This window comes from Entelurus aequoreus, linkage group LG03, assembly GCF_033978785.1.
Source record: "Entelurus aequoreus isolate RoL-2023_Sb linkage group LG03, RoL_Eaeq_v1.1, whole genome shotgun sequence".
Lineage (NCBI taxonomy): Eukaryota > Metazoa > Chordata > Actinopteri > Syngnathiformes > Syngnathidae > Entelurus > Entelurus aequoreus.
In genome coordinates, this window is record NC_084733.1 from 52,798,366 (window position 1) to 52,942,544 (window position 144,179).

The following is a 144,179-nucleotide window of genomic DNA, read 5'->3' on the forward strand; positions in this document are numbered from 1 at the left end:
GAGAGATGCAGAAGTCCAGAGAGGGACAGGCAGGCTCGGAAGTCCGTGGGTAGTTGAGAGGTCAAGAGCAGGAGCGAGGCATCAGGGTCCGTGGACAGGTGAGAGGTCGTGATATACGGGAAGGCAGCAAGAAGTCCAGGGGAAACCCAGGGAGACGAGACATATAGCTCGAAGCCGGACAACAGAGGAAAGCTGCGGGATGACGACACAGGTCACGACACGATGAGCACAGGGGAGGGAAAATACAGAGAGAGTGAATGCACAAGGAAAAGAGCTAGAGACGTGTAGGCTTATTGGCCGGGAACAAGTAGCTACGTTCTGGCACTGGAACGCAGGACGTGATGGCTTAAGAAGGGAGTGAAGTCCTCATCAGCGTCAAGTGTGTTGATTTCAGATTGAATGCAGCCACGCAGGGGCGCGGCCGCGGCAGGAGGGGATTGACCGTGGGCGTGCCCAGAGGCACACATAGAGGAATGTGTGGCGGAAGGAGCTTGAGCTGTTACAATAATGTCCGCAATATGTCCATGAGCCTAAAAAGGTCGATGCCCAGTCAGACTTTGTGGTGGCTTACAACCTTGCATTTCCTGTTATTCTGTTTGAAGTATTGTCCCAGACACTCCACCATTGTGGTTTGTAATGTGTCAGCCCAGCTGATATTGAGGTGACTCCAAAAAAATTGTTTGCATGCTGTTTTATTGTCCCCCGACTCCTCAACTCCATTCCTATCAAACATTTCCTGGCTAAAAAGCAATGATGGATATACAGTATCACCTAATTGCATCGCCGCATGGAACTCTGTTGAGCAAGCAGGTGTTTTCCTTTGAGGGGACCCTCTGTAGCTTCTCCACTATGGGGGTTTGTAATGATATTAGAGACACTGCAGGACTTCATATGTGAGATCTGATTAGAGAATGCAGCACATTTTAGAGGTCTGAGGCTGTAGACTCCAGAGACCAACGCTTTGTGATGCCTAAAAGAATACAAAAGAAGTCGACTTAATTTTTGCTGCATTGGTGATTGGGAAATGAAACATCTGGAGTTATTGTCAGTCTGCACTCTCCTGGCCTGACTGCTCCTGAAAGTGTATTGCAACCATAGTGCCAGGTGTGCATGCAGATATGTGCGACGTTGTCAATTTGATGGATTTGTCCGCTCATTGTAAGCTCCAGTGATGGGGTCACCGGCTCGAGATACAGCAACACACTGGAGTGAAATGCTGATGCAGGACTGACTTACATATTCAAAGTCACTGCATCACTGCCAAGCACGACTACAAACTCTCTCTGAGCTGCTGTGAATAACACAACAGTCTTCCTCAGAGAGTCAGCCAGACTTCCGACTATACTGAGTCAGGGCTGTGTTTTCGGTCAAATCTATCGTCTCTGAGGATGACCCCAAGCTGATGCAGACTGCAGGATCAAAACATAACTTCTTTGTTTTTATTCCAACACAGGTCGACACTCACATTTAAACTGTTCTGCTTTCTTAACAACGTTGTTTTTTACAATAGCACCGCTCCCCACTTCCCAGCAATCCACTTTAATCTGTTCAGCAGTGAATTTTCTGGCTTTTAAACTGAAGGATTGACTATGGTGCTTGTCAGGCTTTTATCTTTTGTCTTGATTCATCTTCATTTCCCCAATGAAAGTGGGGACGGCGCCGCAATCTGTTCCATTATTTTGTTTGAGAAGCGCTAAACTCGCGGCACAATTCAACGACATATCATCTCTTGCAAGTCACCCCATGGTTTCTCAAAGACGCAAAAACAGTATACTAAGAGAGATGATGGTCGTAGACTTTTATGGACTATTACTGTAATAACAATGGCTTTGCTAGCTGCACTTCCACTTGATCTGCATCTATGTTACGCCAATAAAGAAATTAGATACCTATTCAACAAGTACCAGTGTTATGGAAAAATAAATGCTGCTTATATGCTGACCAGTGGCCCCACTCCCTTTTGTAGCTGCAGACCGGTCAACGCTTGAAAATTTGTCCCACGGGCCTCAGGGGGTGGGGGGGTGGTGGGGGTGGTGGGAGGGGTATGGTATTTTATTTATTTTTAATTTTTTTTCTCATAAAGAAATACAATCATGTGTGCTTACGGACTGTATCCCTGCAGACTGTATTGATTTATATTGATATAATGTAGGAACCAGAAATATTAATAACAGAAAGAAACAACCCTTTTGTGCAAATGAGTGTGAATGAGTGTAAATGGGGGAAGGAGGTTTTTTGGGTTGGTGCACTAATTGTAAGTGTATCTTGTGTTTTTTGTGTTGATTTAATTTTAAAAAAAAATATATATATATATATATATATATATATATCCATCCATCCATCCATTTTCTACCGCTTATTCCCTTCGGGGTCGCGGGGGGCGCTGGAGCCTATCTCAGTTGCAATCGGGCGGAAGGCGGGGTACACCCTGGACAAGTTGCCACCTCATCGCAGGGCCAACACAGATAGACAGACAACATTCACACTCACATTCACACATATATACACATATATATATATATATTTATATATATATACTGTATATATATATATATATATATATATATTTTTTTTTTTTTTTTAATTTCTTGTACGGCCCGGTACCAATCGATCCACGGACCAGTACCGAGCCGCGGCCCGGTGGTTGGGGACCACATGTCTAATTATATTTTCAATCCACAAAGAATGTGAAACTATTGTCTAAACATCCACAAAATGCCACAATTTCGAATATCCCACTCCACATGTTTCTGTACGTTTGGGATCAGATGCCATCAAGGTGGAAAACCTCTCTGCACTCTGCCCTTAGACAGCAGTCAATACGCAAAAATTAGAACAAGATGTGGTGTTTATCATTCACAACCATACTTGCCAACCCTCACAAATTTTCCGGGAGACTCCTGAATTTCAGTGCCTCTCCCGAAAATCTCCTGGGACAACCATTCTCCCGAAAATCTCCCGATTTCCAGCCGGACAACTATACTATAACTAACTATACCTTAACGGTACTGCCTTTAGCGTCGTCTCTCACCTGAAAAGGAGACTATTATATATGTCTTCGTTATCCATAGGTTTATCTATAACCCATAAAGTAGGCAGGCACAGAGTTATTTTTCAGCCGGCACGTTAATACACTGACACATCCGGATTCCCATCATGCATTGCTTCAAAACAGTGGCGTGCAGTCAGTAGAGGCAGGGGAGGCAGGACCTCACCTGCCATCATGGAAAGAAAAAAAATGTAAAAAGAAAAAAAAAAAATTAAATAGTTATATGTCTCTAGTGATTATACTAAAGTTATTTTCCATTTAACTTCACCAGTTTTAGATTATTTTTATTTTTATTTTCACATTTGCCGCTCAAATACTGAGAAGAGACGGTGCGGTGATCAGCAGCCAGTTGAGGCAAGTCACTCAGTTGTGCCTCAACATGGATTGTGCCAATGACTCAGCTAACTGCTGGCCTGCTGTGCAGTGAGACCGTATTGCTATATGAATTATATTATACATTTCCATAGTTTAGTTAGCTGAGGTATATAATGTACAGTGTATTTTGTCAACAACTGTATGTGTGTAACGTATTTTTTGTGCTGAGCATTCATAAAACTGCTGCAAAAGACGTCCTGGCTGAAGCTCGCAGTAATCCGGCCTCCTGGTGGTAGAGGGCGGTAGTGATTCCAGAGATCATTCCTCGGCCGCAGAAGAAAAAAAAAAAAGAAAAAAAGTTAGCAATAAGTGCGGCGATTGTTTATTTCCTCTCGCCTGAACTTTTATTAAAAACATGGAGGATTACATATGTAAAATAAAACAGTTTTCTAAACTGGACTTTCAATCGAAGCAGGAGGTAATAATTAAAGATAGACCAACGCCGGAGCTAAAAGGTTTGCTTTTGACTTCGGGACAGAAGACCCGTTCTTTTCAAACGGCGTGGTACACACGCAAAGGCTGGCTGTGTGGATGTCCAGCAAGAAAGGTAAGACCATAATAATGTTTTTTTTTATTAAATGTGCTCTTTTGTGTGCTACAGTTTGTATGTGTAAAGAATGCTGGTATGAGCTTTTAAACAAATAAATGATAAATGAGTTATACTTGTATAGCTCTTTTCTACCTTCAAGGTACTCAAAGCGCTTTGACAGTATTTCCACATTCACCCATTCACACACACAGTCACACACTGATGGCGGGAGCTGCCATGCAAGGCGCTAACCAGCAGCCATCAGGAGCAAGGTTGAAGTGTCTTGCCCAAGGACACAACGGACGTGACTAGGATGGTAGAAGGTGGGGATTGAACCCCAGTAACCAGCAACCTTCCGATTGCTGGCACGGCCACTCTACCAACTTCGCCACGCCATCCCCATAACATAAACATAACCCGTTAACTGCTGCCAATCACATGGTGAATAAGATACTCTTTAGCAGGGGTGTCCAAAGTGCGGCCCGGGGGCAATTTGCGGCCCGCAGCTAATTGTTTACCGGCCCGCCACACATTCTGGAAATACTATTGTGAAAATAAAAAACAACATTAAAAAAAGTGGAATGAGGCGAAATCTAACGAAAAAAGTTGCAATGTTGACACAAAGCTGCCATGCAGGCTGTTTTTTTTCTTTTGTCTTTCTTCATTTTTCTTTTTTTTGCCATTGCTCAAAAAAAATATATAATGACAAAAAATCCATGTTATAATGAATTATTTTCAGGGCTCCAATTACTTCAAATATTTCACTTTAAAATGTTTTATGTGGTAAATATTGCATGTATTGTGTAGTAGCCATATAAAAACATCAAAGTTTTCTTTGACAAAAGCGCATAAAACAAACAAAATAATAGTTCAAGCATAAAATGGACAGATATATCTGAAGTTGACTTAAGTGTTGAAAGTAAAAGAAAAACCTAATAAAAATGTATCACTTTATGAGTGGGGCAGATTTACTGTAAGCGTTAAATAATTTAAAAAAAATAATAATCTGACTTATTTTTTACATTTTAATGACTGAGACCCTTTATGGTCCCCGGGACCCCTAAAGGTAAAATAAAAAAAAAATGCATATATTTTGTTATGGTTTGAAAATGAAAAATATCAAAATGGCCACCACATGCTTTAATTGTTCTGTGTGCGGCCCTCAGTGGAAAAAGTTTGGACACCCCTGCTCTTTAGGGTTCATATGCTTGTAAATCTGACTGTGATGAAGTCAGTGCCTCACCAGCCATGGACCTCACCGCACGTCACTACTTCAAAACTACGGCAAGTTGTAATATCCAAAATTTCCAGCCGGACAAACAATATTGGGGGCGTGCCTTAAAGGCACTGCCTTTAGCGTCCTCTCACCTGAAAAGGAGACTATTATATATGTCTCCTTTATCCATAGGTTTATCTATAACCCATAACACGGTGGCCGAATGGATATAGTCACTCATGAACGGTCAGAAAAGCACAATGGGCAACATTCCATTCTCATTTGCGGATGTTTTCAACAAATCCGTGAAGGATATGTTCCCGGATTCAGAGATCGCTCGCCAGTACTCAAATGGCACAACAAAAGCTACTCAAATAGTGAAAGGTAAGTGTTTTTTTTTTTTTAAGTAAGCAGCAAGTACAGTACAGTTAGTAGAACAACTGTGTTTTCATTACTGTTTACTGTACTATATATACATATATATATATATATATATATATATATATATATATATATATATATATATATATATATATATATATATATATATATATATAATACTTAAATTTCAGTGAATAAGCTTTAAATATACTCCCTCCCTTTAAGCCCACCCCCCATCTCCCGAATTCGGAGGTCTCAAGGTTGGCAAGTATGTTCACAAACCCTATGTAAGACAAGAGCACACGTTTTTATTTTCTTATGCATTCTCCAGGGTGTACACCACCTTCCGCCCGAATGCAGCTGAGATAGGCCCCAGCACCCCCGCGACCCCGAACGGGACAAGCGATAGAAAATGGATGGATGGATGGATTTTGAATTGTAAATAAACGTTCACAAAAGTGAGCTAACAACGGAGTCATTGGAGGATCCTCTATATCGCCCATTAAGCCCTCTAAATAACCATCCAAAAACGGCAACAATACTCCATTTACATCTCATGACCTGAATATTTACCAAATATTGGTGATATTGGTATTATAAGCGCTAACGCAGACAAACTGGCGCATTGATCTGCGGTCCCTTCCAGGGTTTCACGTTGTGCCTATTGAGTTGTTCCTTGCCCTGATGTGGGATCTTAGCTGTCGTTGTGCAGCCCTTTGAGACATTTGTGATTAAGGGATATTTAAGTAAGCTTTGGTTGATACTACACATGCTTCACGCAGGGAATTAGGCTGTAAAAAAGACATGAACCCATAAATAGATATGTACATTAAATAGCAGTGGGGTAACTAGCTTAAGTTAGGTTACTTTATTAGTACCCGAAGGTCAACTTGTTTTGCAGCCAGCAAGATCAGGACATCCATTTAAACATACAGAGAAAGTAACATCTTGGATATGCAATACAAAGACCTACAACATAACAAGCATCACAAACATTGCCACGATCACAAAATAGTACATGTACTCACAGTTCCCCATAAAAAAAGGATACAACATATAAAATCACAATCAGATAAGATTTGGGACAAGCCACAATAAAACACCATAATAGAATAATAAATTGCACTAAAAGAAATATAGGCAACAATAGGTAATACAGATTATTTAGTTCTCTGATGGCAACTGGGACAAAACTACATCTGTACCATTTTGTTTTGCCTAAAAACCTCCGTCCAGATGGGAGAAGCTGAAAATGGCTGTGTAGATAGTGAGATACATCAGTTAAAATGGAGCAAGCTATCCTCACTGCCTGAGACTCACCAATTAATTTACCTGATACTTTAACAATTTTGATTTAGGGAATTCTTGTCCTTTAGTGACCGGTGACTGAAACATGAGACCAGGGAGAAGGACAAAACAGATTATATAACAGCAGGGTAAAACATTATTATAATGGTCTTTTCAACATTAAAATGACACAGTTTTCTCAGACAGTACAAACGCTTGTTCATCAATTATTGTCCCAAGGTATCTATACTTCTGCACAAATTCAGTGACCTGGTTTTTAATCACAGTTGGCTGGTTCACATGGAGTCTCTTCCTAAAGTCAATCAGCATGTCCTTTGTGTTTGATAAGTTGAGCTGGAGGTAAGACTCAAGACACCAGCGTACAAAATCATCAATAATGGGGCCCTGGCTTCATTCATCTCCATTTAGCAAATTAACAATTACTGAATCATCAGCATGTTTGATGATTGTTCTGTTGTCATATTTACTCTGACACATGTTTATGTACAAAATAAATAACAGGGGAGACAACACACAACCTTGTGGTGAGCCGGTAGAAGTACCTTTCCTGACAGACAAGGTATCATTGACCCGGACTTTCTGGGTTCTATTGGTTAAAAAGTTAAGGATCCAGCCCATCAAGTTATTAGTCAGGTTAAAGTGCTCAGTCAACCTGCTAATCAGGACATGCGGCTCGATCGTGTTAAAGCTGAAGAAAATTCTACAAATAAAAGTCTGGCATGAGTTCCAATTTTGTCCAAATGTTTTAAAGGCATATCTAAAAGTGTTACAGTGGCATCCTCCAAACCTCTGTGGGCTCTAAATGCAAACTGCAGAGGTATAATTCTGTTTGAGTTTGTTTTAACATCTCAGTCCTGACAATCTTCTCTAATATCTTCATAAGAATGGAGGTCAAAGCCACTGGTTTCAAATCATTTAACATTTTTGGTCTGTTGGTTTTGGGGACAGGAACTACCACAGCATTTTTCCAAAGCTCAGGGACATGTTTTGTCTGTAGGGACTTATTAAAAAGATAAAAAAATACAGGACTTAATTCTTTAGCACATGTTTTGAGTACCTATCCACAGATATTGTCTGGACCATATTTTTTATTTACTTTTACTGCGCTAAATGATCTTTCAACATCCAGCTGAGTAACTTTAAAATGCTGGTTGTCCCTCAGACTATGGCTTACTTCCAGAACTTCCAGACAATAAAAACAGTTAAGAGCATTAGCCAAATTAATATCTGTGCTAAAATCATCTAAAAGAACACGATTGCTGTACCCTGCGTTTTGAAGACCAGTCATGGATTTCATTGTCTCGCAGGCAGAACCAAGATAATTTACAGCCAATTTATTCTCCAGTTTTAATCTATAGTTTTGTTTGGCTTTCAGAATTTTGGACTTAAGTTCTTTTGTAGCTGAAAGCTGATCCTTACACTGCTTTATTGCCGACACATTGACTGAGCTGGCCGGTGTCCTGCGACTGCTTCTGCTACGCCTCTAATCTAAATTGGTAAACGTTAATTCTAGATTATAAATCATACCTCTCACCTGGATTGTAGGAGAATGACAAAGTTGAGGCTGGTGAACTATGGCATCCAATTTAGACCCCAAGAATGGCAAATAGGACTTTTTTTTTAACCCTTTGCTAGGATTGTGAATGTATTCATCTTTACAGTCGGCATTCCTGTGAGAGCAGACATTGTACAGTAAGGGCCTAATTTACTAAAGTTATGTGTGTACTAAAACACATACAAACTTGATAGCACACTCAAAGCTGATCTTTTAAACATTTGCAAAATAGATTGCATCTGTTAAGTGAGCAGAATTCATTTTGTGTCTATGTCTTCTTCAAAATGCAAAATATTTGCTGATCATCAAAATGCCCACAATACTGGGAGGAGAAAATGCAAATATAATAATTTAGCTCACGCAATGTGATTTATTAACATTCATCAGTATTTTGCGATCAGTATTTTGCGAGCACTATGTTGCATTTTATTTAGCACGTGCGAACTGACCGTTCCACACACAGCTGCAGGATCAGTGCTCCCGATACACAGACAGACGTGAACCCTTCATTCTACGTGTGTGTGTCAGCATTAACGAAGGTAAGAAATAAAATATATTAGACATAATGTCTATTCAGCGATTTAAAAAAATAATATTTTTACTGCTGATAGATTAATTCAATTGATTTATTAAAATGTATTAAATTGATGCATTTGGTGTCTGCTGGCTTTTTTTTATTTATTGTTATTTAGGAAATATATTACTATAATACAGTGGTGTGCCGTCAGGGCCATCAAGGCCTTCTCTGCTGACCTAACATAAACCATGATAATATATTAATACAAGTTAATTTTATTTCTAATACAGAACTTTACTTTCCATAAACTGCGATGAGGTGGCAACTTGTCCAGGGTGTACCCCGCCTTCCGCCCGAATGCAGCTGAGATAGGCTCCAGCACCGCCGCGACCCCGAACGGGACAAACGGTAGAAAATGGATGGATGGATGGACTTTCCATAAATATATCAAAGTATTCATTCTATTTTCTTCATGTCATGTTAGGCTCCAGTGTTGCTGTTTTTAAGTTAGAGCATTTATCCAATCAGAATTCAGCGAGCTGTATGAATTCTGCCAGAGCCCTTCTGAATAAACATTAGCGGCGGCTATGCAATGTAAACAAACGGAGGACATTCAGTTGATAGGCAGTTGCGATAGCCAATCAGATCACGAGTTGTTGACATTAGCCCATCTAGGTAGCTTTACGTTAAACGTGACTGTGATCGGATACTCACTTGTCACTCCCAAGTGAGTATACAATCACAAGTTGTGATTTACAAAAGCAGGAAGTGGCACTGGAGCCATACCCGGCCAGTAGGGAAATCAGCGGTACTCACTTTTTTTAACCCACAAAGAAGAAGAGCAAAGCGCTGATTCAGTGGCAAATATATATTTGCAAGGGTATTTTCCAAAAGGATATTCAAAGAGAAACTAGATCTTGTGAGACGAGGTCGCCCAACCCCGGAAGCTAGCTAAGCTGTCCCGGCGGTGAAATGGTTTGCCAGCCACTTCTATTCAAATCAACCAACTAACTAAGAGCAGTACCACTGGTTTATACGGCGTTGAATGGGTGCTACAAATTGTGACTTGAAATATATATTTTCACATTTAATATGTTTCTTACAATTGTTTTAATTTGGACAGTACCAAATAAGATATGTTTTAATTTCTTATGCAGGTTTATTGATTTTTCAATGCATGAAAAATAGCCCCCTGTGTGCACTATTGACTAATTAATATGATTCAATGCCCAGTAGTGCACAAGTGTATTTATTTATAGTATTTCTCAAGTCGTGGTCTTGTGGTGACATAAATTATGGTATTTTGAGAGGTATTTATTGAAGTCGGACTAAGTAGGGCATCACTGAAGGCATAGGTGGGAAACGCACTGCCCGCCGCTGCTCTGATATATATCCCTCATGAAAAGACGTCTTCCATTGTGAGCATTTTCTTGCCTTTGAGTCACGAATGTGGTGATGGTTCGATCCCCAACCCCTCGCACAGAACTAAGTGTCAGTGTGCATATGTTTCTGTTGTCTAGTGTGATTTAGAAAATGTGTTACAGGTGGCTGTCAAGTGATTAACTTTTATTCAGAATAATCACATTCTTGAGATACGAAAATCGTGATTAATCACCTGTTATTATATCCTTGCATAGATAACATTTGCTGAAGAAAATACCCCATTATCTGAATACAAATGCAATTTTGTAGTTTAAATGTAATAGAGTAATGTTTTTTTAAATGTTTTACTGAACTGCAAGTCATTAATTTGCTCAAACCTGGTGACAGTATGTATAGTAAGAATTAAGTGCACACTTTGAAAGTATTTGCAATAATATAGCAAACAAAGTACAGATGGACACTAATCGATAATGTAATAAACACACTCATAAACAGCGCAACAAAGTGCACCATTTAAGTCTGCATTAATTCTTCTTTAGTTTAACCAGTTGTTTTAAAGGAGCCATATGTAGTAATGTGGTCAGAAATTGTACTGCAATCACGGTCAAAGTTCTGTAGTCCCCTCCTACTCTCTATGACTGAGGTTGACAGATACGCAGCAAAATCCCATTCCTACTCCAAGGAACTTCAAATGGCAATTGACAAGTCCTACGCTGTAGGTTTCTCTTGTTTATGCTTATTGCAAGATGGTTTACTAAGTAGTTATGCCACAATTTACTGATGTCGATTAGCCAAATTTATTTGTAATGTTGCGCAGCAATATTTTTGTCAGTAGTCGGGACAGATTGTTGGCATTATCCTGCTAAAATGTCTAGTTTGACCACACGGACCACCGTCAAAATAATTATATATAATAATATATTATATATCGCATAGGCCTACTTTGATGGCAAGCCAAGGCCAACTCTAAAATTACCGCCACATTTGTTCAGCATAACTCCATGTTGCATCCAACCTGACGCACACCATCCAAATACCACCTCATAACTGCCTGATGCACATACAGTACCAGAAACCGCAATTAGCCGTGCTAATGTTAGAACCCATTTCCTCAGCGTATTAGCACATTGAGAACGAAATAGGCACTGACACTACCCATATCCACACAGGTTTTATTTGTCGAAAATATATTTTGTCCTGTCAGTTGGATGACACATCGACATACAGGCTAACGGGCATATATTTCCCCTGTTAGCCTGTATGTCGATGTGTCATTGGCCGGGCTAGCATGCTAAGCATTCGTTGCACGAACATACTAGCTTTGTTAGACAAGATCATAGACTGTATTGGACTATATAGTTTACATACGAAATGTCCATTTCCATTTATTACAAGTAATAAGAAAAGGTAAATGCCTGACTTACCTATCAAGGAGGAAATGAGCAAATTTGGCGTCAGATTAGAAAATATTATCCGCCTTCAATCGTTTCCATCTTTCAAAGGCATCCCTAACACAAATCCTCGTTTTGTTCCTGGCTTTGTCATGAATAAGTTGAGAATCATAACGACGCCTTTTAGATTTACTAAGGTCTGACATGTTTAGTAACTTTACCAGTGGCAGTAGCAAGATGTAGGTGGCGGTGCGTAACTGGCAATCTGGATGTGACACACTCACGGACTTTCTAATTGGTCAAACGATGGAGGGCGGGGCATCAAAATGAAAACAATAACAAGATTTCAGGGCTGTAAATCAAATTTTAAAATGAGCATATCCCGGCTGAACTACTGTTATCAGTTATAAAGGTATTCGTAAAGAACATGATTTATCAATGCCTTTTGACATATCAGGGCCATTGATGACTTGACATGAAATTATTAGATATGGCTCCTTTAACAGACGAGCTTTTTTACCTCTTAAGATTGGTAAAAAGTTGCTTGTTGTGATTACTTACTAAATTCACATTCAGCCAGCTTGTTGCTCTTGTTTGTGTAGTACACTTGGTTTATTCTTGCTGAAATTGTGCCTCTCCAAGGTATTGTACGACTGATCAGATGTGGTGATATGATTGACATCTTCTTGCAGGACTTGGTCTTCCCAGATGTTAAGTGGTTTACATGCGTTGGCTGTTCGTTTAGCTCAGGCTAATGTTTAATTTAGCTGTGGTACTTTTGTTGTTCGAGAGGAGCTCAGAGTAAAGCCGCCACTCCTCCACGTCGAGATGAGCCAGATGAGGTGGTTGAGGCATCTGGTTGGGGTGCCCCCTGGACGCCTCCCTGGGGAGGTGTTTAGGGCACGTCAAACCGGGTAGGAGGCCACCGGGAAGACCCAGGAAACGTTAGGGTGACCGTGTCTTCCAGCAGGCCTGGAAATCCCCCAGGAGGAGCTTGTCAAAGTGGCTGCGAAGAGGGAAGTCTGGGCTTCTCTGCTTAGGCTGCTGCCCCCGCGACCTGACCCCAGATAAGCGGAAGAAGATGGACGGATGGATGGATGGACTTTTATTGACAGCATTGACACAGGTAAACTCTGCCACCGTAGCGTTCTCCTCAGCTTGTTGTCGATGTAGCATTCATGTTATGGCGCCATTCTCGAGTATGTGTTTCACTTTAAGATGTTATTTTAAACTTCATATGCACCGATGACAAGAATGTTTTTTTGCTGCAATACCAACAAGTTACCACAGTTTTATCTAAAGTTCTGTTTTTGTCCGCTTCTCATCATGATCAAAAACCTTGGGCAGGTCTTCCAGGCCATGGCTTAACCCGGATGGTTTTTAATCTATGTATATAATCTATGTATATTTATCAAAAAAAAATATATATATATATATATATATTGGAGTTTGCGTGTCCCAATGATCCTAGGAGCTATGTTGTCCGGGGGCTTTATGCCCCCTGGTAGGGTCTCCCAAGACAAACTGGTCCTAGGTGAGGGATCAGACAAAGAGCAGCTCGAAGACCTCCATGAAAAATAAAAACAAAGGACCCAGATTTCCCTCGCCCGGACGCGGGTCACCGTGGCCCCCCTCTGGAGCCAGGCACGATGACGAGCGCCTGGTGGGGCCCGGCCGGGCACAGCCCGAAGAGGCAACGTGGGTCCCCCCTCCAATGGGCTCACCACCCATAGCAGGGGTCATAGAGGTCGGGTGCGATGTGAGCTGGGCGGAAGCCGAAGGCAGGGCACTTGGCGGTTCGATCCTCGGCTACAGAAGCTAGCTCTTGGGACGTGGAACGTCACCTCGCTGGGGGTAAGTAGCCTGAGCTAGTGCGCGAGGTGGAGAAGTTCCGGCTAGATATAGTCGGACTCACTTCGACGCACAGCAAGGGCTCTGGAACCAGTTCTCTCGAGAGGGGCTGAACTCTCTTCCACTCTGGCGTTGCCGGCAGTGAGAGGCGACGGGCTGGGGTGGCAATTCTTGTTTCCCCCCGGCTCAGAGCCTGCACGTTGGAGTTCAACCCGGTGGACGAGAGGGTAGCTTCCCTCCGCCTTCGGGTGGGGGAACGGGTCCTGACTGTGGTTTGCGCTTACGCGCCAAACCGCAGCTCAGAGTACCCACCCTTTTTGGATTCACTCGAGGGAGTACTTGAGAGTGCTCCCCCGGGTGATTCCCTCGTTCTACTGGGGGACTTCAATGCCCATGTTGGCAGTGACAGTGAAACCTGGAGAGACGTGATTGGGAAGAATGGCCGCCCGGATCTGAACCCGAGCGGTGTTTTGTTATTGGACTTTTGTGCTCGTCACAGATTGTCCATGACGAACACCATGTTCAAACATAAGGGTGTCCATATGTGCACTTTGCACCAGGACACCCTAGGCCGCGGTTCCATGATCGACTTTGTAGTTGTGTCATCGGATTTGCGGCCTCATGTTTTGGACACTCGGGTGAAGAGAGGGGCAGAGCTTTCTACCGATCACCACCTGGTGGTGAGTTGGCTGCGATGGTGGGGGAGGATGCTGGACAGACCTTGCAGGCCCAAACGCATTGTGAGGGTTTGCTGGGAACATCTGGCAGAGTCTCCTGTCAGAGAGAGTTTCAATTCCCACCTCCGGAAGAACTTTGAACATGTCACGAGGGAGGTGCTGGACATGGAGTCCGAATGGACCATGTTCCGCGCCTCTATTGTCGAGGCAGCTGATTGGAGCTGTGGCCGCAAGGTGGTTGGTGCCTGTCGTGGCGGTAATCCTAGAACCTGTTAGTGGATACCGGCAGTGAGGGGTGCCGTCAAGCTGAAGAAGGAGTCCTATCGGGTTCTTTTGGCTCATAAGACTCCTGAGGCAGCGGACAGGTACCGACAGGCCAAGCGGTGTGCGGCTTCAGCGGTCGCGGAGGCAAAAACTCGGACATGGGAGGAGTTCAGGGAGGCCATGGAAAACAACTTCCCGACGGCTTCGAAGCGATTCTGGACCACCATCCGCCGCCTCAGGAAGGGGAAGCAGTGCACTATCAACACCGTGTATGGTGATGATGGTGTTCTGCTGACTTTGACTGCGGATGTTGTGGATCGGTGGAGGGAATACTTCGAAGACCTCCTCAATCTCACTAACACGTCTTCCTATGAGGAAGCAGTGCCTGAGGAATCTGTGGTGGGCTCTCCTATTTCTGGGGCTGACGTTGCTGAGGTAGTTAAAAAGCTCCTCGGTGGCAAGGCCCCGGGGGTGGATGAGATCCGCCCGGAGTTCCTTAAGGCTCTGGATGCTGTGGGGCTGTCTTGGTTGACAAGACTCTGCAGCATCGCGTGGACATCGGGGGCGGTACCTCTGGATTCGCAGTGTTCCGGATGGTGTGTTCTAACTATCGTGGGATCACACTCCTCAGCTTTCCCGGTAAGGTCTATTCAGGTGTACCGGAGAGGAGGCTATGCCGGATAGTCGAACCTCGGATTCAGGAGGAACAGTGTGGTTTTCGTCCTGGTCGTGGAACTGTGGACCAGCTCTATGCTCTCGGCAGGGTCCTTGAGGGTGTATGGGAGTTTGCCCAACCAGTCTACATGTGTTTTGTTGACTTGGAGAAGGCATTCGACCGTGTCCCTTGGGAAGTCCTGTGGGGAGTGCTCAGAGAGTATGGGGTATCGGACTGTCTTATTGTGGCGGTCCGCTCCCTGTATGATCAGTGCCAGAGCTTGGTCCGCATTGCCGGCAGTAAGTCGGACACGTTTCCAGTGAGGGTTGGACTCCGCCAAGGCTGCCCTTTGTCACCGATTCTGTTTCTAACTTTTATGGACAGAATTTCTCGGTGCAGTCAGGGCGTTGAGGGGATCTGGTTTGGTGGCTGCAGGATTAGGTCTCTGATTTTTGCAGATGATGTGGTCCTGATGGCTTCATCTGGCCAGGATCTTCAGCTCTCACTGGATTGGTTCGCAGCTGAGAGTGAAGCGACTGGGATGAGAATCAGCACCTCCAAGTCCGAGTCCATGGTTCTCGCCCGGAAAAGGGTGGCGTGCCATCTCCGGCTTGCGGAGGAGACCCTGCCCCAAGTGGAGGAGTTCAAGTACCTCGGAGTCTTGTTCACGAGTGAGGGAAGTGTGGATCGTGAGATCGACAGGCGGATCGGTGCGGCGTCTTCAGTAATGCGGACGCTGTATCGGTCCGTTGTGGTGAAGAAGGAGCTGAGGCGGAAGGCAAAGCTCTCAATTTACCGGTCGATCTACGTTCCCATCCTCACCTATGGTCATGAGCTTTGGGTTATGACCGAAAGGACAAGATCACGGGTACAAGAGGCCGAAATGAGTTTCCTCCGCTGGGTGGCGGGGCTCTCCCTTAGAGATAGGGTGAGAAGCTTTGCCATCCGGGGGGAGCTCAAAGTAAAGCCGCTGCTCCTCTACATGGAGAGGAGCCAGATGAGGTGGTTCGGGCATCTGGTCAGGATGCCACCCGAGCGCCTCCCTAGGGAGGTGTTTAGGGCACGTCCGACCGGTAGGAGGCCACAGGGAAGACCCAGGACACGTTGGGAAGACTATGTCTCCCGGCTGGCCTGGGAACGCCTCGGGAGGAGCTGGGCGAAGTGGCTGGGGAGAGGGAAGTCTGGGCTTCCCTGCTTAGGCTGCTGCCCCCGCGACCCGACCTCGGATAAGCGGAAGAAGATGGATGGATGGATGGATTATATATCCTATATAGATTAGGGTTTTCCAGGTGTCAAAAGGTATTTTGACTTTTTGATATGTTTCTGAATAAAGGAGACCACAAAAAATGGCATTATTGACTTTATTTTAACAGAAAATCTTACGGTACATTAAGCATATGTTTCTTTTTGCAATCAAAGAACAATGTTGGCCTTAAATAAAATTGTGACCAAACTAGACAACTTGTCTTGTATTAGTGAGTAAGCAAACAAAGGCTCCTAATTTGTCGACTGCCATATGCAGTATCATATTGTGTCATTCCCCGTTTTATAATTTTGTCAAAATTATGAGGGACAAGCTGTTAAAAATGTATTATTAATCCACTTGTTCATGTACTGTTAATATCTGCTTATTTTCTGTTTCAACGTGTTCCATCTACACTTTTGTTAAAATGTAATAAACACTTATTATTCTGTTGTTTGATACTTTACAATAGTTTTGGATGATACCACAAATTTAAGTATCGATCTGATACCAAGATGTTATATGGTCACACATTGGTCATATTCAAAGTCCTCATGTGTCCAGGGACATATTTCCTGAGTTTATAAACATAATATAGATTTTTTTAAAAGGAAAATGTATTTTGTGATGATAAAAAATATTGATAAAATCATTGTAATATCAACTAAATACTTTACGCTCTTGTACGTGGTATCATTACAGTGGATGTCAGGTGTAGATCCACCAATGGCATTTGTTGACATTGAGGAGCGTTAGCTTTTTATAGCGGTGACGCGGCTTTGCTATTGTATCCTCCTATGGTGTGTAGTGAAGCATTTTTATTGTTTTACCTTTATCGTTACTTTTTAAGTCAGAATGCGTCCATTCTCCCTTTCTGTCTACACACCGTGTCTGCTTAAGTACAATGTGCGCATTGCCGAACATGCTCCTCTGCTCGTAACACCAGCAATGTCACAACGCGACAAAGTCGTACCGTCATGCCCCTTAAAAAACAAAAAAACGAGAACCGTTATTTTTCGAAGTTGATAATAGTACTGTTTATGATTCAATAGTACCGCGTACAACCCTAATACACACACCTTATGTAGGGTAGAGCTTGCCCTGGTTCAAGGCTGAGACCAGGGATCTTGGGCTCGAAAAGGTTGGTGACCACTGCTCTAAACTTTATTTTATGAAAAGCAGATACTTGCACTTCATTGCTCCCTTATAAGAGCTGCGGCTGCTACACTGAATGTATGTTTCCTCCTGGTTCATTCACTGTAATCAGACTTTATTGTTGTGGATATTTCATGTTAATGTAATTGTGTGAGGAGGGTTTATAAATGTACAAACTTGTTTGGTGCACTAAACTTCAGTTGACATTAACCCGTGTGTAAGGACAACAACAGATTGTGAATGGTAGGTCAACAATTGTCGTAGTAAAGTGTGCTCAGTCTTCATTAAGATAAGACAGGTGTTTTCTCTTCTCGCCGCTCATGTGCCTCCATGTTGGCTTTTGTTTGAACACACACACTTCTTTGGATGAATGCTTTTTATGGCTCACGTCACAGAGAAATACACTTCTATTTCATTTCATTGCTGTTGCCTGCTGGGCAGTTATCATGCTTTTGTCAGCGTCCCATTGGTCAAGCTAATGGGTCTGATAGGAGGTTGTTACCTTGTTCATTCTTTTAAATGTTGTGTTTATAGGGCTGCCAGGTGAAGCTGCATGTGCTCAGTGCAAAATAAGCTGCTTTATTTCATTGGGATTTTGACATTATAAAATATCCAAATTGCCAGGGCTTGTATTACGGCGCAATTGCAGCATGTTTTTAAAAAGACTTGTCTGCCCTCTTCAGGCCTAAAGCGATAATGTTAAATTAGAAAAGGCTTTGCAATGTGGGTAAAGTTTAACACTAATCTCTATATATGTCAAAAATCTAATTAACCAAGCACCTGCAGCTTTGTTTTTACAGTGCACAATCCTATTTTTGATTTTAGATTCATTATAAATCTAACAAGGTAAATTGAAATTAATGAATGAGTAATTTATTCATTAATTTTCTAGCACTTATCCTGTCTGTGACCTGGAGATTCTCCCAGGCAACTTTGGGTGAGAGGTGGGGTACACCTCATTTAAATTGTTAAGTCAATTGCAGTGCTGGCTGTATTACTTTTGTATTAATAATAGTAAACAAAAACCTTTCTTTTTGAAAATGTCATGTTCGTTATGTAATTGCATGGTCAAGTGGTCCTAATTGCTGAGAAGCAAGGAAGAAGCACCACCTAAGCAGCACTTAGGTCTGTTACGACGACAAACTGCAATCAGGTCGAAACTCTGATGAGGATGACGAGCATGCAGATGAGCTTCCCTGAGACTGTTTCTCACAGTTTGTGCAGAAAATATTTGTCCGTGTGGCTGGTCTCAGACAATCGTGGAAGTGCACCTGCTGGATGTGGAGGTCCTGGGCTTGTGTGGGTACATGTGCACTGCGCTTGTGAGGCCGATTGGATGTACTGCCAAATTTTCTGAAACGCCTTTGGAGACGGTTAATGGTAGTTAAATGAACATTCAAATCACGAGCAACAGCTCTGGTGGACATTCCTGCAGTAGGCATGCCAACTGCACGCTCTCTCAAAACTTGCGACATCTGTGGTATTGTGCTGTGTGATAAAACCGCACATTTCAGAATATGAATTTATTGTGGCAGTCCAAGGCACACCTGTGCAATAATCATGTGGTTTAATCAGCATCTTGATATGCCGCACATGGGATGGATTATCTTGGCAAAGAAGAAGTGCTCACTAACACAGTTTTAGACAGATTTGTGAACAATATTTGAGAGGAATAGGTATTTTGTGTATATAGTAAACATTTTAGATCTTTGAGTTCAACTCATGAAAAATGGGAGCAAAAACAAAACAAAAGTGTTGTGTTTCTATTTTTGTTCAGTGTATTTTTGTTTGATGGGGTGATATAAAAATTAAAAAATAAAATGTATAAATAAATAAAAATTCTTGCCCGTAATCTCCAATTAATACAAATTAAATGTCCATGTATTTCTGAGCTGCACTGCACATCTTACAAATGGGCTGGCTTTTGTCAAATTTTCCGTCCTTGTAAAATCCAAAAACATTTTGATTTTTGTTTTGCTATATAGTGTTGAATATCTTTTGTGGTGACTCGCTGGCTATACATCCATTCTGGTCTTCAATCTCGTAAGCAAACAGAGAATGCACGTGAATCATTTTGCGGGCAGCCCTGGCTCTCGCATTGTTTTAAAGATAAACTGTTAACAGATTACTTGTCTGGCGTGGCACCTGCACCATGTATTTCTATCCATTCAGTCACGTAAGCTAACATAGCAAGCGCGTGAATCTCTTTGGTGGCAATCTTGGCTCTTGCGTTTTTTTAGTTGTGCGAGATATTCGGCCTATGTTTTACACTCGATCAATTTAAGGATTTACTGTTGATTCTTATTGATTGAGGTGTCTGGTACCGACTCAGCCGAATCGCTCACTTGTTAAAACAGATATCCATCCGGTCATATTTCACAACCCTGAGGATCCAGACTGTGAGACATTTGGCTGGTCTAGGTGCAAACAGACCTGCACTTTCTACCAGAGGAACAAGTAACGTGCAGGGTGGTACCGTCTCTCAAGACGGTACCACTCGGCTGCTTTAACCACTCACTGGAGGGCCTGTTGTTGAGCGTCCTTAAAAACACAGACGGTTATTTGCTTTAGTGGAGCAGGCACCCAGCAACCATAAGAGACTTAATTCAAACCTGCTGCTGGTAGGTAAGTTATTTATTGTTACTACGGAGCTGTGACTCTGCAGCCCATGTAAGTCAATATTTAGTCTTTTTGATGATTTATGGCCGGCGTACCTTATTAGCATATTTAATCAGGGCCGGAAATCCAGCCACTCAGGCAAATCATATTGTTGATGTAGATGCCCATATCTGCTGTACAGAATTGCTTTACAAATCCATCTATCCATTTTCTACCACTTGTCCCTCTCAGGGTCGCGTGGGTGGTGGAGCCTATCCCAGCTGCTTTCGGGCAGAAGGCGGGGTACACCCAGGACAAGTCGCCACCTCATCGCAGAGCCAACACAGATAGACAGACAACATTCACACTCACATTAACACACTAGGGCCCATTTAGTGTTGCCAATCAACCTCAGGTGCATGTCTTTGGAGGTGGGAGGAAGCCTTAGTACCCGGAGGGAACCCACGCAGTCACGGGGAGAACATGCAAACTCCACACAGAAAGACCCCAAGCCCGGGGATCGAACCAAGGACCTTCTTATTGTGAGGCACACACACTAACCCCTGTATCACCGTGCTGCCCTGGGATACTTCTCTTGTTGGCTTATTTATATTTGTCTTTGTTAAATGGATGTATTTAATGTTTGGCACAGCCGGACCTGAACAGGAGATAGAAATAAGAAAAAAAACAACAGCAACAGAAAAACATCAGCAAATACGATATGTACAATTATGATACGAAAATGTATCACAAAGAACCAGTTAATAAAGTAGATAGTAATAACACAGATATGACAATGAACATTATTGCACTTTGAATGGGACAATAAAAATACCAATATAAATAACACTATTGATAATTAATAATAACAATTAGCGCTTTTATCAACATTACAATTGCTTCAAATGCAACATATGCAACATTTGCCTTTTATAACTGATCGGCGATTGGCTGATGAGCTGCCGAGCCCAGCCGATCTTTACCACAGCTGTGTTCCAGTGTTTACATGGCTAAAGATTGCACTCAAGTAAAAAATTCCTTCAAAAAGGGATGCACACTCAGGAAGACACAATACATTTCCTTTCCTTGTTGCACACATGCAGGAGTTGCATAAATTGCAAGAAGGTGGGTGTCTTGCCAGAACACTTGCTCAAATTTGATAGCAAGCTGCAAGGTGTCAGAGATTGTTGGTGACGAACCCCAAGATGCAGAGAAGGCAGCAGGCATTGTGCGAGAAAACATGATTTAATTAAACTCTATAACCAAAAACAAACAAAAGGGTACAAACAAAAGGCGCGCACAAGGCAGAGAACAAACTTGGCTATGAACAGAAACTAGCACAAAAGCTAAACTATGGACAAGAAACAAAAACACTTACTGTGACACGAATAAACAAAACTCACGTGGCAAGAAACGAGCAGGATGAACTATGACAGGAGCAGAGTGGACAGAAGTAGACAGAGCTACAATGACAAGTATAAATGACAATAATCCATCAGTGACTGGAGGGCAGGGCAGGTATAGATAGCAGCTGGCTGATTGGTACCAGGTGTGGCCTGGTGCCAATCAGCCACATCTGAGGGGACAGCACTCAGAGAGACAAACAGGAAACTGAACCAAAATAAGAGTGCTGACAGGAAATAAAACAAACACAGAGAAAAAACTAAAACTTCACCAAACTGTCAGGGACAACCCTGACAGTATCCCCCCTTTCCATAACGGATACCAGCCGTTCTAGCAACCCCCACCCCAAAAAAACCAAAACAAAAAAAAAACAGTCCAAAGTCACGGGAGGGTGGAGGGAGGACAAGGAGGTGGGCCACCAGGCCAAGTGTCCCCGTAACCAGCGGGGAAGAGTTATGTGGTGACGGCGAGTTGAACGCTGCCGCATTTGGCGAGGCGGCTCGACCGCCGGCGTTGGAGGACCCACGGGAGACGATGGTGGCGCCCTCTGCTAGCCCACCGGAGACGATGGTGGCGGCGCCCTCTGCTGGCCCACCGGAGACGATGGTGGCGGCGCCCTTTGCTGGCCCACCGGAGTGCATGGTGGCGGCGCCCTCTGCTGGCCCACCGGAGTACATGGTGGCGGCGCCCTCTGCTGGCCCACCGGGAAGGATGATGGCGGCGCCCACTGCTGGCCCACCGGGAAGGATGATGGCGGCGCCTACTGCTGGCCCACCGGGAAGGATGATGGTGGCGCCCCCTGCTAGCCCACCGGAGAGGGTGGTGGCGCCCTCTGCTGGCCCACCGGGAAAGATGATGGCGGCGCCCTCTGCTGGCCCACCGGGAAGGATGATGGCGGCGCCCTCTGCTGGCCCACCGGGAAGGATGATGGCGGCGCCCTCTGCTGTCCCACCGAGAAGGATGATGGCGGCGCCCTCTGCTGTCCCACCGGTAAGGATGATGGCGGCGCCCTCTACTGTCCCACCGGTAAGGATGATGGCGGCGCCCTCTGCTGTCCCACCGGTAAGGATGAAGGCGGCGCCCTCTGCTGTCCCACCGGTAAGGATGATGGCGGCGCCCTCTGCTGTCCCACCGGTAAGGATGATGGTGGCGCCCTCTGCTGTCCCACCGGTAAGGATGATGGCGGCGCCCTCTGCTGTCTCACCGGTAAGGATGATGGCTGCGCCCTCTGCTGTCCCACCGGTAAGGATGATGGCGGCGCCCTCTGCTGGCCCACCGGGAAGGATGGTGGTGGCGCCCCCTGCTGGCCCACCGGAGAGGGTGGTGGCGCCCCCTGCTGGCCCACCGGAGAGGGTGGTGGAGACCCCTGCTGGCCCACCAGAGAGGGTGGTGGAGACCCCTGCTGGTCCACCGGAGAGGATGGTGGCGCCGTTGGTTGCAGACCCACCGGAGATGATGGCGCCATAGGTTGCAGACCCACCGGAGATGATGGTGCCGTAGGTTGCAGACCCATCGGAGATGATGGTGCCGTAGGTTGCAGACCCACCGGAGATGATGGTGGAGTCTGCCGGCCCACCGGACTGCATGGTGGCGTCTGCTGGCCCACCGGACTGCATGGTGGCGTCTGTTGCAGACCCACTTGTGTGAAGAGTAGCTGTGCCTCCTCAGCTGCACAGGTACTCATGGCCCCCCCCTCAAGGGACGGATCCCAGACGTCCCCAGATAGGCCCACAGACGACAGGGGTGGGTGGGAGAGGGCTTGAAAAGCGGCCGAACTCTTCTTTAATTTAGCCATCATTTCCAACGCTTTGTTAAGCCTTTCCGCCATGGACAGCTCTGCGAGGTTTGTATTAGGCTGGATTATTCTGTCAGAGTTTGTTGGTGACGAACCCCAAGATGCAGAGAAGGCGGCAGGCATTGTGCGAGAAAGCATGATTTAATTAAACTCTATAACCAAAAACAAACAAAAGGGTACAAACAAAAGGCGCGCACAAGGCGGAGAACAAACTTGGCTATGAACAGAAACTAGCACAAAAGCTAAACTATGGACAAGAAACAAAAACACTTACTGTGACACGAATAAACAAAACTCATGTGGCAAGAAACAAGCAGGATGAACTATGACAGGAGCAGAGTGGACAGAAGTAGACAGAGCTACAACGACAACTATAAATGACAATAATCCAGCAGTGACTGGAGGGCAGGGCAGGTATAAATAGCAGCTGGCTGATTGGCACCAGGTGTGGCCCGGTGCCAATCAGCCACATCTGAGGGGACAGCACTCAGAGAGACAAACAGGAAACTGAACCAAAATAAGAGTGCTGACAGGAAATAAAACAAACACAGAGAAAAAACTAAAACTTGACCAAACTGTCAGGGACAACCCTGACACAAGGAAGCGTTGTCTCAAAGCCGCTTCTACGGCCTCGTTTACTCTGCAGGTGAATTCCGATTTTTCTGCCCATATGCGACCTATTATGTTTTTTTATGTGCAATTCCAAATTGTTCATATCCGACCCAGGCTTCTTTTGTATGTGGATATACTGTAAATCGAATATGTATGCAATGCGACTGCAGTGTGAACGATGCCACGCTCCAATCGCTTTCATCCGATCCGAATGTCGTCAAAAAGCGATAAACGTCATACTTCTTTGCCAAAATAGACGATTGCAAAATAAATGAGCAGAAAACAGGTGAAAATAATGTCTTGGTAATTCACATCAATGTTTCACCACTCATGTCTCCTACAGCTTGCCGACAGGCTCTCCGGAGCAGACGTGAAAGTTAAATGTCCTGTAAAACTGCCAGTTCCAAAATACTTCCTTCTTAATCTTCTACCCGCAATAATTCAGTTCAGTTCAGAAAATGTTGACTTTAATTGCACAAAACCTTGAAATTGCCACAAAATGCGCAAAGACTGTGACCGACTAGAATCAAAGCTGTTTACTTCCGTTAACACTGCAGCACGTGTGACATCATGACGTCATGTCTCTATGCAGGTCAGATTGTGATGACATTAGAAATACATTGCCTTTTCTTTGTAATGTTAATAACTACCGTATTTTTCGGACTATAAGTCGCAGTTTTTTCCATAGATTGGCCGACGGTGCGACTTATACTCAGGAGCGACTTATGTGTGAAATTATTAACACATTACCGTAAAATATCAAATATTATTATTTAGTTAATTCACGTAAGAGACTAGACGTATAAGATTTCATCGGATTTAACGATTAGGAGTGACAGATTATTTGGTAAACGTATAGCATGTTCTATATGTTATAGTTATTTGAATGACTCTTACCATAATATGTTACGTTAACATACCAGGCACATTCTCAGTTGGTTATTTATGCGTCATATAATGTACACTTATTCAGCCTGTTGTTCACTAATCTTTATTTATTTAAAATTGCCTTTCAAATGTCTATTCTTGGTGTTGGGTTTTATCAAATAAATTTCCCCCAAAAATGTGACTTATACTCCAGTGTGACTTGTATATGTTTTTTTCCTTCTTTATTATGCATTTTCGGCCGGTGCGACTTATACTCCGGAGCGACTTATACTCCGAAAAATACGGTACATGCAAAGATTGGATTTGACAAAAAAATCTGAATTGGAGATCTGACCCTGCATTGTAAACATAGCCTAAGATACTAATCCTCACCACCATGGCGAAAAATAAACAGTTTCTTCCAAGTTGCGTTAGCACTGGAGGACTAAAAGAAAAGCAATGGCTAAGCATGCTAAGTGCACAAAATGAGCAGGATGATACAAAAAGCTAACCACTAAAGTATGTATATAAAGTAGGGGTGATCCATCTAGATGCCGATACTATCAATACCTAGTATTGTATCAGTATATTACTTAAGTGATCAAATCGATTTTAATCTTTTTTTTTGTTATTACAAAAAAAATATTTTGGTCCTTTTTGTTATTGTTTAAAAACTCAGGGAGTAAGTTTCTGGAAGATTTTTTATGGCAAAACCTAATTGATTTATCGTATTTTTCGGACCATAGGGCGCACCGGATTATAAGCGCACTGCCAATGAGCAAGTCTATTTTTATACAAAAATGCGCACCAGATTATAAGGCACATTAATGGGGTCATAGTCTGATTTTCTTTTTATTTAAAACACTTCTTGTGGTCTAAATAACATGTAAAGGTGGTTATTTGGCCAAAATGTTGCATAAATTATGTTTTACAGACCATCTTCAGGATGCGCCGTTTTGTGGGCGGTCTTATTATGTGGCTCCACCTCGACAGAGTCTTCTCCCTGTCATCTTTGTTGTAGCGGTGTAGCGTGCAAGGATGGGAGCCAAAGGAGTGTCAAAAGATGGAGCTAACTGTTTAAATGACATTCAGACTTTACTCAAATCAATAGCGGAGCAGCATCTCCTCATCTGTGACTCACTAGTGCAGTGGTTCTCAACCTTTTTTCAGTGATGTACCCCCTGTGAACATTTTTTTAATTCAAGTACCCCCTAATCAGAGCAAAGCATTTTTAGTTGAAAAAAAGATATAAAGAAGTAAAATACAGCACTATGTCATCAGTTTATGGTTTATTAAATTCTATAACAGTGCAAAATATTGCTCATTTGTAGTGGTCTTTCTTGAACTATTTGGAAAAAAAGATAGGTTTTTATTTATATTTATAAAGGATTTTTGAATTCTTGCTATTTTTAGAATATTTAAAAAAAATCTCACATACCCCTTGGCATACCTTCAAGTACCCCCAGGGGTACGCGTACCCCCATTTGAGAACCACTGCACTAGTGCAACAACAATGCTGGAAATGTGTCCCGTAAAAGAACGTCCGACCGGAACTCTCTAATAACTAAAGTTCTGTGGGTGAATTATGTAGACCCACTACACTGGTAGTTTTTAACGCTTCCATAGTGAGTCTATTGACAGATACACGTTCTAACTTTACGCTAATATTAAAAATGGCAACAGTGGAGGATGAATGCCCCACAACAAGAAGAAGAAGCTTACCGACTACGGTGTCAGCACGGACTATGTTATGCCCGGTTTGATTGTGGACTATTACTGACACCTTGTGGCGATGGGAAATGCTGCGCGTCATTAGTTTGGGCACTTCCGGTTTACGAGTTAGTCCAGTTCATAAACAATGAGAAGTAGACGAGTTGTGTTAGCTCTTACAAGCCTTGGAAAAGATAAGTCTGTAAGTAAACTGTTTAACTTGTTTATATAACTCAATATGAAGGTGGAAAGTGGCTAAATTTGATAGTAAGATGTGTATTGAAAAACGATTTTTGTGCACTATTTTAATGGATGTTTGAGGACTTAAAATGGCTGCCGGCCGCATATTTCCACCATCGAAATAGTTTCAACACTCAGCAGTATTTGTTTGGTGATAATGCTGTATATTTGTGTAAAGCTAATGTTTACATATTGTGTATTACATTTCAGTATGTTAATTGAATCATATAGCTTATACATTGTCATTGTGTGTATTTCAGTTTTACAAAAATAAAAATAAATAAAAAATAAAAGTCCAGTGCAAGACAAAGCAAGATCAACAACAATAAAGAGCCTAAATGGATTCATCTGCTTTGGAACTTTATTAGAACGTCCTGGATTGGTTGTTAGCTGTCTGCCAAGCTGTACAACCTCAACACATATAGTGAGGGCAGAACAGACTACAATGGCGGACCCTCGCAAATGTTCAGGATTTATGCAGATCCCAAATACAAATCAGCAGGTACCAGAAGGTAAGAAAAGTTGGTTTTGCATAATACTGCAAAACAAAACGCGAGATAATATCTGCTAATAGGTGCCATTTTGGGGTCCTTATACACACACACACCATAATACCCGTATGTTGAAGCACAGTACGTCTGACTACGGTAGCCTTAATACTCCGTCAATCCATCAAGCGGTGCGGTTTCAGAGTTTACCAAAGTCGTACTAAAACATGTTGACAGATTTTTGAGCGCTGTGTGTAATGTTCTATATTCTCAATGGAACATTAAAAGTTTTGGTGTTGTTTACTGGCCTCATCTTGCAGTCTCATACTTATCTCTTATGTGTGACTACCATTTACTGGTCATCACACCATGTACCAAATAAAATAGCTCCCAGGTCGGTCAGCACAACCAGAATTAAAAGGCGCACCAGATTATTAGGCACACTATCGATTTTGGAGAAAATTAAAGGATTTTAAGTGCGCCTTGTAGTCCAAAAAATACGGTAAATGGGAGCCAATAGCTTTTGTTTAGTTATTGTGCACTTTAGTTTGTAAAAAAATGTTTGTTGCATTCAATACCACTACTTATTATTTACAATATTATGAGCAAATTCTAAATTTAATAAAAAAAAGCTTTATATAATTGTGTGTGCACTTTAGTTACTTGCTATTAAACATTTACATTTGTATAATCTATTGTCAAAGTGTCAGATTGAGATTTGAAATCAGATCAAAAAAATAGGATCGGGATCGGAGGCCTAAATAGTTGATCAGGACATCCTTGTATCCACTGTTTAACATTGCAAAGGTAAGCAAAACAAGTCATTCAACATCAGGTTCATAAAGTCACAACAGGGTACAAAAGCAGAGAAAAGTCATCTTGTACAGCACTGTCACTTTTGCCACTCTTTAAACTCCGTAGTCAGCATGGTGAACTTTTCTTACATTTTGTCCGGCCGTTAAATCACTCCCCTTGCCAATGTAACCAACAGTTATTCTACAACTATACTGTATGTCACTAAAATGTAACAGCGTTCCAGTTTTTGAAAAACCAATCCATTTCTCATTGCTGTGTGGGACTTCCCGTAATGGTCTCCTCTCCTTCCGCAAGTTCCATCAGCGATACACATTCCATCCAATAATCGCAGGCCTTCCATGACCTCAGACAGTAGATGCAATTATATCCGATGGAATGCCCGAGTGAATGGTGCTGAGAGCCTGGTGCTACGCTGCAGACACCCCATGGATTTCACTTTGTCCATTTCATGCGGAATTGAATTTAAAATATGACATCATTGTAGGTCAGAGTGCACAAATGGAATACCGTAATGGCTTGGAGGGGGTGGGGGATTGACGAGAGAGAATGGGTGGAGTTTGACAGCAGAGCTTTGTACCAGTTTGCCTTGGCATTATATGCTGCTTTGTTCAATACAGTTAAAGGCCTACTGAAATTATATTTTCTTATTTAAACGGGGATAGCAGGTCCATTCTATGTGTCATACTTGATCATTTCGCGATATTGCCATATTTTTGCTGAAAGGATTTGGTAGAGAACATCGACGATAAAGTTTGAAACTTTTGGTCGCTGATAAAAAAGCCTTGCCTGTACCGGAAGTAGCGTGACGTCACAGGTTGTGGAGCTCCTCACATCTGCACATTGTTTACAATCATGGCCAGCAGCAGCGAGAGCGATTCTGACCGAGAAAGCAACGATTACCTCATTAATTTGAGCGAGGATGAAAGATTTGTGGATGAGGAAAGTGAGAGTGAAGGACTAGAGGGCAGTGGAAGCGATTCAGATAGGGAAGATGCTGTGAGAGGCTGGTGGGACCTGATATTCAGCTGGTAATGACTAAAACAGTAAATAAACACAAGACATATATATACTCTATTAGCCACAACACAACCAGGCTTATATTTAATATGCCACAAATTAATCCGCATGACAAACACCTCCCCCCTCCCGTCCATATAACCATATAACCCACCAATACAAATCAAACACCCGCACAACACACTCAATCCCAAAGCCCAAAGTACCGTTCATCCAACTCATAGTCCTCCTGGTTGTGTTGCTGTAGCCAGCCGCTAATACACCGATCCCACCTACAGCTTTCTTCTTTGCTGTCTTCATTGTTCATTAAACAAATTGCAAAAGATTCACCAACACAGATGTCCAGAATACTGAGGAATTTTGCGATGAAAACAGACGACTTAATAGCTGGCCACAATGGTGTCCCAATATGTCCGCACAATCCGTGACGTCACGCGCAAACGTCATCATACCGAGACGTTTTCAGCAGAATATTTTGCGGGAAATTTAAAATTGCACTTTACTAATCTAACCCGGCCGTATTGGCATGTGTTGCAATGTTAAGATTTCATCATTGATATATAAACTATCAGAATGCGTGGTCGGTAGTAGTGGGTTTCAGTAGGCCTTTAAGTAAACGCCAGGACTTGGAGGAGGTCCTGTGATCTGTATTTAGATCTCCATTGGAATACTCCTGTGTGGAATTGGCATGTTCTCCACAACTGTTTGTTTTTCAGTTACTAATTGGAGACTATAAATCAGGGGTGTCCAAACTTTTTCCACGAAGGGCCTGCAGACTGAAAAATCAAAGGAGCATTTTGGATAATGTTCCCTTTCAAAACCGATAAAGATTTTTAAAAATTAAAAAACAGCCTGCATGTCAGCTTTGTGTTGTCAGCGTCAACATTTCAACTTGTTCTCATTACATCACAGCTGCTAGCTCTCTCATTATTGTTTTTTCTTTGGAATAGTATGTTTTTGAATGTGGACCGTTGAAAAATTATCTGATGGCCGCACTTTGCCTTGTTACGAGTGGGTCGCATGTCAGCAAAGGTCATGTCTCCTAGAATGCAAAGGACAGCAGTTTGCAGTTTGTAGGTAAAAATGCTTACTTAATTCCAGTACATCGCACAAAAACACACAGGCACAAGTTAACTAGAACTCAGACGGTCGCCAAGGGCGAACAATAAACTGTACAAGAAGGTTTGCAAGAAAGACGTGTGACTGTCGCGTAGAGCAAACAAAAATCCCGCAAGGACAAGCAGGGTGACATGGACATGGAGTGATTAGTGTCATAGGCAGTTTTAGACACTAATCAACAAACAGAAACAGGTGTGTGAGCTCAGGCACAAGGACTAGGAGTACTGGCAACATAAATATACATTAAACTAAGAAGAATAACATCAAAACCAACACAGGACATATCCGGGAGGGACTGGTCATGAAACCCCTGCTCTAAGTTCTCCAAAATTGTGGATGTGAGTGTGAATGATTGATTGTTTCTCTGTGTCCTGTGATTGACTGGCGACCAAAGTCAGCTGGGATAGGTTCAAGCTCACCTTTGACCCTCTCGAGGACAAGCAGTAAAGAAAATGAGCATAATATTATTCAAAAGTACAGTGGTACCTCAACTTACAAGCACATTGCGTTCATTTTTACATGTAACATGCCGTTTAAAAACAAAAGCAAACTTTAACATTAGGCATTTTGTTTGACAACAATACAATAGTTGTACACAACTGTAGTAGAGAAGTTGTATAAAGCAATGTACGAATAATGTACAGCATTTACATTTTACAGCAGACTGAAGAGGATTTTAAAATCCTTTTTAGTCCATTCTGATCATCCCCTTAGATGCAACATTTAGAATGAGCCAAGTTACCGAAGAGGGAAGCTTGGTCAATAAGGCTTCGATAGCAGCGAATATGGCGTTGAAAAAGAAGATCTTTCTTTATAGTCCATCTTTCACAGTCAGTGTTCTGGTAGAAAAAAGTGGTGACCCGTCAGAGCCAGACAGGCCTTCTCTGTTGGCCTAACATAAATCATGAACATAAATTGTTAAAAGTTAATTGTATTTTTAATGTACTTTCCCTAAATATTCATCATATTCTCTTCATGTCATATTAAGCTCCAGTGTTGCTGTTTTTACATTAGAGCATTTATCCAATCAGAATTCAGCTAGTTTGTTACCAGCGCTGTATGAAACCTGCCGAGGCTTTCAGAATCAATGATGTGGCGGTCTGCGCAGTGTAGGTTAAGGGGTACATACAGTTGATAGACAGTTGCGATAGCCAATCAGATCACGAGTTGTTGACAGTAGCCCTTCTAGGTTGCCACACGTTAAACCGTTGTACGTGACATTAACGCCTCCTGTGATTGGACACTCCCTTGTGACTCACAAGAGAGTATCGAATCACAAGTTGTGAGATTTAAGAGCAGAAAGTGCTCGGGTGATCAGCTGAGCCACTTTGCAGCCACACTCGGCTAACAGAGAAATTTGATATCTACTGGCTTTTTCTACCCACAATGGCTGAAAGAGAGCAAAATATTGACTAGGTAGCAGAAATATATTTGCAAGGCCATTTTCAAGAGGGACATTTCAAGAGAAGCAAGATCTTATGAGACGAGGTCGGCCGACCCCCGAGCTAACTAACCTGCCCCAGCTGGTAATATTGTTTGTCCGCCACTTCCAAATCAAATCAACCAATTATAAGCAGTACCACTGGTTTACGGCTTCCGATGGGTAATGCCAATTGTGAGTTCAAATATTGAATTACTTTTTTTTTCCACCTTTGACATGTTGTTACAATTATTTTAATTTTAACAGTACAACCTAGAGTTATATTTTAATTGCTGATGCAGGTTTATTGATTTTGAAAAGCACTGGAAAATAGCCCGTTTTATACACGATTGAGGTGATTTAATACCCAATACAGTTGTGCGCAAGTGTGTTTCTGTATAGTATTTCTCCAGCCGTGGTCATGGGGTGACTTAAATTATGGTATTTTGAGAGGTATTTATCAATGTCGGACTAGGCCAAGGTGTGAAATGTATGGACCACCACAAGATCAGGCGATGTGAGGGGGGGGGGGGGGGGTTACTAGGCAGCAGCGGGCACGGAGAGGATATTGCCGCTTTTGCAGAGCAGCAAACCACCCTGGACACGTAAAACAGCTTTGTGTGTGCGCATTAAGCTGAGCCATGGTCATGGAAGGTGAAGGGGCAAGCTTCAGCAGCAGGAGTAGAATTTATAAATGGTTGATTTATATAGGCTAGTAAGGTAAAGTTTTGTACCTGACAAGTTTTGGCTATCTTGCTTCTGCAGCCTTCATCAGAGGTGTCACGTGATGTTAGCGGGAGTAGAATGTCAACTGGCAGGCTATGGAAGGTGGACCACTACTAAATGTTTGGTTTCAAAGGACAGCTGTTTTGGAGCAGATATTTTGAGGCGGATCTTTTGGCGTTAACTGTGGCATTAGCTACGGCATCTAGTGGCTCGGAGGCTCATAACTTAGGCCCTGTCCTCCTTGAACATATAATTATTTAGCTTAAGCCCCGTTTCAGCCTCACTAAACCATCGCTAAAGGTTCCCCTCCTCGGATAATTTTTTACACGGGTAAGTGCGCCATGTATTTAAGTTAAAGTTAAAGTTAAAGTACCAATGATTGTCACACACACACTAGGTGTGGTGAAATTTGTCCTCTGCATTTGACCCATCCCCTTGATCACCCCCTGGGAGGTGAGGGGAGCAGTGGGCAGCAGCGTAGCCGCGCCCGGGAATCATTTTTGGTGATTTAACCCCCAATTCCAACCCTTGATGCTGAGTGCCAAGCAGGGAGGTAATGGGTCCCATTTTTATACTCTTTGGTATGACCCGGCCGGGGTTTGAACTCACAACCTACCGATCTCAGGGCGGACACTCTAACCACATTTCTTGAATCTCCGGCTCTTAGTTTTGTATGGACTCATCGATCGTTTACAAACTGAGTTCGGAGAGGAATTGACGCCAGAAAGACCGCGCCCCACACAGGAAGTGACGTCAGAAAGAATGCGCCACAGCCAGCTTCATAACAGACGCTTGTGGAAATCACACATGAATACCTTAAAAGAAGGAAACACGCGATTGCAGCTATTTCGTATACAACACATCTCAGACGGCAACATAGCAATGTTAAGCGACGGTATTGGATAAGGCCTGGAACAACTGCAGCCTGGTGGGATATGTTTGTCAACCAAGCAATCAATCAATGTTTATTTATATAGCCCTAAATCACAAGTGTCTCAAAGGGCTGCACAAGCCACAACGACATCCTCGGTACAGAGCCCACATACGGGCAAGGAAAAACTCACCCCAGTGGGACGTCGATGTGAATGACTATGAGAAACCTTGGAGAGGACCGCATATGTGGGTAACCCCCCAACCCCCCCTAGGGGAGACCGAAAGCAATGGATGTCGAGTGGGTCTGACATAATATTGTGAAAGTCCAGTCCACAGTGGATCCAACATATCAGTGAAAGTCCAGTCCATAGTGGGGCCAGCAGGAAACCGTCCCGAGCAGAGACGGGTCAGCAGCGCAGAGATGTCCCACACCGATGCACAGGCTAGCGGTCCACCCCGAGTCCCGACTCTGGACAGCCAGCACTTCATCCATGGCCACCGGACCTGTGTAACTCCCCCTCCACAAGGGAGAGGGGAGCAGAGGAGAAAAGCACAACGAGTGTGCTGTGCCAGAGGAACCGCAAAAGAACTTTCGAATGTCCAGGTCAGCTGTGATTCTACTTAGCCAAAAACTTTGTTCATTTGTCGAAGGGGAGACAACGAGAATGTGAACTCCCGTAGACTGGGAGTACTACGGAAAACCGCGAATGCATTTGGACTGGCAAAGCAGACTGTATCAGTTATTGTCCACAATGTATGTCGAGCGATTACTGAACGTCTAGTTTTGTACCCCATAACTATTGTGAAGCCATGAAGTGGTTACGGCCGTCAAGTACGACCGCCAATTTCAGCCGACAAGCACAGTGTCCTGACCAGATATCTAGGTTCCTAAATTAATTGTTGTAAAATGTTCTTTATCAAATTGTTTACTTTCAAACGTCCATTAAAGATATGATTCATGTATGATGGCTCAGGTGTGATTCACTACAGTAGTCTAACAGCTGCTGATGGTAAGGCAAGCAATGTTTACTGTTAAGAGAAATGTGGCAATAGGCTACATTGAAACACAGGGTAAGAATACACTTCTAGGTCAGAGGTAACTATGACGCGCGCATTTTTTTTTTGCGCATGCGTACTAGGTCGTGTTGCGCGGGCGGATGGAGGGGGGAGGGGGTCTTTTAAACGGTGGCATTGTGTGTGTGTGTGTGAACAAGGATAAGGTTAGGTAGGTTATAGCCTTGATAACCTTGGCCAGCTTAGTGTAGAAGGGACCTATAAATGATGTATGCAATTTAAGGCATAACAAAAATCTGAGAGACACCAACGTTGAGGTACCACTGTAGTTAGGGATGGGAATCGAAAACCGGTTCTTTTTCAGTACCGGTTCCCAGTGTTGCAATTCCTTGGAATTGCTTGCCAATTTTGCAAACGATTCCCTTATTGATGCCAGTGGTTGGGAATTAAGTCATTGTGTAACGTGGGTAGTGACGCAAAAAAGCAAAACAAACGCTCTAAAGTTGACTACATTTTACAAAAATGATTGCAACAGCGCTATTTGCAATAATTATAGGGCTACTATTACATCAAGAGGAGGACATACGAGCAAAGCTAAAACATTTGAACACACAGCATGCAACAACTATAAATGAACGTCACATTTTTGAACCGCGTCAATCTCATCCCAGCAGCAGTAACGCTCGCACATCACCTGCCGTAAATACAACAGGTACTAACTCACTGTCTTATCATGTTAAAGTTAAAGTTAAAGTACCAATGATTGTCACACACACTAGGTGTGGTGAAATTTGTCCTCTGCATTTGACCCATCCCCTTGTTCACCCCCTGGGAGGTGAGGGGAGCAGTGGGCAGCAGTGGTGCCGCGCCCGGGAATCATTTTTGGTGATGTTAGCGCTATTACCTATTGTATTGAAACAATTTAAACAAATGCCTTCTCATTTAGATGAGCAAGACGAGAGATTGTGACTGGCAACAAGGCGGGCAATAAGTACAAGCTTCATTTCATGTCTGCCACCCGGTGCTATAGCGTCTCCTTTCACCGAGGCAGGGAAGTGTACAAGCAGTGACTTTTTTTTTGCCACAGTGCTACTAATTTTTAAGAGGGGAATGTTCAATTGTAGTCGGAGAAAAGTTAAATGTTTTCTTGCAATTACATTTTCACTAACTCATTTCCATTATACAGGTGAAACTCATAAAATTTGAATATGGTGTAAGAGCCCATACTGCACATGTCAGCAGTTTAAATATGTGATATTACCTTATTGCATGCAAAGTGAGATATTTCGAAATTGTAGTTGTTATAATTTTGATGATAATGGCTTACAGTTTTTGAAGAAACCACATTTTCTAAAATGTTAATTTCAAGGTTTTCATGGACTGTAAGCCATAACCATCAACATTAAGTTAAAAGAAGGCTTGAAATATCCCTTGCTGCATATTATGTATATAATAGGTTCATCTTGTAAATCTAAACAAACCATTCTAATATTTGAAACGTCACCAATATATTTTGTAGGGAGATGACTAAAGATTTTTGAACATTTTAAAAATGTTAAGATACATGTTAATTTCTTGAGTAATTTTCACACGTTTTATTTTGTTAAATTCTACAGAATAATATTTATCTCTTATATATATTTTAAGAATAATTTTTTGTCTATGCAGTGTGCCTCTTAAGGCCTCACTGTTGGCTTTGTATGGTCATGTTGGCACTAACCTTAACACAATTGATGGTAATCTAATCTACCTTTTTGTAGTCTTTTTTTTCCAAATTACATTCGATAAGAGAACCGTTAAAGAACCAAATCGTTGAGCAGAATAGAAAGTGGAATCGGAACCTAATAATCTATTCCCATCCCTAATTGTAGTTAGATATTATACTAAGAAAGTAATTTGAAGGCATTTAAAAAATAAAATGCCCAAAATCCTGATGTTTGTATGCTTGACTTAGAGAGTGCGCATAAATGCCATCCTACCAGTCCAGACTGGTGTTTTTTTTTGGTGTGGTCTATTTCTTTCATGGTCTTATCCTCCCCTCCTGATGTGCCTGTGAAGCATTAAAATTATCAAAGAAAACAGCATGTGGCTGGGATACATCCCTCCAGTAATAAAAACCAATATTGCAAGATAATTGTCATATATTTTTACAATATGCCCCATTCTTTTTCTTCCTGGAGGGGAAACCGTCAGGCGTTTGTAGATGAATTCTTTTTTTATTAGCTCACAATAAAACACTACACTGCTGTGTTGATGCAACAATAACCTAGCCTTATGGTCAAGGGAATCAGCCATAAAAATAAATGCATCAATGGCTGCATACAAACTGTAATGGGCAACATAATGCACTACAGTATATAGTATGAGGACACATTGTTTGATTTTAAACATTAACTATAACTACTGTCCAGTGCAGTAGAACTGGTATGATCTGATAATCCTTCAACTCAAAGTGTCCATGATCATACTTTGTTGTTTTGTTTAGGTTTAGGACTAAATAACAGAAACTCTGTGTAAAAAAACAAAACATATTAAAAGCAATAAAAATATATATTCAACCAAACATGCTATATGGGCAATTTTAACTGTATTTTACTGCTGTACAAAAATGTGTGTCATAATTGCACTTTACTGTCAGTAGGATGGGGCTGGAGCATTGCTTTGATAAACATTTTGTGGTTTGTGCTTCCTACGCTTGTTTTCCCTTTGTGCACCTCCTTGCGGCACCTCTTTGTTTTTGTTTACCTGTGTTTCCCTAATAAATAGGGATTGTTTCCTGCAGTTTCCTTCCATCTCTGCATCCCGGGGTCCGAATAAACACCAGACTGTAACAATTTGCTTTGGTAAGGTTTACAGGCACTGCCTTTTGAGGTTTTCATAAAAAAGATAGGAAAGTGCTGAAACGGCATTTAAATTTCTGCGTAGATGTGCATGTCAAAGGATACTATTAGTTTATGAATCAGGAAGTTGACACCTAACTAACAAACAAGTGGACCATTTTTAAATGGCTTGCAAGGAACAAACCAAAACAGATATTGCAAATGTAGATTATAACCATGTGAAAAAATGTTTGTTCAAAATGCTTTTTAAGTACAAAGTTTTCAAGGTTTTGAACTCATTTCATAAATGGGCAATATAAAATACCTCAGTCAAGACGTTTGGGTTGGTGTTTGTCAACCAATCTTTCTCAGATTTTAGACGTATGCTTGTCAGTCCCCTAAAGGTGTGTACCAAAGTTGTGATTATTCGGTTATACACCCCAAAGCTACAGTGGGTGTTTTGTACATTGAGTGGGTGAGACATTTTAAGACAATTCGATTTAGGGTTATTCATCTTTAAAAATAAAATTAAAAAAGAAACCCCTTTTAGGCTACATTCAAACTGCAGGGTATGGGGCCCAATTCGGATTTTTTGTTAAAGCTGATCTGTTTATGTAGTTGGTCTGAAAACATGACTTCACACGTGGAGCTCTGTGTTTACAGTGGTTAACATGGCCCCTATGTGTGTTGGTGTCTGTCATGGCAAATGTATGGCACTTTCTAGAAGTGTGTACAACTAAAGTCAATATTTATTATTTCAAGTGGGCAATTATTTTAGCTAATGTAGTTTGTGGGGCAGCGATCAGTTGTTGCTACGTTTGTACCGAGGAGCATGTGGGTGAGGAGGCAAAAGGCTGGGACATTGACGTAAGTATATTTTAATCACTTCCAAAACATTTTTCACCAATGACTGTTTTCTGCTCTTTCTGCCACCATTTATTTTCACGCCAGTCTCTTTTGGCAAAGAATTGTGACTTTTGTCACATTTTGATGACGTATAGATCGGATGAACTCAACCTGAACGTTCAGTGCAGTCGCTTCCGATACATATCTGTTTTATAGCCACCTACCAAAGAGGCCTAGATCGGATTTAAATAAAAATCATAATTGTACTGTAGACATTGACATGACAAAGTCAGATACATTTCACATACGGGGAAAAAAATCAACTTGACCTACAGTGAGAACATAGGTAATGAGTTAGTACAACACAATTTCAGAAAAAACTATCAGAGACTAGTAGGGTTGTACGGTATTGGCAGTGACGTGCGGTGAGGTTCATGACTGGTGAGGCACTGACTTCATCACAGTCAGATTTACAAACATATGAACCCTAAAGAGTATCTTATTCACCATTTGATTGGCAGCAGTTAACGGGTTATGTTTAAAAGCTCATACCAGCATTCTTCCCTGCTTGGCACTCATAAAATCTAGGGTTGGAATTGGGGGTTAAATCACCAAAAATTATTCCCGGGCGTGGCGCCGCTGCTGCCCACTGCTCCCCTCACCTCCCAGGGGGTGAGCAAGGAGATGGGTCAAATGCAGAGGACAAATTTCACCACACCTAGTGTGTGTGTGACAATCATTGGTACTTTATCTTAACTTTATATTTACACATACAAACTGTAGCACACAAAAAAGCACATTTAATAAAAAAAAACGTTTTTATGGTCTTACCTTTACTTATAAGTACAGGAACAGTGGTGTTCGTGTTGGAGGAGTTGTGAATGAATGAAATATGAAATCCGTGCTGCAGTCTGCAGGTGTACCTAATGTTGTGTCCCTGCAGTCGTTCACGGCTCCTCCGGCGCGAGCGTTGTTGTTTTTGCACTTTTTGGCTTCTTGTTAAGTGCCTTTTTTGGGGTGGATTCGGTCTTGCACGTGGAGGGTTTGGGTGTGGGCTTTGGTTGGTGTGGCGCTCCCGTCGGGGCCCGGGGTGCATTCTGCGGCGGGGTCGATATTTCTTAGCATCACAAAATCTTTTTTAGTTTTTTTTTAATGTATATTATGTCTATAAACTCAGGAAATATGTCCTTGGACACATAAGGACTTTGAAAATGACCAATGTATGATCCTGTAACTACTTGGTATCGGATCGATACCTAAATTTGTGGTATCACCCAAAACTAATGTAAAGTATCAAACAACAGAATAATAAGTGATTATTACATTTTAACAGAAGTGTAGATCGAACATGTTAAAAGAGAAAATAAGCAGATATTAACAGTAAATGAACAAGTAGATTAATAATACATTTTCTACCGCTTGTCCTTAATAATTTAGACAAAATAATAGAATGAGAAATGACACAATATGTTACTGCATATGTCTGCAGACTAATTAGGAGCCTTTGTTTGCTTACTTACTACTAAAAGACAAGTTGTCTTGTGTGTTCACTATTTTATTTAAGGACAAACTTGCAATAAGAAACATATGTTTAATGTACTGTAAGATTTTTTGTTAAAATAAAGCCAATAGTGCAATTTTTTGTGGTCCCCTTTATTTAGAAAAGTATCGAAAAGTATCGAAAAACCATTTTGGTACCGGTACCAAAATATTGGTATCGGGACAACACGAGAGACTAGCTTACTGCTACCATTTCTTGTAACTTAGGCTATATTCACACACACTTAACAGGGATGCTAACAGAAGGCTAACACAAGTTAAGTAACTGCAAAGCTAAAAGATGCTAACACCACAGCAGAAAAACAAACATACTTCCAATTAATGGCTCAAAAGCCTCTAACAAAAGTTCAGTGATGGGTAAGCTACTTGGAAATTGTAGTAGGTTAAGCTACTAATGTAGCAAAGCCACAGGTGAAGCTATCCCAACGGAATTTTAGCAAGCTACACTACGCATTTCAACTAAATGTACAGCTTTCCACCAAACAAATAGGCAGAGAAAAAATGCTCAGTTTGATTTTTTATTATAATAAACAGGAAGCATGCCCTCTTTCTGGCTTTTTAACATTTTTTTTTAACTTGCAAAGTTGCTGGACCTTGTTAAAAATGCGGGGAAAATACAAGAAAACAAATTAATTAAAAGGCATTCAAACAATAAGTATAATATGAACATTAAACAAACGCCAACATATATACTTTCCATTGGAATGGGGACATTTCAGCACAGGATAAAAAACAGTTTCAGCAGAAATCACAGTGGCAAAATGACAATAACCTGGCCAAAAGTGCAAAACATTTGTCTCACAAAACAGACATTAACAAACTCCATCTTTACATGAACAGAAATCAATAGAAGTGAACATATTTTTGTGAATCCTATGTAGCTTTCATACCAGTGTTAACTAAGCAGCATGGAGTAATCTGTATTGACACTTTCCCATTGCTACCCTCCTCCCTGAGTTGTTGGCTTACACAGCTTTGCACTGTCAAGTTAGCCAGAACAAAACAGAAAGTTTTTTTCAAATGTACTTAATAATGTAAATTGATTTATTTATTATTATTATTATTTTTAATGTACATTTAATAAAAGTACCGTAAATGACCTATTGATGCACCCTGGAAGAAACATAGTTATAGAAACAAGACCCTCAATCGCCTTATGTGGTCTCTGTCATTCTGCCAATTTTGATTTTACTTCCTAGTTTTAAAGCGCCATGACCCGCCCTATCTTTCCTCTGATTGGCCTGCCGTAATGTTTTCCCTTAACATTATCCAATCGTGACTCTTAATACGTAAACCAACCAATCGTCATTGATTTTCTCAGACGTAAACCAACCAATCATCATAGAGTTTCTCCGTAATTTTTTGTTATTTCCCCCTTGGGTCCCTGGGAGGGACACGCCATATTGAATGGATGGATTTGCAGTCCATATTTTCTCTTTGTAACTTGTAGCTTTTGATGGGTTCAGAAAAACATGTAAAGCGACTTTGGGTACTTAGAAAAGCGCTATATAAATCCCAGGTATTATTATTATTATATGGATGCTATATCACCACACAGGTCTAAAAAAAAGCTATGCGACACCAATCCCTTATGGTTCAAAAAGTAGCTACTGGGGAATGTAGTTCAACATTGCTACGTAGCGTTGCTACTTCTAGCTCGTCATGGCACATCACCGTAAAATGTTTTACACAACTTGAGGGTGTACACATGCTACGAGTAACTAATAAAGAATGAATATAGGACTAACACAGTACATGAACGGCTACAGAAGCTACCGTAGGTAATTAAGGGATAATGGAATGCTAATGCACAATATATATGGCTAATTGATGGTAACATTTTGATGGGATCTCAGCTGGGAACTCCTTTTAATAGTGCTTAACATATTCCTTCAACAGTGCTGGGAAAAATGGTGAGTATACAAACAAACTGTTATAGTTCATGCTGATGTAAACTTCTCTTTAAGCCTCTAGTAGATAGATAAACCCTTCAATAGCCTTTATTTCCTGTGTGGTAGCTAATTTGGCCAATGTACTGCATTTTTCCTCAACATTGTACAACAGGAGGAGCCGCAATTTAGGTCAAACCTCAATAGGATTGTCAGGTAGTTGCTCTACCTGTCACAATAAGCTATGGCTGAGTAGGCAAGATAGTCCCTCACACGTACACTCATCAGAACGTCGTAAATCCTCCCGTGCCTTCTGTTTGTTTATGCCTCCTGTTTCCCGCCAAACAAATGAGTAGATTTCCCACGAGACCTCCATTCCGTCCCCTCATGCTTTATGGTCATCACAACCAGATGGGTACAGTTATAACATCATTTTTAAAACCACATGTTTGTGCAATGGGGACAGACCTTGGTTAGAATGACAAATAGGATGATGGACTATGAATTGCCATGTCCATCAAAGTGAACATATCGTATACAAGTAGTGATGCTAAAATTTGATTTGAATCCATCATCTGGCTCTCACATCCAAAGGTCAGGGATTATGTTGTTGAAATTGGTAATTATCAAATTTACTGTACAGTTGAAGGTCAAACAAGGGATAAGTGTTAGAAAATGGATGGATTTTTCCCAATAGAAAAATGGGTTTTAGGGTTGTGTGCTTCTGTCAGCTTAATAAACCTATTTTAAGTCATAGTTTACATTTCTAAATGCTCAGACTAGAATAAGTCTATGTGCATGAAGTGATTAGGCCTGCTCGGATGAAAGACGATTACAAAACATTGGTTTGTATCTTATGCTGAATTTGGCTCACAAACAAACATTACTTTATTTTATTATATTGACGTTCTCATGAATAAATAATTGTTTATAAGTTGTGATTCACATGAATAAGAACTTCAACTGGATCATACTGTGTGAGTACACCGTTTAACTTATTTGCTTAATCCATTTTCATATTTTAACTACTGATATATAAAAAGGTTCTCCTCTTTTTTTGGGAATAATTATTGTACTGCAGTTTGAAGTTTTGCAAGACTCTAAAGGTGCCTTTTACTGTACATACGATTTCAATTGTATTATCTCAAGTGCTGCATACATTAGCTGACACACTAAATACATTTATTAACTTTGACACATTAGTATTACTTTTTTTCAAGTCCTCACTTTTTAAACATGTTATTTTTAGTACAGTATCAATTGACTTTAGCTCTTTTCTATCTTGATCATTTAAATTGCGTTAAATCATGGCTTAAAGCAGCTTTTGGTTCAGCTTTGTATGAGAATTGTGTGAGCCTGCTGTTTGGGGTTTTATGCCTTGTGCCAGGATGTTTTATTAGTGTTGTGCCGTGCAACGTTTTTCACAAGCGAAGGACATGGCCCTGGTTGTTATTTACCATGATGAAATTGTCCAGAGGTTTGTTGATGACTCTGTAAATAAAAGTTCAATGAGCGTGGACCTGTCAGCTTCTGGTGACAACTATCAATTATCGGAATGCAATCATCCCAGAGCTACATGTACACGTTATCCTCATTACATGTGAGTGCATATGAAGAATGTATTTTGCTATTTTAACATTGGTAGGAACTGATTTAGCATTTTCATGGTCATTGATTGCACAGCATGACTAGTTCTCCACTAGGGGGAGAAAGAGCTGAGCAAAAACTCATTAGGTGTCAAAGTCCATCCATCCATTTTCTACCGCTTATTCCCTTCGGGGTCGCGGGGGGCGCTGGAGCCTATCTCAGCTACAATCGGGCGGAAGGCAAAAGTGTTTAGTTTAATTATAAGTTTTAGATTTGCTTTTCCCTGACTGACAGTGATGAATTCAAACTAAAGCAAGGTAAATAGCTGCTTTAGGAGGCAGCACTTGAACATTAATTGCTGACTTAAGTGTGTTTAGTGGTCCTCACACAATGAAACCTACTTAAATTACATTACATACTATGGAGATTCTGTCTGTCATCTGATTTTTACGCTTTTAACTGAAGAATCCAAGTTGTTTCTGCTGAATTGGGAAGTGAAATCAAAATAAGAGAGTGCATAAGTGTGATAAGCTTGGGTCTGTCGCTGTGCTGACTTGGACGGTAGTCATCAGTAAAAGTCACTGGGTCAGATAATTGAGTAAAAAGAGACAGATGGTGGCAGCATTTACTGCTGATTACATGGAGGTCATAAACTGCCTTTCAGTAGCTGGGGGTGTCAGGTCCAAGCCTATTAAACTGCCAAAGCCTGCGTCCTACACCAATGTAGATGCCCTGGCCAGAGGGTGGATGTGTTCAAGTTAGAGCACTTGGCCTATTCTGCAGAGAGCCTAACAAGGATGTAATATGTTGTCTGTTAGTATGCCTGCTGTGCGTACATTCCAACATGCATTTACTACATTCTTGATATGACAACGCTGGATTTAATGTTACGTAATTAGCGAAGGGTGTAGCTCCTGTCATGATTACACCTAACTGCAGCAACAATAGTTATATTTTGATGTAAGGCTGTAGGCGGTCCTAAATCTTGCCTACAAAAAGGTGAGGATGTCAGATTTATGTCTTAGTGTCATTTCTATTGCAGGGTGTGAGTGTATGTGTGTGTGTGTGTGTGTGTATGTGTGTACCCTTTGGCTTTTGTGGAAACAGCCCCCTTGGATGTTTTTTACTGATCATACTGATGTATTTGTTCAACTACTGCTTACGGCAGATAATCAATACACCAAGTACAACAAAATGTTTTCTTGTCTAGATAGATAATATTTACACTTAATTAGGGATGGATACCAAATGTGCTACTTTATCGGTAACGACCGAACTCTGTCAGCACTACCGGGTACTGGACCTGTAACATGTAAAATTAAATCGCACCATATTTCGATATTCCACATCCATTTGCAGACTCAGCGCCAGCTCAAGCATTCGGCGGGGAAACAAGCACTCAAAACAGACTCAGCTGGATTGCCAGGTAATGAAATTACAGTTGTTACGCTGTGATAGCAGAGTGGACCCCCGAAGCAGAGAGGCTGAGATGTATGTTTGAAAATATTCTTTACTGATAGTACAAGTAGGAAAAACAAAACAATGGTCCTGGCAGGAACAGCCAATGCCACGAAAAAAGGCAGGAGACAAAGTAGCAAACGACATACTCACTAGAAGGAAGGCTGAGAGAACTGTATCACAAAATAAAAGTAAGACAAAAGATGATACTTAATAAGTCCGTTAGTCTGTCAGGAGATCATCTGCATGGTCTGATGAGTAGTGAGAGACATCAGAGAAAGAATCAGGAGACTGCGGTCTGGTGGCCTGTCATTTTCGGGCAGAGATCTCGCTGAGGGTGCGAAGCTTTTATTAATTTATTGTTATCAATGTTTATTTTATTTTTTTATTTATTCTTTATTTTTATGTATTTATTTTTTCAAATGTTTTAATTATTTTGTTTTATCTTATTTATTTATTTTTTGTATGTGGCGCCCAACGCTTCCTGTTGGGCAGGGTCCGTGCCTGTGTGGTCAGGCCTTGCGCTGTGGGGTCTTTGTTGGTGATCGGATGCGGTGGCAGCGCGGCCCTCTCGTCTGGTGTGGGTGCTGTGTCTCAGTTGTTTGGGCGGTGGTGTGTTTGTGCGGGTTTGGGTTGGGGGGCGGAGTCTTTTTGTGGGGGAGGTTTTGATGTTTCTTGTTTGCGTGTTGCATGCATCCCTAACTCTTCCGGGCTACATTATACACCCCCGCTACCACCAAACCCCGTCCCCCCACCTCAACCGACACACGGAGGGGGGTGGTGGGGGGTTTGATGTGTGGGGGAGCGGGATTTGGTGGTAGCAGGGGTGTATAATGTAGCCCAGAAGAGTTAGGGATGCATGGGATTCTGGGTATTTGTTCTGTTGTGTTTATGTTGTGTTACGGTGCGGTGCGGATTTCTCCCGAAATGTGTTTGTCATTCTTTTTTGGTGTGGGTTCACAGTGTGGCGCATATTTGTAACAGTGTTAAAGTTGTTTTATACGTCCACCCTCAGTGTGACCTGTATGCCTTGCAGTCACTTATGCGTGTCTGCAGAAGCCTCATACAACATGTAACTGGGCTGGCACGCTGTTTATACAGGTAGTAGAAGGCGCTAAAGACAGCGTCATCACGGCACGCCCTTATTATTGTTGTTTGGGTGAAAATCAACAGACGAAAATCGGGAGAGTTGGCAAGTATGACGCTTTCCAGCGCCATTCATATAAAACTCAAGTGCTGCACTATACACCCCCACTACCACCAAACCCCCACCCCCCGCCCCCCAACCCCGCCCACCTCAACGGACGCACCTTAATATACATTTTCATATTAAGGTGCGGGCCGCGTGTCTGGTTTATACATAGCACAAAGCAAAAAGAAAACTTTGTATGCAGTGTTATTTCATTTTAAATTTCAAAAGAGTTTAGTGGCTCCCATTGTTTTCTTGAATTTGTGAAAGGGTCAAAATGGCTCTTTGAGTGGTAAAGGTTGCCGACCCCTGCCTTAGAGGAAACTGGGTAACACATGGAACACTGACAAAGTTAACCTATTGTTACTATAACAATCTACAAGGTTAATACAGTTTGCTTGTCTTTCTTCCCCTCCATTTATCTGCTTTATTTTTAATTTTAAGTTACCATTACATATATGTATTGTTGCATTTGAAACAATTGTATTGTTGATAGTAGAGGTAATTATTGTTATTATTCATTATCAATAGTGCTGTTGCTATTGGTATATGTATTGCTCCATTTGTAGTATAATAATGTTCATTGTCATTTCTGTGTTATTAATATTTACTTCACTAACTGCTTCTCTGCTTTCACTTTTACAATCATTTTTGTACATTTCATATTTGCTGATGCTGTTCTGTTGTTGTTATTGTTATTGTTGTGTCTGTTGTTGTTGTTGTCTCTCTGTCTTATCTCCCTCTTGTCCCACTCTGTCTTCCTTTTTTTTCTCTTTCTATCCCCTCCTGCTCCAGCCCGGCTGCGCCAAATAATAATATAAATCAATTTAATAAAGTCAAATACAAATAAGGCAACAAGAGAAGTATTCCACACTTCTCTTTTGTAAAGTAAATCTGTACAGCTGATATGGACATCTACATCAACAATATGATTTGCCTGAGTAGCTAGACAGGACCAAAAAAAAAAAAAACAGAAAAAGAAAGAATCAGCAACACCAGGTGTGAGCAATCAGTTGTTATAGTCCACTGGTGATTGCCATCAGGTGCGCTCCAAGCACGAGCCTTCCTCCAACAACAACCACTAGAGGGAGAGAGAGAGCAGAGCCAGGAAAATCAGACTCGAAGTGTAGGAATGTAACAGTCAGGCATAGTATGGTATACTTGTCAACCCCCGCTTTTGTATTTTGGCGTTTGTAGCCTTTTTTAGGATGGAACAACTCACAAATAAGATTTTTTTTTCTTTAAAATTTTAAAATAATTATAGAAAATTCATTTTATAATTATCTTGAATTAACTTTAGGAGATTGAGTAACTATAGAAGTGTTAGCGCACATCCAGTATGTTTACTACCTCATGACCAGTTAGGATACAACAGGGGTGTCCAAAGTGCGGCCCGGGGGCCAGTTTCGGCCCGCCGCTTGTTTGCTAATGGCCCTTGGCAGGTTGTAGAAATTGAATACGTTTATTATTTAGACTAACACCCTCCCCCCACCACATCCCACCTCCCCAGATTGTAATTAATCAAATGTATACTTGTTCATATGTATACTTGTTCAGCGCCTCTCCCGATAACCTCCCGGCAGAAATTTTCTCCCGACAAACTCCCGGTATTCAGCCGGAGCTGGAGGCCACGCCCCCTCCAGCTCAATGCGGACCTGAGTGGGGACAGCCTGTTCTCACGTCCGCTTTCCCACAATATAAACAGCTTGCTTGCCCAATGATGTCATAACATCTATGGCTTTTAGAGAGTAGAGTGCACAACTGCGCACACAACAAGGAGACGAAGCGGAAGAACGAGGAAGTTACAGACATGGCGACGCCGTCGACGAGCAAGATGAAGAAATACGCTTGCAAGTTCCAAAACGAATGGAAACAAGAATTTCAGTTCATCCAGGACAGTTCGAAGGGGAAGGGGTATGTATGTTGCCTGTACATTTTGTAGAACAGACTTCTCCATTGAACACGGTGGCCGAAATGATATACTCATTCATGAACGGAGAAGTTAAACAGGACAATGCTGCCATCTACTGGGTAGCCTCCGGGACACTGAAATTCAAGTATTTATTTTATTTATATGTATAATAAAATAAATATATATATATATATATATATATACATATATATATATATATATATATATATATATATATATATATATATATATATATATATATATATATATATATAGAATTCACTGAAAGTCAAGTATTTCATACATATATATATACATATATATATACATATATATATATATATATATATATATATACATATATATATATATATATATATATATATATATATATATATATATATATATATATATATATGAAATACTTGGTGAATTCTAGCTGTAAATATACTCTCCTCTTAACCACGCCCCCCGCCCCGCCCCCCACCTCCCGATATCGGAGGTCTCAAGGTTGGCAAGTACTTTCTGAGCTCACTATGTTCACTGCTCGCTGTACATATCCTACGAAGTAAGACCTACACTGTTTCAATGTCTATTTCTCAGATGATATCATTGTTGATGACTGAAGTGCTGATATCAACCAAACCTAACCCCCTGCCCCTACCCCCTCCACATCCCACCCCCCGATTGTAAATAATGTAAATAATTCAATGTCTATACTCTGATGATTAACTTGTGTGATGACTGTATTATGCTGATAGTATATATTTATACCATGAATTGATCAACGTGGACCCCGACTTAAACAAGTTGAAAAAAGTATTGGGGTGTTACCATTTAGTGGTCAATTGTACAGAATATGTACTGTACTGTGCAACCTACTAATAAAAGTCTCAATCAATCAATCAATATTACAGAGACGTTATTAGTAATGCTGTCAAGCAATACACTTTAAAAATCAGATTAATCACACTTTTGAAATTGGATTAATCATGACTAATCACATCTATTACTCGCTTGCGTGATTTAATTTAACTTCAAAATTTAAATTCAGTTAGAAAGGCCTCAATAATTGGTCACAAATGTAATTTCATTGTTAGAGTCCGTTTACGGTAAAGGAGCAAAATAAACCGTGTGATTAATCTGCGTATTTACATGATTATTGTCTTTAATTTTGACAGCCCTCGTTGTTAGATGACACTTATTTTCTTTGTCACCTACAATACAAAGCTAACAGGGATATTTTGTTCAGCTAGCTGAGCATATATTGACATACATTGGTTGGCTTTTAGCATCTTTAGCGAACAAAATGTGTCAAAAATGGCCCCCGCGTCCTTCCGTTTTCCTGAATGCGGCCCTCGTCGGTTAAAGTTTGGACACCCCTGGGATACAATATATCAAAATAATGTTCTAGCTTCGACTGGTCGTTGATTAGGGGCAAAATCTAACAAATCAGATTTGACAATAAAAATCTATAGTCGAAAACAGCGCCAAACCCTTGTGTTAGTTATATTGTTACTTTAACAATTTTATTATTTGGCTTCTTTATCACTCAAAAAGTACAGTTTGATACTAAAAAAAAAGCCAAAGAAAAACCCTGAGACAAGTGAATGCAGCATATCATTTGGACAAGTTTCATTCATAATTTCTACCAAGGGTCCACTCACTGTATATGAGTTGTTTACAGTATGTGGTAGTGTACAGCAGGGCTATTCAACAGGCAACCCAGGGGCCAAAACCAGACTGCGAACGACACTAGACCGGCCGGCAGTTTAGTTAAAAAAAACTTGTGAAAGACAAAACATTTTCAAGCACATTTCTAAAAACACGAGAGCGCTGTCATATTGACTAGATTTTTGGCAGTAGGTCCTTAGAAACTGCTGATATTCAGGAATATAGAAGATAATAATAATAATATTGAAGAAATAGGTTCTGCCCTCTGGTTTTTAGCTATCTGGAAATGTGGCCCCCAAAACAAAGTAGTCTTTAACTAAGGGTTTTAATAGTTAAATCGGATTTCTTAGATTTTGCACTTTGTCGACGATCAGTGGGAGTTCAATGACTGACGATTCGACAAGGCTGTTGATAGTCGGATCAACTCTTTCGAATAGAAATGTCGACTATTTTAAGGCACACCTAAACTGTGTACAAGACACTTTCCTGTGCAGTTTACAATTCAATTCATTATGCATTCACTTGAAGCCACTGGTTGTCTACATGGCATGGCATGAACTATGTCTTTGTTTAATAACAATTACAGTACTGTGGTCATGTATTAAGTACATAACCAGTTGCAAGGCAATCCATAAAATAAAATATTATCGTGATGTCAGTTGTTATTAAGCCTTGTAGCAAGTGTTGCATGCATCGTGCATCCCGTTGCATGCCTCATACGTCGTTAACAGACGTGTTCAGCTTGGCTGCTCTGTAATGAGGAGATGGTTCTCCTTAGGACACAAATGATCCCACCTACTACACTAATGGAGTGGCCCCATGCTGTCTGACTCACCTTCACTGTCTGTTCTGCCCACTTCTCAACTAAATCTCCATAATCACATCGAGTGTAGGCTCTGGATGCTATCAGTCCACATCAGCACAATTCACACTTCCTGTCTGACCTGCCATCAGATGTTAAACGCCTTCTGATTTTCAGTGGACTTGCATTCACCCCTATTAAAATCCTTTTAGTGCCTAGCTGGGTGCCTCGGACACTAATGGAGACTGACTGTGCTGATTTGCTTTCAGTTATCACGTTCATTTGACCCCGTCTACCTTGTTTGTGTCCACATATGAGACAAGAGAAGTGCTTCTTTCACAGTCAGCACTACATCTCCAGGCACAGCTTGTTAGCAGAGTGTAAAGGGTGGTGTGCAAAGACTTTAGAGTGCATACGCCTCATGAATATATATTTGTTGTGCCTGCTTGAATTGTGAGGAACACTTTCTCTTTCTCTCTCTTTGTTTCTGATCTCAGTATGCCAAAGAAAATGCACACTTTGCGTTTTCTTTGCAAAAAAAAGTATTGCCATAAAATGTATGCAGCCTTTCACATATATCAATGTGAATATGGAATAAAGTAAAAAGTATACATATAAATTAGGGGCTTAATGCATGCCATAATTACTGCTTATCTAGGTTTCTCCTTGCAAGGGTGGAGAAAGAGTGGTTAACATGCACATTAGCAGAGAAGTGATTGGTCCAAAGCTCTGCCACTCACCCAGCAAATACTCTCCACTTCCTCTGTCCTCCTTTCCTGGTGCAGCCTGGAAAGAGGGAGGGGAATGGATCTCTTCAGTGTGAGTCGCCGGAGCTCCCTCAGCCCGCTCCTTACCACCTGTCCTTGACAGGCCATTCTTGTCATTAGTTATTCTTTTTTTTGTTGGTTTTGAAGAATCATCACCCACCGCCTCCATGAGAGGGCTGAAGGAAGCACTGATTTGTCTTCGGTTGCCGGCGCTCTGATGGGAGGCAGTGCCGGCTCTGGCTGGGACTGGGGATGCTGAGCGGGGGGAGGGAGGGCCTGTTTGAGCTGGGACAGCAGCTCCAGCAGCAGGGGGAGTACCAGGCCGCCTTACACTGCTTCCTCAGCTGCCTGCTGGGACTGACACATGTGCAGAGCTTCACCTCTCTGCCCATCTGCCTTCACCAGGTGAGCAACCACATTGTTTCTGTGTCCCACATAGTGTTGTGTCTCCTCAATGCAAAACATTGAAAATGTATATTGTTTATACTAGCTCTAGCTAAGCACACCAAACATGGTTATCCTATAAATAGAGATGCAATGTTATTCTGTTTTGTAGCACGTGAAGGAATGTCCCTGCTGTCAAAACATAGTTTACTCCAGACCCTATGAAAGTGTGATTGATGATAACCAGACCAAGGATACTGCTAGGAGATCCAAATAACATGTTTGACAACTCATGACATCATCCAACCCTTAACTTTTCATTGTTTTTCTGTGCTTTTCAGATTGCAGAACTTTTTATCACGGAAAAAAACTGTATCCTTTACAAAAATTAAGGGTCCAATAGAACCCGGTTCCCAACAATTTTTGTTGTTTCAAGTTAGATTAGTGGCTAGATAAGTGATTAATTTGCCTGCTCCAGCTTGTTCTTCCTCTGTGTGTAACATGTTTAGCCTAGTCATCCAGTCTTCCGGTGATAATAATATTTGTAAGAAAAGTAGTTTATTTGACACAGTGGAGGATTATCGACTTAGGGCAGTGGTTCTCAACCTTTTATCAGTGATGTACCCCCTGTGAATATTTTTTTAATTCAAGTACCCCCTAATCAGAGCAAAGCATTTTTGGTTGAAAAAAAGAGATAAAGAAGTAAAATACAGCACTATGTCATCAGTTTCTGATTTATTAAATTGTATAACAGTGCAAAATATTGATCATTTGTTGTAGTCTTTCTTAAACTATTTGGAAAAAAAGATATAAAAATAACTAAAAACTTGTTAAAAAATAAACAAGTGATTCAATTATAAATAAAGATTTCTACACATAGAAGTAATCATGAACTTAAAGTGCCCTCTTTGGGGATTGTAATAGAGATCCATCTGGATTCATGAACTTAATTCTAAACATTTCTTCACAAAAAAAAGAAATCTTTAAAATCAGTATTTATGGAACATGTCCAAAAAAAATCTACCTGTCAACACTGAATATTGCATTGTTGCATTTATTTTCACAGTTCTTTTTGACAGACATTTTAAAATAATCTCACGTACCCCTTGGCATACCTTCAAGTACCCCCAGGGGTACGCGTACCCCCATTTGAGAACCACTGCCTTAGGGGAGCGCTCCACATGCTGTATGAAGATACATTTAGCTGCTTACCTACCCCGTGACAGCTAATTCTTCCGGTCGGCCGACTGAGTATTGAAAATAGGGATCGACATCCCTCAATGCCCAACCCTCGTGTCCAATATAGATATCGACCATTCACGCAGTACAACGTAAACTGAGTTTCCAAGTTCATAACAGCACTTTCATCCGACATAGTGCCACAGTGTTTGTCCAAAGCTCATGCTTTAGTGTAAAGAGGATTTGAAGGCTCTTATCGCTGCACAACAGGGCACTGGAGTAAACTAATTAACGTGTATCTACACTTGACTAGGTTAACGGGCCTCTGTAAAGTACAACATTATAGGCCAAAGGGATAACAGAGAGGTGTTGGGTGTCAGTGTATATTTCCCTCTCCCTGTCATTGAGACACACCTCCTCTAAACTTACAAGCTCAGGTTATCGACAAGAACTAGTCTCTATACCCCTCACTGACCATTGTTTAAATGGCAAGCAATCAGTGTGCAACATTATCCACTTATCTCGTAAGGCAGGTTACAGGTTGAGTTGTATTTTTACATACGGCATTAATATTCATTGTAACATGTTCATTTAGCAGCTTTAACAATATAAATTATTTTATATTTAAACTGATTTTTTTTAGCTTATTTCACTGTGCTTTTGTAGCAGTCATCTGCTCTGGGGTAGGACGTTAAAGGCCCACCTAGTAACAGGAAATGATAGCACAGAGAAAAATCAATGGCCGTCTAGCAAAATTCACTCATCGAAGCAAATGCATCAGTACTGTGTACCCTTCAGAGTGGGTGTGCAATATTGACTGTTTTAGACTTGATGTACTGTATGCTATCAGTGCAATGAACTTTTGGCTGCTTAGTGTTGACTGATACATTTCCTGGAAAGCGTATAAGGAAAGCGTATCAGATTAACAAAATGCACACGAGATGTGCTAAATGGAGTTGTCAATGTTATTAAGGGATTCTCTTGGTGATAGCACAGTGAAGTCAGTGAATTGTGTGAAGTTGTTATTGTGATCCAGTGAGGATAAAAATAGTTAAGAGAGGAAGTTCTCTGACCTATGATGTTGGCTACACCCCAAATCCGGTATTCCCAGTGGTCTGCCACATACTAAGGGTTTGGTCCACTAAGATCCTAAATAACAAGAGCTAAATAGAATGAGCAAAGGAAAACATTGCATACACTCAGTGCCGGCCCAAGCCTCCATGGGGCCCTAAGCAAAATTTGATTTTGGGGCCCTCTATTTCTGCCAATAATATTGATTGTTGATCATTCACACACATACTATAAACTCATTGCGGCTCTGGCAGTGTTGTTTACATTATCCTATTGTCAGCCTGGCATGTCTTTACAAATGACATGTCATTTATAAAGATATGGGGGTGGCCCAGTTAAGAACATAAATAATACCAATGAATGAACGAATGATGTCCAGAGTGCCACATATGGTTCCTAATCTTAAAATGTAGAAAACATTCAGCTACAAGAGTGGCCTGGGGTTGAACAGTCCAAGTGATAAAGCTTTGTATTTACAGTAAAAGTGTCATCTTGTCTCATCAGTATTGTACATATTAGTCTTTAATTACTAGTTTATATTTTTAGTTAATTGTTCATATTTAATGTTTACTTTGTACAAAGAGAGCGCCACTGAAGTTAAATTCCATGTGTGTTAAACATAACTGGACAATAAAGCTGATTCTGATTCACTTTATTATTTTTGGTAACAAAAACCTGAAACAGCAATGTGCAAAAATAATTCGTAGTGCAAGAAAAACAATAAAGTGCAACAATAAAATCACTTAAATATATATAAAAAGGAACAAATTCAATTGTACAAAAAACAACATCATTACATTAAATATCAAGCAAATACTTAAATAATATTAATGAACAGAGTTACCAGAAACAAGGTAACATAACAGTTTATAAACAAATATAAAGTTACTACATATTAAAACTATGTAAATGTACATAACGATGTGCAAACATTTTTGGGGGAAAAAATGTAAATAAACTACCTTAAATTAAGGTCCTTAATTCACAAATTTGACCATTACATCACAGTTTTGTTCCTCTGTTCTTCACCACCCACACCACTCCACCCACTCCTTAAAACCTGTGCTTCCTGGCTTTTCTGGAGGCAAAGTCATTTATGACATCACTGTAAGAAATCTGATGGCCGACTTTGTTATCAATACTAATCACTGACAGTCCACTCAGTCTTTCTTGAGCCAACTTTTAGTGTAGGGTCAGTAGTTTTTTCCCTGACTTCTAACAAAGCCTCTCTTACCTTGTCTGCTGAGGAAGTGACTAAAAAAGAAGGACCTATAAGGTCATTAAATTGCACTGTTGGACATAATTATTAATCTCAGAATGTTCTGCAGTACAATGAGCAATTATAAAGGGTGTTTTGCAGTTAACTTACTAGATAAATCAGCTGTGGTTTCAGACATGGAGGGGACAGTGGGCACAGAGGATGGAGGTGTGTGAGAGAGCACTGTAGAGGATGGAGATGGACCTAAGATGAAATACATACATACATACATATAGGCACAAATATTAATGAGATACTTTGACTATATTAATTTCCCTTCAGGTGTAATGTTTATACTGAGAAATTAAATGTATACTGTATGGTGACAGTCTTTTCCTCACCTGATTCATCACTCACAGTTGAGCCTGAGGATGTGGACTGGCTCTGGGCTGATTCTGTGCCTCCAAAGTATTTTAACAATGCTCCTGGGGAAGTTTCACATAACTTATGAGTTGATGTAAAAAATAATAATGTTTATTTTACTCACATAAATTACCGTGCTCTGCTGCAAACAATTTGTGCAAACAATATATCTCACTAGTAACCTGATGCTAAAAACATATTGCTAGCACCGCGCTAGCTAGCTAACGTCACCTAGCTAAAGCTAATTACAGCTACAAATCTCTTTGATAAACTTTTTATTACCAAGTCATGCAAACATACCTTTATCATGGCATTTTTTCTCCTCTTCCACTTTCTTCTTCTTCCTTTTTTCTGCACCTGAAGGATATGTCCTTTTTTGTGACATTGTTTTGCCTCTAGCTGCGCTTTTGATGCCCAGTGCGCACTGGCATTGCACGGCAGGCGGCAAACGTAGGGATGTGCGTATCGATCCTGTGGTATCGATATACCGATACTCACACGCTACTCATTTGGCATCACTTTTTCTGAAAAAAGTATCGATATAAACCAAAAAACGGCGTGTGGGGGGTGCAAGCATCACTTTCAGATGTTTTTGATGACTTACTTAACTTACTATGTGCTGGGACACCCCTGTACCTGGCAGAGTATAGAGCTGGCCCAGTCACGTGACAGGAGACAGCGAATGAGCGTCGTCACACACACAGCCAGCCGACAGCGATGCAGCCAGGCATATCCAGTGTTGTCCAATTGTTGACTTAAAACAGGCATTGTTTTTTTTTTTTTAGTAATGTTTACTGAATATTTTTGTTTAAATGATTATCATAAATTCAAATAATTTCCACACAGGGGAATTTACTGTTAGTTGAAAATTGCTTGAGTATTTAAAACAAGATAAGAAAGAGATACAATTTGGAGATTCTTCATCTTTGCATTACAGTTTTATTTTTTTCCAAGCAAATCTTGAATATATGATTGAATGTGATTTTGGTTTTAATCTGTTACATGATTTCTTACATTTCGAAAACATTAGCCTATTTCATATTTCATTAATTGCTAATTATATCACAAACTTTAAAAAATAACTGCAGCTTCTTGCAATCTGGATTTGACTGTTAATTGGAAAGCCCTAATATTTAATTATTATTATATATAATATATAGTTATTATTATATTTAATATTTAATTTATTTTTCATATTTATGTTATTTATTTTAATTTTACTTTTATTATATATTGACCATAGTAAATATGGTATAAATGGTCTGTATTTGTCTTGTGATTTGTCTTAAATAATAACAATAGTAATAATATTTTTGACTGACAAAAAATTGCCAATAAGAAATTATTGGTATTGGTATCGGTATCGATGAAAATGCAAGAAAAAGTATCGGTATCGTATCGAATCCTAAAAGTGTGGTATCGCCCATCCCTAGGCAAACGTCACAGGTGCAGCAGAGGCAGCTTTACATTTAAAGAGAAGCAGGAAGAATCACTAGGCCTAGATCAGCAGCAGCACTCTGTTGACCTAAAATTGTGTTTTTGTACAATAATATATCTTTGATCATTTAGAAATCATCAGTCAGACTCATACATGCAAAAAATTAAAAATAAGAATTTTTTGCTAATTGCTTTTGGGGGCCCCCTGGTGGCTGCGGGGCCCTAAGCAAGCGCTTAGTACGCTTATGCCTTGGGCCGGCTCTGCATACACTATTAGTAAGCGTGTTGTGGGTGATACTGTTATGATCCGCTGCCTGGATCATATTCTGTTTGGGTTTTCGGGTCATGTGTGTTTTCTGTTAGTCTTGGACTCCTTTTTTTGTTCCGGTTTATGCACCTGAATTTGTTACCATGGTTACTTATTATTTTCACCTGCTGCTTGTGTTCGCAACGCGCACCTGTTTGTCATCACTGACATTATTTAAAGGCCTACTGAAATGATTTTTTTTTATTTAAACGGGGATAGCAGATCTATTCTATGTGTCATACTTGATCATTTCGCGATATTGCCATATTTTTGCTGAAAGGATTTAGTATAGAACATCGACGATAAAGATCGCAACTTTTGGTATCTGATAAAAAAAGGCTTGCCCCTACCGGAAGTAGCGTGACGTAGTCAGTTGAACATATACGCAAAGTTCCCTATTGTTTACAATGATGGCCGCATGAAGTGAGAGAGATTCGGACCGAGAAAGCGACGATTTCCCCATTAATTTGAGCGAGGATGAAATATTTTTAAATGAGGAAAGTGCAAGTGAAGGACTAGTGGGGAGTGGAAGATGCTGTGAGAGCTGGGGATGACCTGATATTCAGCTGGAAATGACTACAACAGTAAATAAACACAAGACATATATATACTCTATTAGCCACAACACAACCAGGCTTATATTTAATATGCCACAAATTAATCCCGCATAAAAACACCTAGGTGTTTGTTATGCTAGCTCCTAGCTACTAGCTCGAGCTAGTTATAGCTCGAGCGGGTAATATGGACGGGATCCTGTATATATAACCCGCCAATACAATTCAAACACCTGCACAACACACACACTCGCTCAGCCCAAACAACCGTTCACCTAACTCAAGGTTCATAAAGCTTATATATTTAATCAAAGTTACGTACATGACACGCACGTACTGGCAAACAATCAAATGTTTGGAAGCGTGCGGGTGGGACCTGATATTCAGCTGGGAATGACTACAACAGTAAATAAACACAAGACATATATATACTCTATTAGCCACAACACAACCAGGCTTATATTTAATATGCCACAAATTAATCCCGCATAAAAACACCTAGGTGTTTGTTATGCTAGCTCCTAGCTCCTAGCTACTAGCTACTAGCTCGAGCTAGTTATAGCTCGAGCGGGTAATATGGACGGGATCCCGTATACATAACCCGCCAATACAATTCAAACACCTGCATAACACACACACTCACTCAGCCCAAACAACCGTTCACCTAACCCAAGGTTCATAAAGCTTATATATTTAATCAAAGTTACGTACTGGCAAGCAATCAAATGTTTGGAAGCGCGCGGGTGGGACCTGATATTCAGCTGGGAATGACTACAACAATAAATAAACACAAGACATATATATACTCTATTAGCCACAACACAACCAGGCTTATATTTAATATGCCACAAATTAATCCTAATGCTAGCTCCTAGCTCCTAGCTACTAGCTCGAGCTAGTTATAGCAAGCGATCAAATGTTTGGAAGCGCAGCTGTGTACTCACGTTATCGCAACTGTGTATCCAAATCAAAGTCCTCCTGGTAAGAGTCTCTGTTGTCCGAGTTCTTCCATCTTGACTGCATCTTTCGGGAATGTAAACAAAGAAGCGCCGGCTGTGTACGTGTTGTTGCTGACTTCCCTCGCAAAATAGACACTTCGCACCGACAACTTTCTTCTTTGCTTGCTCAGCTTCTTTCTCCATAATGCAATGAACAAATTGCAACACATTCACCAACACAGATGTCCAGAATACTGTGGAATAATGAGATGAAAACAGAGCTATTTCGTATTGACTTCAATGGTGTCCGAATACTTCCGTTTCAATGATTGACGTCACGCGCATACGTCAACCCTCGGAGGCGTTTCGAACCGGAAGTTTAGCGGGAAATTTAAAATTGCACTTTATAAGTTAACCCGGCCGTATTGGCATGTGTTGCAATGTTAAGATTTCATCATTGATATATAAACTATCAGACTGCGTGGTCGGTAGTAGTGGCTTTCAGTAGGCCTTTAAGCCCGCCTTCGCCAGTCAGTCGGTCTGGCTTCTTTGTATTTGCATCACGCGACTGTCACGTAAGTTTGTTCTTGTCTCCTAGCCCCTGCTAGTTGTCACAGTCTGTGCTAAGTGTTAGCTTTAGCTTCCGGTGCGCTCGGCACCTCATCCAGTCGGTTTGTTTTCTGTTTGTACCTGTTTTGTGTTGTTTTATTATTAAATCAAGTTGTTACCTGCAAGTCCTGTCCGGATTCGTCCTTTGCTTCTTGGGAGAACAATACCCGCATCATCATGCGCCCTGATCTTAACAGATACAGCCCTTGTAGTGTAATGGTACACATTTCTGCTCTTCACGGCAAGGTGCGTAGGTTTGATTCCCAGCCTGGTTTACGTCAAGAAGGACGTAATCATTAAGCCAAAACCATTCATGCGATTGACTCGCTGTGGTGACCCCTGACAGGGAAAAGCCGAAAGTGGAAGTGGGTGATCTACTAAGACTGCTCGCGCAATTGAACAAGTGCAAAAGTGTGGCACTTTCCTAAATTGGGGGTTTTGCATCGGCTGTAACCATTGACACAGTTTTTTCTCTCCACATCCACACCATCATGCTTTAGCTCTTGGTGTTATTGCCAAGTTGTTAATCCTGTTTTCTGGGCTATAAAGAAGCTTTTACAATGCAAGCTAGACTAAAGGTGCCCAAATTGGGGCCCTGCGAGACAATTTTGGCCTGCCGAGTTGTTTATTTTGGCCCGCCACCGGGTGTTTCCTAAATGTAATATATATCATACTGACCTCATTTAAGCTCACACAATTATTAATGGCATTTTTGCAAGGCTAACTCGTGCCATCTATCGAGTGTGATGATCTCATCTACCTTATATATGGGGTATTGGTGCTCAATTTCTCATGTGTTTAAAATCACTGTGTTTGATTTATTCTTTTTGGAGTCTACTGGCTCAAAATCTGCCCCTAAATTATTGGGCTTTTAGGTCTGCTGTTTTTATTTCTGGCAGTTCAAAATATGTCAGCATGCACAGAAAGTTATTCTCTGTCTTTGTTGTCAGATCATTGCACAGATTGCCTCCTTCTCACCACAAAGCCAGCAGCCATTCATTCATAGCTGTGCCAGTAGATTAGCTTTGCGTGCACTACTAATAATTGCACATGTTTAAGTACATGCAAACATTTATTACACTATAAGACACATCTACCAAGTGTTAAATAGCATGCACAAACTAAAACATTGTGCGTTCGATTAGTGGGCGTGCTGCAGGTGATCTACTAAGACTGCGTGCACAAGTGCTCACAATTGCAACTGTGGTGCACACTGCCCTATTTAAATTAGGTTGTTGTGCATACTTTGGTATAGTGTCAGCAGACACTCATTTCTCCTTCATATATAGTTTTGCTATGTTGTGGAACATGCAGCAAACAACTATGATCTGTACCACCTTTTCTGGACTATTGGAAACTCCAACAGAATCTACGTTTTTTAGCACACTAAACACAAAAAAAATGTATGTTGAAATAAATTGTTTCTAAAAGGATTTCTTTAGACTTTTTGTTGTTGCTGCTTGCTCTAAATGTGTCCTCAAGTCCTGCATCATCTTTGAGATGGAATTGCTGGATAGACAATGTGTCTGATATTTTTTATTTCTGACTGACACACTATGTGACTATGGTCGACATGCGCACAAGTGATTATCTCCATCATCTGTCATAACAGTGATTGTGTCAAAGTTTGTTGGTGACGAACCCCAAGATGCAGAGACGGCAGGCATTGAACGGGAAAACATGATTTAATTAAACTCTATAGCAAAAAACAAACAAAAGGGTACAAACAAAAGGCGCGCACAAGGCGGAGAACAAACTAGGCTATGAACTAAAATAGCACAAAGGCTAACTGTCGACAAGAAACAAAAACACTTACTGTGACACGAAGGAACTATGACTTGAGCGGAGTGGACAAAAGTAGACATAGCTACAATGACAAATAGTGACGGGTAGAAGCTACAGGTAGAAGTGACAATAATCCAGCAGTGACTGGAGGGCAGGACATGTTTAAATAGCAGCTGGCTGATTGGCACCAGGTGTGGCCATGTGCCAATCAGCCACAGCTGAGGGGACAAAGCACTCAGGGAGATAATCAGGAAATGAAGACAAAATAAAAGCACTGACAGGAAACTAAGACAAACGCAACCAAACTGTCAGGGGCAACCCTGACAGATTGCCTTCTTCTGACCACGGCACAGCCATTTGTGCGAAACAATGTCAGTTTGAACGCGCATTCCAAACGTGCTAAATATAGATGCAAACCTGCGCCTGCAAAACTGCTTTAGGTTTGATAAATCACATTGCAAGCACTAAATGAGTATATAATTGATTGATGATTATATTTGCAACTTCTGGTTGCACACTCGGCCCACACTCAAGCACTTGGCTGGAAAACAGGTGTATTTATGGCGGACTGCCTCTATAAGTAATCTTACAATTTTCCTTGCAAATAGGCAAGTATGTCTGATGGAAAGCACTCAAAAATAAGGCTGCATTTCTCAAACTGTGCTAGCTGGATGCTAATGTACATTGGCTGTGCCATATACATGCTACTGGTTTGCATTAGCGAATTTACATGGTGATTTCAACTCCTCCAAATTTGTTAATGAACACTACAACTATGATCCACATTACAATCAAACAGCTGATGTGTAACAACTACAATAATTGCAGTATAAACACTCAGTAGGGCTCAACAAAAGACAAATGGGACATATTAAACTTAATGGCTAAGAGTAGAACGGCAACACACTGAGGATAAAGAAATAAATGCATACTTGAAAAGGAGACTCATAAGTGAAAAAAAAAACTAAATATGACTGGACAACAACATTATCATTATCAGCTCACTGTTAAATGTTTGATATGTAAAAGGAAGAGATTCTATTACCCCATGAATATACACAAAAGTATTGAAAATCGACTATGAGGTACCAAAAATTGGTATTGTATCGGTTCAAATGTGGAAGGTATCTATCCCTATTTATAGGTGACCCAGCAAGTTAGTGTAATAAGGTGATGTCCATAGGCATAAAGGAACTTAGCATGCATATTTTCATGTAAAAGCAAGTCACATTGTGGCGTATAAAAACCATAAAGATCCTTTTGGAATTAACTATATTTAGCTACTTCAGTAACATCACATCACGTTGGTGAGCAAATATTAAACATTGTTTTACACGTGAGAGATTCAGTTTTAAATAGGGCGTTTGGACAGCCAGGACTGTGTTTATTTTAGGCGCTCAGTGTCTCTGCTGCTCCTTAAATTCACCTGACAAGCATCATCAGTGTCATTTCACAGTGGGCCAAGTACAATGGAGTGTTTCTGACAGAGTGAGCTGGCGCTATTATTAAAGGTGCTTTTAATAGAAAGGCTTTTCACAAGCCCAATATTATCAATAATACAATTTAAAAAATATATGCGTATGGTACTTTAGTAGAGTGTGTAAGATACTAAATACACTCGAGAAAAATATCAATGCAACACTTTTTCTATGGACACAAAAGGAATAATTTGTTCAAATTGTGTTCACGAAATCTGTGTTTTTGCCAAGATAATCCATCCATTTGGCACTGGACTTTTTCATTAATGTACATTCAATTGATAACACCACTATAGTGTACTGGACAATATCCCTTTATGTTTTTTAGTCTTGAATTAATGAATATAATTACACTGTGCATTGGTATTTACCCTGAAAAAGGAGGAGTGAGAATTTAAGATTCAAGACCGTTTATCACTCACATTCATTATTAAAGAGCACTATGATGATTTCAGTCTACATTCAAAACACTTCCTTGTGGTCTACATAATGCATGGGATATGCAATGTACATTTTACGTACATGTTGTGTAAATGTTGCTCCACAGTCATTATTATAAGCAGTTTTTTTGAGTCTGTCTGCAAAATGTTCGTTTGTAGATGTGTTCCCAGATTGCAAATGAACCCACACCCTGCCCCCTCCAAACATATTTTCAAAAGATACACTGTTTAAACATATACCTTGAAGTCATTTTTTCCAGATACGATCGAAAATAAACTTCATAAACATTATATAGGTTCACCCGCCCCCAACATTAGGCACCCGACTTAAACAAGTTGAAAAACATATTCGGGTGTTACCATTTAGTGGTCAATTTAACGGAATATGTACTGCACTGTGCAATTTACTAATACAAGTTTCAATCAATCAATCAATCACCCTCTTGATGGTTTTTGACCCTCACAAATAAGCTGCTTTTAGCAGCATTTATGTCATTTCATATTGCATGTGGGTTTTTATTATACACATGCCTAGATTAGATTATAATAATACTTTAATCTACCCTTGTTGTCTTTCCCCATGGCCTGAAACACAGGAAGAGGAGCTGTTACCTCGCTGTGATGTCACCAGGTAACCAGACTGAAAAAAACCTGGGAACAGAGGCATCCAAGCAAGCTCACGCCCAAATGCATGAACCTTATGAATTGATGCTTTGGCATTGTTGAACACAACTATCCAACACTGTAATAATATTTATAGGTCATAAAAGACGAAAACCATCACAGTCCCCTTTAAAGCTGTTAAGGCGAGGGTGGGGGGCTTGGTTTCCTGAGCCTCTGTAGTCTATCATAAAAAATCATTCTGCCAACATTTACTACATGCACATCCCTGAAGGTCATTCTTAAGGCGGGTGTCGGGCCGAATGAACACAGTTGAGCTGCGCGACAAGGCTGTTTTTAACTTCAACAATTGACTAATCCCAGTGAACAAGTGAGTGATCCTTCACCCATATACAACAGATGGGAAGGCCCTCCAGTTCATCCAGGCTGAAAAAATGTTCTACGAGGTGGCACTGATCGAGCTCACAGCGCTACACGGGAGAACAGGCAAGTTCAATAAGCATTATGATAACCTGGGTATAGAAGTGCTTGTATTATCATGACATGTTGATTTCAATTTTTCTGATTGTGAGAAGAAATAACTATTTTTGTTCACTTGGCTGTAATGTTTGAAACATGTTGAGCACGTGACGCTTGTAGTAACACTGAGCAATGTCAACAGTTACAAGTACAGGTGATACTCTCACAGTGTTGTTATTATAACAAAGTGCATGTTTTTCTTGACTGTGTTCTCATGGTTGCCTCAAATACCTGACTTAAGGGTTTCAAAGGTGCTTGAAATTAATGCTTAAAAGCGCTAATTCTCATATAATAAATTATATAAAAAATAAAATCCTGGAAAACGTTGGACACAGGAGGGCTTTAGGGGCAAAATGCATGTTTGCATTTTTGCTGTTCTTTATTTATTTCGCACTGTTGACATCAGTTTTTGGACAGCACGGTGGAACAGGGGTTAGTGCATGTGCCTCACAATACGAAGGTCCTGAGTAGTACTGGGTTCAATCCCGGGCTTGGGATCTTTCTGTGTGGAATTTGCATGATCTCCCCGTGACTGCGTGGGTTCCCTCCGGGTACTGCGGCTTTCTCCCACCTCCAAAGACATGCACCTGGGGATAGGTTGATTGGCAACACTAAATGGTCCCTAGTGTGTGAATGTGGGTGTGAATGTTGTCTGTCTATCTGTGTTGGTTGGCCCTGTGATGAGGTGGTGACTTGTCCAGGGTGTACCCCACCTTCCGCACGAATGCAGCTGAGATAGGCTCCCGCACCCCCCACGACCCCCAAAAAAGGACAAGCAATGGATGGATGGATGGACATAATTTTTGCTGAACTCCTTAATTGTATGCAATACAAGTACTTGCATTATGACTGTGACATTGTCTTTTAGAGTACCGGTATCCTATTATTGTGTTGATATATTGTTAAACTGTTTATTGATGCAAGTATTGTTTTTGTGTGCCTGTCCTTTGTTTTTTAGAAAAGGAATGGCAAAAAATACTAGAAGGTCAAAAATGTCGATCAACAAGTTGGAGTAAAAAGTGTCTGTACCGGCATAATAAACACAACCGTTGAAAGAAACTGTCTTGAACTTGTTACCTCTTCTTTGTGACTCCGTGTTTTGTTTACCTGCCACGATCACCTGTCCATGCCGTATTGTTTGCATCTTACTATGACCTGTGTTGTTTGTGAACTCTTTCAAATACATTTGTAGTGACTAGCTACCTTCTCTAATGTGGGATACAGGTGCAGCACATTTTTACGAGTGCAGTGCGTGACTGTATACTGTATTTGCTTTGTCACCTTGCACACACGTGCCAGTGACAGTGTTCTAGTGGGCGTTGCAAGTGTGTTGTTTGACCCCTTTTATCTGCTCTCTGCAACCTGTATCACTGACTTGTCTCTAGTTCTCAGTTCACTCTCATAGTTCTCAGAAGTGCCAGATAGGCAGGCATTTTTGGGGTTGTTTTGTTAACCCCTAGAGGGGTGCTGAGAGTGAGACGTATCGTCAGGACCCAGAGGGGTTTGATAGCCTTGAGTGGTTTTCTGGCAGGCTGACTGCGATCCCATGCCCTGTGTTTGCATAACAGAGCCCCAGGAGGAGCCTCTGCTGGGTTCTGCAGGATGGGCGACCCCAGAGGAGCTCTCAGAGCAGGCCTCCCAGGCTCAGCACCTCGAGCGGCTGGCCCAGCTGTGCATCATGAGCAAACAGTAGGTAAAACTTGCAGTGTGTGGGATTTAATGTGCAGTACAGTATGTGCTTAGTAGGCTTATCAGGAGGTAATTTATGCTTGTGTAAAGTTTGTTTTATGGCGCCTGTACCATTGGATAATATGTTGAACAAAGTCTATGTATGTGTGGTCTTTTTCTTTCATGTATTTTTATTATTACGTTGTTGAGCTTAAAGGGGACCTATGATGATTTTAATCTAAATTTAAAACACTTCCTTGTATTACAGATTAAGATTAAAGATTAAAGTACCAATGATTGTCACACACACACTAGATGTGGTGAAATTTGTCCTCTGCATAATATGTATTGGATATGCTTTGGTGTAAAAATTTGCTCCACAGTCGCTTTTAAAACACTTGTTTTTAATCTGTCTGCAAGAGCTTTGATTGTGAAAGCATTCCCAGATTGCAAATTAAAAACCCCACCCCACCCCCTCCACAAGTATCAAAATGTATATTTTGTATACGTACACTGTTTAAATATAAATTTTGAAGTCATCACTGCTGTTTTTTTCCAGACACAGTTAAAAATAAACTTTTTATAGATTCACCCGGTCACAGCATTAGGTTCACCTGCACACTCGCTGATCGATTCAGACCTGCATAAAAATAACTGCTTTTAGCAGAATTTATGTCACTGCATGTTGTACATTAGTGTTAATGCACACATGACAAAATTAGATAAAAATAATACTTTATCCTATTTTCTTTTGTGTTTCCTCATGGCCTGAAATTTAGGGGAAGGAGCTCCTCCCCCCCTGGCTGAGAGCTTGACTGAAAGGGAAACTGCCCTTTTTTTTCACAATCATGAGAGACAAGAACATATATGTCTTTTTTATTTGTTTTTATTTTAGAGATGATAAAAAATGCTGCTAATGCGAGTCACCGATAGCCTTCAAAGCTCTCGAAATCAACTTCAAAGCCCTCCATCATTTTGTATACACACTGCAAGTATATATATATATATATATATATATATATATATATATATATATATATATATATATATATATATATATATATATATATATATATATATATATATATATATATATAATGTAGTAACAGACAGAGCTTATTTCCTATGCGCATTTATTTCCGTTTCAGCAGTTTCTTGGCAACAAATGTGTGTTTTCTAATCATGGCAGACTTCATAACAGGCAACAAAGACAACTATTTTTAGACAAATGAGGGTTTACAACCTTTTCTTTTTGAAGCTAAATATACGGAGGATGAACTCCTGCTTATAGAAGCTAGCACAAAGACGAGGATGAAACGTTGCAGACGAAAGCCGAGAGAGTGAGGTCGGTGTGACACTGATGCTGTAAATGTGGAACTTGGAGCCAAGCTATTTCGACATAAATGAAATAAACCGGAAAAACGTCTCCAACCAGCTGGACCAAACGCACAAATGTCCATCGAGTAAGACACTTTATTAATGCTAATTATACAAGCAGCATGTCATGGTTGTTATTACAACCACAGTCAGTCGAGCTAGCTGTGTACAAACAAAACATGAAATGTGAGCTAATACTTTACATATGATTCTTCATGTTTTTCAGTCAGTACAGATTGGTGTCCTATCACATTGTGTTGTGCATTACAAACTCAGCTGATGTAGAGGCTAGCTTATCTCTTGCCATAGCTATCTTTTCCGGCTAATACGGAAGCACGCCGATGTGTTAGTACGATAGAAAATAGTTCCTCAGTGTTCGCTTTTACAATAATAATGCCGCTACAACTTGGTTATTATACAGGTTACTGAACGTAAATGAAGTATTGTTGGCAGTTTTTGAATGCATTTTTAAAGTGATTTAGAGGTATAATTGATTGCTCCCATTAGCTGCATTGCTAGCCACCTAGAGCGAGCGATTTTTACAAGTTAGAATGCAAAAAAACCCAAAACCTTTTGTCTCTTGTTAAGGATTGTAAACAATAGGCAAAATTACGAAAAAAGTGCAGTTCTCCTTTAATGTCTAAATAAGTACGTCCACCTCGCTGTGATGTCACAACGTAGCCAGACTGCAAAACCCCCCAAATAAAAGTATCCAAAACTGTGTCAAGCATCCAACATTGTAACAACATATATGAGTCAGAAAAGATGCAATTCTTTGTAATTCTCCTTTAATAAAAAATTAATATTGAACAACCACGAAGTTTGGGGATTTAACATTAATTCTTGCATTGTCAAAAAATATTAATATTAGTATTAATCCTAAAAAAATTGAAATATACATTTTTATTTGAATATTTTTTACATTGGATACATTTTTCCTTCATGTCCATCTTTATTCATATTTTTTTAGAGTGAATTTAAATGTCTTCACTTTTTATTGTATGTTCTTCACTTCCAACCTTTTTCCGTGGCGCTTCTTTTTTTTTTTTGTCAATACACCTTTGTTCTGCTCGAGTTGAACTTCTGAGTAAATGTAAAGAAATGAGACACCACTCTATGTAAGTGAAGTAACACCTTGACAGGATCTGGTGTCTCCTTGTGTGTGTGTGTGTGTGTGTGTGTGTGTGTGTGTGTGTGTGTGTGTGTGTGTGTGTGTGTGTGTGTGTGTGTGTGTGTGTGTGTGTGTGTGTGTGTGTGTGTGTGTGTGTGTGTGTGTGTGTGTGTGTGTGTGTGTGTGTGTGTGTGTGTGCACTTCAAAAAAGAGCTGACAAAATAAAAGTTAAAAGACGAGATTTCAGGAAATATATTAAAAACTAGTGAAATTATCTGTCCATGCACCTAGTTAATTTTACTTGATAAGACATCCTAACTTAAGGCTGGTAGATCTAAAAATTTGCAGGGTTTTAAAGGTAGAAATAAGTATTCTATTCTGAAAACAAGCATTATTCATCTTGCAGTTGTTAAGTTAAGCATCCTCGGGATGTTGCAGAATCTTTCAACAAGATTTTCTATGCGAGGAAAACCAAAATATCTCTGTATTCTATTAGTATCTATTGAATATGTATTTTCTCAACTATAACAGTTTTAAACTAGACTAGACAAAATATAATTGTTCATGCCAAAATCAAGATTGTGATGTAAAGTCAATTATTAAAAATAACTAAATAGCTCTCAAAACTAGACACATTTTTAGAAATAGAATGTAAAATGCTGGCAACTGTCAAATAATTTGCAGTGTGTGTACGTGTGTGCATGTGGGTGTGTGTTTGTGTGCGCGTGCGTGTGTCTTGGTTATAATTGTTTAGGTTAGACCAGAAAGACTAGTGGGTTTACTGCATTGTGTACATAAAAGTATACATATAAATATAAATATACAGTACATATACAGTACAGCCTTCGTTTTTGTACATTTCCACTGTAGTATAAAAGAAACCGTGGTTAAAGTTGTGTATGCAAGTACCCTGGAGGATGAAGTTTTGGGTACAAGTATTAACATCCCCGCCTTTAAATAAGATCCTGTTTTTTTGGGGAAAAAAAAAAAACAAGCACTCGTGCCTTCATCAGTCTTTCAGCAATGTGGCAGAAAGTCCCTTTCAGGTCTTCTCTGATCAGGTGTCCCCTAAGAGGGCCCTTTTAAACAGGCAAACCGACACCGGGGCATTACTTATTGAAGGGACATGTGGCTTTGGGACGGCGAGTCTGACATTCTGTCACACTAAACAGAGCTTGCTCTACATGTTTACTCAACACGGGAGGGTGACGGACGTCCACGCCTGACTTTCCTGCTCACCTGCGAGAGAAACAGCTGTTAGCTCTCATATCTCCTGTGATGTGTTTACATAGATTAACACAAGGCAGACAGGCGGACACGTGCCAGTAAGCCTGCAATAGCACTAACATCTCCACTTCCTTCTAGTGCTTCCCGTGTGTCGTCACAGCTTTTAGAGTTCGGTGTCATAGTTGCCCCCCTACCCGCACCCCACAGGCAATGAAACAGATAAGCTCCCATGACAACCAGCACTTGACCCACATCGCACTTCCTTGTCCCACATACAGTACATGAAATGTACATAGGCAGGAAGTGATTTGGTTTAGGTATAGCTTTTGTTACGTTTGCAAATGTATTATAGTATCCCACTCAGGTCCGTCCTCCTTATATACAGATCCCACGATCCGTCGGGGGTCGGGGGGGAGCAGAGTTCATTTTACCTGTGTATTAGGAATGTTTCTACATTTATCTTTTAATAGTGTTACATTTCTATTTTGCAGTACAAAAAAAAATGGTAGGGAAAAAACAAAACGTGCATCAAATTAAATTCAAGTTTGATTAAAAATAATATTTTTTTTTTCTGTAATACAAACATTTTTTTTTGCGATTAGGTTGTATTCTGTTAATTACATTTTTTGTTCGCTTCTTGAATCCAGACGAGTCTCTCTGTAGGAAACTTTACCCCCTTTTAATAATAAAGATTGATAGATTGTGCTCGCTCACCTATTGATTGTGTAGGTGACAAATGTTTAAGCCTTGGCAGAGGTCCGTTCTCTTACATGTGATTCATTGTGTTTTTTCCTCCATTTTTCTTCCAGGCCTCATCTTGCGCTAGAGTACAGTGGTAAGGTACGTATACATTTCCATAGCTTTCTCAATGTTGATAATCAATCAGACATTTGGTAACCTTAATTTGTCTTGTCAGGCTACGAAGATCCACCAAAAGACCTTTGGTAATGACCATCCGATTACTGCCAGAAGCCTGGAGCTCATGGCCACAGTCTATGCTGAGATTGGCAAGACTGAATATTCAGGTATGTCATACTCAAAATGATAATAAACAACTTTCTTTTCGTAATACACTTATGCCTCAGTTTCCGTTAGTAATGCGTTAAGAAATTTTGCACGAAAACGGAATCTTACAAAAACCAAAGGAACCACAAGAAATAATGGAAATTCAATCAAGCCGTTACAGATACTCAAAAATGTTAACAAAACACACATTTTCTGGAGAATAAGCATTCGTTTTACATGTAGAAAACAATGCAAAATAGATATGAATGAAAAATAAAACGGATAAATGAACATGTGGGATTATTTTTTTTGGGCACTCGATTTTGTGGAATGATAGATGGACAAATAGTAGAACATGATGGATGGATATGGATAGGCGTGCAAATGGAATAGTTTGTTATGTGCAATGTTTGACCGTGCCATAACTGACTAAAACTCTTGACAAAAATCTAATCTAGGTTTGGGCATTGAGCATCCGTGGGAACCAGGTCTTACATTTCAATTCTCCCTGGAACATCCACATTTTGAAACGTCGATTACTATTTTCGATACTCAATCCACTAACCAAAAGAAATATCAATCAATCAAAGTTTATTTATATAGCCCTAAATCACGAGTGTCTCAAAGGGCTGCACAAGCCACAACAACATCCTCGGCTCAGATACATAAATACACACAGTAAATAGCAGCCAACCGCTTCCCTAAGAATAAATAGACTACATTTATTAACCCTTGGACACACAACCTACAAATACCTACACTCTTCCACAAGTGGGATCTAAAATGACCACAATTAAAATCAATGTGTTTTTGCAATAAACTGGGTTGTTATTCTTCAAACTCTTGAACAAAGAATTTTAATTTTTTTCATATTCCAGGTATTGTTGATGAAACCTTTTTGTGACATGAGGCCGTTTAGTTTTGTATTTATTTTGTCATCATTCTAAGAAATCACAGGGTTTTTTTTTATCACTAGCCACTCTTCCACAAGTGGGGTCAACATGACCCCAAGCAGTTCCTATGGAATCTTCTATGAAACTTGAATTCAAAGCAGATTCTGAAAATGTACATAACACAAATAATACTCTTGACAAAACACTTCAAGTTAATCAAAACATTCTGAGGAAAAAATTGGTCCAGTTTCAAAAACACCATGAAGAACACAATGAATTTAGACTTAATCTCAGTGTATCTACAAAGCAATTAAACTTTAAGTCACAGCCCATCTCGGATTAAACAAAAAACTAAATGAAGCATAACTAAAAACTCTTCTATGTATCAAATACTTCATTTGTCATTTCCACATATCAATCCTGTGCTAACTCAACAAACCATACAAACAGAGGTAGAAACTATTCAAGAGGGTTGAGCACCTCCCTGCCTTCTAGGCATCACTGTGTCTCGTTAGAAAAATAAAAGCTGTGCAATGTGTGAACAATTTCAACAAACCAAAAATTAAAACTTAAAAGACTGACATTATTGCAGTAAATCCCACACTGTTCACTCTCTTTAAATTTGCACAGAAGACAATAATTTTCACAGAACTATATCAATGTGCGGTGTCTCATGCAGCATTTTAAGTGGGGTTACCAATTGTTTATTTTACACCTCTTTGTTTTACGTTGGGTCGAGGGGGAGGAGTCACAGCCCCGCTTTACCGTGTACCTCTTGCTTGGTGTACTTTCTTGCCCCGGTATAAACTATTCGCTTGCCTAACAGAATTGCTAACAGAATTGCTATTGCGACATTCAGTGGACACATTTAGAACAGCAGTTTCTTTAACTTACAATGCAGCTCAATTTTACACTTAGCAAACTCATCTCGCAGGCTGGATTGAACCTGATCAGGCCCATGGGCCTCATGTTTGACATCCTTGCTCTAGAGAGAGGATAATATAACAACTGTTGGGCTGATTTGTTGCTGTTCAGCGGCCACTGCCAGGCTACACGTAAGAGGAAGACAGATCGATCCATAAAATTGCTATATTTTTATTTTCTCAAAATAGATTATTTAAAATTCAGCAAATAATTCCCTGGACACAGGAGGACTTTGAGCGCAAAAAAATGATTTAAATGAGTTATAAATAATAGTTTTTGCATTTGTTTAGTTATTGTGTACTGATTAATGTGATCAATCCCTAATCGGAACATCTCTATCTTTAACACATAAACAACATCGGATAAGCGTAAATGTTTTTTTATGAGCTTTACAAAAATAAAGTCACACTTTTGTTACAATGTTTCCTTCGTAAAGAAACATTGGAACATTTATATTCAACTTCAAAGGGTTGCTATTTATATACTGCTTGAAAATAGCATAGTCAAGGTGTGCCCCGCCTCTTAAGAGAATCGGAATTGCGAATTGTTCGGAACCGGAATCGTCTAAATGTATGCAATGCCCAACCCTAACCATCCATCCATCCATTTTTTACCGCTTGTCCCTTTTGGGGTCGCAGGGGGTGCTGGAGCCTATCTCAGCTGCATTCATATCATACGAAAAGTAAGCATTACAAAAACCAACATAGCACTGTATTTATATGTCAGTTTAGGGCCTGATTGACTAAAGGTTTACTAACACACGTGCAAACTTGATAGCATCAAAATGCCCACAATACTGAAAGGAGAAAATGCAATTATATTATAAATATGTGATTAATCAACACTCACCACCGTTTTGGGAGCACTATTCAGTGTTTTATTTAGCACCACTGAAATGTATGTGCAAACTGAGAATCCCCCGCCATACAAGTGTGTGTCAACAAAATATTTGCATGGTGTGTTAGAAAGAAAAACATATTACACACATTTGAGTGTGTGTCAACATTATATTTGCATGGTGTGTCAGAAAGAAAAAATATTAGACATATCATTTATTCAGCAACATCATTTAATAATTTTATAGCTGAATGTTGTGTAAGTTACAGGGCTGATTAAAAAGAGAGAGGTATATATATATATATATAGACTAATTATGAAACATGAAATTGAAGATATGATATGATATGATATGCAGCATGAATAATTCAGCATCTGAGATGGCTAAAAACATGCTTGAAAAAGTAAGACAGTAGTATTTTTTTAATTTGTATTTCCCTTAAAGCACATTTTTCATTACTTTGAAAATTATGGCTTATTTTTTACCTTAATTTCCTTGAATTGATTCAAGTACTCAAAGCACAGATTGGCTAATCAGTTGATTACATCATCAGGCAGCCATTATTGACTGTGCAAAGACTGTGTTTAGTTTGGAGCAGGGGCACCCAAACTGAGGTTTCTTCTTACTTTTTCCGGCAGTAGAAGACATTTTTCTCGCATTAAGATGATTACCGGTGAGTGTAAACAGTTAGTGCAGTTAGCCAACGAGATTCTAGTTTGTGGAGATGTGAGTTGCATTGGGATTGTGCTTACAGAGTTAATTTGCATGTTTTTGCTGTTTAACTTGTCTTCGAAGCAAGCATCAATCATCAAACTCATTTTTTGTGATTGTTGCCAGACTCTTTAGGTCAGTGTGTGTCTGCGCTGTCCAAACGCTTTGCTGCTGCTGAGTCTATCAGAGACACGGTCAAAAGCCTTCCTCATTCTCATCGGGAGAAACACTCCGAGGTTCGCCATAGAAAGGACACTCGCCAACAACAGGAGGATGAGCCAAAAGCCAAGGTAGAGTCAAAGATACCTGGGGGTAGTCCAGAAAGCAGGTTAAGTAAAAACATGGAGTATGTAAACCCTGAAATGAGGGAAATTCTGTTTTTTTGTTTTTGAAAAAGAGGTAAATCAAACACAGAGTTAGTTACCATGATAACCTAATCTGCTTGTTGAACAAACGCTACATTTTTTCAGATTTCCTCTCTCCTGTAAATATACTACTTGTATAATACTGCGAAGAAAAACATATTTTGATAGACGATTAAAAAAATCCTTGATTTTAAATATTTACTATTTAGATTTGTACGAATTAAAGAAAAAAATTGACATTTGTTTTTATGTCATTATTTTTCATTATTATAAAAATATATACTTCATACAGCCACTAAAAAATATTTACTTTTCATTTGTATTGACCTGTCAAATATATCCAAACAAATAGGAGATATTATTTTCATCGGCATCCATGTGTTTTTCGCCCATGGGATTGCACCTAAATTAAAATAGGATTTTATTCCATATCACCCCTTAATTTTTCAATACAATTATGCATTCAAACTTACACATTGACTGGCAGTACTTATCAGTTACTCAAGTCCAATATTATTATTTTTTAAATAAAAATAATATATATTTCCACCAGGGTAAAGAAATACCTTTTCTGTCCCCAGTTGCTATGGTGAATCGTAAAATCTGTTATCATGTGGTCATGATTGATCGTGGCTTTTTATTTTAGAGTGAACACAGTCAGGATGATTGGAATAACTCAGATCAGCTGGAACCCGACATTCAGAATTTGAATTTGTTGAACCCTCTACTGGAATACTAACCTGACTCTTGCCAGATCCTTGTAGTTTGCTGAGCTCCACACAAGGATCTGGGCTCGAGGGCATTGCAAACTCCTTCAAGATAGCAAAAAATAATGAACCAATCAGTATCGCCGGGTGGGATTTCATAGATGTGACGTAGTGCAGAAGCAACTGTTTGATTCAAACAACAATGGCAGCCCGCAGCGAGGAATCGTGTGCTGACATTGATTCTGCTATTGCAACTGCTTTGCGACATCGATCGTCTACTGACATTAACGCATTGTTTCAGTAAAAGTTCTCTAACTTTTCGCTCTGTCGTTATCCAATGTGTCGGCTGTTCTGTTTTGGATTTCCCAGCGTCGCTCTCATCAGCGTCACAGGTTGATTTGGATGTGAGTGGTTGAAGTAGCACGTCATTCAAGATAACGGACAAGTGGTTTATCCAATCACATACAATGATTTTTTTTACAAGGCCCCGCCTTCTGAAATACATCTCCTATTGAGAACTCCCAGATCAATGTGTGGAGCTCAGCGAACTACAAGGATTTGACGAGAGTCAGGTTACTGGAATACTCCCTTGCAGGCAAATGATTGTACAATATTTGGAGGTTACTTCCTTTGATTGCAATCACTCACACGTGCAATGTGAGTTTTTAATGTTGCGCTTGTATTGTATTCAGTTACCCAATAGAATAATCCCCACATCCATCCTCAAGAGGCCAAGCCCCAGTTATGGGTTGGACACAGAACACAGACGGACAGGTGAACGGAGGGTCCGATTCCGGGAGCCGGAGACCACGGTACATGGTAAGGAAAAAGTGGACAGCTGGCAGAGACTGTGACTGTGCTCTGACAGATTCACAGGAAGGAGATCTGTGTTTGTGTTGACTTAGAACCAGTGCTGTCAGCTGGTGTGCATCTTTGATTTTAAATGAATGTTAATTATCTTGAAAATTGCAAAGTCCAATGCCCAAAAGTTGTACAATTTTGAGTTAATTTGTTTCAATCAATTTTAAACCACTCATCCTTTTTAATATCATGGGTGAGTTGATGTCTATCCCAGCTAACTTTCAGTGACCTTTATGGGTACACCATGGACTGGTCAGCAGTCAATCCCAGGGCACTTACAGACAAACAAGCGTTCAAATCTACATCCATGAACAGCTTAGTCTCCAATGAACCTAAAATGCATGCAAACACCACACCAAGTGGTATGAGATGGATTTGAACCCCAAACCATTGATTTGGATTTCACTTTTCTGGCAAATTATGCCTCTGAAGTTGCAAATCCATCGGTTGCACTGCATCACAGCTCAGTGAGTACCTAGGGGTAAACACAGCTGTGCTAACCACCACAGAAGTAGCAGCCATGGCAAAAGATGCGATGAATGCCATAGAACTGGAAAATAAACTTATGATAGAAACATCAGTACAATCAGTACAACATAGCTAAGTGGACCATAACACGAGACAAAGGATGTAATGTACACCAAGAGGGGCGTTGTGAGGTGTCATGGGAAAGGGGCGTCAGAGGCAATGGCATAATAGCATCTTCAGTGTTAGGAAATAAATATTTTGACACCTGAAGATAAAAAAACAACAACATTAACTTCAAAACAATTATGTCCTTTAAAGGGGAACTACACTTTTTTTTTAAAGTTTGCCTGTCTTTCACAATCATTATGAAAGACATGACGAATGGATAAAAAACCCCAAATAAAACTAAATAATAAATAAACATGAATTAAAGTCCACTTACAGCGCAGTCAATGGGAGGTCCTCTATTCCGCCCATAAAATCCGATAAAGAACCATCCAAAAAGTGCCAACAATACTCCCTTAACATTTTGTGACTTGAATATTAACAAAGTATTAGTGATATTGTTATTATAAACGCTAACGCAGACAAACTATTTATAGCGGTGCCGTGATCACTTCAGTCTTCCGGGTGTGCCTATGTTTACATCATCGGGTGGTCTGCTGCTTTCTTGCTCCCTGCAAGTTTATTCTAGATCATAAATCATGCCTCTCACCTGGAAAGTAGATGGATAAGAAACAATTCCGACAAGTTGGGACACTATGATCGCAATTTAGGAACTGGAGCTGGCGAGAACGACAGGAAAAGCGCTTGTTCTTCCTTCCCTGTTTTTTCGCCAGCATTTTGAGACATTCTTCATCTAAATGAGAATATATGAACATCCCAGCAGACAGCATCCTAATGAGAGCAGAAATTGTACAGTAAGTGATGTTATTATGTTTGTTGGCTCTCATAAAGTCTGCAGTGAGTAATAATCAGTGATGAAGAAAAAAAAAAGCTAACTTTGTGATGCGTTTTTTAAATGAACGCGCCGCGTATGCTTAAAATTATCAAAATACGTAAATGTTAAATGGTATTACGAATGTGCCCGTTACTACATTACATATATACAAACGTACTTACATCATGTATATAAAACCTTAATGGAAGTTTTTGGATGTTTTTTTTAGGGGCTTTAGAGGCAGAATTGAACGGCTCCCGTAGGCTCCATTGTAAGCGGACTTTTTGATCGAATCTGTTTAATATTTAGAATGCATTTTAAAAAATCCATCCGTCGTCATGTCTCTCATAATGATTGTGAAAGATAGGCAAAATTCCAAAAAAAAGTGCAGTTCCCCTTTAAGAGGGAGGAGGGTTGACAGAAAATAATTGAGAGCTACTGGTCTGAGCGCTGGCTCCCTGACCTTTCCCTGATTAGCAAACTGGCTTATGGTAGCCCTGCCTTTGACCATTTTGCTTTGCACCGCAACATGCTGCATAGCTTGCCCTATGCCTCCTGTGCCTCGATGATTTGTGGTGCACTTCTCTGCTGCACTGTTTTTGTTTTGTTGTCCCTGGTAAAAGGGTTTTTAATTGCACTTTTCCTGCCTTCTCTGCATCCAGGGGTGCAGACCAACAACCCTCAAGCCAGTTCCTGGCCCCATTTACACTGCACGCCAAATCTGATTTTCTTTACCCTCAAATGACACAGATCTGATTTTTTTGCCAGCCTAAACGCTCCAAAGTGCTTCAAATCTAACCTTTTGGCATCAGACTCAGGCCACATCAGGAGGTAGTCCGAAATCCGAGTGGAATCTGATATTTTCAGATGGGACTTCAGTCCAAACGCGATGAATGTGACCTGAATGTACTTCTTTGTCAGCTTTGGGCGAGCTACGTCAGTTGTGTGACGCAGTCGCCAGCGGAAGTGAATATTTCATCACAACATTCGGGGAGCAAAGTGTATTTAAGACAACCACATTTTCGCTCCATCACATTTTCATTTTCATTCCATTTATTTATTTATTTCAGGCAATGACATAAAGAAGTACAAGTTGACAAAACATAATAATATAAATTAATATAGTGCATCCCTTGTCAATAGTGTACAAATAAAAGGCTATATGTAATATATGAATATATAATTTGATTCCAAAAAATTGATGCTGTGGCGTATTTGCTTACATGTGAGTTGAAAACGGAATACACGCTGATGTCCGTGTCTCCTCTACTTAAAGGCCTACTGAAACCCACTACTACCGACCACGCAGTCTGATAGTTTATATATCAATGATGAAATCTTAACATTGCAACACATGCCAATACGGCCGGGTTAACTTATAAAGTGCAATTTTAAATTTCCCGCCACACTTCCGGTTGAAAACGTCTAGATATGATGACGTATGCGCGTGACGTCAATGATTGATACGGAAGTATTCGGACACATTGAATCCAATACAAAAAAACTCTGTTTTCATCCCAAAATTCCACAGTATTATGGACATCTGTGTTGGTGAATCTTTTGCAATTTGTTTAATGAACAATGGAGACTGCAAAGAAGAAAGCTGTAGGTGCGATCGGTGTATTAGCGGCTGGCTGCAGCAACACAACCAGGAGGACTTTGAGGTGGATAACAGACGCGCTACCGTGAGTACAGCTATGGCTTCCAAACATTTGATCGCTTGACCGTACGTGCGTGTCGCTATGTGCATGTCACGTACGTAACATTGGGGAAATACATGTTTCCTGCCGACTCTGATGGCGGCCGGGGTGTCGTCGAAAGCTACAACGCCCGCCGCCGTCCCGTAGCTAAGTTAGCTTCAATGGCGTTGTTGTTAACAGCATTGTTAAGCTTCGCCAAGCTGGAAATTATTAACCGTGTAGTTACAGGTCCATGGTTTAATAGTATTGTTGATCTTCTGTCTATCCTTCCAGTCAGGGGTTTATTTATTTTGTTTCTATCTGCATTTGAGCCCGATACTATCACGTTAGCTCAGTAGCTAAAGAGCTTCGCCGATGTATTGTCGTGGAGATAAGTCACTGTGAATGTCCATTTCGCGTTCTCGACTCTCATTTTCAAGAGGATATAGTATCCGAGGTGGTTTAAAATACAAATCCGTGATCCACAATAGAAAAAGGAGAAAGTGTGGAATCCAAGTACCTAAGTTACGGTCAGAGCGAAAAAAGATGCGTCCTGCACTGCCTCTCTAGTCCTTCACTCTCACGTTCCTCATCCACGAATCTTTCATCCTGGCTCAAATTAATGGGGTAATTGTCGCTTTCTCGGTCCGAATCTCTCTCGCTGCATTGTAAACAACAGGAAAATGTGAGGAGTCTTCCTCCGGTGACGTCACGCTACTTCCGGTACAGGCAAGGCTTTTTTATCAGCGACCAAAAGTTGCAAACTTTATCGTCGTTGTTCTCTACTAAATCCTTTCAGCAAAAATATGGCTATATCGCGAAATGATCAAGTATGACACAGAATGGATCTGCTATCCCCGTTTGAATAAAAACATTTCATTTCAGTAGGCCTTTAACAGCCATTAAAGGTTAGAACCCTCCCAAATATATTACACTATATACATTATATTACTCTCATTTACTTGCATGTAAATAAGCCACTCATTTTATGGTGTTGTGACTATTATTATATTTTGTAGTCAACGCGACTTCCTCCCAGTCAACTTCCTTTATTTTGTTTAGGCCACTTTGGCCTGTAGTGTAAATGTAAAGTGGCCCAAATCTGATTTTTTTGAGATCTGATTTTGGCCATCTGACTGTTTACACTGCAAGTCAAATGTGATTTTTTATCAGATTCCAGTGTAAACGCGCTCTGGCCCCAATGTGGCCTCAACGTCGCTTGCATGCAGACTTCGATAAAGTAAAAACAAAGGAAGTTGACTGGGAGGAAGTTGCTACCACAACCAAATAAAATAAAAGTAGCATCACTTTAAAAAGTAGTGTCTTTTTTATGTGAAAGTAAATGAAAGTAATACAATGTATGAATGGTGTATATAGTGTAAAATATTTGTGAGGGTTGTAATCTTTTTATGGCTGTTAAGTAGAGGAGACACGGACATCAGTGTGGATCTACGGGAGCTTTATTTTTCAACGCCAATTGTAAGCAAATGCGCCAAAGCGTCAATTCCGTTTTTTTAACAATCGCTATTTCTTTGGAATCAAAATATATATTCATATAGTACATATAGCCTATTATTTGCACACTATTGACAAGGGATGCACCGAAAATTTGGTCATCTTAAAAACCGAAACCGAGTGTTGTGATGAAATATACATTTTCGCTGCTGACTGCGTTTTTCTTCAACTGTCTTTCAACTTATGATGTGCAAAGCTGACTAAAAAATCACATTCAGATCACATTGCGTTTAGACTGAAGTCACATTTGAAAAGATCAAATTCCAATCGGATTAAGGACTACCTCCTGATGTGGTCTGAATCTGATGACAAAAGATTTGAAGCACTTTGGAGCGTTTAAACTGGCAAAAAAAATTAGATCTGTGTCACTTGAAGGCAAAAAAAATCAAATTTGATGTGCAGAGTAAACAGGGCCAAACCAGAAAGAAGCAGTAATCTCTTTCTGCATGTTTTGTCAACGCGATGGTCACTTTATTGTTTGCACAGTTTAGAAAAATACACATCAAACATCGCTGAGAACATGTTTCATTGTTTTAATAGTTACCTTATTTTTACACTGTCAAAAACTCACAACACAGTAATTGTACTTAAAAGGCCTGCAACTGTAATAACTTGTTTCTATAATGATGGCCACAGTTCTACTCTGGAACAGAATAATGCACTTCCTATTTTTCCAGTGGGAAAAAAATGAGCGGTCATAAGGACTGTTTGACTTTGGTCTTTCCTCTGAATTTGTTTGTGGGCACTTATTTTTCTGATAATTTTTCTATACTTATATAAACTGCCCCTTTCGTCATTATACAAGGCAGGATGAATACCTTGCAGATAAAGAACAGAGGCAATCTGGAGATTGCGTTGTATCGCATTGTCCCTCTGGGAATCTGCACTATTGTACGCTATTAAAAGTAATGCATTGCAGAGAACTGCCCAAACATAAGCAAGTGATTTACTCCTCTGAATGAATTATGCATGCAAAAGAGGCACGTTCACGGTCTGCTCCGCAGAGATAGTAAATCTCCTGGGATCGAGCAGGCGGGTGTCGCTGCTTCCAGACTGCCTTGCTTGCTTTCTTTGCCTGCGCTGACGTGTTGCTTGTCTGTCTTCACAGACATTCCTTCCTTTGACAGCACAGGTAAGTCCAGTATGGAAGTGCATGGACTTACTTGCTGCATGAGGGAAGGTCTGCAGCACAGCTTTTTAATAATTCACGTCTGGAGTTAGCAAGCATCAGCATGACTAAGTTAACATGTGTTCATAACATAAACCATGAATATGATTAAAACATCTTCTTTTTTATATGTTTAGACTATATCTATAGTATCGGGCTCAAATGCAGATAGAAACAAAATAAATAAACCCCTGACTGGAAGGATAGACAGAAGATCAACAATACTATTAAACCATGGACCTGTAACTACACTGTTAATAATTTCCAGCTTGGCGAAGCTTAACAATGCTGTTGTTAACAACGCCATTGAAGCTAACTTAGCTACGGGACGGCGGCGGGCGTTGTAGCTTTCGACGACACCCCGGCCGCCATCAGAGTCGGCAGGAAACATGTATTTCCCCAATGTTACGTACGTGACATGCACATAGCGACACGCACGTACGGTCAAGCGATCAAATGTTTGGAAGCCATAGCTGTACTCACGGTAGCGCGTCTGTTATCCACCTCAAAGTCCTCCTGGTTGTGTTGCTGCAGCCAGCCGCTAATACACCAATCGCACCTACAGCTTTCTTCTTTGCAGTCTCCATTGTTCATTAAACAAATTGCAAAAGATTCACCAACACAGATGTCCATAATACTGTCTGCAGCACAGCTTTTTAATAATTCACGTCTGGAGTTAGCAAGCATCAGCATGACTAAGTTAACATGTGTTCATAACATAAACCATGAATATGATTAAAACATCTTCTTTTTTATATGTTTAGACTATGAGGTGACGCCATCCCGCCCCCACCTGGCTTTGTTCACCTGCCTCTTCCTGATGATGTCCTTCCTGGGCGTGGCCATGTTTTGCACCGACCGGCGGCGACCGCAGCCGGCATGCGAGGAGCTGGTGGCGTCACTGGCTGTGTATCTGTTGCACATGAAGCAACTTGTGTGGGGCTGTTGGTTATGGCTGACCATGCAGTGATGGACACCAGCCACAGGCGGGACATAAACACTCAATAGCCACATGATTGGAAAGGTTCAAGTCCATATTATTGTTTATATTTCCAGTAAGGAGTTAGAAGCGGTTGAAAATGGAGGGATGGAGTTGGATTGTTCACTTCGATGAGAACATTACAAAATAAAATCCTCATAATGTTCAAGACTGAAATGGGGCCACAAAGAAAATCTTGCCAAGGGTCACAAAAAGCCTAGTGGTGAAATACTGGGTGCATATTTGGTGATGGACATGTCTTACATTAAAACATGGAGCTTCTTTTACCTTTTGAATATGTGCACCGTGCATTGATGGGCAGTTTTGCACATTTGCACTCACATATCCCTTGCTTGATTTGATTCATCATCACTGTCGACAGCATGTGATTGACAATGAATGCAAATAATTATTTTGGTACAACAGATAACTTGAGTATACGCTGTCAAACCTTTTTGACCTAATCTGTGTGCACTTAGATCATTCAAGGATATTACTTTTAGACACATTTGCGCGATCCAATACAAGAGCTGTATCAAAAGTTGGGTTTTTATTGACACTTTCAGAGATTATGGCAATAACGCAGCATTAATAAAAGTATACATAAGTACGTATTTTACTGTGTCAATCAAAGATTTGCCTTATAACAGTACGGAAGGGATTTAAATGGCCTCAGCCCTGGGTGGCTCTCGTGTGAGAGGAAGGGGGTGGGTTAATAATTTGCTAAAAATGATGGAAAGCGCCTCTCTATAGGGAAACTGACGATGTGGTCAAAGTTGGAATTGCCGAAAACACATTTAAAGATATTCAACACCACTGCCATCTGGCGGCACCTACAATCCGTCACTTTTCATGCCTCAGATAAACCGCGACGAATGGGGCCATATGAATCCCCTTCCTACTGTATCTTCTTTGTAAAGGCAGAATCTTTGTAAGAGCACATGTGTTGGATCTGATTAAATTGTACAGATGTATTTGATATGTAGAGTGTGTTTGGCAGCTGTAATACAGTACATGCCAAATGAGAAGGAGGATGTCTGTATATGGCTTGCTTTTTGTCACATTGCGCAGCTCATGGATGACAACCCCTGGAAACAGTAGTGGTTCCAGCTTTAATGACGCCCTTTGTGCTGGACCCTTTTGCAATATAATAAGGATGGAATTTTCCTTGATACAATATACCGGTACTTTTTTTGACCATGTAATGAACATGAGGCCCAGCAGGTAAACTTACATCCTGCCTGTAAAGTGCCCCCATCTGACACACACATCCTGCCTTAAGATGTTTTGAATCTACATTTAAAAGACTTCTTTGTGGTCCAGATTAGATATGCTTTGGTGTACATTTTGTATAACCTGTTTTTTGAGTGCGTCTGCAAGATGTTCAATTCTGGATGCGTTCCCAGATTGCAAATTAAACCACGCACCACTTTCTCCAAAAATATCGTAATGTATCTTTTGAAAATGTACACTGTTTAAAAATATACCTCGAAGTTGTCACCATTTTTTTCAAGACACGGTCGAAAATAAACTTCATAAACATTACATAGCTTTATCAGGTCACAAAATTAGGTTCACCTGCACAATCGTCGCTCAATTAAGACTGCACAAATAACGCTGCTTTTTACCAGCATTTATGTCACCGCCTGTCCCACGTCGGCGTTATTGTGCAGACGCCAAGATTAGATGAGAATAATACTTTATCCGTCCTTTTTTTCTGTTTTCTCAAAGCCAGTATCCAAATAAGTATGTCCACCTCCCTCTGGTTTCACAACATAGTCAAGCAGCAAAAGATGAAACTCATCATAGGCCATCTTTATGCGCAAATAAACATGATTATATTCCTCTTCTTTTTTTTAACCCCTTCATTCTTGTGGCACCACCTAAAGCTGTGTTTCTTAGCCATAGGGCCTGGGCCCATTGTTGGGCCGTGAGCAACCCCTAGAGTGCAGCCAAAAGATAGATCTCTTTCTCAGCTGTGGTCTGTATGGGCTGCAGCGGCGCTCAGTTGTAATACTCTTTTCCACCACCTGTGGCAGTAACGACAATCTCAAACCAACAGAAGAAATATTAGCTAAAGTCATAGAGAAGTTTCTTAAGTGAAAAAATGATGGCTAAAGTTGTGAAGCTGTATATATATTTGCATTTTAATGTTATTAACAGTTTAATTGAGACAAGGGGAACTGCACTTTTTTGGAATTGTCCCTATCGTTCACAATCATGAGAGACAAGAAGACAAACGTTTTGTATGGCAGTCTTAACATGTAAAAATTGTCTCGTTCTAGGTAACTAGCAATGCAGCTAAAAGGAGCACTCAATTCTACCTCTGAATCACTTTAAAAACGTATTTAAAAACTGTCAACAATACTTCATTTACGTTCCGTAACCTGTATAATAACCAAGCTGTAGCAACATTGTTATTGTATAAGCTAGCTTCTACAACAACACAAAACGCCTTTGAGTTTGTAATGCACAACACTGCGATATGACAACAATTTGTACTGACTGAAAAACATGAACAATCATATTACAGTATCTGTAAAGTATTAGTCCACATTTCATGTTTTGTTTGTACACAGCTAGCCACATAGTGTATGCTGTCTGTCATGATACACACGACGTGCTGCATGTATCATGATCAATATAAAGTGTCACACACTCGATGGACAGTTGTCTATTTGGTCCAGCTGGCCGGGGACCTTTTTTCATTTATCCAAATTCCACATTTGCAGCTTTGTGTCGCTGTCATCTCACTCTGTCAGCTTCCGTCTGCTCCCAACGTTTCACCCTCTTCTTCTAGAAGCAGCAGTTCATTCTTCGTTCATTCAGGTTCAAAAAGAAAAGGTTGCGAATCCTCATTTGTCAAGCGTTTGTTTCCGAAAGTAGGAACACACATTTGTTGCCGGAAGTTGGAAAACAATGCACGGAAGATTCAAATGACCAAAATATGGTAAATATTGAACATATTACATCTTGTTATGACAGGTCTGTTACTACATTATATCTGGTGGCTGTTTACACACTGCAGCTCCTCCTGGAAGAAAGTCAAAGGTTTTGAAGTTGTTTTAGGGGGCTTCAAAGGCTACAACGCTCACTCCCATTAGCCGCATCTTCCGAGCATTTTTAATCCTCTTTAAAATCCTAATGAAAAAAAAGACGTGTTCTTGTCTCTCATAATGATTGTGAACGATAGGCAAAATTCCAAAAAAGTGAAGTTCCCCTTTAAGAAACATTTATTATTCATTTAGTTAAAATGTACTAATTTTAGCACTGCGTCATTTTATGTAAATATATGTGTCATCCGTTTTTATAAGTCCCTTCTTTTGCAGTATATTTGATTAATATTTTGTAATCAACCAGACCTCAGCCTTGATAATAATCTGTGATTATAGAATTTGACAACGTCGACCCCGAAAGGGACAAGCGGTAGAAAATGGATGGATGGATATCCTGTTAAACTATAAGTAGGTTAGATGTACTGTATATAACTATTGAATACGATTAAATCAAGAGTTAAGATTACCAATTCAGTGTTAATAATTGAGTGGGCCCCGGGCCTCCTTGTAAAGTTAAAGTTAAAGTACCACTGATAGTCACACACACACTAGGTGTGGGGAACGCTGCCTCTGCATTTGACCTATCCCCTTGTTCACACCCTGGGAGGTGAGGGGAGCAGTGAGCAGCAGCGTGTGCCGCGCTCGGGAATCATTTGGTGATTTAACCCCCAATTCCAACCCTTGATGCTGAGTGCCAAGTAGGGAGGTGATGGGTCACATTTTTATAGTCTTTGGTATGACTCGGCCGGGGTTTGAACTCACGACCTACCGATCTCAGGGAGCACACTCTAACCACAAGGCCACTGAGCAGGACAAATAATGTAGTGGAAAAGTTGGGCGCCGAGGTCAAAAAGATTAAGAACGCATGACCTAAAGAATGCTGCCCTGGATTATTGCCCAAGTGGGCTATATAACTGGAACTACTACTGCCTGTGAACAAAACCCCCCAAAAGCTGTTCAAGTTTCTAATTTTTGAGCTTATCTTCCACATTTTCTTCTAAAAAGCATTGTGCATGTCAGACGAGTCACTTGGAGGCCAAACAAACAACAAACAGAACATGTTGTGATGTGAGTCCCCTCGATGATTCAAATCTCCACATACCATGTGGAGATTACCCCTTGAAGGGGTAATCTCTATACTGGGTACATCTCATTATGAGCAATACCACAAGGTAATTACTATGAGTGCTTCATGTAATGGGTTTCAACTGAGGAACTTAATGGAACGCGGAGGATTTTTAAAGTCACCAATTTAAAATGCTTTGTAAAAAAGACCAGTCATATACAGACTTAGCTTAGCTGCATTTCACGTATGGCCACTTTGTATGAAGAGCCTTTTTCCTGCGATTTCAATTGTTTTGAATAAAACTGTCCTCAAGCAGGAAGAGACTTGACCTCTGATGATGCATGCAGGCTGTTTTTCTGCTTTTTAATGGCATACGGTATGCATATTTAATACCACATACTGTACATAGGGATAGAAAAGCCGTTGCTAAAAGCTGTTTGGGACTGGGTACAGAAGTACAGTGCAGTTAATGTTTTTTTTTATAGTGCAAGTACACAACAGCACATGTAGCTGTATAAGGTATGCTGAAGCATGCAGGATAAAGCAAATTCTTACCTTCAGAATACATTTATTGGTGTATAAAACAAGATGTTGATATGCTCCCTTCATATCTAAAACCAGCATCATATTATCAGGTCGCCATGCATTTGGTGTCATGCATAAGGTTCACAAAGAATGAGCCAATGTGTCCAAGCTGCTAACACTGTGGTGCTTCTCAACAGCTGTGGGTTGTTGGCATTAAAGAACTTTCGTGGGTAAATGAACAATTACAGGAATGGTGTTTTGGAGGAAACGCCAGTTGGTGTTGATTGTCTACAGAAGCAAACGATGTGCTCCCCAAGACGGGTAAGAAGTATATGCGTGTGTATGTGCGCAGCCTTAACGTTCTAGATGAGGCCAGTTTTGAGGTCAGAACCGTGACGGGAGGAAGAGCGACCCAGCAGCAGGTCTTTCTCATGGATCAGACTGTCCAGTAGGTCTTCTTGCCTGTAGTTGTGGTAGACCTTGAGGAAAGCCAGCACAGCGATGCCCAGCCAGGTGAGCCATGCAGCCCACAAGCCAAACTGTAAAAGGAAAACACTTGTAAACGTCTTTGGGATAAAAAGTGGCTCTTTTAGGGTGATGACCCACCTGGGCTATAGCAAACTGGTCATAGAAAGCAGAATTGTCCACGCCCAGCTCTAGATCCGTGTCCTGCAGGTCTTCGCAGCTACATAAGATAATACAGGGATGATAACATTATTTAAGGAGAGTGTCATTAAGTAGAGCACAAATCACCTCATGAAATGTTCCACTTCAGTCCTGTAGGTGGCAATAACCTGCATTACAAAATGGGATGAAGCTTTTTTCATAATGGCTCCCACTACTCAAATAGGTGTTAGTAAGTAAAAAGTAAAGAAGTAGTTCCACTCCACTGCAAAGTACTAGCTTGGTGCCATTTTGTTGACTTACTGTATTTTACAAACTACAAGCTGCTACTTTTTTCCCTGCGGCTAGAGTATAGATTGTTCTTTGCTAACGGCCGCAATGTTTTGTATTTACAACCACAGATAAGGACACTGAAAAGATGTGTTATTGTTTGTGCTATGGCGCCATCTTTTGGACGAGTACGCTCACTGCAGATGAAGCGGCTTGAAAATGTACTTCCTCTTTCGTCCATAGCGTTTCTGCTCGATAGGATTGTTCATTCATCACTCCAAGCAACGTTTGTAAATTTTACAATATAACTAAACAATTCATACTTACTAAACTGTCCCATGTGTGACGTCTGTAAGAGTGTTTTCATGCATATTTGTACATGCTATCGTATTGTAATCAAGCTAGCTTCATTAGCATTAGCGAATATGCTCACACGTATGTGTCTGTGTTAGTATTATTAACTTGTGTGTGTGTCTTACACAGGGTGTGTGTGACGCGTCTAGTGTAGTAGAAGTAGAGAGATGTCTGTAGATGGTGCATGTTGCTTTCTGCTTGCTACTCTCTGCTTACAGCTACCGCCGCCAGCTAGCCCCCCTCGGGGGGTGAAAAGAGGAGCCGAGTGCGTAAGTCTCCTCCTGTTGGTACAAAGCCTCTCCACCACCAAGACTCCTTCAGTGCCTCCTCGTGGCCACACACGGATAAGGGTCTTTGCAGACCCCGAACTAAACTGAAGGGGATCTCGGAGCAGCAGTGGGCCCCAGAGATGTGGCGTATAGGCCCACCATTGTGTGGAACACGCCCTGACGCCCGTCAACCCTGCCCCAACTATGGGTAATAGCCCCATTGCCTTGTGGGTCAGCTTATTTAGGCAAAGGCTAAGGGAGCACACCCTGACAGAAAAGCAATGTGCTGGCGGTGCGCAATAGGCGGGCCTTGAAAGATTAAGGACCCGGCAACCTCCTGCAGTCATGATGGGGGGTTGGTCGTCATGGGCTCACCCACGCCACCGGGTTTACCTCATTGTGGTGAAGATAGTGCTACTGGAGAAAGCGCACCTCCTTTGGCACTTAAATATCTGCTTGCGCAGGTACCCACTTCTGACCATGGTGAACAGTACCTGGACTAACATCTGGTTGAAGTCTGACGGCGATGGGGTTTCTGGCAACGGGAGCAGGTTTGAATGGACTGGAAGCTCTTAGCTAGAACCCTGCACGGCAGCAGCACAGGGTATAGGTCGCTAACAGCTCGGTTGACTGGAAGCTGTTTTCGGCAGACCCCTGTGTGTTTGAGCAGCCTTATTTAGGGACGGCACTGCTCACCTCAATTGAGGACGGGCCTAGAAAAGGTGGCCTAAAAATTGCCCACTCAATCTCGCCTGGATAGGATACCGCACCTATCGGGCCATTCCATACCTGCGGTCGAAATAAATAAAAAAATCATGCAACTTGAAACTGGCAACATGGAATGTAAGGACTCTCCTGGACTCGTACGGCAGATCTGACATACCTCACAGAAGAACTGCCTTGGTTGCTGCAGAGCTGAATCGCTACAACATTGACATTGCAGCCCTGAGTGAGACCAGGATCCTGGATGAAGGCTCTCTAACTGAGGAAGGTATGGGCTACACATTCTTCTGGAAAGGCTACCCCTCAGGAGGACAACATCTGCATGGTGTAGGACTGGCCATCAAAAACACACTGCTGCCAAGACTCACTGAAACACCTGTCGGCATTAGTGAAAGACTAATGACCCTCCGTATCCCCCTGGTCAGGAATCGCTACGCCACACTTCTCAGTGCTTATGCACCGACCCTGCCATCTGAGAGTGAGGTCAAGGATTCCTTCTTCCAGTCACTTGATGAGGCTCTCTGCCGGATCCCCAAGAATGACAAGATTTTCTTGCTTGGGGATTTTAATGCCCGAGTGGGACAGAACAGCAGGATATGGAGTGGAGTACTTGGCAGACATGGAGTTGGTCAGGTTAACTCAAATCGGATGAGACTGCTTACTCTCTGCTCAGAGCATAACCTGACCATAACCAACACCATATTCCAGCAGAAGGCTAAATATAAGACATCATGGATGCACCCCCGTTCTAAACATTGGCACCTGATAGATTATATCATAGTGAGGCGTAGTGACATCAAAGACGTCCTCATCACCCGTGCCATGAGAGGTGCAGAGTGCTGGACAGATCATCATTTGATTATGACCAATGTCCACATGCAAGTGTGCCCTCCCTTGAGACGGCGAGGACCCAAAAGGAAGAAGCTAGACTGCGCCCGCCTGGAAAACCCTGATCCAAGAAATGACTTTCGCCGCTCCCTGGCTGAGAAACTTGGGGCGGTGGAGTCTTCCTTGAACTCTTCTGAGAACTCTATTGACCAGAACCGGAACTCTATCAGCTCGGCTCTCTATGAGGCAGCAGCCCAAACAATTGGCTTCAAGAGCAAGAACCACCAAGACTGGTTTGATGAAAACTCGGACACCATCCATGTCCTGTTGAAGGATATGCACAAAGCACACAGGGCAACCCTAGAGAACCCTTCATCCAGTAGCGCCAGGCAGAAATGGCAGAGAGCTCGAGGAGAAGTGCAAAGGGCTGTTAGGAGGATGCAGAATGAGTGGTGGAGAAAAAAGGCACATGAAATCCAAACCTTTGCCGATAAAAATGACATGCATAACTTTTACAATGCTGTCAAGAAGACCTACGGCCCAACAAACCGCTGCATCACTCCCCTGAAAACAGCAGACGGCCTGTCAACCTTGAAGGACCAACCTAGCATCCTGCTGAGATGGGCGGAACACTTTAGCACCCTGTTGAATCAGGAATCTGATGCAGACCCCACTGTTCTGGATGAACTGCCTACACTTCCCGTCATGCACAATTTGGACGAGCCCCCAACCTTCCTGGAGGTCCGATCAGCTACCCGCTCCCTCAAAAACAACAAATCCCCCGTTAATGACAACATCCCGGCTGAACTACTGAAGCAAGGAGGATACTTCTGCACAAGAACATTGCACCAGTACATCACAAAGATCTGGGCTGAAGAGAACGTCCCACAACAATGGAGAGACGCCAATGTTGTCACTATTTACAAGAACAAGGGTGACAAGGCTGTCTGTGGCAACAGCAGGGGCATTTCACTCCTTGCTGTTGCCGGTAAAGTTCTGGCAAAAGTGATGCTCCAGAGGCTGATTAATAACATCACTGAGTCGATACTGCCTGAATCACAGTGCGGGTTTAGAAAGAATAGGAGCACAGTGGACATGATTTTCACAGCTAGACAGCTGCAGGAAAAATGTAGGGAACAACATCAGGACCTATTCATGGCCTTTGTCGACCTCTCCAAAGCCTTCGACACTGTTCAGAGAGAACTTCTATGGGAAGTCCTCCTCAAGTTTGGCTGTCCCATTAAGTTTGTTAAAATCCTCCGTCAGTTTCATGATGGAATGACTGCTCGAGTGACCATAGGAGGTCAAGAGTCTGCCCCCTTCCCTGTACATACAGGAGTAAGGCAGGGGTGTGTACTAGCACCAGTGCTTTTTAACATCTTCTTGCTATGTGTTACCAAGCTTCTCCACAAAGAGATTGAGGACAGCAGCGGTGTGACAGTGGACTTTCGTCGAGATGCCAACCTCTTTAATATCAGGAGGCTTCAGGCTACCACCAAACTGCAGAGGGAGAGAATTGTTGAGATGCAGTACGCAGATGACTGTGTTCTTGTATCTCACAGCCCACAAGACCTCCAGTCTGTTCTTGCGGCTGCGGTGAGAGCATACAGCAGGATGGGACTGACCGTCAACACCAGCAAGACGGAAGTAGTTAGCCAGTGGAGCTCCAACAACCCATCTACATCACCTGTCTTCACTGTTTCTGGAGAACAAATACCAATCGTTCCATCCTTCAGATACCTGGGAAGCATTCTTTCTGATGACAACACTGTTGATAGCGAGGTCCAGAACAGGATCAAGCAGGCAGCGGCAGCTTTTGGGAGACTCAGGCGTCGGGTCTTCCAAAACAAGAACCTCCATCTCCACACAAAGGTCTCTGTCTATCAAGCTATCTGCCTCACTACCCTCCTCTACAGCTGTGAAGCCTGGGTAACCTACAGCCGCCACATCAAGGCCCTAGAGCAGTTCCACATACGCTGCCTTCAGCGCATCCTGGGGATCACATGGCGTGATCGTGTGCCTCACTCTGAAATACTCTCAAAAACCAACTGCAGGAGTATTGAGGCCATGATCATCCTGCACCAACTACGATGGCTGGGCCACGTAGTAAGGATGCCCTCAGACCGCCTGCCTCGCAAAGTGTTATACGGCCAGCTATACCATGGTCGTCGCTCTGCTGGAGGGCAGAAGAAACGATATAAAGACCAGCTGAAGACTGCACTAAGGAAGTGTAAAATCAGACCTGAGGCCCTGGAGGGTGTGGCTGCTGATCGTAACACCTGGCGTCAGCTGTGCCAGGATGGCACTCGCCTGCTGGAGGAGGATAGGACAGCCAAGAGACAGGAGAGAAGACTCAGGAGGAATACACCTACGGTTGCCGTTTCCACCACCACCACCACATTTACATGCCCTCCCTGCAGTAGGGTTTGTTTATCCAGGATAGGGCTATTCAGCCACCAACGAACTCACCGATAGAAGTGGATGTCGTCATCGGACTCGATGGACAACCATAAGCAAGCAATTATTAACTTACAATGGCATTCTTTTTGTATGGTTTCAGTTTCGTAAATTCACAAAAACGTCACCTTGGAGTTATTGAGTCTGTTTAGTTGGTTGGAGAGCTAACTTCCACAGCTAGTGTGTCCATGACGATGACTTCTGTTTTGTTTGATCCGCCGCTTTACTGCCATGTGACAGACACTGTTTGGAAACAATTAAGGTATCTAAATAAATGTTTACAAACTCTTTCGTACAGGTATATATCTGTGGCTGATATTTGTAAAATATTGATTTCTTCTAAAATATGGTGGTTGTGGCTTAAAGGCCTACTGAAACCCACTACTACCGACCACGCAGTCTGATAGTTTATATATCAATGATGAAATCTTAACATTATAACACATGCCAATACGGCCGGGTTAACTTATAAAGTGACATTTTAAATTTGCCGCTAAACTTCCGGTTCGAAACGCCTCTGAGGATGACGTATGCGCGTGACGTAGACCGGCGAACACGGGTATGCCTTCCACATTGAAGCCAATACGAAAAAGCTCTGTTTTCATTTCATAATTCCACAGTATTCTGGACATCTGTGTTCGTGAATCTGTTTCAATCATGTTCATTGCATTATGGAGAAGGAAGCTGAGCAAGCAAAGAAGAAAGTTGTCGGTGCGAAATGGACGTATTTTTCGAACGTAGTCAGCCACAACAGTACACAGCCGGCGCTTCTTTGTTTACATTCCCGAAAGATGCAGTCAAGATGGAAGAACTCGGATAACAGAGACTCTAACCAGGAGGACTTTTGACTTCGATACACAGACGCCTGTAGAGAACTGGGACAACACAGACTCTTACCAGGATTACTTTGATTTGGATGACAAAGACGCAGACGTGCTACTGTGAGTATGCAGCTTTGGCTTCTAAACATTTGATCGCTTGACCGTATGTGCGCAACTTTTTTTTGCGTATGTACGTAACTTTTTTAAAATATATAAGCTTTATGAACCTTGGGTTAGGTGAACGGTCTTTTGGGCTAAATGATTGTGTGTGTTGATCAGGTGTTTGAATTGTATTGGCGTGTTCTATGGAGCTAGGAGCTAGCATAGGAGCTAGGAGCTAGCATAACACGTACCGTACCGTACGTGCGCGTCACGTACGTAACTTTTTAAAAATATATAAGCTTTATGAACCTTGGGTTAGGTGAACGGTCTTTTGGGCTGAGTGATTGTGTGTGTTGATCAGGTGTTTGAATTGTATTGGCGTGTTCTATGGAGCTAGGAGCTAGCATAGGAGCTAGGAGCTAGCATAACACGTACCGTACCGTACGTGCGCGTCACGTACGTAACTTTTTAAAAATATATAAGCTTTATGAACCTTGGGTTAGGTGAACGGTCTTTTGGGCTGAGTGATTGTGTGTGTTGATCAGGTGTTTGAATTGTATTGGCGTGTTCTATGGAGCTAGGAGCTAGCATAGGAGCTAGGAGCTAGCATAACACGTACCGTACCGTACGTGCGCGTCACGTACGTAACTTTTTAAAAATATATAAGCTTTATGAACCTTGGGTTAGGTGAACGGTCTTTTGGGCTGAGTGATTGTGTGTGTTGATCAGGTGTTTGAATTGTATTGGCGTGTTCTATGGAGCTAGGAGCTAGCAGAAGAGCTAGGAGCTAGCGTAACAAACACGCAGGTGTTTTTATGCAGGATTAATTTGTGGCATATTAAATATAAGCCTGGTTGTGTTGTGGCTAATAGAGTATATATATGTCTTGTGTTTATTTACTGTTGTAGTCATTCCCAGCTGAATATCAGGTCACCCCCGGCTCTCACAGCATCTTCCCTATCTGAATAGCTTCAACTCCCCACTAGTCCTTCACTTGCACTTTACTCATCCACAAATCTTTCATCCTCGCTCAAATTAATGGGGAAATTGTCGCTTTCTCGGTCCGAATCTCTCTCACTTCATGCGGCCATCATTGTAAACAATAGGGAACTTTGCGTATATGTTCAACTGACTACGTCACGCTACTTCCGGTAGGGGCAAGCCTTTTTTTTATCAGATACCAAAAGTTGCAATCTTTATCGTCGTTGTTCTATACTAAATCCTTTCAGCAAAAATATGGCAATATCGCGAAATGATCAAGTATGACACATAGAATAGATCTGCTATCCCCGTTTAAATTAAAAAAAATCATTTCAGTAGGCCTTTAAAGGCGCACTGAAACCCACTACTACCGACCACACAGTCTGATAGTTTATATATCAATGATGAAATCTTAACATTGCAACACATGCCAATACGGCTGGGTTAACTTATAAAGTGCAATTTTAAATTTCCCGCTAAACTTACGGTTGAAAACTCCTTTGGATATGACGTATGCGCGTGACGTAGCCAGTAGAACAGAGGTATGGCTCCCCCATTGAAGCCAATACAAACTAGCTCTGTTTTCATCTCATTATTCCACAGTATTCTGGACATCTGTGTTGGCGAATCTGTTGCAATTTGTTCATTGCATTATGGAGAAAGAAGCTGAGCAAGCAAAGAAGAAAGTTGTCGGTGCGAAGCGAAGTATTTTGCGAGGGAAGTCAGCAACACAACACAGCCGGTGTTTGTTTACATTCCCGAAAGATGCAGTCAAGATCGAAGAACTCGGACAACAGAGACTCTTACCAGGAGGACTTTGACTTCGATACACAGACGCCTGTAGAGAACTGGGACAACACAGACTCTTACCAGGATTACTTTGATTTGGATACACAGACGCAGACGCGGTACCGTGAGTATGCAGCTGCGCTTCCAAACATTTGATCGCTTGCCCGTACGTGCGTGTCACGTACGTAACTTTGGGTAAATATATAAGCTTTATGAACCTTAGGTTAGGTGAACGGTCCTTTGGGCTGAGTGATTGTGTGTGTTGTGCAGGTGTTTGAATTGTATTGGCGGGTTATATGGACGGGAGCTAGTATACTAGCTCCTAGCTATAGCTAGGAGCTAGGAGCTAGCATAACAAACACCTAGGTGTTTTTATGCGGGATTAATTTGTGGCATATTAAATATAAGCCTGGTTGTGTTGTGGCTAATAGAGTATATATATGTCTTGTGTTTATTTACTGTTGTAGTCATTCCCAGCTGAATATCAGGTCCCACCCACGCGCTTCCAAACATTTGATCGCTTGCCCGTACGTGCGTGTCATGTACGTAACTTTGGGTAAATGTCTAAGCTTTATGAACCTTGGGTTAGGTGAACGGTCCTTTGGGCTGGTTGTGTTGTGGATAATAGAGTATATATATGTCTTGTGTTTATTTACTGTTGTATTCATTCCCATTTGAATATCAGGTCCCACCCGCCACTCACAGCATCTTCCCTATCTGAATCGCTTCCACTCCCCACTAGTCCTTCACTTGCACTTTCCTCATCCACAAATCTTTCATCCTCGCTCAAATTAATGGGGAAATTGTCGCTTTCTCGGTCCGAATCTCTCTCACTTCCGCCGCCATCACTGTAAACAATAGGGAACTTTGCGGAAATGTACAACTGACTACGTCACGCTACTTCCGGTAGGGGCAAGGCTTTCTTTTGTTAGATACCAAAAGTTGCGATCTTTATCGTCGTTGTTCTCTACTAAATCCTTTCAGCAAAAATATGGCAATATCGCGAAATGATCAGGTATGACACATAGAATAGATCTGCTATCCCCGTTTGAAAAAAAAAAAATCATTTCAGCAGGCCTTTAAACACTGGTGCGCTCAACAGCCTGGAAAATACAGTAATTTTGGTCATAGTTTCTGTCAACAAACTTTTTGCACGAACAATAAACAAGACGATAACTAATCGGTGCGAATACAGTTTAGTCAATGCACAAAAAAAGACAAAAATATTGAAAGGAATTAAAACCATTCATATGTAATTTTGTTTTATAGATGACATCAGGGACAGGTTGGGAAGATATAGTATCCAATCACAGCTATTTTAGCTGTTTGTGAGTAATGGAGGAGATCCAATCAGAACTATTGTTTTTTGAGGTAGGACTATTGAAGTTTCTACTGCAAAAAACAATATTCTATGTTACAATATTGTAACAAGTTACACATTGAAATATGTCTACGTCTGGAAGAAAGAGAAGAGTACACATATGGACATATATTACATGTGACACTACGGTGAAAAGACGCAATTTAAACAATGTGTATGGATTATCATTTCTAAAAACACATCTAACTTGTTTTTTTTTTTACTTTATTGATATGACAACACAACTAGCTTGAGGTGATATTTTATAGGCTGCAGGGTTCAAAGTGTAGGAAAAAAGGAGCGGCTCATAGTGCGGAATTTACAGTATATCGCAATACACGTTTAACGCCCATCCCTAATTGGTTATAATTCAAGTCCTTAGGTTTTTGTCTTTAAAGCCCTCCTGTGTCCGGGATTAGGTATATCCTGAGGTTGTAAAAAAAGAGAAAAGCGACAAAAAATTTGCGATAATAAAAAGTATCGATCTAACCACTGTAGTATTGACCATATACTGATACTATACTTGGCATCGTTACTTATCAATTGTATTGATCTGCCCACCTTTGATTACATTCAAGAACAATAGCTTAGCGGTTAGCATATCTTATTGTATCCTCCTGCAGTGTAGCATGTTTAACTAGTCCTTATCTTCCAATGATGATACTTGTAAGGATCACAGTTTGTTTGTCGCCATGGAGGTGAGGATTCCTGACATAGAAGTGGCTTTGCACTGTGGCGGGACGTTAGCCGCTAGTGAAGACATTGATGACGCCTTTGTTTGCTTGTTGCTGTCAAATGTGCGAGACACAGCTAGAATGTGTCATCAACATGCATTATCACGATATAACCAGAGCAGGGCCGGCCCGTGGCATAGGCCGTATAGGCAAATGCTAAGGGCGCCGTCCATCAGGGGGCGCCACGCCAGTGCCACAAATGTTGGAGAAAAAAAAAAAAAAAGTTGGTACTATTATTTCTAAATACAAAAAATAATCCCACGCTAATTAAAATGCAAAGTAAAGCCTATTTGATAGAAATATTATTTGTTACAACATTACGCCCCCCCCCCCCCCCGCACGGTGCGCCCCCTCCCTTCCCGTATCATGACTCTTTTTGGACGTCACCACATAAAAAAGTCAACACAACATGTCAAAACGGCCAAAACTGTCAGGTGTCCAGGGAAGAAAAAACAGAAAAGAAGAGGAGGGGAAACGAGAAAAAGACAGAGGTAGCAGGTAGGTAACGTTAGCCTACATGAATTTATTTGTCTGTTACAGAATGTGATAGTAACCTGGCTTTTAGCATTAAGCTAATGTTACATGATTCGGCAATTGCTAATCAATAAATAGCTAGTTCTGTTTTAACGTCGGGTTAATATTGTGGAGGGGGCTAAATTGTTATGGAAAATAATAATGTAACGTTAGGTAATTACAGTACTCCCACCTTACATTCCTCAGGGACATTTGTATTAGATCTTTTAAGCAGGTGTTTTTTGTTTACATTGTTATTGCCTTCTGGTTAGCTAATGTTTGCCCTGCAGGTAATAGTCACTTTTCCACCCATTTATATATTAGGTATAGTTGTAAGCCTAGTTGTTAAAGTGCACATCATTAATGTTAATTAAGCAATATCACATGAGAGGGAATGCTGTTTTTTTAATTTGAGCACTGCTGTGATTCGGTAAAAGATAATCATAACATAACATTCTCATATAATATGTTAATTTGCTTTCTTTAAAGGCCTACTGAAACCCACTACTACCGACCACACAGTCTGATAGTTTATATATCAATGATGAAATCTTAACATTGCAACACATGCCAATACGGCCGGTTTAACTTATAAAGTGACATTTAAAATTTCCCGGGAAATATCCGGCTGAAACGTCGCGGTATGATGACGTATGCGCATGACGTAGTCAGTTTAACGGAAGTTATGGTACCCCGTAGAATCCTATACAAAAAGCTCTGTTTTCATTTCATAATTCCACAGTATTCTGGACATCTTTTGCAATTTGTTTAATGAACAATGAAGGCTGCAAAGAAGACAGTTGTAGGTGGGATTGGTGTATTAGCAGCGGACTACAGCAACACAACCAGGAGGACTTTGTTGGAGAGCAGACGCGCTAGCCGGCGACCTCACCTTGACTTCCTACGTCTCCGGGCCGCCAAATGCATCGGGTGAAGTCCTTCGTCCTTCCGCCGATCGCTGGAACGCAGGTGAGCACGGGTGTTGATGAGCAGATGAAGGCTGGCTGGCGTAGGTGGAGAGCTAATGTTTTTAGCATAGCTCTGTGAGGTCCCGTTGCTAAGTTGCTATGTTAGCTTCAATGGCGTCGTTGGCACAGCATTGTTAACATTCGCCAGCCTGGAAAGCATTAACCGTGTATTTACATGTCCACGGTTTAATAGTATTGTTGATTTTCTATCTATCCTTCCAGTCAGGGGTTTATTTTTTTTGTTTCTATATGCAGTTAAAGCACGATGCTATCACGTTAGCTCGTAGCTAAAGCGTTTCGCCGATGTATTGTCGTGGAGATAAAAGGCACTGAATGTCCATTTCGCGTTCTCGACTCTCATTTTCAAGAGGATATAGTATCCGAGGTGGTTTAAAATTCAAATCCGTGATCCACAATAGAAAAAGGAGAGAGTGTGGAATCCAATGAGCCAGCTTGTACCTAAGTTACGGTCAGAGCGAAAAAAAATATGTATTTCACTGCATTCTAGTCCGTCACTCAAACGTTCCTCGTCCACGAATCTTTCATCCTCGCTCAAATTAATGGGGTAAGGGTCCAAATCGCTCTAGCTGCGTTGAAAACAATAGGAAAATATGAGGGAGTGAACAACTGACAACGTCACGCTACTTCCGGTAGGGGCAAGGTTTTTTTTTATCAGAGACCAAAAGTTGCGAACTTTATCGTCGTTGTTCTATACTAAATCCTTTCAGCAAAAATATGGCAATATCGCAAAATGATCAAGTATGACACATAGAATGGATCTGCTATTCCCGTTTAAATAAAAAAAATTCATTTCAGTAGGCCTTTAAGTAAAAAAAAAGGTCAAAGACAAAGCTATTCAGTTTCTTGTGAGTATATACACTTCACTGCCGATGTGGGGGGGTGCCACATAAAATCTTGCCTAGGGCGCCAGATTGGTTAGGGCCAGGCCTGAACCAGAGATCCCAGTGAGGCAATGTTCCCTCTAATTTTTCATGTGTGTGAGCAAACGCACAAACTCCCTGAGCATTCAGTGGAGCACATGTGAGCAACATCAGACGTGCACACTGTGGCCACACCAGCGTCACACCTGTCCCAAACCTGATATCATAACAATTTAAATGTTTTATTAAAATAATTTTCTGATATAAGTGATTTTGCCCCCTTACAATGACAATAACAAAAAAACATGTTTTTCATGACCTATGTGCTAGTATTGTATGCCTGGCTGTGGGTCCTGCCTTTAAAAGAAATGTTACCCCTTTCAGAGATTACATTTAGTTCTTGTAACTTTCTGTCTGTAAAATACATCTTTTTATTAGCATTTATGAAATCTAGTGACAATATTTCATGAATAATATCCTTAGATTAACATTCTTAATAAATGGCAGTAAAATAAGCACACATCTGATTGTGGAGTCAGTATTACAACCTGGCATTTACACATTGTGTGGCGTTGTGGTTGTCCGACTTTTTTTGTGGCCATAAACGCAACACTGGCTAAGTGCCATGAGTGCCTGTATTGGTGCAGGTGAGACAGAGCGAGCGGCTTCTGTTGAACGACGGATGACAACGTTGGTTTAAGCCTGGTTTGTATGGCAGAAAATTGCTAGTTTTTATAGATACAAGTTTTTTTTACTCATGTTTTTGGTTTGGTTACAAACAGTTTTGCTCAATAAAGTGATTGATGGAATTCCTGTCCGTAAAGTGTCTCGACAGACGATAATTGAACTATGTTGACAAAGATTGTTTTATTCATTGGGGCCACTCTTGTTGTCACCTGTCACTCACAGAGTTGCATTGCGAAATCATACAGAATAAATTGTAATATGCTTATTTTGTTTAAAGTTCAGATGGGATTTTTGATTTCCTGCGCGGCATTAATTTGCAGTGTGCTGAGGACGCGTGAGCGGTGCGCAATTGCGCAGGCGCGCAGCTTAGAGGGAACGTTGCAGTGAGGTAAAGAAAATGGAGGAATTGAGGTTGATTGGCAACACTAATTGGTCCCTAGTGTGTGAATGTTGTCTGTCCATCTGTGTTGGCCCTGCAATGAGGTGGCGACTTGTCCAGGGTGTACCCCGCCTTCCGCCCAATGCAACCCCGAGAGGGAAAAGCGGTAGAAAATTAATGGATGGATGGAAAATGATTAGCTCTGGGTCAAGGGGGCCCTTTTGGGGGTAGGGCATTAAAGAGATTTTATCATTTTTAAGATGTTTTGGAAGACATTTCCTACATAACAATTCTGTAAAAAAACAGTTTAAAGAGAATCGTCCTAGGGCTAGTGTTTTCATGTATGAAAACATCAATGTGAAGTTCCAAAAAAATATAAGAATAATGACATAATTATGATAACAAATATTGTAATTGTAAAAACGTATTTTGTTGAACTGGTGAGTCACGTAAAGTCATTCATTGCATACATGGCATCTACTACAGGTTTGTGTTTGTTCAATTATAACATGAAGTTTTTATTGCATTAATGTTAATAAATTAATGATCATACTTTATAGTGATTGTTAGGCAATGTTGGCCATGTAGCACTAAATCTACTTCAAGTTAGTGGGTTTAATATTTTAAATCATGATTAAAATCATGAAACATAATGTTCACTTGTCAACAGCAATTTGCCCTATAATTACTTACTGAGAGAAAAAACTTATGAGAATGACTCCTCAGTTTGTAGTTTTCTTTTCTCAATATTTTCTTCTCTGCATGTTTGATTCTCACACAATGATGTTTCAATGACAACCAAACCAAGCTTTGCCACCATAGTTGATCACTTTCCCATCGCGAAGACCCCAAAGTGCTTTCCCCAGATCTTTGTGCTTGAAAATGAATTCCGTAAAGCGGGCATACGTCGAATTATTTTTCTAACCACGACCAATTCCAATAATTAATTATCCCCGCATCCAAACCGAGACACAGTTCCACGACATGTTGAAAAAGTCGTAAACTCGCCTGAATATGAATAATTTATGGGGCGGTATGGCGTAGTGGGTAGAGCAACCGTGCCAGAAACCTGAGGGTTGCAGGTTCGCTCCCCGCCTCTTACCATCCAAAATCGCTGCCGTTGTGTCCTTGGGCAGGACACTTCACCCTTGCCCCCGGTGCCGCTCACACCGGAGAATGAATGATGAATGAATGAGTTGTAAATATGAATGATGGGTTCTCACTTCTCTGTGAAGCGCTTTGAGTGTCTAGAAAAGCGCTATATAAATCGAATCCATTAATCCATTAATTAACGGGCAATTACGAAACATGTATGTGTTATTTCAAAATAAAATCACTACACAATATTAACCAACCATACACTATGATATTAACACATTAAAACAGTCCTTCTCAAATAGTAAGGCGGGCCCCCTTGGGTGGCGTGGTGCAATGCCAGGGGAGGCGCATGTGACCTTTTTATGCCGTACTAGTATATGACGAAGCGCATGTAGCACTTGGCTTCACTGTCACCACGGTGGGAGACGAGGAAATACCTGTGTGTTGTAGTGTTGTAACAATATGAATATTTTGGTACCGGTACCGGTACTAAAAGTATTTCGATACTTTTCGGTACTTTTCTGTACTTTTCTAAATAAAGGGAACCGCAAAAAAATTGCATTATTGGCTTTATTTTAACAAAAAATATTAAGGGTACATTAAACATATGTTTCTTATTGCAGTTAAGTCCTTAAATAAAATAGTGAACAAACTAGACAACTTGTCTTTTAGTAGTAAGTAAACAAACAAAGGCTCCTAATTAGTCTGCTGACGTATGCAGTAACATATTGTGTCATTTATCATTCTATTGTTTTCTCAACATTATTAAGGACAAGTGGTAGAAATGTAATTATTAATCTACTTGTTCATTTACTGTTAATATCTGCTTACTTTCTCTTTTAACATGTTCTGTCTTCACTTCTGTTAAAATGTAATAATCACTTATTCTTCTGTTGTTTGATACTTTACATTAGTCAAGGGTTGGAATTGGGGGTTAAATCACCAAAAATGATTCCCGGGCGCGGCACCGCTGCTGCCCACTGCTCCCCTCACCTCCCAGGGGGTGAACAAGGGAATGGGTCAAATGCAGAGGACATAATGTTCGTAATGTTCCAAGAATGGCGGCTCAGACAAATTCCGAGTTTGTCTTCACTTATTTAACAAAAGCCACACTCTCATATAGGCCTAGAGGGGGCGTCACAGAAAATGGTCTAAGGTAAAAGATAAAATCTTAGCTTTTTCCGCAAAAAAAAAATATTTATGATTTTTTGTCCCTACCTTCTTAATAAACCAATTAATACAAATGACAGCAATATTTGAAGCAAGTTTTGCTTCTATTTAATCAAAAACTTGTTGTTTGAAATGACACTGCATCTTACTCTCAGCAAAATTACAATTTGCATAATGTTGTCCTTTTTAGATCAAATATAAATTGTACTTTTTATGCAATACTTTTTAAATAACTAAATTGTGAGCTTCCTCTGTGAGGTGATACTTCTGTCTTGAATAAAATACTTCTGTAATCAAAAATGTAGTATTGTACATTGCTTGCAAATAAACTCCAATAAATCAATAGATACCAATAATCAATAAATAGTAAAAAAAAAAAAATTGGGTTGGATTAATAAAGCGTTTGTCTTGAATAAATTAATTCATGTAGTATTATATATTGTATGCAAGTAAATAAGCAAGTAAAACATTAACATGACTATAGTTGTACCATGAGTATCCTTGGCTCCTTGTTAGTGTGTACTGATATTAAAGACAATGTACACTTCATTACACATGTAATATATCACTATATTGATGATTAAATGTGTTATAATTCTACGAGAGTTGTGCAGCAGCACACGCGTGTACGAGCTGTTCGGTTTGGATGTGCTTTAATGTTCGCTCTGTGCTTTGTTCTCCTTTCTCATCATACATAATACCCTGTGTAAATGATTCCTCCACAGTAAGCTGCTTGTAAGCGGGTCTTGTTCGCCTCGTAAAGAGTTGCATTTGATTTTCCCCACTCGGCTCGAAGAAACTTTGCAGCGTGCAGTCATTTGTTCCACACCTGTTGCCGTAATTCTAAAGCACTGTCAACACTTTTTTTTTCTTTGGAACAAAGGTCTCGTTCTTGTTAGCATTAGTCATGTTTTGCTAGGCTTGTGGATCTCGGCTAAGGAAGTAAGGGGGCGAACTAGGACTACAGAAGTTCATGGGACCAAAAACTATGCCGGAGGAAGAGGATAAAAATGTTTTTTAAATTGCCTGCAAAAAAACCTCAAATGTATTGATAAAATCGATATTTCGCCCAGGCCTATTCTCATACAACAAACTCAATGTAGGTCTCTCTCCTTTCTCGGCATCACTCGCATTAACTCTCATCCACAGCAACACGTCACTTCCCCATCCTTGCCCCAGAAGTCCCGCCCCCCAGTCAAAGCCATTGGCTAGAACCCCGTAGCCAGCCGCTACACCATGAAAGCAACCTGATTTGACCAATACGCATTGTTTTAGCCGTTTTATGCGGACATCCACTTTGTATAGAAAAATAGCAGCATTCTGATAAATAGAGGGCATAACCATATTATTAAAAAGCCCTTTCGTCAGCCAGATTTATATCATTTATATCGTATACTATCTATATTGTGCAACTCTACAGTATAGCAGCATGTGTTTTGTTTTTTCTAGCTGTGTATCTACTTGAGTTGTAGGTCTGCACCAGCACTTCATCTAAGTTTTACGTAAATCTACGTGGTTTATAGTTCCCGTTATCTCAACAACAGACCATTTGATTTGTGTTGAATTTTTTTGCACTTGGGAATTAAAAAGAAGTTGTGCGTCATCTTCTCATCACCTGCTGGGCATGGTCCCTCCCTCGGTGACGGAGTCGCACCACAGGTTGAAACCCACACTGACCATGGTGCTGGACAAGAAGACGGTGAAGACCACCAGGGAGCTGATCAGCAGGTTGAGAAAGGCGTTGAAGATTGAGCTGCGGAACATTGGAACAAATTATTCATTATCTAGCCCAAATAAAATATTTATAATATTGCTTTAAAAAAAAGCAATGATGTGCAAATTGTCCTGAAAATCATCACACTTACTGCACCTACAAATGTGTTAGCCTGATGTCATCCTGATATTCTCACAAACAGAAATTTGCTGTTATATATTGCTTAGCATTTCAATTTGGCCAGTCAATTATCATAAACCAGTGGTTCTCAAACGGTGGTAGGGTAGGTGTACCACGAGTCAGAGTCGTGTTTAAAGGGAGTTAGGACAACTTCTTTTCAAACCATCTCTTAAATGATTGGTCAAAAGGCACTCATAAGACTGCAGGGCGCCATGTTAGCTTCAAACTTTGAACTGGCCACAACTGGAGTTTTGCGTACACTGCACTTCCTCATTAGACATCCGCTCGTACAGGGACCGAATGGCCCGTAGCAACGGACCCTGGACCCCATACTCCAGGAGCAACCCCACAACACACCGCGAGGGACACGATCGAAGGCCTTTTCCAAATCCACAAAACACACGTGGACTGCTTGAGGAAACTCCCATGCCCCCTCCAGTACCATAACGAGGGTATAAATCTGATCCTGTGTTCCACGACCTGGACAAAAAACACATTGTTCCTCCTGAATCCGAGGCTCGACTAACGGCCGGACTCTCAACTCCAGCACCCTGGAATAGACTTTCCCCGGGAGGCAGAGAAGTGTGATCCCTCTATAATTGGAACACACCCTCCGGTCCCCCTTCTTGAAGAGGGGGACCATCAAACATGGTCTGCCATTCCAAAAGGTACTGCCCCAGACTTCCACGCTATGTTGAAGAGACGTGTCAGCCAGGACAGTCCCACAACATCCAGAGCCTTGAGATATCCGGGGCGAATCTCGTCCTCTCCTAGGGTCTTGCCACTGGGCAGTATTTTAATTACCTCAGCAACCTCGGCTGTAGTGATGGATATGTCCACGTTTGTGACCTCGGACTCAGCCTACTCTACGGAGGGTCTGTCTGTAGGTTTAAGGAGATCCTCAAAGTATTCCTTCCACCGCCCAACTATATCCCCAGTAGTGGTCAGTATACAGTCGTGGTCAAAAGTTTACAAACACTTGTGAAGGACATAATGTCATGGCTGTCTTGAGTTTCCAATAATTTCTACAACTTTAATTTTTTAGTTTCATCTGACGACAGAACTTTCCTCCAGAAGGTCTAATCTTTGTCCATGTGGTATCAGATGAAACAAAAATTGAGCTGTTTGTCAGAAAAACCAACACATTTAGCTGAACTGCACCAATTTTGTCAAGAGGAGTGGTCAAAATGTCAACCAGAAGCTTGTGGATGGCTACCAAACGTGCCTTATTGCAGTGAAACTTGCCAAGGGACATGTAACCAAATATTAACATTGCTGTATGTATACTTTCGACCCAGCAGATTTGGTCACATTTTCAGTAGACCCATAATAAATTCATAAAAGAACCAAACTTCATGAATGTTTTTTTGTGACAAACAAGTATGTGCTCCAATCACTCTATCACAAACAAATAAGAGTTGTAGAAATATTGGAAACTCAAGACAGCCATGACAATATGTTCTTTACAAGTGTATGTAAACTTTTGACCAAGACTGTGTGTGTGTGTGTGTATATATATATATATATATATATATATATATATATATATATATATATATATATATATATATATATATATATATATATATATATATATATATATATATATATATATATATATATATATATATATATATATACTACCGTTCAAAAGTTTGGGGTCACCCAAACAATTTTGTGGAATAGCCTTCATTTCTAAGAACAAGAATAGACTGTCGAGTTTCAGATGAAAGTTCTCTTTTTCTGGCCATTTTGAGCGTTTAATTGACCCCACAAATGTGATGCTCCAGAAACTTAATCTGCTCAAAGGAAGGTCAGTTTTGTAGCTTCTGTAACGAGCTAAACTGTTTTCAGATGTGTGAACATGATTGCACAAGGGTTTTCTAATCATCAATTAGCCTTCTGAGCCAATGAGCAAACACATTGTACCATTAGAACACTGGAGTGATAGTTGCTGGAAATGGGCCTCTATACACCTATGTAGATATTGCACCAAAAACCAGACATTTGCAGCTAGAATAGTCATTTACCACATTAGCAATGTATAGAGTGTATTTCTTTAAAGTTAAGACTAGTTTAAAGTTATCTTCATTGAAAAGTACAGTGCTTTTCCTTCAAAAATAAGGACATTTCAATGTGACCCCAAACTTTTGAACGGTAGTATATATATATATATATATATATATATATATATATATATATATATATATATATATATATATATATATATATATATATATATATATATATATATGTTAATGAGCTGGAATATGTTTAAAACTAGAATTAGACATATTATTATGATTCATTTTTGTCAGAAAAAAACATCAGAACATGCTTCCAGGTACGGCTGCACACGTCCATGGTAGCAAACATGGTGCCTGTTGCTTAGTTGGCCATTATCGCTTTTAACACAGCTTTACCACTATTGGTACGTGGACTCTATCTTGTGGTACGCCAAAGAATCACTAAATCAAGAGTTTTATTTTCCTATATTCAAAGGCAATGTTACTGTTCAAACTGTGTGTCGTGTTACAGTGGCCACAATTTGTATATTTGTTACATAAAACCTCTGCATTGTTTTTAATGAATAGTTAGGCCTACTACGCTACTCTATTTTAATGTTGGTCATTATGGCGGCAATTGGAGAGCAAAGTCTCTTCTGAGGTGAAAAAAGTTTGTGAACCACTGTCATAGACGTTTAAATAGACTGAACATAGGCTGCAGGCCTATCACAAAACGCAGTTATGGCAGCTCAGCTAGTCTCTCCTCCATCTTTACAGCATCCTGCCATTCTTGTTCAGAGCAGCATGCAGTCATGGCGTCTTAAAATGACTCACTCGTCGTGTCCTTTGCACAGGAGAAAGAGCAGCCTCCAGGCCTGCACTGCCGACAAGATGAGGGAGGCTATGCCGACAAAAGTGATGAAGCTGCAGGACGACTGCGGTCCCCACTCCTCCACGATGAACCTTTGCTTCGACACGGTGATGTTCTCATTCTGCCACATCCCGCGCGTAAAAAGCAGACATTTCCCCCCGAAATCCTCCGTGTTTTCGGACAGAGGCACCACGGCGATGAAACCGAACACAAAGGCGAAAAAATAAAGTATGCATTGTGCGAAAATTAAATTATCGAGGGCCATTTTTTTTGCCCGGCTTCTTCCTCCGTGAAGGGACCTGGAGAGGTTGCGCATGCGCAATACATAGGCAGACGCAGCATCCGACCACGCACTGACGAGCAGACAGAAGAGGATTCATCTTATTTACATCATCCAAAAGCTACTTCTTTTTTGAAATGTACAAACTAGTTATAGGCTCCTGCTAAACCCCCACCCATCAAACCTAAAATAGCCTTTAATTAAGTTACGTTTTTCATGGCTTCAGGGATATTCCCTTATACCCATATTGCTGTAAAATGTAATTTCTGCTCAATTAAAACCTCACCTTAAGTCGTAGTAGAAAAGTGAAATTATATTAAGCAACGTGCCTGTTACACTACATTGTTTTAAATGTATTGTAGTTAGTTTCTTGACTAAAATATGCATTCCTATCACATTTTCCATGTATATGTATTTCAAATAAGCATTTGGATGGAGGCATGGGCTAATTAATGCCTAAGTAACATATAGAACCATGATGAGTTCAAAGAAGGGCGGAATTGACGCTATTATTCAAAATATGTGTATGTGATCATATAACAAAAGCACATCAACATGTTTATAGGGCATGTGACTAAATGGATTTGAATCGATCTGATCCTTGATTGACAATTCGATTCAACACGATTCTTCATTCAAACTAATTCTCACAATATATTACTTGGAAACACTTTTCAAAACAGGTTTCACACTCCTCTTGCCTGCTGATTATGTATGAGGTATACATGCAACAAGTAAGTGCAAAGATGGCCTAAAAACATCCTTATAAAAATATTTTCTTGAAAATGTTGTACTGATTTGGAATCAAAATACAAAGGAATCTTGATTCGGATGTGATTAAAATATTCCTAATTCCAATTGATTTCACACAACTATTTTTGTAGTTAAACACGACATTATGTACACTACTGTTCAAAAGTTTGGGGTCACATTGAAATGTCCTTATTTTTGAAGGAAAAGCACTGTACTTTTCAATGAAGATAACTTTAAACTAGTCTTAACTTTAAAGAAATACACTCTATACATTGCTAATGTAGTAAATGACTATTCTAGCTGCAAATGTCTGGTTTTTGGTGCAATATCTACATAGGTGTATAGAGGCCCATTTCCAGCAACTATCACTCCAGTGTTCTAATGGTACAATGTGTTTGCTTATTGGCTCAGAAGGCTAATTGATGATTAGAAAACCCTTGTGCAATCATGTTCACACATCTGAAAACAGTTTAGCTCGTTACAGAAGCTACAAAACTGACCTTCCTTTGAGCAGATTGAGTTTCTGGAGCATCACATTTGTGGGGTCAATTGAACGCTCAAAATGGCCAGAAAAAGAGAACTGTCATCTGAAACTCGACAGTCTATTCTTGTTCTTAGAATGAAGGCTATTCCACAAAATTGTTTGGGTGACCCCAAACTTTTGAACGGTAGTGTATGTATGTATGAATGTATGCAGTAGGAATGTAACGATTAATCAATACGTACATTTATATTCTTAAGATTCAACTACTTTGATCTGTACTTGGCATGTTGGCCTTCCAGAAGATAGGTATCGATCCAACATATTTTTAAAAGGCTATATACTGATTGTATCGATACTAGTTTATTATTCTTCTTCGGTCAATGGTCAACAAATAAACAAACAGTTGTACATTCATAGATTGAAAAACAAAATGTTGCAGACCGAAAGGGTTTAGGCTGAAGTTGAACACTTATTGCGCCTAACCCTAGAAACAATGTCAAGTACAAGATGAACTTCCGAAAATTATGAAATGTCCTTTGTACAACATATTATAAATACAAATTATACACAACATAAACACAGTTAAATTATATACACAGTAAAGGCATGTGAAATATCCTTGTACACATGTTAAACCTTTGCACCAATTATATACTATATACAAATAAGTATACTTCCATTATTATTTATATCTCACATTTAGTTTTTAATTAACATTGATCATAGTATTAACTACAGTGTTGATTCAAGAGTGATATATTTTTTCAAGACATTGATCTTAAAGTGTTTTTTAAATGTGTGAATGGAACTGGAACATTTACTTTTTAAAGGCCTACTGAAACCCACTACTACCGACCACACAGTCTGATAGTTTATATATCAATGATGCAATCTTAACATTGCAACACATGCCAATACGGCCGGGTTAACTTATAAAGTGCAATTTTAAATTTACCGCTAAACTTCCGGTTGAAAATTCCTTTGGAGGATGACGTATGTGTGTGACATAGCCAGTTTAACAGAGGTATGGCTTCCCCATTGAAGCCAATACGAAATAGCTCTGTTTTCATCTCATTATTCCACAGTATTCTGGACATCTGTGTTGGTGAATCTGTTGCAATTTGTTTAATGAACAATGAAGACTGCAAAGAAGAAAGTTGTAGGTGGGATCGGTGTATTTGCGGCGGACTACAGCAACACAACCAGGAGGACTTTGAGATGGATAGCAGATGCGCTAGCCGGCGACCTCACCTTGACTTCCTCCGTCTCCGGGCCGCCGACCGCATCTGTGATCGGGTGAAGTCCTTCGTCGCGCCGTCGATCGCTGGAACGCAGGTGAGCATGGGTGTTGATGAGCAGATGAGGGCTGGCTGGCGTAGGTGGATAGGTAATGTTTTTAGCATAGCTCTGTGAGGTCCCGTTGCTAAGTTAGCTTCAATGGCGTCGTTAGCAACAGCATTGTTAAGCTTCGCCAAGCTGGAAAGCGTTAACCGTGTATTTACAGCTCCATGGTTTAATAGTATTGTTGATTTTCTGTCTATCCTTTCAGTCAGGGGTTTATTTCTTTTGTTTCTATCTGCAGTTAAGCCCTATGCTATCACGTAGCTAAAGTGCTTCGCCGATGTATTGCAGTGGAGATAAAAGTCACTGTGAATGTCCATTTCGCGTTCTCGACTCTCATTTTCAAGAGGATATAGTATCCGAGGTGGTTTGAAATACAAATCCGTGATCCACAATAGAAAAAGGAGAGAGTGTGGAATCCAATGAGCCAGCTTGTACCTAAGTTACGGTCAGAGCGAAAAAAGATGCGTCCTGCACTGCACTCTAGTCCTTCACTCTAACGTTCCTCATCCACGAATCTTTCATCCTCGCTCAAATTAATGGGGTAATTGTCGCTTTCTCGTTCCGAATCGCTCTCGCTGATGGTGTAAACAATGGGGAAATGTGAGGAGGCTGTCAACCTTTGACGTCACGCTACTTCTGGTACAGGCAAGGCTTTTTTTTTATCAGCGACCAAAAGTTGCAACTTTATCATCGATGTTCTCTACTAAATCCTTTCAGCAAAAATATGGCAATATCGCGAAATGATCAAGTATGACACATAGAATGGATCTGCTATCCCCGTTTAAATAAAAACAATTCATTTCAGTAGGCCTTTAAGATCGTTCATATGTTTGCTTTCTGAAAGACAGCTGAACCTCTGAGGTCATAGGGATTCTCTCTGGGTTTTAACCTCTCCTGTAGACACCGAGGCAGCATGTGGTTATGAGCTTTGTACGTCACAATAGCAGTGTTGAGGTCAACAAGAATGTGCAGTTTTAATGTTTTTAATTTAATAAACAGAGCATTGGTATGGTCATGATAATCCGCATAATTTACAATTCTAATTGCTTTCTTTTAAAGTAAGAATATAGAGTTGATGTTTGATTTGTAATTGTTACCCCAGATTTCAACACAATAATTAAGATATGGGAGTACGAAAGAATGATATAACATGTTAAGAGCCTTTTGATTTACAGAGTTTTTGATTTTATGTAACATAGCAATAATTTTTGCCATCTTTGTCTTAAGTATATTTATGTACAGTTTCCAATTTAATTTATTATCTATATAGATTCCCAAAAATGTTGTTGAATACACCCTTTCTATCTCCATATCATCAATTCTTATAGGACACTGTATGTTATTTTTCCTATTTCCAAAAATTATATATTTTGTTTTATTTAGGTTGATTGATAGTTTATTGGCATCAAACCATTGCTTTAGTATGTGGAGTTCACTCTCTACAGTCTCTAGGAGTTAGCCAAGGTCTTGCCCAGAACAGTACAGACTTGTATCATCAGCAAAGAGAACACAGTTGAGTTTTTTAAAGATTTTACAGATATCATTGATATACAATAAAAACAATTTTGGTCCCATTACAGAACCTTGAGGCACTCCATGTGTTATAATCTTTTTATCTGAATCTACATTGTTCATATGCACATACTGTTCTCTGCCACCAAGATAACTTTTCAACCAATCATGAGCAAGACCTCTGACACCATACCTCTGCATTTTGTTTAAAAGTAATGTGTGATCGATGGTAGGTATGTGGGCTTGTATTAAGCCTCAGGGAGTTGAACGCCCCTGCCTTACATAGTTCCGGGTCACCCTTGGGCAAGTTGTAGCACCCGAATGCCCCCCCCATCAGGGTTACGATACCCCCCATGAACTACACTAAAAGAGGATGCGTTACCCGGCCCGGAGGAAGCCCGGGGCCCTCCTCCGGAGCTAGGCCCGGAGGTAGGGCTCGTCAGCGAGCGCCTGGTGGCCGGGCTTGCCACGGAGCCCGGCCGGGCACAGCCCGAAGAAGCTACGTGGTCACACCATCTTCTCTGCCACGTGGGCCCACCACCCGCGGTCGGAACCAGTGGGGTCGGGTGCGCTGCCAAGTGGATGGCAGTGAAAGTGGAGGCTCCGGACGGACCAATTCGGGGCAGCAGAGGCTGACTTTCGGGACGTGGAACGTCTCTACGCTGGTGGGGAAGGAGCCTGAGCTGGTGCGAGAGGTGGAGCGCTACCGTTTGGATCTGGTGGGGCTTACCTCTACGCATAGCAAGGGCTCTGAAACCACACTCCTGGACAAGGGATGGACCTTGTTCACTTCTGGAGTTGCTCAGGGTGTGAGGGCACAGGCGGGTGTGGGGATACTCACGAGTCCCCGGCTGAGTGCCTGTACGTTGGAGTTCACCCCAGTGGACAAGAGGGTCGCCTCCCTTCGCCTTAGGGTTGGAGGGGGGAAAACTCTGACTGTTGTTTGTGCATACGCACCAAACAGGAGTTCAGAGTATTCAGCCTTCTTGGATACCTTGCATGGGGTCCTGTATGGGGCGCCGGCAGGGGATTCCATAGTCTTGCTGGGGGACTTCAACGCGCACGTGGGCAATGACAGTGATACTTGGACTGGCGTGATTGGGAGGAACGGTCTCCCTGATCTGAACCTGAGTGGTGGATTGTTTTTGGACTTCTGTGCTAGTCACGGACTTGCGATAACAAACACCATGTTCAAGCATAAGGATGCTCATAGGTGTACCTGGTACCAGAGCACCCTAGGCCAAAGATCAATGATCGATTTTGTAATCGTATCAGCTGATCTGAGGCCGTATGTTTTGGACACTCGGGTGAAGAGAGGGGCTGAACTGTCAACTGATCACCATCTGGTGGTGAGTTGGGTTAGATGGCGGGGGGAACCTCTGGACAGACCTGGCAAACCCAAGCGTGTAGTGCGGGTGAACTGGGAACGTTTGGAGGAGTCCTCTGTCCGGAAGGACTTCAACTCCCACCTCCGGCGGGACTTCTCTGCCATCCCTGTGGAGGTTGGGGACATTGAACAGGAATGGGCAATGTTCAAAGCCTCTATTGCTAAAGCTGCAGCTGCGAGCTGTGGCCAGAAGGTCTTAGGTGCCTCAAGGGGCGGTAACCCTCGAACACCCTGGTGGACAGTGGTGGTCAGGGAAGCCGTCCGACTGAAGAAGGAGTCCTACCGGGGTATGTTATCCCGGGGGACTCCGGAGGCAGTTGCAAGGTACCGACGGGCCCGAAGGGCAGCGGCCGTGGCTGTGGACGAGGCTAAGCAGAGGGTGTGGGAGCAGTTCGGGGCATCCATGGAGAAGGACTATCGGGCGGCACCAAAGCTGTTCTGGAAGACCATACGGCACCTCAGGAGGGGGAAGCAGGGAACCATCCAAGCTGTGTACGGCAAGGATGGGACTTTGCTGACTTCAAGTGAGGAAGTCGTAGGGCGTTGGAAAGAGCACTTTGAGGAACTCCTGAACCCAAATACATCAGACACACCCTCCCTGATAGGAGCAGGGCCTGAGGATGATGGGGGATCGACGTCGATCTCTCGGAGTGAAGTCACTGAGGTAGTTAGACAACTCCACAGTGGCAAAGCTCCGGGGGTTGACGAGATCCCTCCAGAAATGCTGAAGGCTCTGGGTGTTGATGGGCTGTCTTGGTTGATACGCCTTTTTAACATTGCGTGGAAGTCTGGGACAGTGCCGAGGGAGTGGCAGACTGGGGTGGTGGTTCCCCTTTTCAAAAAGGGGGACCAGAGGGTGTGTGCTAATTACAGGGGTATCACACTACTCAGCCTCCCTGGGAAAGTTTACGCCAAGGTACTGGAAAGGAGGGTCCGGCCGATAGTCGAACCTCAGATTCAAGAGGAGCAATGTGGATTCCGTCCTGGTCGTGGAACAACTGACCAACTCTTTACGCTTGCAGGAATCCTGGAGAGGGCCTGGGAGTATGCCTATCCAGTCTACATGTGTTTTGTGGATTTGGAGAAGGCGTATGACCGCGTCCCTCGGGAGATCTTGTGGGAGGTGCTGAGGGAGTACGGAGTGAGGGGAACCCTGCTGAGGGCCATCCAATCTCTGTACAACCAAAGCGAGAGTTGGGTGCTTGGATGTAAGTCGGATCCGTTTCCAGTGGGGGTTGGTCTCCGCCAGGGCTGCGCTCTGTCACCTATCCTGTTTGTGATTTTCATGGACAGGATTTCTAGGCGGAGTCGTGGCCATGGCGGAGAGGGTATACGTCTCGGGGGGCTAAAGGTTGCGTCACTGCTGTTTGCAGATGATGTGGTCCTGATGGCACCTTCGGTTCGTGACCTTCAGCTCTCACTGGATCGGTTCGCAGCCGAGTGTTCAGCGGCTGGAATGAGGATCAGCATCTCCAAATCTGAGGCCATGGTTCTCAGCAGGAAACCGATGGTTTGTACAGTCCGGGTAGGGGACAGGACTCTGTCCCAGGTGGAGGAGTTTAAGTATCTCGGAGTCTTGTTCACGAGTGAGGGAAAGATGGAGAAGGAAATCAGCCGGAGAATCGGAGCAGCTGGGGCAGTATTGCAGTCTCTCTGCCGCACTGTTGTGACGAAACGGGAGCTGAGCCAGAAGGCAAAGCTCTCGGTCTACCGAGCTATCTACATTCCTACTCTCACCTATGGTCATGAAGTGTGGGTAATGACCGAAAGAATAAGATCGCGGATACAAGCGGCCGAAATGAGTTTCCTCAGAAGGGTGGCTGGCATCTCCCTTAGAGATAGGGTGAGAAGTGCAGTCACCCGAGAGAGACTCGGAGTAGAGCCGCTGCTCCTTCGCTTGGAAAGGAGCCAGCTTAGGTGGTTCGGGCATCTCGTGCGGATGCCTCACGAGCGTCTCCCTAGGGAGGTCCTCGTTGCACGTCCCACTGGGAGGAGGCCCCGCGGCAGGCCAAGGACCAGATGGGGGGATTACATCTCCTCTCTGGCCTGGGAACGCTTCGGGATTCCCCAGGAGGAAGTCGCAAATGTTGCTCTGGAGAGGAAAGTCTGGGGGTCTTTGCTGGAGCTGTTGTCCCCGCGACCCGATTCCGGATAAGCGGTTGAAGATGGATGGATGGATGGATGTGATCGATGGTGTCAAAGGCCTTGCTCAGGTCAATAAAAACGCCAACAGCAAACTCCCTCTTATCAATTGTGGTGGTTACCTCCTCAACTAATTCCATCACTGCCATGGAAGTGGACCTGTTTGGTCAAAAACCGTATTGGTGTTCACTTAGCAAGTGATGCTTATCAATAAAACTGTCTAATCTTGACACAAATAATTTTTCAAGGACTTTTGAAAATCGTGAAAGTAAAGAAATAGGCCTATAGTTGGTGAACTGATGCTCATCTCCACTTTTGAAGATGGGAATAACTTTTGCCGTTTTCATTTTTATTGGGAAGACACCTTTTATAAAAGAAATATTGCATATATAAGTGAAGGGAACAGCTATAAAATCAACAATTTCTTTGATCAGAGAAAAGTCCAAGTCACAGCAGTCTGATGACTTCTTGTTTTTCTGAGAATTTACAATTTTTGTGATTTAACTTTCATGAACGGGGGAAATAAAAAACGATTCTAAGTTGCTTTGAATGGTTTGTTCATTACATTTGACACTGTTTTCGGGTTGTACAATTTCATTTGCTAAATTAGGTCCAACATTCACAAAGAAGGTGTTAAAATCATCCGTTATTTCCTTAGGGTCATTTATAGTTTGATTATTTTCTATGAAATAGCTTGGATGTTCCTTATTTGTCATGTTTTTTTAATGATACCATTTAAAACTTTCCACGTACCCTGGATGATATTTTGATGTTGTTCTAATAGGTTACAGTAATATGTTTTTCTTTTGCTGTGCTTTATTATTTGTGTTAACTTATTTTTGTACATTTTATATTTGTGTTCAGTTTATTTGGTTCTGTGCTTTAAATGTCTTCTGTAAAGATAATTTTTCTTTTTGCAGGACTTCAATATTCCCTTTGTGATCCAAGGTTTGTCCTTAACAGTGCTGTCCTTAATGTCATGTTTTTTAATTGGACAGTGCTTATCATACAGTTTTATGAAAATGTGAGAAAAGTTTCATATGCCTCATCAGGGTGGAGGTATAAACCTCCCCCCAGTCTTGAGGACATAACTCAGACTTGAATGCTGCCATAGTTTCTGGTGTTTGGTGTCTAACAAATCTATATTGAACTGCTGTTTTGGTTTTTCTCTCATCAAAGAAATAGTGGAAAATGCCAAATATAGGTAGATGATCACTTATGTCATTGAGTAGTAGTCCTGCTGTTATTTGATTCTCCGGTTGATTGGTGAAAATGTTATCTATCAGTGTGGCAAAGTCTACTGTTATTCTGGTTGGTTTTGTGATAAGGGGAAATACATTATTGCTGTACAATCCTGTTATAAAACCGGTTGTTTTGGTACTGTCCATGGGGTTTAGAAGATTAATATTAAAATCACCGCACACAATATGGATCTTGTTTGATTTACTAAACAAATAATCCAATTGTTGATTGAATGTGTCTAGACATGATCCAGGTGTTCTATAAACACCACTGACATTTTTTTATTTTTTATTTTTCTACTTCAATTTCTACAGTTATACATTCAAAGACTCCAACTATAGCAGTTGATTTGCTGTCAATCTTCCAACAGTTTAAATCTTGATTTACTGTTTGTAGTGAATAATTCATAACCTTCCAATCTCATTTCACAACACTTGTTCTCATCGAGCCAAGTATCTGAGACTGCAACAACACTACATGTGTTGAACTGGCTCAGATATTCTCTAATATTGTCATAGTTTTTATACAAGCTTCGGCTATTAAAATGTATTACGGTAAATGATTTGTCCACATTCACACATTTAAATTGTTCATCTGTGTAGTACTCACAGTAATATCATTGTAAAGATTACAATCCGGATCTATGTCACTGCCAAACTCATTTGAATTGCAGTTGTAATTGATATTGTCATAGAAGTCTAGTTGGATGTGATTATAATTATTATACAGTCTACTACTATTATTATTATCAGTACTTCTACATTCTAATTCCTTATCACCAACATTGGTAAAGATATTTTTTAATTCGCTCTCCATTATATTTTAGTTTTTTTCTTTTTCTTTGTACAGATAACACATTTGTATCCACCTCCACTGAAACACTTGCACTGAAACACACACACGCACACACACACACACACACACACACACACACACACACACACACACACACACACACACACACACACACACACACACACACACACACACACACACACACACACACACACACACACACACACACACACACACACAAACACATGCACACGCACACGCCTGACAATACTTTTACTCTATTATGAGCGTCACCAAAGCAGTCCAAGAGAAAACAAGTTGATGTAGGTTAGTGTTTATATGTGGTGTTGAGTATATGTCTTTATGATCCAAGGTAAGAAAAAGTAAAAAAGAGGAAAACATTGTATTTAAGAATGGCAGACTTTATATGATGTTTAGCACTTTTAATGATAAGCACGTTAAACGTTATTCAAGTCCGTCTGCCCGTCTGTGGCGTCATCGCCATCAGTCATCGAAATAAAAATGGTGGCTACCTACGGTGGAGCAGAAAGGTCACGACAAATGCAAAGGCGACAAGTCAATATCATAAAGCCACAACACAAAAACTTTAAGCTACACCACGATGGCAAAAGCCACAACAAATACAAACGGCACAGCCCGCAATACAACAATATCAAGCCACAACTCAACTTTAAGCCACAAAGGACGTGACAGACACAACGGAAGTGACAGCGGAGAAAGATTCACTGAGGGACCAGGTGTGGTTGATTCAGAAGGTTGAACGCAGCGTGATGAACTTAGTATAATAATATTATTCAAAAAGTTTGAAAAAATAATTTAGGACTGAAAAAGTAGTCACACTTCACTTACTTTTCCAACTTTGTTCATGACACTGATTTCAACTCTCCGACTCAGGAAGTCGGTCAGTCGTCGAAGATTTGTCTGCGGTCACTTCTGTTCCGTCTTTATATTGTCGTGTTTTGACCTACAGTTGTTGTGTTGTGGGGTTTGTACAGTATTGGTTGTGGCTTTTGCAATTGTGCTAAAGCTGACAGTTGTTGTGCTGTGGCTTCATGTTGTTGTGTTGTGGTTTTGTATTTAATGCTACTGGAGCTGTTTATTAAAATGAGAGTATAGTTGCGGGTCAAACCACTGCTCATTTAACATTGAAACAAGCATAACAATTGCCTTTGATACATACATGCAACGATTAATCGATATATCAATATATCAATTTATATTCCTAAATTTGAAGTATACTGATCTGTGCTCGGCAAGTTTGCCTTCTGGAAGACAGGTATCGATAGGTATCGATCCAACATAATTTTAAAAGGGAATCGATAAATATTTTTGATACTAGAAAAATGAAAGTAGATTTCATATTAAGTTTTTTAGCACTTTTAATGATAAGGCCGGTAAAGGTTAAGTTTATTTGAACCCTGTGGCGTCATCAAAACAAAAATGGAAGATAGCTATGGTGGTTGAAAAAGGTCATAACAAATGCAAAGGCCACAAGACAATATCATAAATTACAACATAAACATTTTCAGCGACAGCATGATTGCAAAAGCCACAACAAAGACAAACAACACAACAATATAGAACCGCAACACAACTTTAAGCCAAAAGACGCGACCAAGATGGATGGAGGATGCTATGGAAATGAGGAACATCATCAACAGGGTTGAGGGGACAAACATGCTTCTGCACAACTGGGATGCTGTCCTTCATCAGTGATGCCAGGGCGGAGAACAGAATACAGATATGGCCGGGTCGGCAAACTTTATTCAGCAAGTAAATCTACTGTTAAAATGTTGGTAACTGTGCTTTTATTGAACATTGCTTAAATGTTGAAAATGTAAGCAGAAAATGATTCCTCTTGCTAATACAACCTTAAGTGTTAATTTCACTTTATTCAAATAAGATGTGAATGCATTGGCCTTTAGATGTTGTTTACTTGCTTGTTTGTATCCACAATTTATTTATACCTAATTCCCTCACAAGACATAACAGGAGTATAAGAAACTTCACCTGCAGTGTCAAGTATCCATTATTTGTTTCACAGTGCTTGATTTATTTCTGCCAAGAAGTTACTGATTCAATTTCAGCTTACTGAATCGTTTCAGATCGTATCGTTCTAAAAAAATATGGTCCCCAAATCGTATCGACAACCACAAATTCTGAACCGAATGAAATCATTAAAACGAATCGTTATACTCATAATACATAATGTTAGACTGGACCCGTGTTCTTTTATGAACGGTCAAAGGCCAGGTCTTTCTGAAATATTTAAAAGGATTTATTCAAAACAAGTCATAGGTAAACATTACAGCACTGGCTCAGCCTTATCGGCTGCCTGCATAAGCTCCACGAGCGGAACCTCCAAAAAAGTGAGCCTTGATCAACAATTATTCGCTCTTCTTATAGTCAATTGAGCAGAAAAGTCTGCAGGATGAGGCAGTCTATGGCCAAACAAGTCTACACAAAAGTAGGGCGAGTCCAGGAAACAGTTCATAAAGGTTGGGTCAGTCCAAGGCCATCCAGAGATACTTTGAGTGGTGCCATCGATCCATGAAAGGAATCTGTGCAACTAATTAAAACTATGGGATGTGTAGCTATCTAAAATTATTATTATATTAATATCCGAGGAGAGGATGGTTCCCCCTTTCTAAGAATTTGAGTTTTGTACCAATGGAGGAGAGTTAGAAAGACTCAGCATTCTTACAGATTCAAAACACCCAAAATATGCCTACTGTCTTTAAAACAGAAGACTGTACAGAACAGGCCTGATGACTGAAGACAGATACACATGTGCGTGCTCTCAACCAAAACAGTTTGAAGTCATTACAATTCAAAACTTCATAGAGTGAATTAAAATGTATGTTTGCTACAATATTCTGGCACATTCATACAAACGTACATAAATGTATATGTGTACAGTATGTACTGACAACCAAAAGACCTGCATATAGCGTCCTCTAGTGGTCAAGTGACTTTATTTAAGATTTGATACAGCTTTTGTCAGATGAAGGCTACTGAAGAGAGAGAAGGTGTGGGCCAAATAATTGTGCAGCTGATTGCAAAAATTAAGATTTATGTAATATCATGGACAGCACGGTGGAACAGGGGTTAGTGCGTGTGCCTCATAATATAAAGGTCCTGGGTTCGATGCTGGGCTCGGGATCTTTCTGTGTGGAGTTTGCATGTTCTCCCCGTGACTGCGTGGGTTCCCTCCGGCTTCCTCTCACCTCCAAAAACATGCACCTGGGGATAGGTTGATTGGCAACACTAAATGGTCCCTAGTGTGTGAATGTGAGTGTGAATGTTGTCTGTCTATCTGTGTTGGCCCTGCGATGAGGGGGCGACTTGTCCAGAGTGTACTTCCTTCCGCCCGAATGCAGCTGGGATAGGTTCCAGCACCCCCCGCGACCCCAAGGGTGACAAGCGGTAGAAAATGGATGGATAGATGTCATATCATAATACAAGATATTGATGTAAGGGGTGTCAACACTGACTAATGAGCGACTAATTTGGCAGACAAAATGAATACTGCAGTTTCCTGGAAAATCTCCAAGTAGGGTGACAAGTATTTATATGAGAGCTGTGTACACATCAGACACCGATTTGTATCCATCATGCACTGCACAATTTTGCATCCACTCTGCACTCGTGATTTATGTGCTATTTGACGCCACTCCTTACTTTTCCACCATGGTATCAGATAAGCGTTGTTATTGTGTACTTTAGCACTATATTGTTCATGATTGTTATGTATATTTTATGCTGGCAGCTTTTAATCATTGCTGACATGACAAACAGATTTCCTGTTATGAATCACTTCAGCAAGATTTTCCAAAAAGACAAAACCAATCTAAAGTGATTAATGTTGGTACTCACAACACATGCAGAGATTGCCTGCTATCTGAGTCACCTGAGAAGCTCCACAAGGAGACTGCATGCACACCCACACACGGCCAAGACCAAGGTTGCACTTTTAAATAAAACAACATGTGTGGGCTCATGAACTGTGCACCCATGGGACACCCACTGCAAAAGTGTGTCAGGCTGCAATATGTGTTAAGTTATTCAAGAACAGAGGTAGGGGAGAAAGGAGGAGGGTACGAACCCAAATGTAGTCCCAGGATTCAGACAAGGGGAGCGATGGGCAGCAGCAAGCAATAGGTCATACATTTTTCATGAGACGCAATGGCGGCAGAGCAAACATGTTTTACCAAGCAGACGGAATAATCTTAAGTAAGCTTTCAAGGACAACCTGCTTACAATTGAAATTGTCCACCATTCCTCCTTGCATTTAACAACACACAGTGTCACCCCAAATTATTTGGAGTTGCAAAAGGTTTATGAGGGAGAGGGAGCGAGAGAGAGAAAAAAAAAAAGAGAGAGAGAGAGAGAGAGAGAGAGAGAGTGGCAATACAACAACACATATTCAATAATGAATTAAGTTTGTATATTGAGGTTCCTATATAGGTAAATAGATGTATATATATATATATATATATATATATATATATATATATATATATATATATACATATACATATATATATATATATATATATATATATATATATATATATATATATATATATATATTTATATATATATATATATATATATATATATATATATATATATATATATATATATATATATATATATATATATATATATATATATATATATATATATATATATATATATATATCCAGCACCCCCCACGACCCCGTAAGGGACAAGCGGTAGAAAATGTATATGTTTATATATATATATACACATCTCAGGTGCACACGGGCGGAATGCGGTGTACATAGGCTCCAGCATCCCCCAGGACCCCGTAAGGGACAAGCAGTAGAAAATGTACATATATATATATATATATATATATATATATATATATATATATATATATATATATATATATATATATAATGATTTGATACTCCTTTTATGACAAGTGTATCCATTTCCAGGCCGCCAAACGTATTTTGATGACGTGAAAACATTGTACCAAATATAACAGAAATGGACAAATGTTTTTTATCCCCCTATCCAGCACTCTCAGGGCCAGTTGCGGTTCTAGTTCCACTAACACTATTACATGCACACACACACACACACACACACACACACACACACACACACACACACACACACACACACACACACACACACACACACACACACACACACACACACACACACACACACACACACACACACACACACACACTTCCACCCACTTAAAAAAAACAAAAAAAACTTTAGACCCACTTAATCTGAGCACCAGAGGGCGTCTATATGACCTGATTAGCACTGAGCAATAGATATTCTTTTTCCCCCCTCATCCTAGAGGCGCCCCCACAGAATGTCCCTTGTATAGACACACCGGTACAAAGGAGCTTGCATATAACCTCCAACCAGTGCCTCTATTTAACTAACTGCATGGTGCGTTCTCTACAAAAGCAAATTACCGCTGGTCTGTAATTAGCAATAGTAAGTAACAGCTGCAGTGTTGTGGTATGGACATATGGACATACAGTATGCCAAAGCATTGTTCACCTCCTTATGATGGCCAAGCAGCATCCAAACACACACAATTACAGCCTCATATCCTGTGCAGTGATGTGAGGGATCGGATGAAATATCCTGTTTGCATTCATCTTGCCACCCAAGGGGTGGAGGAAACTGGGAGCCTGCCGCTGATTAAATGCTCCTAATGGAGGCCATTCATCACCTCTTGTTGAAAGTAGCTTGTCAACAATTAGGATACACAACACTAACCTGTTATTGTCTGCAAATATTGCCAGTTCAGCAACTACACTATTATGCGCGGGGGTCGGCAACTCACGGCTCTGGAGCCGCATGCGGCCCTTTAGTGCAGCCCTAGTGGCTCTCGAGAGCTTTTTCAAAAATGTTTGAACATAAAGAAAAGGTGCGGGAAAAAATATGTTTTGTTTTGATATGGTTTCTGTAAGAGGACAAACGTAACATCAAATTTCATAATTGTTAGAAATCCCACTGTTTATATAAAGCATGCTTTACTGATAGAGTATTTGGCGAGTGCCGTTTTGTCCTACTAATTTCAGCGGTCCTTGAACTCACCGTAGTATGTTTACATGTACAACTTTATCCAACGCTGCCACTCCTTCTTTGTCCCATTTTGTCCACCAAACGGATACACAAAGGTGAGCTTTGTTGATGTCATTGACTTGTGTGGCGTGCCAATCAGGCATATTTGGTCAGTGCATGACTGCCAGCTAATCGATGCTAACATGCTATTTAGGCTAGCAGTATGTACATATTGCATCATTATGTCTCGTTTGTAGGTATATTTGAGCTCACTGAATTTCATTTACTTATGTAATCTGTGAACAAAACCCAAAACCAGTGAAGTTGGCACGTTGTGTAATTCGTAAATAAAAACTGAATACAATGATTTGCAAATCCTTTCAACTTATTTTCAATTGAATAGACTGCAAAGACAAGATATTTAATATTCGAAGTGAGAAACAATTTTTTTTTTTAGCAAATAGTCATTAACTTAGAATTTAATGGCAGCAACACATTGCAAAAAAGTTGGCACAGGGGCATTTTTACCACTGTGTTACATGGCCTTTGCTTTTAATAACACTCAGTAAACGTTTGGGAACTGACGAGACCAATTTTTGAAGCTTTTCAGGTGGAATTCTTTCCCATTCTTGCTTGATGTACAGCTTAAGTTGTTCAACAGTCCGGGGTCTCCATTGTGGTTTGGTTGTTATCATCAGTCATCAACAATTGAGAACAGAGAAATGGACATTGAAACAGTGTAGGTCTGACTTGGTAGGATATGGACAGCAAGTAGTGGACATAGAGAGAGAGAGAGAGAGAGAGAGAGAGAGAGAGAGAGAGAGAGAGAGAGAGAGAGAGAGAGAGAGAAAGAGAGAGAGAGAGAGAGAGAGAGAGAGAGAGAGAGAGAGAGAGAGAGAGAGAGATCAGAAGGCATAAGAAAAAGTATCTGCATTTGATTGTTTACATTTGATTATTAGCAATCCGGGGAGGGTGTTAGTTTAGGGTTGTAGTTGCCTGGAGGTGAACTTTTATTGCGGTTTTGAAGGAGGATAGAGATGCCCTTTCTTTTACACCTGTTGGGAGCGCATTCCACATTGATGTGGCATAGAAAGAGAATGAGTTAAGACCTTTGTTAGTTCGGAATCTGGGTTTAACGTGGTTAGTGTCTTTGCAGTCTATTCAATTGAATATAAGTTGAGAAGGATTTGCAAATCATTGTATTCTGTTTTTATTTACGATTTACACAATGTGCCAAATTCACTGGTTTTGAGTTTTGTACTTGATTTATATTTCCATGTCTCATGACACAATATTTGTATGTAATATTGGCTGCATTTCTGATAGTTGTTTGTGTGTCGTTATAGTAGACCACAGCAAACGTTACCCATCTTGCCAAAGATTGTAATAAATCCATTAGAAGAAGACAGCCTGCCGTTTCTTTTAAATTGGACATACACATCTATACCTTTGGCCATTCTAAGCCAGTTAAGTCTAATTTCCAGGAGTTATCTCACCTGCTTCCGTTTTCCAAGGTTGTAACAATGTGTAGAATAACTATTAAATTTCAACATTTGTCGACAAAGATTTGCGTTACCCTGCGACACATTGTCATTTTGATAGTAGGCTAATATAGATAATATAGACATTTATATCATGTGTTGCCGTCATTATAAGACTTATGTAAGGCTTTTAATTTTTTGCGGCTCCTGACTATTTTTATTTTGTATCTTTGGTCCAATATGGCTCATATGCATGCGGTCTTCTTAGACATAGTATCAATGTACACACGCACCACGCTGCCCAAACAAATTGTGGTGCACACACACAGTACACACGCCCATGGTATAATGATTACGTGAACATGACCTTATTAGGTTTCACCTGCCAAACACCATATGGACCCAAATCCTGCACTAAATAATGAGGTGATGAGACAATTATACCATAAAACATGGCTAAAATAATTATATCCTGGCATTTTTATTGCAATGTCTAGCCGCACTGCTCTCTGGTCAAGCGTCTCTTTGCAGAATCAAGGAGTAGATGGAGGTGATGCTCACCCCTCATAAAATACTGCATACTGTATTTAGAAAGTGACATCATCACAGGCATTGATTTTTATGCAGCAGGACAGGAGAAGAGACCGGGATGGGGGGTGCTGCTGCTGGCTTGTGGTGGAGCAAAATCCTCAGCAGACCACCATGAGATCATCCAAGAAGCTGTCAGCCGTTTGGACTGGAACAATATCCCCCCCTGGTGGCATTAGTCAGTAGATACATGGTTCCTTTACAAGTAGATGTAACAATTTGTACACCATTTTTCATTCATTTTCAGTTACTTTCCCTATTAAGGGTCACGGGTGAGCTGTCATCTACCTTTGAGGAGGACACATAGACAAACAATTCAAACCTATGGAGTCTTCTATATGCATGTTTGTGTCTGCCCATGACAAAACTGCAGTTGAGATGTCATCGCTTACGGGCTTATTTGCACGCTTTTTAAGGGTTGTCATGTGGAGCATTAACTGGTGCGTTTCATTTATTAGCAATTAGGCCTATCTGACCTTCTTCCATAATAGCAAGGTTGTGTTGGAACACAAGCAGGACAATGGCAGGGGGTCTGCTGACAGGAAGCATGTAGGGGGGAGTATAGGGTGTTCCCTGATAGATAAGTGATTGCAGCATTGTTAATAGAACGTACCCCCTACCTTTATTATGCGTGGGGACATCCTGACCCCTGCTGGGTTGCAATGGAAAACAAAATGCCTGACATGGTACTACATCACAAACACAAATTATTTATTTCCCCTTTATTTTGTCTTCTTTGAGAAATTAACAGCTTTTTTGCAGGGGAACATTGACCTGTGGCGCTATCTGGTGTCAATTATAACCCTAGTTTTTTTAACGAGGGAAATGTTTACATGTTTATATTTATTATTGCACTATTATTGTTTATGCAGTGTTGAGAGTCCACCATAGTTTCGTTGTTCACCTTTTAATCAATGACAGTTAAAAGGGATCTGCACATTTTTTGGAATTTTGCCTATTGTTCACAACCATTATGAGGGACAAAAACTTTGTCTTTTTTTTTCAGGATTTTAAAGATGATAAAAAAATGGTTGGAAGATGCAGCTAATGGCAATCATCGTTGTAGCCTTCAGAACCCTCTAAAACAACTTCAGAACCCTCCATCAACGTTTTATGTATTCACTGCAAGTATTTATATAATGTAGTAACAGACACCATCCATCCATCCATCCATCTTCTTCCGCTTATCCGAGGTCGGGTCGCGGGGACAGCAGCTTAAGCAGGGAAGCCCAGACTTCCCTCTCCCCAGCCACTTCGTCCAGCTCCTCCCGGGGGATCCCGAGGCGTTCCCAGGCCAGCCGGGAGACATAGTCTTCCCAACGTGTCCTGGGTCTTCCCCGTGGCCTCCTACCGGTCGGACGTGCCCTAGGGAGGTGTTCGGGTGGCATCCTGACCAGATGCCCGAACCACCTCATCTGGCTCCTCTCGATGTGGAGGAGCAGCGGCTTTACTTTGAGCTCCCCCCGGATGGCAGAGCTTCTCACCCTATCTCTAAGGGAGAGCCCCGCCACCCGGCGGAGGAAACTCATTTCGGCCGCTTGTACCCGTGATCTTGTCCTTTCGGTCAAAACCCTAAGCTCATGACCATAGGTGAGGATGGGAACGTAGATCGACCGGTAAATTGAGAGCTTTGCCTTACGGCTCAGCTCCTTCTTCACCACAACGAATCGATACAGCGTCTGCATTACTGAAGACGCCGCACCGATCCGCCTGTCGATCTCACGATCCACTCTTCCCTCACTCGTGAACAAGACTCTGAGGTACTTGAACTCCTCCACTTGAGGCAGGGTCTCCTCCGCAACCCGGAGATGTCACTCTACCCTTTTCCGGGCGAGAACCATGGATTCGGACTTGGAGGTGCTGATTCTCATCCCAGTCGCTTCACACTCAGCTGCGAACCGATCCAGCGAGAGCTGAAGATCCTGGCCAGATGAAGCCATCAGGATCACATCATCTGCAAAAAGCAGAGACCTAATCCTGCAGCCACCAAACCAGATCCCCTCAACGCCTTGACTGCGCCTAGAAATTCTGTCCATAAAAGTTATGAACAGAATCGGTGACAAAGGGCAGCCTTGGCGGAGTCCAACCCTCACTGGAAACGTGTCCGACTTACTGCCGGCAATGCGGACCAAACTCTGGCACTGATCATACAGGGAGCGGGCCGCCACAATCAGACAGTCCGATAACAGACACATTCATAACTATTTGTAATATGTACAATATTTACCATATTTTGTTTATTTTAATCCATGCCGAGACTGACTTCCTCTGCGCATTGATTTCCGTTTCCATAGCACAAACTTCCGACTTCTGCCAGTAAATGTGTGTCTGTCTAATCAAGGCAGGCTTGTTAACAAACAACGAAGACAACTATTTTTTGGAACAAATGAAGATTCACAACCTTATCTTTTTGAAGCTGAATATACTGAGGATGAACCACTGCTTATAGAAGCAAACACGAAGAAAAAGTGAAACTTTGGAGCAGACCAAAGGCGAAAGAGTGAGGTGAAAGTCATCAAATGCACAACTGCCTATCGAGTGGGTCATACTTTAATAATTGATCATGATACACACAGCACGTCATGCATGTTATTCCAACTACAGAGCACACGTTGTCTGGTTAGCTGTGTACACAGAAAACATGCAATGTGGGCTAAAACTTTACAGATACTGTAATATGATTGTTCATCTTTTTCAGTCAGTAGATTACAAACTCAAACGCTGATGTAGAAGCTAGCTTATCTCTTTCCGTACAGCTTTTACCCTAATACTGAAGCACGTGTTACTACGATAGAAAAGAGTTCCTCAGTGTTCGCTCTTACAATAACAATGCTTTAGTTATTATACAGGTTACGGAAGGTAAATGAAGTATTGTTGACAGTTTTTTAATGCATGTTTTAAGTGATTCAGAGGTAGAATTGATCGCTTCCATTTAGCTGCATTGTTAGCCACCAAGAACGAGACCATTTTTACAAGTTAAACTGCAAAAAAAAAAAAAAGTCTTCTTGTCTCTCATGATTGTGAACAATAGGCAGAATAAAATAAAAAAGTGCAGTTCCCCTAACTGCACTCTAACATGTAAACATTGGCCTATTGCCTATTGTTCACAACCATGAGAGACAAGAAGACACATGTTTTTTTTTTGCATTCTAACTTGTAAAAATTGTCTTGGTCTTGATGGCCGCAATGCAGCTAAATGGGAGAAATCAATTCTACCACTGAATTACTTTAATAATGCATTCAACATTTGTTAACAATACTCCATTTACATTTCATAACCTGTATAATAACCAAACCATTGTTATTGTAAGAGCGAACACTGAGGAACTCTTTTTCTATCCTAGTAACACATCGCCATACTTCGGTATTAGCCATAGAAGCTAACTACGGAAAGAGATAAGCTATCTTCAACGTCAACACAAAACGCGTTTGCGTTTATAATGCACAACACTGTGAAATGACAACTATATGTACTGACTGAAAAATATGAACAATCATATTACAGTATCTGTAAAGTATTAGTCCACATTTCATCTTTTGTTTGCACACAGCTAGCCAGACAGTGTTCGCTGTCTGTCATGATACACACAACATGCTGCATGTATCATGATCAATATAAAGTGTCACTCACTCGATGGACAATTGTCTGTTTGGTCCAGCTGGCCAGGGACGTTTTTTCTGGTTAATTATGGGGAAGCACACCTTTATGTCAAAATAGCTTTGCTTCAAGTTCCACATTTTACAGCTTCGATTCACTTTCACCTCACTCTTATCCTCTTCCATTTGCTCCAACGTTTCACCCTCTACTCCGTGCTGGCTTCTAGAAGCAGTAGTTCACCCTCCTTAAATTCAGTTTCAAACAGATAAGGTTGTGAATTCTCATTTGTCCAAAAATAGTCGACTCGTCTTCACTGTTGGTTACTGAATCTGCCATGATTAGAACACACAAGCGTTTTGTATTCGGAAGGGTTGTTGCCAGAAGTCAGACATGCGCTGCTATGGAAACGGAAATAAATGCGCCAAAGAATTAGTTCCGGCAATGATTAAAATGATCAAATACAGTAAATATTGAACATATTACATATTGTTATGAACATGTCTGTTACTACATTATATATAGACTTGCAGTGTGTATACAAAACGTTGATGGAGGGTTTTGATGTTGTTTTAAAGGGCTTTGAAATACCCTCCCAAAAAAGACATGTGTGTTCTTATCTCTCATAATGGTTGTGAAGGATAGGCTAAATTACATAAAAAGTGCAGTTCCCCTTTAAGACTATTATATTTTATTCTGGTTTAGGTTTTATGGTCTCGTGTCATGCAGTTTTGTTGTTTATGACTTCAAGGCCGGTTCCTGGCAAACAACAAACAAAAAAACACCATGAGCTTGTGACCATCCATCCATCCATTTTCTACCGCTTGTCCCTTTCGGGGTCGCAGCGGGTGCTGGAGCCTATCTCAGCTGCATTCGGGCGGAAGGCGAGGTATACCCTGGACAAGTCGCCACCTCATCGCAGGGCCAACACAGATAGACAGACAACATTCACACTCACACACTAGGGCCAATTTAGTGTTGCCAATCAACCTATCCCCAAGTGCGTGTCTTTGGAGGTGGGAGGAAGCCGGAGTACCCGGAGGGAACCCACGCAGTCACGGGGAGAACATGCAAACTCCACACAGAAAGATCCCGAGCCCAGGATTGAACCCAGGACCTTCGTATTGTGAGGCACACATACTAACCCCTGTTCCACCGTGCTGCCAGCTTGTGACCAAGTTCAGGTTAATTAAGATGCACGGTTTATATATGTTTGATATACTGTAGTGACGGCAGCACAGGGGTTAGTGCATGTGCCTCACAATACAAAGGTCCTGAGTAGTCCTGGGTTCGATCCTGCGCTCGGGATCTTTCCCATGACTGCGTGGGTTCCCTCCGGGTACTCCAGCTTCCTCCCACCTCCAAAGACATGCACCTGGGGATAAGTTGATTGGCAACACTAAATTGTCCCTAGTGTGTGAATGTGAGTGTGAATGATGTCTGTCTATCTGTGTTGGCCCTGCGATGAGATGGCGACTTGTCCAGGGTGTACCCCGCCTTCCGCTCGAATGCAGCTGAGATAGGCTCCAGCACCCTCCGCGACCCAAAAAGGGACAAGCGCTAGAAAATGGATGGATGGATGAATGGATACTGTAGTGAAATTTGGAGGGAGCTTGGTTCAATTTGATGAGTAACATCTAAAATTAAACTCTAGTGATGTTAAATAGCAAATTGGGACCAAAAGCAAAAAGCCTCGAGTCTGGAGGACACAGAGAAAATAAATATGTTTGGCCTCCCCCTTGCTGAATTGGGGACCTACTACGAAATTCATTTGAACCTCCACACACATTACAAATGTTTTTCACACTTTTTTATGTGAAGTGTAAATTTACATATTTTCCAACACCATTTATGGGCGGAAATTAAAATTTGCCATTTATTCTCAACAGTAACGGAGCAAGAACAGGCTAGGATTCCATTTGCGAAGAGCCATTTTCCATGCGTATTCTCCCAAAACAAGGCTCTGTGTATGGAAAGGGGCAGCCCTGTTTTTATGAATATGGAGTTATTTTTCAGTCATTTTCTGGCACTATTTTCTTTATTTATATCTCATGAAAAGAAATGCACAAATCCGCAAAAGCTACTACGTACAAATAGCCAAACAATAGCAATTCCATTTTTGCTGTTCAAAGTCATTCATACAACATGTAACATTTGCATGTATGCTGCATTCATCAACAGAAATCAATCAAACACATTTCTTTTCTGTTCAATGAAAATAAAAGTCTACTTACATACGATAGGAAAAAACAGCACAACGTTTGCATAGCTTCTTTGTAATGTAGACTTGGTACTTATAAGGCACTTCATGAAAACTGTTATTTTTCTTTTCCAATTTTACATAATACGACTGTCTGCATTTTCATTTGCAAGATTACATGAACAAATCCAGTTGCACTTCTCTTTTGGCATTACGTCTCAACATTCATCAAATCACTATATTGTGCATAATTTTAGCGTCTCGTAAAACACCCCACTAGTGTTTTTCAGAAAAGACAACAAACATTGTGCAATAATGGGGGTTATGCACAGTAAAAGGCAATGCTGTCAAAGATACCCCCCTCCTCTGAAAAAAAACAACCCTGAAAATGTGAATTAGAGGCTGAAACCGTGAGCCCGTAAAGGGTCGCTCCCCGCCTTGCTGGATAAAGAAGTCATTTGTATCCTCTCTCTTGAGGCCGTCTCAATGTTGGCAAAGTGACAGGGTGGAGATCGGCACAGCAGCCCCCTCAAATAGAGCTAAGGAGGATGGATCTGTTCTATCCCAGCTGATCTTCGTATTGTTTGCGGAAGCAGTCTCCGGCTGGAAAGAAATCCCAGCAGCGCTCCTGGTACATCTTCCACACGTATGACTCCTGAGTGAAGACATGCAAAGTTCTTATTGTTTACAGTTGCAAGACAGACATTTTTTATTATCAGTGAAATAATTGACGGATGGCAATCTAAAAAATGTAATCTTAGCTGCTTGACATCTTCCTTAATTAGCACCTATCGTAACTCCTATATTTTCTAACTTGCCCAACTTTGAGACATTTTCCAAGCAGCGTTTTTTTTAAGTCGGTGTTGTGTGTGACAGAGGAAGAAAAGCGCTGACTCGATGGGGAGAAGTCATTAGCCTAAATCTTATATTTTGGTCAATCTGGTGGTAATTATATGCCATATTTTACGGACTTTACGGCACTTCTTTTTTCCCACGCTTTGAACCTTGTGGCTTATAAAACGGTGCAACTGTCACAATTGGCTTAGCCGGAGTAGGACCCCAATGCAGAGCAAAAAATTAATAATAATAATAATAGCAACAAAAATCGCACTCAAAAACGAGTGAGAGAAAATAACTAAGGATGCACACAAATGGTGTGGAGGAACAGAGATTGCACCCAAAAGGTGTGGAGAGGTAACGGTTAACACAACAACGCCACAGGAAATGAGAAGCATGAGTAAATGGACTAGAAGGCTCAAGTAGACAAAAGGAAAAGAGTATCAGGTGTGCGCACAGGTTGCTCCACCCCGTGATCCAGGAAACCAGGCACTGCAAAAAAAAGAAGATAGGCGGCAGCACACCTGCCGGATCATGACAGCAACTACCGTATTTTCCGCACTATGAGGCGCACCTAAAAACCTCAAATTTTCTCAAAAGCTGACAGTGTGCCTTATAATCCGGTGCGCCTTGTATATGGACCAATATTGAGCCACAACAGGTCTCGCAACTACGGTAAGCAGCCGCCGACTTCATTTCCCCCCGTAGAAGAAGAAGCGCGCGGTGCATGCTGGGATATATGACTGCGCGAGGCGTGCCATTTCATTTCCATTCGTGTGTTTATGTAAAGACCCAAAAATGGCTCCTATTAAGAGACACGCTTACGACGCAGAGTTTAAACTCAAGGCGATCAGTCACGCAGTAGAACACGGGAATAGAGCAGCAGCGAGAGAATTTAACATTAACGAATCAATGGTGCGGAAGTGGAGGAAGCAACATGATGACCTGCGCCAAGTAAAGAAGACTAAACAGAGTTTCCGAGGGAACAAAGCGAGATGGCTACAGTTGGAGGACAAACTCGAACAGTGGGTTGTTGAACAGAGAGCAGCAAGTAGAAGTGTCAGTACAATCACTATTCGAATTAATTCATTTTGGGAGTGAACGGAGTTGTCAGAACGCTGGTTTGTAATCTATTAATAAATGATAACTGACCTATCTGACTGTTTTGTTGACATTCCCTTTAGCGCACCTCCATCTAATGGATGCATAACGTAACCCCAGCCTCTACTGTAGCGTCTATTCTATGCACCTAATGCGGTGCGCCTTATAATGCGGTGCACCTTATATATGAACAACATTTTAAAGTAGGCCATTCATTGAAGGTGCACCTTTTAATCCGATGCGCTTTATAGTGCGGAAAATACGATAATTTATGGATGTTTCTTCGCTGAAAGGCATAATGTTTTGTATTAATCAAAATGTTTTCATAGAACAACGACAGAGACACTGAAAATGTGTGTTATTGTTTGTGCTAAGGCGCCATGTTTTGGACGAGTTCGTTCACTGCAGGTGCTGCAGGTTGAAAATATACTTCCTATTTCGTGCTTTGAACTGGAAGTATAAGTCCCGCTTCGTCTACTTTCTGCTTGAAAGAATTGTTCACTCATCACACAAGCACCGTTTGTAAAGTTTTACAATATAACTAAAACAATTCTTACTTACTAAACCGTCCCAAGTGTGATGTCTGTAGGAGTGTTTTTCATGCATATTTGTACATGCTATCGTAATGTAATCAAGCTAGCGTTGTTAGTATTAGCGAATATGCTAACACGTTTACTAGTGTCTGTGTTAGTATTATTAACTTACAATGGTATTCTTTTTGTATTGTTTCAGTTTTGCAAATTCACCAAAACGTTACCGTGGAGTTATTGAGTCTGTTAAGCGGATTGGAGAGTTAGCTTTCACAGCTAGTGGGCTAATGACGATGACTTCTGTTTTGTTTGACCAGCCGTTTTACTGCTGTGTGACAGGCATCGTTTGAAAACAATTAAGGTATGTAAATAAAAATTAACAAATCTTTCGTACCGGTATATATCATACACCTTACAGTCCAGTGTGGCTAATATATGTACAAATATTTATTTATTTTAAAATTTTGTGGCTGTGGCTTAAATGTGTTCTATAGCCCAGAAAATATATTATATCATTTCTATTCATGCACTGTTGCCATTTTTTTTAATAAAAATGTTTGCTGTAGTGTAACCATATTCAAGACATTACTGGGGTCCCGGCAACCTCATGCCACATTGTTTTTTAGTCATAATATCAATCCAGTATATGTAATAAGAAGTCCTCATACTGTACCTGGCCAGTGTGCTCCGTCTCGTCCTTGTTAATGAGGTACATCAGAAAAACCTTAAGATAAAGTAGAGTCATAGAGAGCAACAAAACAATAGAAGAAAATGGCATCATTACTAGATAAACAGAAACAAAAAGTTCAGAAAAATACTATCATACGTCAGTTTTTTCTCTGTGGTAACAGTGTTTCTAGGAAATATTTTTTCCAACTAAAAAGTCTGTTAATTTTAATTTTGAAACTCTGGGCTTAAAAGGGCTTTTTATTAAACTAACCAATATAGGCACGTTTTTCTCTGAATCTACAAGGTCATCTTGAATGATTCTTGGTATGAAAGTAAAAGCAAAATGTTATGGTTACTGTAGATTTACAATAACAAAAAACGTATTTATCGTACTTGGTAAGTTGAAAGGAAGTGATATCTTTCTATTCATGTCAAATGTCATGATCTTATATGACAGTTATTATTAGTAGACTTAGACTGAGACTTCCTTTTTATTGTCATTCAAATTTGAACTTTACAGTACAGATAAGAACAACATTTCGTTGCATTAGCTCATGGTAGTGCAGGATAAAAAAACAATAAGGTGCAGATATAAATAAATAGATTACTGTACAGATAAATATATAGCACTTTTGCATATGCATCCACGTTTATGGATGTATGTTATATTGTCTTTATATTCCAGCCAGTTAATCCATTTTTGGGGGGAATTGAGGGGATTATTATGATGCGTTCAAGAGTCTTACGGCCTGAGGGAAGAAGCTATTACAGAACCTGGAGGTTCTGCTTCGGAGGCTGTGGAACCTCTTTCTAGAGTCCAGCAGTGAAAACAGTCCTTGGTGGGTGTGCGAGGAGTCTCTGCAGAAAGCTTGTATTTTGTATTTTTCCTGTCAAGTCCTTTTATTTTTTATTCCACTTTCTGTTTGCCTTCACTCCTATGGTCTGAGCGCTGGCTCCTTCACCTGTACCTGGTTGGAAATCAGGACATACCTGTCCCTGGTTTTCCAATCATGATGCTTCTTATCTCAGCCCATGTCCATTTGTTTTCCCTGCTTTGCGCTTCATATGAATATCTGCTCTTTGTGCATTTCCCAGGTGCACATCTTCATTGTTTTTGTTACTCTAATAAAGATGCCTCCTTACTGCATTGGCCTGAAGTCTCTGCATCCCAGGGTCCAGACAAACACCAGAATGTAACAATAATATTTTTATTGTATGAAATTATTCAGGAAAATATAAAATCAACCTTCACCAATGCTTGTGGTGTGTTCTGCTAACTCTTTCAGTTAACACTTCTGGTTACATGGATGTATAACAAATTTGTATAATGAATGCGTAACAGAAAATAATTACCACCGATGGACGTGCTAAAGATTTTCTAATGGTATACAAATCATAGCTAGAACATCATTACAACAAATACATGTTCACTTTGGGGATTTACATTAGGATTGGACAAAAGGGGTGCTCACCACCTTTAGGTGTTTTTTAGTTATACGCATGCAGTGGACCGTGGACATTTTTTGTATGGCACCAACAAAGACTTCCTGTAGAAATCATTATTTGGAGAGCAATAATATGATCTTTGTTATATGGCTCACTTTTCGTTTTTCTGTCTTTTCTGGAAGGCTCCCTGTCTTTCGTCTTCTTTTAGGGACGGCGTAGCTCAGATGGCAGAGCGGCCGTGCCAATTTCCGCCATCTTAGTCACAAGCCGTTGTGTCCTTGGCCAAAACACCTCACCCACCTTGCTCCCAGTGGCCACTCACACTGGTGTATGAAACTGAATGCATGTTTGGTGGTGGTCGGAGGGGCCGTAAGCGCAAATTGGCAGCCATGTTTCCATAAGTCTACCCCAGGACAGCTGTGGCTACAAATGTAGCTTACCACCATCAACATGTGAATGTGGAGTGAATGAATGTCGGGCTCTCAAATCTCTGTTAAGCGCTTTGAGTGTCAAGAAAAGCTCTATATAAATCTAATCCATTATAATTATTATTGCTGTATGATTGTTTTATAACATTAGTTATTCCACACATATTTTCTTTTCGCAGTGAATACAAACATAGGTTAACAAACAAGTGAAACCCTTCAATCACACGGTTAATTACAGAGAAGGCGGCTTGAATTAAGTGGATGTTACATAGAGCTGTGGAATACTCACAGGTAGTTGGCTAAATTGTGCTCTTGCAAAGTGTGAGTCTCAAAGCCGTGAGGCGTCGTGTCAAAGTAGTCATTTCCGATCCCGCAAATGAAACATTTTGTCTGAGGAAGAAAAAAAGAGATGATGAAAGTCGATGAAAAAAAGTAAAATGTCATGAATCCGCCACAGTCCTCCTTTGTCTGTTTGAAATCTTCCCTCACCTCCATGTCCTCTTTGACTTGTTCCTGCTGGTCTCTCAGCTCTCCAAAAGCATCAATGATCAGACCTGCAAGCACCAACATATTGAACACTTAAGTGGATCAATTTCATACTTCCTGCATATCATATTTGACCTCTTTGATGCACAGTAATGTAAGAACTGTGGGCAACTCTGCGGTGGTTTACTGACATTTCAACTCACATTTACTGAACCAGTAGACAGTTTGGACTTTGGTCAACCTTCTCATTCAATAGCATGAGCAAGCATGTATAAACCTTGGACCTGTACTATAAACAGTCTCCATGATGGCACTCACCCTGAATGATGGCCAGGAGGATGACGATGACAAAGAAGAAGAAGGTGATGTCAAAAAGGATGCGGTACAGCTCGTAAGGGTCACCAGCCGGGTCTTCAATCTCGTCTCCAATGCCTCCCCCCGCTCTCACGCCAACGTACATGTGGAATAAGTAGCACTGCGGAGGAACCGTCACAGTTACAGCACACCCAGTACAGAAGGAGACACTTTTGGAGGTCTCTCTCTTGCTCTTACAGTCATCATGTCGTCACACTTCATGTCTGGCTCGTCATCATCTGCACTCTTGTTGTAGAACTTCCTGAAGAAGTTGAAGGCCACCACAGTGTAGAGATAGACCACCACAGCCAGCAGGCCCACTGTTAGCACCAGCTGCAGACACACACACAGGCGGAATAATCCCATTCTCATAAGCTTGCGTTTACAGTACAAACACACACAGATATGATTAAGTTGTTATTTTTCTTTAGCAAAAGTTTGATTGTCTCTGTGAAACTATTTGTTACAAAAAATAGTGTGTAGTTTTGGACTGAAAGATGACTATGAGTATTGGTATTCGTTTAAAGTAGCATGGCTTGGCTTTGGCGGATGTCTGTGCCTTATTGATTACCATGCTAGTGTTTGTTGACATACATCCTTGGGACCTGCAGTTTATTTATGAAGACAAGCATGGACCTATCATTAAAGTGAGTCACGATACATATTCAAATGTATGGATTGCCGAATGTAAAAATTCAATCACCGTTTTGTAGCAGATATATTTTGAATATTTAGCTCACTTTTCTCAACATTTACACTACTTTTCTCACATTTAGCTAATTTTCTTCCAATTAAGGTAGAAATTAAAAGGTGAAACGACTAAAACATTGAATATAAATGTTCAATCTACAAGTTACATTTTTATGTTAAATATATATGTTTAATGTACAGCTAAATGTCAAATTAAAATATTTAATCTAAATGTTAAATATAAACGCTACTATAAATGTGTAATATAAATGTTGAATCTGAATATACATTTTAAATCTAAATGTGTCACAGAGTGTATAACTAAATATTTAGTAAATATGGAAATATTCCACTGTTCCTGCATGCATAGACACGTCCATATCTCTGACTGCCGTGGCGTCATTTTATATTTAGATTCAAAATTCATCAGATTTAGATGTAACATGTATATTTAAAATGTAACATTTATATATAAAAAAAATTTAGATTTAATATTTTATTCAACATTGTATACTTAATTTGTATTTAACATTTAAATTTAGATTCAACATTCAACATTTAGATGTACCATTTAAATTCTACCTCAAATGTGAAGACAATTACCTCAATGTGAGAAAAGTGAGCTAAATATTTAAGAATGTATCAGCTAAAACAGTGTGACTGAATTTCTACATTCGGCGCCCCACACAAAGTATGCCAAAATATCAAACAATGAGCAAATATGGAAAAAAAAAAGAATTTGGAACATCTTTAATTTATGTGAATTTGGCAGTCCTCACCTGTTTGCCATTGTGGGTGACAGAGGACAAGATGGTGCGAAGCGTTTTGAATCCCATGGCGATATCCAATAGATGAGCAGCAAAGAAGAAGTTGTTGTAGTGGCCCAGAATGGACATGGTGGTGTACCATACAAGGTACAGGAATGACTGTTATGGAAAGACATGTTTAAGGCAATTAAATCCTGTAATGTAGTCTTCATTTATCCATCTACACTTACATTATCAGTGATGACCACACCTAATTTCCAAATATGATACATTGTATCAATTGAGCTCAACCTGTGAAGGACAAAAGAAGAATCATTCATGCTTTTGTCTTCAATGTGGTTCAAACTGGGGCTTTCCTATCCACGTCATGTCTCACCAAGACACCAACGAGGCCTCCTTGGTGACAGCTTCTTCTGTCGGATTAAAATCAAGTGCACTTTTGTCCAAACCCAGCAGCTCTGCTATCCTCTCAGCGCCATACAGATCGCCATACTTCTTGATTACCTTCAAGGAGACAACAGGAACAACAAATTAAGTGTCAGTAGTTGTTAAAGGAGATGTTCATGCATTCATTCACTGTGCTGCTGGTCCTCAATAGGATCTTACAGGTGAGCTGGAGTCTAACCCATGCAGGCACGGGAAGGACATGCAAACTTCACACTGAGATGCTGTGGCTCAGATTCGAACTCTTGATCCCCTGCATGTGAGGTTGACATGCTAACCACTATAACACTAAGTGGCCCTAAAGTAAATCAGCAGAAGCAAAAGATTTTCAGGGTCTGTCCTGTCTCATTCAAATGAGCCACGGTTGCGCTCATCCCCTCTACTGGACTAGCAGTCAGAAGTGATGTGCTGGCCCTTTAAGGGCAGAGGGAGCAGTGAGTGGCAGACCAAAGTACAACATGAAATGATGATTACTATTTCATACTTAAACACACGCACATGGACGTCAGATTCTCTCTCCATCGTCTATCATTGCAACGATTGCCTCCTCACAATGACCATGCCCATTTGTGCGTAACTGTGCTATTTTGCACCAACCAGTGTCTGCAAACTCGTTTCAGGTTTGAAACCTAACATTGCAGGTGTTACATTGTGATATTTGCATCTCCCTTCTTCCAGTAGGTCAAGCCCCTGGCAGAATAAACACTCTAGTCCAGGGGTCGGGAACCTTTTTGGCTGAGAGAGCCATGAAAGCCAAATATTTTAAAATGTATTTCCGTGAGAGCCATATAGTATTTTTTTAACACTGAATACAACTAAATGTGTGCATTTTTAAGTAAGACCAACATTTTTAGAGTATAATAAGTCTCTTATTCTTTTTAATAACATTGTTATTCTGAAGTTAACCAATAATAAATAAAATACGTCTTACCATTAATGAACAGGTGCGGAAGAAAACGGATTGATGGATTAAAATGCATGAGAATGTTTTATATTTTGAACGTTATTTTTAACACTGATTACCAGCGGAATTATTCATTACTTATCGTGTTAAGCAATGTCAGCTAAGATTTATCTGAGAGCCAGATGTAGACATCAAAAGAGCCACATCTGGCTCTAGAGCCATAGGTTCCCTACCCCTGCTCTAGTCCAGTGATTCTCAAACTAATTTAGTGGTTCGCCAAAGTATCACTTAAGTGATTATTGTTTTATTTTCCTGTATTGAAACACAGTGTTACTGTTCAAACTGTGTGTAATTTTACATTGGGGCGGTATAGCTCGGTTAGCGGCCGTGCCAGCAACTTCAGTGGTTGCAGGTTCGATCCCTGCTTCCGCCATCCTATTCACTGCTGTTGTGTCCTTGGGCAAGACACTTTACCCACCTGCTCCCAGTGCCACCCACACTGGTTTAAAATTGTAACTTAGATATTGGGTTTTACAATGTAAAGCGCTTTGAGTCACTTGAGAAAAGTGCTATATAAATATAATTCACTTCATACTTCACATTGGCCAAATATATTAAATATTCTTGTTAAATAAAATGCCTGCCTTGTTTTTAATGAATACTTAGGACTATTATGCTGCTGTGTTTTAATGTTGGTCATTATGGTGGTACGTGGAGAGTCAAGTGTTTTCTGAGGTGGTACTTAGTGACAAAAGTTTGAGATTCACTGCTGTAGTCTATGTAAAAGTGCGTGTGTGTGTGTGTGTGTGTGTGTGTGTGTGTGTGTGTGTGTGTGTGTGTGTGTGTGTGTGTGTGTGTGTGTGTGTGTGTGTGTGTGTGTGTGTGTGTGGAGGAGTTGGGGGCACATAATTAGGACCCTCGGTCAATGAGGGTCAATGGCTGATCATCAACGTGGTCGTTGTGGTCGGCAGGTGTCTGCTTGTTCTACTTTGATGGGCTGCATCATGGATACAATTATACTGTGTCTGCTATTTGTTTTATTCAGTAGTGAGTCAACAAACATGTCCTTTGTAATTCAAATAGGAAATATTTTGTTTACTTACTTTTCTTTTGACAAACTTATCCCAGTAGTTGTTTGGGAAGGACCTGAAAAAAAGACAACAGGGCAAAGGGAATTAGATCTCATACCTGATAAAGCAATGATATGAATAGGCGAGGCGGGCGTACGGCGTGTTGATGACCAGCCTGTCCCACTGTCCCTTGATGTCATCATCTGACGGCTGCTCTGTGATGTAGAGGCCAGCAAACTCCAACTTCCTGGCTATCTCCTTCTCACGCTTGAACACCACCAGTGGAACCTGGTGGTGTTCAACACACACACACACAATAGTGAAATAATGATATATGTTTATTGAATTAATGACACATATCATCACACATTTATGTAGTTAATACAATTTTAATTCAGCATTAATACATTAAAGTAGTTATTTAAGATTGTATATATTTTTCCAATTTATCCATCCATCCATCTTCTTCCGATTATCCAATTTAATTTAACTAAAACATTTAAGTAATTATTTTACAATGTATTAATTTAGCATTCATTTATTTCATTCTGTCCCATTTGAACTGTCAAACTAAAGTACCACAAAACTTCACTTTTAAAATCATTGTGCACAAGACCTCAGCAGTAGAGATGTGAGGTTTGCAAACAAACCAAGTCTTTTGAACGGCTCTTTGAGGTGAACAATGAGAACCGCTTCTCAGCTGGAAGCCGTTTGGTTTGGGAGCCATTTTTTTAGGCACATGCAGATACAGCGTCAACAACTCCCCACGCTGCATGTGAGTGTCACCTGACTAGCGACTGGACTACAAAGTGAGTCAGAGCCAAAGGAAAAGCAGAATTTGGATTTACTTTTCTGGTTCATGGTTCTGGTGTGGATATGTAACGTAGTTTAAGCGCAAACATACACTAGGTAGGGTAGTAGAATTGTGTATCCACATTTTCCCCAATTTTTATTCTAGTTTTTATGTACATATATTAATTTTAACCATGTTTAAAATTATATATATATATATATATATATATATATATATATATATATATATATATATATATATATATATATATATATATATATATATATATATATATATATATATATATATATATATATATATATATATATATATATATAACCGTTTTTTGAATGGCTCACTGCGAGCAGCAGCTCCTCAAGAGCCAAGTACCTTTATAAAGCCATAAATCCCATCTCTACTGAGCACAACTCACAGACCTCAATTCAGAGAGCCTGTTGTGCTTCTTTTTTTCTTAGCTTTTTGAGGCTTTCTTACACAATGTATATTTGAAAAGATTGTTGTATGAAGCACCCTTTAAGAAAAAAATAGGAAAATTGACAAAAAAAAGAAGAACATCTCTATCAGCACGAAGTGCTGCCACGCAAGCCCAAGATCTTTTTTTTTTTTAAATCAAGACTACATTTCTTCACTATATTTTACCTCTAGATTTATTGTCCAATGTAATGTACCACATATTTTTTTATTTTTTAGAAGATAATTTACTAACATCATTGTCATTGAAGATGTAATGTAAAATTCTAGAACATGCATGCAAAGAACTCAGAAAACATTTCCCATTTGGCAACTGTATCCTGTAGCCACGCCCCCACGGGTAAAATACTTCCGGGGTTGGGACTTCTGTTTACATTAAGTTAAAGTACCACTGATAGTCACACACATACTAGGTGTGGTGAAATTACCCTCTGCATTTGACCCATCCCCTTGTTCCACCTCATGGGAGGTGAGGGGAGCAGTGAGCAGCAGCGGTGGCCACGCTCTGGAATCATTTTGGTGATTTAACTCCCAATTCCAACCCTTGATGCTGAGTGCCGAAGAAGAAGGTAATGGGTCCCATTTTTATAGTCTTTGGTATGACTCGGCCAGGGTTTGAACTCAATCTCAGGGCGGACACTAACCACAAGGCCACTGATATGTCAGGTGAAACATATACCTTGCTGGGCTACTAATAAATACTCTTGAACTACAACTGGTTCGGAGCTAACAGTGTTTGTATTGTAATTATCCAAAAATGATCAGCAGCAAAGTGGACAGCCATCAACGTTGTGGCTCGGAGAGCGAACGTAGGGGACAACAAGTTAGCTAGCGAGTTGATTGGCTAACCAGCGAGCTTGTTTTGGTGCTCTCAACCATGGTCTTCACGTTTTTCTCTTATTTATTTTGGAGCACCGACACAAGCTTGTTAGTTAGCAAACCATCTAGCTAGCTTACTTGTTGTCACCTCCGTTGGCTATCAAGCCACAACGTTGACGTCTACTTTGCTGCTAATTCTGTAAGCTTGTCCTGCAACTCAGCGCGGCGTTTAGACAAGAGGAACAGCTATAGTACGTGCGGCTGTGGCAAGCGTTCAGCAAATTTTGTTTAGATCATATTTCTTAATGTTTCATTAAAAAAAGGGGGAAGCGATATTTTGTTTAAAACCGCATATTTCCGTGTTTTCACAGAAATTCCACATGCCTGAGTAAGCGGACCCTTATTTAAAGTAGTAAGACATGCATCACACAGGCCATCGTTTGTTTAACAGTGCCTAAAAGGGAACTGCCCTTTTTTGAAAATCATTATGAGAGACAAGACCACATAAATATATTTTTTATATATAATGTAGTAACAGACATGTTCATAACAATATGTAATATGTTATTTAATATTTACCGTATTGAGGTCATTTTAAGCATTGTTGGAACTCATTTATTTTGCACATTTACTTTTGTTTCAATAGCAGCGCACTTCCGACTTCCGGGAACAAATGTGTGTTCCTACTTCCGGTAAAAAACACACCAGTGTGTTTTAACCATGGGAGACTTGATTATAGACAACGAAGACGACCATTTTTGGACAAATGAAGATTCACAACCTTATCTTTTTTTAACTGAATATACAGAGGATAAACTGCTGCTTTCAGAAGCAAGTACAAAGAAGAAGGTGAAACGTTGAAGCAGACGGATACCGACTGTGATGTTGGCGTGACTTTGA

The 144,179-nt window shown here is 40.8% G+C and overlaps 3 protein-coding genes across 3 annotated transcripts in view; 1 reads left to right on the forward strand and 2 right to left on the reverse strand.

Annotated features, from left to right (window-relative positions):
• The first annotated feature begins 50,874 nt into the window (after positions 1 to 50,874).
• lg03h14orf180 (linkage group 03 C14orf180 homolog) lies at positions 50,875 to 86,632 on the forward strand. The gene is made up of 9 exons (XM_062042142.1): positions 50,875 to 51,156; positions 51,477 to 51,507; positions 63,575 to 63,661; positions 65,263 to 65,383; positions 69,887 to 69,917; positions 69,994 to 70,102; positions 73,575 to 73,738; positions 75,213 to 75,339; positions 81,916 to 86,632. Exons 1-9 carry the CDS (start codon positions 51,004 to 51,006, stop codon positions 82,119 to 82,121), a joined length of 1,029 nt encoding a protein of 342 aa, XP_061898126.1. The 5' UTR covers positions 50,875 to 51,003; the 3' UTR covers positions 82,122 to 86,632.
• A 168-nt stretch (positions 86,633 to 86,800) lies between these two features.
• On the reverse strand, positions 86,801 to 107,864 carry LOC133646603 (transmembrane protein 179). The gene is made up of 4 exons (XM_062042143.1): positions 107,520 to 107,864; positions 104,401 to 104,538; positions 87,384 to 87,462; positions 86,801 to 87,316 (listed from the first exon to the last, which is right to left on the reverse strand). Exons 1-4 carry the CDS (start codon positions 107,819 to 107,821, stop codon positions 87,140 to 87,142), a joined length of 696 nt encoding a protein of 231 aa, XP_061898127.1. The 5' UTR covers positions 107,822 to 107,864; the 3' UTR covers positions 86,801 to 87,139.
• A 27,885-nt stretch (positions 107,865 to 135,749) lies between these two features.
• The window catches only part of LOC133646604 (ryanodine receptor 3-like), a 168,978-nt gene continuing 160,548 nt past the window's right edge, over positions 135,750 to 144,179 (reverse strand). Inside the window, exons 76-84 of the mRNA XM_062042144.1 lie at positions 141,333 to 141,463; positions 141,209 to 141,251; positions 139,134 to 139,261; positions 138,988 to 139,048; positions 138,770 to 138,916; positions 137,499 to 137,633; positions 137,265 to 137,421; positions 136,950 to 137,014; positions 135,750 to 136,850 (exon numbers count right to left, since the gene is read on the reverse strand). Of these exons, the coding sequence (XP_061898128.1) occupies positions 136,746 to 136,850; positions 136,950 to 137,014; positions 137,265 to 137,421; positions 137,499 to 137,633; positions 138,770 to 138,916; positions 138,988 to 139,048; positions 139,134 to 139,261; positions 141,209 to 141,251; positions 141,333 to 141,463 (972 nt within the window). The 3' untranslated portion in view covers positions 135,750 to 136,745. The remainder of the gene's footprint in view (positions 136,851 to 136,949; positions 137,015 to 137,264; positions 137,422 to 137,498; positions 137,634 to 138,769; positions 138,917 to 138,987; positions 139,049 to 139,133; positions 139,262 to 141,208; positions 141,252 to 141,332; positions 141,464 to 144,179) is intronic.

What these genes read in the sequence shown, in the direction of transcription:
- LOC133646603 (XM_062042143.1), bottom strand. Translation starts at nt 107,821, where the DNA reads ATGGCCCTCGATAATTTAATTTTCGCACAATGCATACTTTATTTTTTC. An exon ending in CTGTGCAAAGGACACGACGA is followed by an intron (nt 104,539 to 107,519) that starts GTGAGTCATTTT and finishes AATGTTCCGCAG; the next exon opens with CTCAATCTTCAACGCCTTTC. An exon ending in ACCAGTTTGCTATAGCCCAG is followed by an intron (nt 87,317 to 87,383) that starts GTGGGTCATCAC and finishes TTCCTTTTACAG; the next exon opens with TTTGGCTTGTGGGCTGCATG.
- lg03h14orf180 (XM_062042142.1), top strand. Translation starts at nt 51,004, where the DNA reads ATGCTGAGCGGGGGGAGGGAGGGCCTGTTTGAGCTGGGACAGCAGCTC. An exon ending in TGCCCATCTGCCTTCACCAG is followed by an intron (nt 51,157 to 51,476) that starts GTGAGCAACCAC and finishes TGTGCTTTTCAG; the next exon opens with ATTGCAGAACTTTTTATCAC. An exon ending in TGGCAAGACTGAATATTCAG is followed by an intron (nt 70,103 to 73,574) that starts GTATGTCATACT and finishes GATTGTTGCCAG; the next exon opens with ACTCTTTAGGTCAGTGTGTG.